The sequence below is a fragment of the Carassius carassius genome, chromosome 40, assembly GCF_963082965.1.
Source record: "Carassius carassius chromosome 40, fCarCar2.1, whole genome shotgun sequence".
Classification (NCBI taxonomy): domain Eukaryota; kingdom Metazoa; phylum Chordata; class Actinopteri; order Cypriniformes; family Cyprinidae; genus Carassius; species Carassius carassius.
In genome coordinates, this window is record NC_081794.1 from 8,096,851 (window position 1) to 8,241,029 (window position 144,179).

Consider the following 144,179-nt stretch of genomic DNA (forward strand, 5'->3'; position numbering starts at 1 on the left):
CACGTCAGAGTTACCCTGGGACGGCGGTAATAAAATCTAGTGCGATATGGGACCAGGGTCTCGAAGGCACTGGCAGCGGTTGAGGTAACCCATCAGGGGGTCGATTGGAAGTCTTACCAGTGGCACAAACAGAGCAAGCCAAAACAAAACTGTGAACGTTGCTAGCCATAAGTGGCCACCAGAATCGTTGCTTGACCAAAAACTTAGTATGGTTAACTCCTGGATGACAAGCCACATTTGAACAATGCCCTCACTGAATAACGTTGGACCGTAATCCCTCCGGCACAAATAACCGATTCGACGGGGGCCCGGGCGGAGGTGTTACCCCTTCTAATGCCATCTTGTTCTTCGATTCAACTTCCCATGTGAATGTGGAGACCACTAATGTCTCGGGAAAAATACACTCGGGAGTAGACAGGCATTCGGAAAGGTCAAAAATACGTGAAAACCAGGTTTGATGTTTTTGGAACGCGGGCGGTACGAGAGTGTGAAATCAAAACGACCAAAAACCAAGCCTGCCTGGAGTTCAACCTTTTGGCAGTTCTAATGTATTCTAGATTCTTATGGTCAGTCCATACTATAAAAGGAACCCCCGAGCCTTTCCTCCAGTGGCGCCATTCCTCCAATGCCATCTTGACTGCCAACAACTCTCGGTTACCAATATCATAATTACGTTCGGCAGGGGATAACCAGTGGGATAAAAACGTGCATGGGTGCATCTTGTCGTCTGTGGTAGAACGTTGGGATAGCACTGCACCTACCCCCACCTCCGACGCGTAGACCTCCACCACAGACTGACGTGATGGATCAGGGGTAATTAAGATGGGGGCTGAAACAAAGCAACCCTTCAGTTTGGTAAACACAGCCTCAGCTGTGTCTGACCACCTGAATGTGGTTCTGGGGGAGGTCAGAGGTGTGGCTAGTTGGCTGAAGTTGCGAATAAAACGCCGGTAGAAGTTGGTGAACCCCAGAAACCTCTGTAGGGCCTTACAGGAATCTGGACTTGGCCAGTCTACCACAGCCTTAACCTTCTCAGGATCTGTACGCATTCCCTCAGTCGACACAATGTACCCCAGAAAAGGAACATGGACATTTCTCCTCCTTGACAAAAAGCCCATTCTCTAGCAACCTCTGAAGCACTCGTTGGATGTGCTGCACGTGTTCCTGGAGAGAAGAGGAAAAAATTAATATGTCATTCAGGTTGACATATATGAATTGATCGGCCATGTCTTGCAGCACGTCGTTGACGAATGCCTGGAAGACCACTGGGAAGTTGGACAAACCGAAGGCCATGAGCAAGTATTCAAAGTGCACACTGGGGGGGTTAAAAGCAGTCTTCCATTCATCCCCCTACCTAATACGGACCAAATGATAAGCATTACGTAAGTCCAATTTCGTGAATTTCAATGCTCCCTGCAACCTCTTGAAGGCTGAAGACATCAACGGCAAAGGATAAGTATTCTTTACCGTGATGCTGTTCAGTCCCCGGTAATCGATACAAGGTTGCAGAGACCCGTCCTCCTTCCCCACAAAAAAGAACCTCGCCCCCGCTGGAGAAGAGGAAGGGCCAAAGAACCCCAAAGCTAGAGAATCCGAAATATATTTCTCCATAGCTTCCCTTTCCGGAACAGTAAGTGAATATAATTTGCCTTTAGGTTGAGACTTACCTGACAGTAAATCTATGGCACAGTCACAGGGACGATGTGGAGGAAGAGAAGCAGCACGAGACTTACTGAACACTTCCTTCAGGTCGAGGTACTCCGCAGGCACGTAAGACAAATCCACTGCTTCCTGCTGAAACACGGACAGACAGACACAAGACAAGACTCATGACACTTATTGCTCCAGGACAAGACAGATTGCAGTTGCCAGTCCATTTTAGGGTTGTGACGGATGAGCCAGGGGTGTCCAAGGATTATGGGTGTAAGGGAGGAGTCCAGTATATAAAAGGAGATGATTCCAGAGTGGTTGCCTGACATGATGAGGTTAATGTCTCCAGTGCTGAATGAAATGACAGGAAGTCTTTGGCCATTGAGAGCATGAACAGTGATCCTGTGAGAGAACGGTTTAAGGGGAATCTAAAGCTTGTGTGCAAGTGCATGGTCCATGAAATTACCCCCTCAGCCCCGGAGTCCAGAAGTGCTTGACAGTCGTGGGTGTGTGCTCAGTCTTATCGGGAGGAGCATAGATGATGATGAGGTCTTCTCGGTGGAGATCCCACCCAATAGTAGTCTCAAAAGTACTGGTTAGGGTCCGTCGCTCTACTTGGGACAGTTGTGCATCAACTCTTAGGGCCAACTCAATAAGTCCATTGAAAGAATTCGGAAGATCCAGGGCATAGATCTCTCTCTGGATGCGGTCAGCCAACCCATGCAGGAACATGTCCCACTGCGCCTCCTCGTTCCATTTACACTCCGCCGCTAAGGTTCGGAACTCGATCGAGAAATCCGAAATGGATCTCTCTTCTTGTCCCAGGTCTGCAAGCATTCTGGCCTCTCCCTCCCCACGACTGCCCGATCAAACACTTGTTTCATCTCAGCGGCGAGCGTCTGGATCGAGGCGCATCATGGGTTTTGGTTCTCCCACACCGCCGTCCACCATAATGCTGCTATCCCAGTCAGCAACAACAATATGAATGCGACTTTGGCTCGTTCATTCTTGAATGTCCTGGGTTGAAGAGAAAAGTGCATCGAGCATCGTGTTAGAAAAGCTCAGCAGTAATTCGGCTCACCAGAGTATGGTTCAGGAGCAGGAAGGCATGGTTCCGGCTGGAAGGGGCTCTCTGGTGGTGTGGAGGGAACGGACGGTGTGGGCGTTGCAGTGGGAACTCGCAGAAGTTATAGTTGCTGGGTGAGCTTGGACACCTGCGCCCCCAATGCCTATACAGTGCAAACTCTGTCGTAAAGTTTCCTTTACTGAGAATCCATCTGTCGAACGCTGGCGCTGAGGAATTCCTCCAGCAATGAAGAGCGGTTACTCGCTGCTTCCATGTGGTGGTCAGATCGTTCTGTTAGGGATGAAAGACAGGAAGCAAAATGCAAGTAACTTATTTATTAGGAGAACAATGAGAAAGGCTTCAGTAGACGGTGGGTGGTGCATGGTCCTCGATGGCAGCACAGGACGGTGAGGTGGTGAGTTGAGTTCGTTGGTGAAGAGTGATGAAAGATCGAAGCGATGATGAATAATCCACAACATAAAACCGGAACAGAGTACCGAGACAAAAGGCAGAGCAGGAAGGACCAGACATGAATCACGGCGGACTTCTAACAACGATCTGACAAACAAGAGATGAAAGTCAGGGCATTAAATAGGCAGATAGAATTGTGTGCAGTAAACGCCCACAAGAAGCAATCAACTTGACGTAACATGAAACGAGCAGGAAACAATGCATTCATGAACCGTGACAGTTAGTGCATCTAACTGGTGCACTTTTACAAAAAAAATTAAAAATTCTGAACACTGAAGAAAGTAAAATGGTTAGGGTTTCACATTATTATTTTTCATCGCTGCAGCATTCTAGTAATTGAGATACAAAAAAAAAACAAGCAACCAAAAACATTATTGGACAGATTTTTGACCTTGTAACTTCAATTTTGTTTGCAATTTTTTGGAAAATTACATAGAATCCAATCAACATTTTGAAAATAAATAAATAGTTTAACTAGTTTTTTTAAGCAGTTTGTAAATCTAATGTGATTCAAATTGAAACCACGTGGAAGTTAAGGATACTCCTATAGCGACAAGCTGTTGTACATCAAATAATCTATTTAATATTTAAATGGCTTTGTTGTTCTGTTGTCACTTTTATTGTATAGAAAAGAGAAGTGTGAACATTCTGCTAAATGTATCATCCTGTGTTCCATGGAAAATTTAAGTAATACAAATGAGCAAATAATCAGATTTAATTTATGTCTGAGCTATTTCTTTAAACAATAAAAAATCTGACACATACTGTATATGAAAAATGAATTCAACTGGACTGAATAAAATTGCATTTATGATAGATTTGAGGAGTAATACTGGCCTAGTAGATTATGCAGCCTGAGAATTGCAGTTGCTTTGCAGCCTGCAGACAATCTTTCCGCTTAGTAACCATCCTCTCGAAAAGGTCACTCATGAATGACCCTCACAATATGAGACGTTATTGTGTCAGTCCACACCTGTGACCAACATCTTGTGTGTGAGAGAGCACAGGAACATATTTCTCCAAGACAGGCAGTGGCATTAATTCATTTCATCTCTGCCCGTGTATCTTCCCTGCTTATGCCAATTATGCAGACATAGCATCCTCATGCACAATCTCTCCCTGCATTGCCGTTTCTGTCTCCTTCATTGATGTTGTTTCTCCTGCCTGGATGATTGACAGTACTCTCAGCAGTCTAGACTGAATTTATTGCGATGGTCAAAGAAGAAATCAGCTTTGCTCAAAGAGTAGTGTCCTCTTTGTTAGTGTCTTCGTTGCAGCATGCTGGCCCACTGGGGGACAAAATCTCAAACATCTCTGAAAGTATATATTTTTTGAATGTAGCACAAAGCAGTTCCTAGTGCTGAAGCACTGACATTTTTATGTAATCCAGATAGGATTAGGATATATGATCTGACTGGCCATAATTACTCACAGAGCGCTGATTCGGAGGCAAACATCCCTGGCAGCTGAATTCATGAGCATAACAGATATAGGCAGCCCAGAGCATCTAACGGTCGTGTGAAGTGTGTGAAAAGAAAATAAAAAATAGCTTAGAAGACATTGGTGAATTTGCACATGTGGATCAGGCCTGGAAAGTTAGCAGATGATATGATGGAAATTAATTGCAGGATGACTTAATATGATGATTAGTTCTACAACTAAAACAGAGAAGGGAGTGAAAGTAAAAGTCAGATGATATAAGATTATTTGCAAACACCATTTAATCTCATTGCATTTCTAACATGCACACTTCAGCAAAATTGAACAACTATGACTTTGCATAGTAAGTCATACTTTTTTTCAGAGAAACAATAAATTATGTGCACAATACTATAGATGTTGTCTTGCTTTGTTGTAACACTTCTTAATGTGGCAAATTTTTATTTTTTAATGAGTGTGGGAGTTGACAGTTAACCCCATTTTGACATATATACAGTAAATGACATAGCCAACTGTTCAACAAATCTCAGGGTGGGCTCCAAGGAAATACATGTTACTGAAAAAAAAGTTATTTGTATATTATAATGTAAATATAACAGTTTTTGTAATAATTATTTATTGATTGCATGCATGCTTTGTAGCAAATTACCCTCAATGCAGTTAATTTCTTGCATATATCTAACTCCAAAGAGTTCTTGTCTTGTAAACATGGCTCACTCTCAGTCAATATCACATTTTATGACACTTTTGTTGTTATAAACTAAACGTACAGTATGTACTATGTAGTATTCATTTCTTTTGCATGACCCTAAACCTGAGTTTTAAATATTACATCAAACGAAAAACAGTTTGAGCATGAGATGGTGCTACAGTATTCAAAAGAAAAAAAATCTTCCTAAAAAAATGTTTCAACTTGTGAATTGTCAGTACTTATTTCATTTAAAAATGTTTCAAAGTTTCCAAAAACACAAGAATTACATCAGATAATAGCACTAAATACCAAGTAAAGTAGATGTCCTCAAGCAAACTGTACATTTCAAACAAACAACAAACACATCATGTTTCATAATTTACTGCTCTTAAAAGCGTATAAAGTAATATAAAGCGAATTGCGTTATAAATGGCTGAGGACAATGTTACTGTCAATGTATGGCCGCATGTTTGGCCATCACACATTGTATTTATTGGAATATATATTTAATAAATATATAAGCAAGACATGTTACTTATTTGAACATATTACTTCAATATAAATAAAATAATGATTAACATTATTAATTACTTAATAATACTTAATTTATTGGTTGCCCTCAACAATGTTTATTTCTACCTCTTGCATATTTCCATAAAACTCCAAAACATCTTTCTCTGTCTATTAAGACAAAAGATAAACATAATTTAATCAGAATGAAGTCTTACATTAAAAGACACTTTTGTGTAACACACTAAATCTACAGTATATGTAATATATTGACTGTGTTATTATAAGTCACATATATGGACAACTTCTGGGCTGACATCATAAATCTAAAAACACAACCAGAAATGCACTGCAAATACTTGAAACACAAACACCAAAATGCACTGCACATAGCACAGACCACAATGGGGGACCCCAACAATGCTTACAAAAATGAACCATGGTTTTATAGTAAAAGTTTAGTCACCACGCATTGATTACCATTTGTATAATTACAGTTGTAAAATACCTTCGTAAACTATGGTTAATTTACTATGCAGAAACCATTTTTTATATTTATTTTTTATAAAATAACAATAAAAGCACTGCACATAGCACAGACCACAATGGGGGACCCCAACAATGCTTACAAAAATAAACCATGGTTTTATTATAGTAAAAGTTTAGTCACCATATATTGATTGCCATTTGTATTACCACAGTTATACAAATACCATTGCAAACTATGGTTAATGTGGTTAATTTACTATGCAGTAACCATTTTTTTATTTGTATTTATTTTTATAAAATAACAAATATAATACATAGGCTAAAACAATGTGAAATGAGTTTATGTGGTTTAAGATTAAAAATACATTATTTTCCACATACTTTACATTATTGTTTCTTCTCTATGCCCCACCTTCTGAAACGCTTCGTTTTTTACAAAGCTCATCTGACTGAAAAGTGAGGTGTGCTCTGATTGGCCAGCTTTCCATTCCATTCCTGCCCTCAATGATTCAGGTGAGTGACGGAAATGTTACGCCCCTCATCATACTGTGATAAAGTGTGACCCGGCACAAAAACATAAAAACCCATTAGGCAAGGCAAGGGAAGGCAAGTTTATTTATATAGCAAATTTCGTACACAATGATAATTCAAAGTGCTTAACATAAAATAAAGTAAAATAATCATGAAGAAAAATAATAACAAAAATAAAAACAAGCAATATTTAAACTTTGGAAATGATTTAAAAATGGAATTATTTAAAAAGAATTTAAAACAGTTAAAAAATAGAAAATGATTTTACATAAAATACAGTGAATACGTAAAATACAGTGCAATCGGTTCGGACATTGCACAGCGCTCATTCAATAAATGCACAGCTAAACAGATGAGTTTTGAGTCTAGATTTAAATGTGACTAATGTCACATTTAGATAAACAAAGAATTTGTTGCATTCAGTGGGGAAATAAATACTGATTATATTGACTTACACTGTCTTATTATGTGTTGCGTATCGGGCTGCGTAAACATAATACCATGTCTGCATTTGTGATCTGCTCAAAACTTGCGTTTGAATCCTCAGTGGCAAATCCTTTACATATGTAAACATACATAATGTGAGTCAGAAGCACCAGACTGTCCTTGCAAATATAGAACTGCCTCACTTTATAGAAACAGACACCGATTTCACGAGTTCACCTTGCAGATAGTAAAGTGAAAAGAATAGCATGTGTATTTGGTGTGCTTCCCAGGGAAAGGCCTCAGAGCTCAACATCGGCCCGAACGCTGAGTGACCCCCCCCCCCCCCCCGGAATGGGTTGACTGTGATTAGTAGGGGTGGTGGAGGGATGCTGAAAGACTAAAGAGAATGAACGTAAGGCTGCTATGATTATTTATAGTGGTGGTTGGAAAGATGATGTGATTACTGATGGTGAATGCAGATAACATTGATTATCTGCGTGTGGTTCTTTCTCGAGGTGGTTGGATGGACGGTGTGGTTATTGATAGTGAATTGGCTGTGTTGATTATCTGCGCATGCTCCTCCTGAAATATGGTAATAAAACATAACATTGTAGGCTACTCTCACAGGAAACAGTGCTCATCCTCCGTAAAATGTGTAACACATATATTTGGGTTGAACTGCAGATACTGCCGCATTGTTTCCCTCCATCCTCCCCACCACCACCAGATAATTATGTTCTTTGAAATTAGTTTTGTAAATAAATACTCTTGAGTTTTATCTCATCTCCTGAGTCTTTCTGGTAGAAATTATTTATGCACCAAGAGCTTGTAACATTCCAAAGAAAAAGGAAAACTTGAAATCGCATCATATGACCCCTTTAAACATTTCTGATGTGGTCAAAGTGTATTTGTGTGTTTGTATTTGTTTCTGGTTTGGTTGTGATGTGAGAATTTGCAGCACATGTGCTGTCAAACAGATGCTGATGTTTTCTTAATTTGCAGGTGTTTTTTTCCATTTGCAATGTGTTGAGCTCTCTCTGCCACTGTAGAATTGACTCTTGTGAGTGAAAGAAACAGCAGCTAACAATTCTACCTGATGACATCTCTGCCTCAGAGGAAGAGAGCAGGTTTGAGAAACAAGAAGAAACAGCTAAAAATACTAAGGAGACCTGCAACCATTCCTGCCCTCAAATATGCCACAGCCTTCACATGTCCAACATGCAATAATATTTTTAGATCAAGGACTGGGCTCTACAGCCATTAGAGAACATACCATTGATGAGGAGGGATGCCTTCATCAAATACAATAAACTACAAGTAGTAATCTAGCATCCCATTATGATCATTACCTTACCCTGTCTGATTTCTTACCACATACAAACTTACTCCAAACCAACAGAACTTGACATTGTGAGATTATGTTAGATTCACTCCACCTCTCAAATCAACTAATTTTCACAGGTACAGCACGTGAATGTATCAGATTCCAGTCTGCATAACAAACACTTTGCCTGCAGTAAATCGTACCAATCATCTGATTAATTTAGTTTTCAGTATTTTCAGTAGGGTTTAAGCACAGAAAAGTGAGTATTTGTAAGGATTTTTCATGCAGCACAAATGTATGAGTTTAGTCTGGTTGATTGACATGGGAGAAGCAACAAGAATACAAAAATTGGAGAGAAACATTCAAGACTTTACAAGTGTTCACAAGTATCAGATTACTTTCAAGGATTCAACATTTCAAAGAGCTAATTTGATAGAAATATCAAAAATAGACTTGCAGTGTGCTGTGTGAAATGGAGACTGTAGAACACCCAGCCACCCAATGTGATATGTCCCAAGTGATGTATGAGAGAAAACTGGAAGAAAAAAACAAGAGCTTACAACTCAAAAACACAGCCGCCCCGGGTAGTCACTAGAGAAAGTCATGAACTTGTATATGTGACCCTGGACCACAAAACCAGTCATAAGGGTTTGTTAGGATAGGACAATATTTGGCTGAGATATAACTATATGAAAATCTGGAAAATGAAGGTGCAAAAATTCATAAGATAAATCTGTATCTAAAAATAAGTCTTTAAAGTTGTCCAAATTAAGTTTTTAGCAATGCATATTACTAGTCAAAAATTCAGTTGACATATTTACGGTATTAAATTTACAGAACATCTTCATGGAACATGATTGTTTCTTAAAGGTGTCATGATGCGATTTAAGTTTTTCCTTACAAACTCTTGGTGCATAAATAAGATCTGTAAAGTTGCAGAGACTAAAATCGCAAATCCAAAGAGATATTCTTTATAAAAACGAAGAGTCAACCACACCCCCTAAAACGACTCATTCTAACATGCCCCCACATCTCTACATCACTATGTGGGAAGATTTGCATAACACCACCCAAATGTTCACACAAAAAAAGAATGTGTAACTTTTATTCTCACTGTTGCCGCCGGCCAATGTTGTGGAGACACTCTGTTTGGTTGTGAAAGCGAAACCACTTAGTTTGGCCTTCCAAAAGAGAACACAACTAGAAATCATTGGTTCAGTAGTAATTACATTACTGTTCCGGAACAGTTCAACCCATATATTCAGATTCATATTCAGATGCAGCGCATTTTAAGTACATTTTCATATGTAAAGGATTTGCCACTGATGATTCAAATGCGAGCTTTGAGCAGTGTAGTGTAAAGCATTTTGTTTGTAATTTCTCAATCACAAATGTATACATAGTTTTATGTTTACGCAGAGCGATATGCAAAGGCGATATATAAAGACAATAAAAGTCATTATAATTAGTAATTATGTCCCCACTGGATGCAACAAATGCCTCTTTTGTAATGGGTTTTATTGGTTTTGTCTCATCACGCTGGGATACACAGCATCACAGTATGGTAAGTTGCATAACATTTCCCTCACATGCATGTGGGATTTGGCCAATCACAATGCACTGGATACCTGGCCAATCAGCTAACACCTCCTTTTCAGCCCAAGGCGGGGTATAGAGGAGAAACAATAATGCAGACAAAGTGATTAGATGTAATATTCCTCAGATGAACTGTTAATTCAAGAGGTTTGTGTACAAAAACAAGTCGAGAAAAACTTTAAGTGGAGTAAAACTAAAGAAAAATGACTATATTGATAATTACACCAAATCAAAGCTTTCTTTTGGGTTTCTCAGTGTTGTTTGGTTCTCTTTCCTGATGGTCAATTCGATATCATGTCAATGAACAACGAACTAGGATTCTTGCCAGAGAGACCAATCTATTTTGAGTGTAACTAAATGAGCCAATGCACACTGGCATGCAGTAATTGCATCTGACTGCCATGCTCAGATGCAGACTTGCCATCAGGAGAACCAGGAGAGTTCCAGGTGGCCTGGCAGCTGATTTTTATTATGGCCCTGTTTTTATTAAAATTATTATTAATATTATTATTGTTATTATATAATTGCCTGACGAATGTACTAAAGTGATTATTTCCGAATTCACCATTGAAAAAAACAAAATTCTATTACATCATGAATTGGTTAGTCATAACTGACAATGCTAAGTTTCGGCTTGCATGACCACACCTCTGCTAAATGGTTTTTCACAAGTTCACCCTTACATATAATCTGACTGAGCAAATAGTAAGCATATTTTGGCATGCTGTCCTTGGGGAGGGCTCCGAGCCCAGAAAATAGCCTGAACCCAGAGAACTCCCCCTATCTCTAGTATGGGATGAGAATAAATTAAGAGCAAGGAGTTGGGGTGGAGGAGGGATGCCGGAAAACTGTTGTAGAATAGAGGTAAATAGGCTGTGTGTATACATGCATGTATTGTTCTAGCTAGGATGATTAGCTAAACAGGTTACACCTGTGCTGAATTAAAAAGTGACGTGACATTCAGCCAAGTTTTGTGACACTTACTCAGAAATCGTGCGCTGCATTTAACCCATCCAAAGTGTACACACAGCAGTGAACACACACAAACCGTGAACACACACCTGGAGCAGTGGGCAGCCATTTATGCTGCGGCGCCCAGGGAGCAGTTGGGGGTTCAGTGCCTTGCTCAAGGGCACCTTAGTCGTGGTATTGCCGGCCACAGATTCGAACCCACAACCCTAGGGTTAGGAACCACTAACACTCTCTAACCACTAGGCCACAACTTTAGCTGATTATCTGATCATGCTCCTCCAAAACTTTGTTAATTAAACATCACTTCACAAGTTCACCCTTACATATAATCTGAAAAAGCAAATAGTAAGCATATTTTGGCATGCTGTCCTGGGGGAGGGATCCAAGCCCGGAATATAGCCAGAACCCAGAGAACTCCCCAAGAGAAGCTTATAAACATGGGACAGCAGCCAGAGAGTGAAATTCGTTGGTTGCTCCTCAAAATGTGTGCTATGAAAAATATTGGTTAGAATTTGTAACGAAAAAGGGGACAAGGCAACCAGGAGAACCCGTGCAGCACTGGACAAGAGCTGTGGCTCGCAGCGTTGGACTGGCGAGCCCTACATGCCGCAAAAAGAGCACAAGTACAAGCATCAGATGAGGGACTCTTGTTGCATCTGAAGGGAGAGTCCCCCTTTGCGGCTGAATATGAGGCGTGGTTTGATGCCCCGGAGGGAGTGCTCTCACTGTGATCGAAGCGGGCCTGCGGCTCTACTGCACCAGAAGGGAGTGCCCTGTCCACCACCGGGTACGCAGCATAACTCAATGACAGTCAGAGGACTCACACTGCAACCGAAGGGGTCCGTGGTCCTGCTGGACAAGAAGGGAGAGCCCCGTCCAATGCTGAATAAGCAGTGAGATTTGAAACCATGATTGGAGGGGTTTTATTGCAAATAAAAGAGCAGTGAGTTATTGTAATGGAAAAGTCCAATTACCTTAGTAAAGAAGGTGATTTAAAATCGATGTTATTTTATTTTTAACTGATCATGGATACATGGGCTTTCTTTATGTGGAGATAAATATATCTAACGTAGTTTTTAAAAGTATCTTATAACCATTGACTGATGCCTTGTATCCGATTCTGTGAAAGGCCTTTTTGAGCTGCTGTTGTTGCTGCCCCGATGCAAAATGCTTGGCTGGAAAAATTTTCTGCAGGTAAGTCTGATTGAGCGATGATCAATTTTAAATAAGGTGTTTGAACACAGTTGTGTGGCCACAGTGTGTGAAAATGACCAGCCTATAAAAATCCACCCACTTGTTTCAGAATCCCAATCATTCATAAACAGTCTCTCCACACTAGCAATTCCAAGTTTCTCAACACTATGACATCATAGTCTGCAAAAATCCAATCCATTTGTGATTAGGCTTGGGTATCGAGTATTGATTGAAACCGGGACTAGCTTTGCGATTTTCCCGAAATCGTTCAAAAGGTTAAATTTCTTAAATTTCCGGCAGACTGGAAGAAGAAACTGCTGAACACCAATGAAGAAGTGTCCACTGGAAGTGTTGGCATAACCGCGCGAGTCGAAAATGGATAGCGTGCGTCGGTGGTCCAAATTGTTGCTTCACTTTTCTAAACTAGGGATGGGTGATATATCGCACGCGCATTTTGTCAGTAAAGCTGGTTCCCTGATTAGCGGTAAATCGCCATCACCTGCTTTCAAATGGAGTGCCATTTAATAGACAGAGCCGTAGATCACTGACAAGCTATGCAATATCATCTTCATTATCGCAGATGAATTGCCTTCGATAATGAACGTGATATTGCGTAGCTTGTCAGGGAACCGGCTTTACTGAAGAAATGTGCATGACAATCGCATGCAATGTATCGCCCATCCCTATTCTTTTTTTTACCTTCCTGTTGAACGTCACTTCCTGTTTGTTGTTGGCGGCTGTACTGCGTTTGAGCTCCGTCACTATATTCTTTTCATTGACTATTTCTAACTTAAAAATCAATTTTATACATCATCGTTTCCGTTTATATAACGTGTGAATATATCCTCTATTGTATTCTACAACAAAAACAATCAGAGCACCTCGCTATTACTAATTTTATTTTGATCTCCCGGGTCCGCTATTAGCTTTTAGCCAGTTAGCATCAGCAAGCGTGGTTGCTGCTAACTGCGCTTACATTGCTAATACTCTATTCACACACATTACCACTGCTGTACTCACTGTTACTTGCTTTAATGGCGGATGAATGTCTCCACTCTGTGCAGCTCGAGCTCGAGGCCGTGGGGAAGCAGATTCGCGACCTGGAGGAAAGGCAGGCCCAGCTGAGAGAGCGGAGAGCCGCGCTGGAATCATCCCGGGCTGACGCTCACAAGTCCGGGGTAAGTATACAGCATGTTGCTAACAGTCCCACCAGGTCTACTCCGTGTGTTTCTCTGCACAGGCCCGGTGCACCCAGGACGCGATCTTCCCAGATGTCCTTCACTGCGACGCCGGGACACCACGGACCCTGGGTGCATCCACAGCGGAGGACGCAAGCCGGGTCCCTGGCGACGACTTCTCCCCCTCCTGCCTTCGACATCTCCATCCGGAACCGCTTCGCTCCCCTCCGCGAGACAGGACGCAACGCTGTGATCATCGGAGACTCCATCGTCCGACACGTAAGTGCTACGTTAGCCGAATGTAAAGTGCACACTCATTGTTTGCCTGGTGCTCATGTTCTCGATGTTTCTGCGCAGATACCGGCGATCCTGAAGGCCGAGGAGAGCCCCAGAGCAGTCGTGCTTCACGCCGGGGTTAACGACACCACGCTGCGGCAGACGGAGACGCTGAAGAGGGACTTCAGGAGCCTGATCGAGACGGTTCGCAGCACGACGCCCGCGGCGACGATCGTCATGTCAGGACCACTGCCCACGTATCGACGAGGACACGAAAGGTTCAGTAGACTTTTTGCTTTAAATGAATGGTTGTTGTCATGGTGTAAAGAACAGAAACTGCTATTTGTTAATAACTGGAATCTTTTCTGGGAGCGTCCTAGGCTGTTTCGCGCTGATGGATTACACCCCAGCAGAGTCGGAGCGGAGCTGCTCTCTGACAACATCTCCAGGACACTTCGCTCCATGTGACTAGTAAGACAATTCTCAAATAACTATTATGATGACTTTTGTTCCACCCGCTTAAATGATAAAAGTACTTGCGCTGTAAAAACTATTAAGATTGTGTCTGTTCCCCGAATAGTGAGGTCAAAATATAATGTAGGATCTGGAAAAAATCTTATCGTAATTAAACCAGAAAAATGTAAAGTAAATGAACAAAAACAATTTTTAAAGTTTGGGCTCATAAATATTAGATCACTCACACCCAAAGCAGTTATTGTAAATGAAATGATCACAGATAATAGTTTTGATGTACTCTGCTTGACTGAAACCTGGCTAAAACCAAATGATTATTTTGTTCTAAATGAGTCTACTCCACCAAACTACTGTTATAAGCATGAGCCCCGTCAGACTGGTCGTGGCGGAGGTGTTGCAACAATATATAGTGATATTCTCAATGTTACCCAGAAAACAGGATACAGGTTTATCTCTTTTGAAATACTTCTGCTAAATGTTACACTGTCAGACATGCAAAAGAAATCTAATGTATCTCTTGCTCTGGCTACTATGTATAGACCACCAGGGCCGTATACAGAATTCCTAAAAGAATTTGCAGATTTCCTCTCAGACCTTCTAGTTACAGTTGATGAGGCGCTAATCATGGGAGATTTTAATATTCACGTTGATAATGCAAATGATACATTAGGACTTGCGTTTACTGACCTAATAAACTCCTTTGGTGTCAAGCAAAATGTCACCGGGCCCACTCATCGTTTTAATCATACACTAGATTTAATTATATCGCATGGATTCGATCTTACTGCTATAGATATTGTACCCCAAAGTGATGATATTACAGACCATTTTCTTGTATCGTGCATGCTGCGTATAACTGATATTAACTATATGTCTCAGCGATACCGTCTGGGCAGAACTATTGTTCCAGCCACCAAAGAAAGATTCGCAAATAACCTGCCTGATCTATCTCAACTGCTATTTGTACCCATAAATACACATGAATTAGACGAAATTACTGACAACATGGGCACTATTTTCTCTAATACATTAGAAGCTGTTGCCCCCATCAAATTGAAAAAGGTTAGAGAAAAACATACCGTGCCATGGTATAACAGTAATACTCACTCTCTCAAGAAAGTAACTCGTAGTCTTGAACACAAATGGAGAAAAACTAACTTGGAAGTTTTTAGAATTGCATGGAAAAACAGGATGTCCAGCTATAGACAGGCTCTAAAAACTGCTAGGGCAGAGCATATCGACAAACTCATAGAAAATAACCAAAACAATCCAATGTTTTTATTTAGCACAGTGGCTAAGTTAACAAATTACCAGACGCCACCTGATTCAAATATTCCACCAACGTTAAATAGTAATGACTTTATGAATTTCTTCACTGATAAAATAGATAACATACAATAGCGAATGTAGATTATACAGCGTCTAACACTTCAGTTTCATCCATCGCACCCAAAGATAAACTGCAGTGCTTTACAACTATAGGACAGGAAGAGCTAAATAAACTTATCACTGTATCTAAACCAACAACATGTTTATTAGATCCTGTACCCACTAAATTACTAAAAGAGCTGTTACCTGTAGCCGAAGAACCGCTTCTCAATATCATTAACTCGTCGTTATCTTTAGGTCACGTCCCAAAACCATTCAAGCTGGCGGTTATCAAGCCTCTTATTAAGAAACCAAAACTAGATCCTAGTGTACTGGCAAATTATAGGCCTATTTCAAATCTTCCATTTATGTCTAAAATTTTAGAAAAAGTTGTGTCTGCTCAATTGAGCACCTTCCTGCATAAAAATGATCTGTATGAAGAATTTCAGTCGGGTTTTAGGCCCCACCATAGCACAGAAACTGCACTTGTTAAAATTACAAATGACCTGCTCCTTGCGTCAGATCAAGGTTGCATCTCATTTCTAGTCTTACTTGATCTTAGTGCTGCGTTCGACACCATAGATCATGACATACTCATAGATCAATTACAAAACTATACAGGTATTCAAGGGCAGGCTCTAAGATGGTTTAGATCCTATCTGTCCGATCGCTACCATTTTGTTTACTTAAATGGGGTGTCATCTCATTTATCATCAGTAAAATATGGAGTGCCACAAGGATCCGTCCTAGGTCCCCTTCTATTTTCAATATACATGTTGCCCCTTGGTAATATTATTAGAAAATACGGAATTAGCTTCCACTGTTATGCTGATGATACTCAGCTATATATCTCAACGAGACCAGATGAAACTTCCCAATTATCTAAGCTAACAGAGTGTGTTAAAAATGTAAAAGATCTGGGTGTTATATTAGACAGCAATTTGTCTTTTGAAAATCATATTTCCAATGTTACAAAAACTGCATTCTTCCATCTTAGAAACATTGCCAAGCTACGAAACATGTTATCTGTTTCTGATGCAGAAAAGCTAGTTCATGCATTCATGACCTCTAGACTGGACTATTGTAATGCACTTCTAGGTGGTTGTCCTGCATCTTCAATAAACAAGCTACAGGTAGTCCAAAATGCAGCAGCTAGAGTCCTTACGAGGTCAAGAAAATATGATCATATTACCCCAATTTTACAGTCTCTGCACTGGCTACCTATTAAGTTCCGAATCAGTTACAAATTATCATTACTTACCTATAAGGCCCTAAATGGTCTAGCTCCTGCGTACCTAACTAGCCTTCTACCACGTTACAACCCATCACGCACCCTAAGGTCACAAAACGCTGGACTTTTGGTAGTTCCTAGGATAGCAAAGTCCACTAAAGGAGGTAGAGCTTTCTCACATTTGGCTCCCAAACTCTGGAATAGCCTTCCTGATAATGTTCGGGGTTCAGACACACTCTCTCTGTTTAAATCTAGATTAAAAACACATCTCTTTCGCCAAGCATATGAAAAATGTATCTTTTAAATTGTGAGTGTAGTTGCATCTGATCAAATGTGCATTTTTATTCTTTAGCTTGTGTTAAACTAATTTTACTTTGTTGGAACATCAGCTATGCTAATGATGTCTCTATTTTGTTTCTATGTTTTGCCACAGGATTTACATCCCGTGGTAACTAGGATTTACACAAGCTCCAGTCTGGATCCAGAACACCTGAGAAGAGATGATGCTGACCCTCAGAGGACCCCAGATGATCCTAACCTTGAATCAACAACAGAACTAAATAATTATTGCTACATGTGTGACTGCATCATATGATAACTATTAATTAATAATATTGATAGTTCATCGTCTAGCTGACTACGTCTTGTATTATTATTATTATTATTTTTTCTTTTTTCTAAAATCCTGTCAAACGTGCACAAACTACTAGCTACTACTAAATATTGTAGAAACATAATTTTCTGTAAAGTTGCTTTGTAACGATTTGTATTGTAAAAAGCACTATACAAATAAACTTGAATTGAATTGAATTGAATATTCTAAACAGAACGAAATATCGTCAAAATGCAACATTTGCGGCAAGATTGGTTCATGCATAGGAGGTTGCAGGTCGTACATGATAAAGCACCTCCGAGCTCATGGAGTAGAAATAAATGTGTGCCCCCGTCTTTGACGCACTGGCCGACCGTCCTCTGTTGCCTCTTCCTCTGGCTCCAACCCCCAGCCTGGCACCGCAGTGACTGCACTGCAGTGCGAATCCGATAAGTAAAACAATACATATACAATAATTAATATGTCTTGTGCCAACATTGAGGCAGCTTACAAATGAGCCCACGTATTTTTAGAACTTTTTTTCTGATTTATACTGTACCTGCTGCTAATCTGGACTGGGTTTTACAAGTTGTTTCTTATTGTTTATTTGCTATTCTGCTCCAGGTTAGCCCATCAGTGGGAGCACGGTAACATGTTCAAGCACCTGCAGCATCATACACTCATGTGTAAATGTGTTTTCATGAGGTTTTCAAAAATAAAGCTCTCTTGATGAAAGTGTACCCCTGTGAAAATATATTCATAATTTATAATATTTATAATCAAGTTCATATATTTGATATTTATATTGTAGTTGAAAACAGCCTTGTGAGAAATTCAAAGTAAAGTTCATAAAAACTAAAAAGTTCATAGAATTAAAATTGATGGAGAAGGTCAGACTATTTAATTCAGAAAGACTGTTGGTTAGCTAGCTCATTTAAAATATCCTAAACTTTTTTGACCCTGCCTTTTAAAAGAATCGGAATCGAGATTCCTTAGGAACCGGAATCAAAAGCGGAATCGGAATCGTTCAACCATACCCTATTTGTGATGCTCTCTGTCCTTAGCATATACACAGCTTTGACTGAGAATCAGCGGTCCGCCATTACCATTTTTTTTTTTGCTGTAGCTGCTGGAGGTACAATGTCAGTGCCAAAGAACCGTTAAAAGTGTTGTGGGTTTGGATGCACCAACGAACATAGGAGTCTCCATAGGCCGCTGAGGACATGTTGTTTAAATGTAATTTTCAAAGGAAATGCCCCCCCCCCCACCCCCAAAAAAGTCCTATATGTTTGTGCTAACATTTTACACCAGACTGCCTCACAAACGGGGGTCAGTTCAGTGCTGGAGTTGTGCAAAGATTGCTTCTGAAAGAGGGATCGAAACCAATGCTTCGTGCACAAACATCCAGACTACAGACAAAGTAAGCATCACGCCTCATATTTTGTTTTCTAAAAGAGCTTTCTTGGCTCTGTGTAATGCTAATGTTGCTAAAGCTTCCATTGTCTCTGCCTGTTTTCACTAATACTGCCTTCTCGTGAATCATCATAAATAGGGACGTGTTAATTAAAAATTGTATTTGGAAGCAATGTGAGGTCAGTAACACGGGCACGACCTGTTAAACCATAAGACCAGAATGCCCACGAGCATATCTGGGGGAGGGGAAGCCATAGAGTAGATTGAAAATTTTACACCACTTAAGTAACCTTTAACGTGTACGATCACAACGATTAGAATATTTAAATCCGTTTTTGTGCTTTGGCTGGCACAGAGCCAGATCAGATCATGCTTCAGATTGTGTGTTCCTCCCTGCCCGCGCTACATTATGAGCGGGGATACACACCATCTGTGCGTGGTCTTCTTGGGAGTGAAGCATGCTCTCCAGGGAGCCGACTGTCTGCATTGTGAAAGTATGCCAATGCAGACGCTTCACTCCCGGAAGGCTCTCTTTGAGGAGGGAGTCTTCTCTAGCATTCCCCATGGGTCTGGCCCTGCTTCTGCTGAGAGAGACTGATTCCCTTAGTAGATTATTTAACTTCGTGAAAACTATCCTTGATATCATTCAAGGATAGTTTTCTTAATGAAAACATTCCTGGATATCTCAGTATGGGAGGAGACGTCCTGTTGAAATAGGGGCCGAGACGTGGGGAATGGATGCTTCACCTCGAGGTGGTGAAGCAGATATGGAGAGTTTTTACCCAGGCTCAGGTAGACTTCTTTGTGACTCAGGAGACATCACAATGTCCCCTCTGGTTCTCTCTAGTTCATCCAGATCCACTGGGACTGGACGCTATGGTTCAGACTTGACATCAGTGTGACGTTTACCTCACACTGAGATCCAATCACATTGTGGAATGAAAATAAATTGTATGTGTAGAAATGGGTTCCACCATTGGGAGATGATTTTTTTTAAATGTTACAGAGAAATATCCAGAATCTATCTGTCTTTGAGATTTGATGGGAGGTAGCAGAGAGAGGAGAGATGAGAGATCAACGTCCGCACCTGCATGAATCTGAGACTTTATGGTATACAGAAGCTGGTTCTAGAGCAACAGCATTCAGTGGGGTAGCCAGAGAGGCTGCTGTGAATAAAGTTTACTGAGGTTTAGATTGGATAGAAGGGTTAGAAGGAAGATAAAGAGGGGCTGTAACCGTTTACGGAAGCAGCTTCAGGCACAATTTAGCCCCTGGTGCTTGGGGAAGCCTGTAGGAAGAGGTAGAAGGAAATGAGAGAGGAGGCCAGTAAACTTGCATTGCTGGCTGATGATGCCCTACTCGTACATCTGCAGCGGGGGCTGCTGGCCATTGAAAGAGAAAAGGAATAGCGGAAGGGAAATGTAAGGTGGCTTAGCTTGAGCGGCTATTGGAGGCAGCCTCATGCTAGCGTTTGTAGCCAGAGGTAGAAGGAGTGGTAAGGATAGGAGGTTGGAAAGCTACGCCAGTGGGCGATGCTGCTTGCAGTACAGTAGTTGAAGGCACCACAGTGATTGATTGAGAAGAGGAGGGATGCAGTGCAACTGAGTCTGGGGCATGGCCCAGGCTTGCTGATGTCTAGCTGCTTCTTGACACTCGAGGGGAGCAGGAACTTGATCTGAAAGATGATGTCAGAGAGACATAACTTTTAGTCTTGCAGGCTTTAGTTACCTATTTGGAGGTTGCTGAATTAGTATATTCCGGAGAGATGTAAAGATCATAAAGTTGAGCTTTGCAAATTTTTTGAGAAAACTTAACTTCAGAGTCTTACAGTGCTTGTCTCAATCCTGGGATGGTCCATTTTTCAATGGGAAGGATGGATGGTGAAGGTGAGGCATATGAAAATGTTGGAGATTGTGATGATGGTCTTGATGGTGGAAGTGAAAGGAGACTTTGTGGCTTAGGTGTGTGAGAAGCGGGCTTTGTGGGCCTTCGCCAGTGCGCCAAGGCCTGGGGCTCAGTGGTGGAACAAGGCCGAGGAGGAAGCGCCTAAGAGCCAGCAGAAGGATGTGCCTTTGAGCCGGTGACTTCAGCAGAAGGTGACTTAAAGCTGGTTACTTGAGAAGAAGGTGCCTTTGAGCTTGTTGTCAGATGGGAAGAGCTTAAGTTCAGAAATTTTTTGGCAGTCGAATGAAACTGGATGCCTGAAAACTGCCATATAATAGAAGTAAGTAGGCTGTGTGTATATATACATATTGTGCTAGTTAGAATGATTAGCTAAAAGGGTTACTCCTGTGTCAGGTTGGCTGATTATCTGATCGTGCTCCTCTCGAACCTTGTTAATAAAACATCATCAGTCAGAGTAACCAATGCAAGAGATTTGAGAATGGGGTGGATGGAAACGCAGGTGGAGCAGACAAGCAAAACTGTTTAGTGGTCTGTTCTTCGTACATCGCTTATTACATCCGAAATGAAATGTCACATCCAAGATGCTTATCAGGACCTGGCTAATTCGGTTCTTCGAACGCTCATGTTGTTGATGATTAGTATGGTTGGATTGAGTTATCTGAGATAATTGTGCATTCATGGGTTGGTTCAAAAGGGGTTATGTATCGATATTTGAAATCACGATCAGCAATGCAGCGATTGGCTTGCATCAAAACAGCAACTTAATGACATCATATAATTAAAAAAGACACCGGACAAAAAACCTAACAAGTTTCTGGACTTTTATAAGGAACAGCCAAACGAACAAAACAACATAAATGTTATAATAGATAAATGAAATGTGCACTACTTTTATTTTACTAAATTTAGATTCACGATTTCTAATACAGGCGTTACATTTTTTTATTTCAAAGTAGTAATTAGCAATTACTAGCAAAAAAAAAATTCTGCTGCACTTAAGGTTCCTAAGAGAGCCTTGGTGAGAGAGGTAAAGAAGAACCCAGAGATCACTGTGGATGAGCTCCAGAGATGCAGTCGGGAGGTGGGAGAAAGTTGTAGAAAGTCAACCATCACTGCAGCCCTCCACCAGTCAGGCCTTTATGACAGAGTGGCCTGACAGAAGCCTCTCTTCAGTGCAAGACACATGAAAGCCCCCATGGAGTTTGCTAAAAAAACACCTGAAGGATTCTCTGGTCTGATGAGAAGATTTCTAGTAGTAGATTTCTAATTCTAAGCGGTATGTGTGGAGAAAACCAGGCACTGCTCATCACCTGTCCAATACAGTCCCAACAGTGAAGCATGGTGACAAAAAAAAATAAAACAAATTGAAAATAAATAAATAATTAAAAAATGTATTTTTTCATCTTGCAGTTCATTCATATCAGTTTATATCTAAATATTATGCTCACAGATCATTATTAACATTCTGTATATAATTCAATTTTATTTTCTCTCCCCTTTTTTATTATTTTTATTTTTAGCTCAAAAGACGTAACGGAAGCAGTCAGCCCAGTGGTGTTTCTGGAGAGGTATTCCTTCAGAAATGGAGAAGGCAGAAAGCTGCGGAGGCAGACATTTGCAGCAGTAAGTCTGTGATAGTTTGTCCCTTTTATCAAACATTCCTGCTGTTATAATTTGTACAGCATTTGTTGTTTCTTAAACTGTTGCACTGTCCAAATACCCACACTTGCCATCTTTGCACTTGACCACTTGAGTGAGCATGATGACCATAAGTGTGTGTCGAACTTTTCATGACCTGATGACTGTGTTTCCCAATCCTGATCCTGGAGAACCCCAGCACTGCACGGTTTTGGTGTCTCTCTTATCTGACAAACACACTTTTGAGGCCTTGGGGTCTTTACTGATGAGCTGATGAGTTGAATCAGGTGTGTTTGTACAGGGAGACATCTCAAATGTGCAGTGTTGGGGTTCTCCAGGACCAGGATTGGGAGCCACTGCCTTATGGGACACACTTATGTGTTTACAGAGATTTTTAATATCTAATTATCAATATTTCACATACTGTACATTGGACAGCTTTCCGTGACCTCTTGTGAGATCTCGGCAAAAAGTCTGACGATTTATACCAAAACATGATGCATGATGCGATACACTAAGCATTGTATAGTGCTCCGGAGCATTATTGGAGAGGTTTAGTTTGTGTTAAGGCCACTGTGCTTTGGCATTATTAAGACCAGGGACAGTCTTGTGCACAAACTGTCACATACACACACTCTCAAGTGGCCAAGACTGCAAGTGTGGGTATCTGGACAGGGTCAAAGTCTTAAAAATGAACCCTAAACACAGTCGGACATCACAGTCTTAATAATCCAGTTTAACACTTGTATGATATTGTCTCATCTGACACTATCAAAATAATTCATATGACTATAGCTTGCTATTAATTACTTGCTTCTAATAATGGATGCATTTAACATTTAATTATACAGCATCTTTACAGAGGCTGCTTTTATGGTCTAAACTAAACCCAGTGTAATGTATAAGTTGAATCTAATGTAATAATTCCTTCCTTTCTGTTTTACAGGATTGTTTGCAGATAACACTGTAGTTTTCGTATTGATAAAGCATGGTTTTCTCTTTTTCAAGGTTCATACAGTAAATTTTTTAGACTTTAATTAAGAGTTTTAGTAAAGGAGATATTCATACACAGCAATTCCCTAGTTCCAGTCATGAAGTGAATTCATGATGTTATTGTCAAAGGTAGCAGGTGTTTGTTTTCCTGAACACTTTCTCTGTCTTCCATTGTTCGGACAGTCAGTGTTTATTTGATGCTGTGCTGATAGAGTTTTATAGATGATATTACACACTTGACATGCATGTCTACATGGTGTTATTTTGTGAGTTTGAAACATTTACATTGTGTTGTATAACATTTTGGTCAATTTAATTTTTAAGAAAATTTATCTTTTTCCAGTGTTCTCTGAAAGACATACTGTATTTACTGTTTTGTTTTTTAATACAAGCATTTTCATTTTCATACTGAAAATAGTTAAGGTTTACAACATAACTGCCTTTTTATTCTTTATGGTGGCAAAAACGAGCTTGGTGACAGAGTAATTTGGGTATGTCTTTAAATGAGTTTGACATATCAATAAATAATGTAAGATCCTTACAAAACTATGCATGTTCATTATGCTTTATGTATTTATTTGTTCATTCATTCATTCATTTATAATTTCTGTTTTTATTCCTAGAGTTCAAATGGTAGAGAATGGTAAATCACAGAAACACAAATGTGAACAATTGTAACTTTAAAACACAATGTAATACACAATGTAAATTTTTTTATTTTACACAAAGCACATCATTTGATTAGTAAATATATTTGTCTTTGATCAAAAAAAAAAAATCTTAAAAATGTGTCTTATATTTAATGAGAGGAATCTATCTGTTGGATACAACTGCGACTGCTGGGGATGTGCACATTAATATTGCCCAATTTTTGTCAAGCTGAACAACGGAGGAAGGTGTAGACGTTAATAAAACAGAATCTAATAAGTAGCAAATTTAATCTATTGTTAACCGAATCTATCCCTTCAGCCGAAAAAACGAAAGACATCTGTCGTAAATTGATAAGGAAGTGTGACGCCGCTGCTCAGCTTTGATGTCATTGGCTTTGAATTTTCAGGACAGTCTGTAGTTGGACTATCTTTTAACCCATATTAAACAGCGCATCATGTTAAAAAGTATGTTTTGCTGCTATCATCACATTAGTAATATATTACGTCAACAATGAAGTGTTGCTATCTTGAGAAAAATTACATCTTCAGAGAGATCCTATCCCTAACCCTAAGCATAACTTCAATGAACTACAAAAAACAGCCCCTAGTTTTGCCTTTCCATAGATAGAACGACGGAGGCTTGTGGGTAATGTAGTTTAAAACTTTTTATTAACGAAAAGAAATAAATTATTTATTTTAAGGAAAACTGGATATCTAAATATGTTCATTGTGCAAACCTCTATGATATATTTGAGAGGCAGGGTGAAATGTGGTATTTTACAGTGAGCAATATTTAAAATGCCTTTATGCCAGCTTTCCATTTATTTCTGAAAACTGAGTTCAAGCAAGGATTATAAGCAATAATCCTGCCCATTTTCTCCTTGATATGTTAATTGGACTCTGATTTACAGCCATTTGAAATGTACAGCTTTGTGCTATTCCGGGGGGGGGGGGGTGCTACTGGGCCCCTGGGGGTAGAAGGGCAGTAAAACCTATGTATTCTCCTCATCATGGACAACAGACTGAGCTGAGTCACATTTATATCTGACAGTTTTCACAGTCCTCTGTTTTCTATTCTTACATCATTGCTATTATACCTTTTGACAGGACATTGTGAGGCCATCTGATGAAACATGGAAAAATTTGAAAGAAATTATTTAATAATGAAAATAATAGATTATTTCTTTGATTTTTGAAGTAAATGGCAATAAATATAATGGATGAACCTGCAACAATTAGCAAAAATCAGTGTAAAAATGTCCTCCTCACCCCTGTATCTTGCTCCTCACGTGCTTGTCATCAGTAACGTGCATGCTCTTGGTTTGAATACAGTACAAGATCCACGTTGATCATTCCTGCTACATTCTCAGTTATCCATCAAGTGTTTGTAACAATAAAGCCCACGGCACCATCTTGTAATGCAAAATAATTAATCTCGTAACTCCCTTTATTTCACAAAAAATTTGCATATTTGTTACTAAAATATAAAAAATAACTTTCTGGTGTACTGATGTCCCAGATGTTATTAATCCGATCAAAAATGTGTATGTCTTAAGTAAAAAATAATCCCAATAATTAATATGTAGTTTTTCCAAGTCTAAAATAAACACATATAAGCCTACCTAGTAAAATGATGTGTTTACCAAGAATCTTCAAAACACAATATTCACCATTTTCATTTTATTGAAGCATAGACTATAAAGTTGATAAAGTAGCATCAAGACAAATGAGATTCAAGGAAAATAATTATCATCAAAATACATTAACCTCATATATTAATCAGTTCACACAGATGAGTGATGAAATGTCCTTAAAAGTCACAGACCTATCCAGTCAGCTGTGATTCAGATCATGCGATACATATAAGACATGTGATACTGTTCCAGAAAATAATGATTCCTTATCATCACATCTAAACTGGTTTCATCTCCCCATCATGATCTTCTTCTCTCATGTCTGGAAACAGTTTGTGGTTGATATCCAGCACTGATGTGGTGTAGCTTGTTCTCAGCCAGAGGATCTCTCGGTCCTAACATCCCAGACCTGGTCAAAGTGAAACCAACAATCCAGATGAAGTTGTTTAATGGACAGAGAGCTCAGCTTATGTTCTGTGTGATTTTAGCAGGGTGAGCAACTATGACCCTTGTAGTATTGTACACTTACCATTCTTCAAGCTGCTTTAAGACCTTTAGAGAAGCTTTTTCTTTGAAGACAATTTACCACATCCTCTTCTTTCACTTCTATCAAGAGCATCACTTGGTTTAAAACCCCTCATTTGGCTGATGAGATCATCTGTACAAATTAAAATACTGCAATAAAAATTTCATTCTGCAAGAATTAAGAAAAAGTTACAGAGGCAAAGGACTTGCTCATGAGACTGACTTAGCATGTCTAGTTCTCAGAGACTGGAGTTTTTGCCTCTAAAATTCATCTATTGTTGCAGTAAATGTGTCTTTCTTCCTCTAGAATCTTTCTCCAAAGTTCCTGACTTCTCTCACAAATGTGTTTTTGTCTGTACAGTGTAAGTTCTTGCTTCTAACCAATCAACTATAAATCCACAATTTATAACATAACATTAACAAAACAATGAAATAATGTCAATTGGTGTTTATATCAACTAAACCAATTTCATGACACTTGTCTGCTTTTAAACAGGTGGTGTGTTTTTAAAAACATAAGATTAAAAATGTCCAGTCACAATTTGCTAACATGCTGTAATTTTATAATTATAAAAAAAAAAAAAATCAAGGCTGACATGACCAGTCCCGTGAGAGATCATCATAAAGTGCTGTAACACATAACACAGCATTGCTTTAACACACACATACCAGAGGACTTGTGTTTGTTTGAGCACAAGATGGCCGTCTTCATTCCTCATCCTGAACAAATCATTTCCTTGGTCTTCCTTCTCTTCTGTGAAACAAGATAATCTCTACTTACTCTGTGTGCAATTAATATTGCTCATTAAACATTTAATTAAGTTAATTTCAAATAAGATTCAGATCAGAGCATTTGATGAGTAAATGTTGATTCAAAAAAACTCTAAACAAATGTACATGGGAAGAGCTGATCATGGCAAGATTCACTGAGACTCAGTAATAGCTCTTTTAGTTTTTAGGAAGGTTTGTGAGGGTTGGCTCTTAAAAGAGCTGTTGAGCTCGATATTGTAGACCTGAAAAAGAAGAACAGCATTATCTGCAAACAATCCTGTAAGACAGAAAGGAAAGAAATATTATTAATTACGTGCAACTTGTACATTACACTGGGTTTTGTTTAGACCATAAAAGCAGCCTCTGTAAAGATGCTGTATAATTTAATTTAATAAATGCCTCCATTATTAAAAGCAAGTAATTAATAGCAAGCTATAGTCATATGAATTCTTTTGATAGTGTCAGATGAGACAATATCATACAAGTGTTAAACTGGATTATTAAGACTGTGATGTGCGACTGTGTTTAGGGTTCATTTTTAAGACTTTGACCATGTCCAGATACCCACACTTGCAGTCTTGGCCACTTGAGAGTGTGTGTATGTGACAGTGTGTGCACAAGATTGTCCGAGGTCTTAATAATGCCAAAGCACAGCGTCCTTAACACACACTAAACCTCTCCAATACTGCTCCAGAGCACTATACAATGCTTAGTGTATCCCATCATGCATCATGTTTTGGAATAAATCGTCAGACTTTTTGCCGAGATCTCACAAGAGATCACGGGAAGCTGTCCAATCTACAGTATGTGAAATATTGATAATTAGATATTAAAAATCTCTGTAAACACATAAGTGTGTCCCATAAGGCAGTGGCTCCCAATCCTGGTCCTGGAGAACCCCAACACTGCACATTTGAGATGTCTCCCTGTTCAAACACACCTGATTCAACTCATCAGCTCATCAGTGAAGACTCCAAGGCCTCAAAAGTGTGTTTGTCAGATAAGAGAGACACCAAAACCGTGCAGTGCTGGGGTTCTCCAGGATCAGGATTGGGAAACACAGTCATCAGGTCATGAAAAGTTCGACACACACTTATGGTCATCATGCTCCCTCAAGTGGTCAAGTGCAAAGATGGCAAGTGTGGGTATTTGGACAGTGCAACAGTTTAAGAAACAACAAATGCTGTACAAATGATAACAGTAGGAATGTTTGATAAAAGGGACAAACTATCACAGACTTACTGCTGCAAATGTCTGCCTCCGCAGCTTTCTGCCTTCTCCATTTCTGAAGGAATACCTCTCCAGAAACACCACTGGACTGATTGCTTCCTTTACGTCTTTTCAGCTAAAAATAAAAATAAAAATAATAAAAAAGGGGAGAGAAAATAAAATTGAATTATATACAGAATGTTAATAATGATCTGTGAGCATAATATTTAGATATAAACTGATATGAATGAACTGCAAGATTATTATTTTTTTTTTATTATTTATTTATTTTTAATTTGTTTTATTTTTTGGGGATTTACATTAAAAGGTATTAAAAGCATGGTGCAGAACATATGATTACTGTTATATCTGTCATATAAAAGCACATAAAAACACTAACATTACAGTGATACAAACATAGCTGGTTTGGTGATTATTGTATTGTTGTATTGATTATTAATATACCATAGTAAAACTACAGTTACTAATGTCCCGTTTACTGTGTTTTAACTTCACATTTCATTTATTACAATTGTAAGTATCGTGATTAACATGATTTTACTACAAATACAACTTACATCGTTGAACCTGAAATTAATATAAAACGGATGAAGGCACGTCTATGGCACGTGTCTATGGCACGTGTCTATGGCACGTCACGTGACAGATAGTTTAATCACACTAATTAGCAGCTGTGTTCATTTATTTAAACACAATGAAACTCAAAGACAGCCGCGGATGACCGATATAATACAGCGATTAAACATATGGCGCTAATCTGATTAATAAAGAAGACAGAATACATTTTATAAAAGGCATTAAAAGAGCGTATATACGACTACTCACCCAAACTGTGGAACTGATAGCAAGTATCGCGATGTGTGCTGAATGAGACTTCTTGAACGTGATTTCATAGCGATAAACATCTCATGTCCTCGCGTCAATTCTGATGCCAAAAGTTTCCCACTGAAAGCAATGAAGGTCGTGCCGAGAGGCACATTTGGCGTCATAAAAGTGACGCTAGGGGCGCTTGACCATGCTTCGGTTTTTGACACCTTTGGAGTGAGAATGGGTTGTAACAAAGAGTGAAATATATATATATATATAACATGTAACATATAACATATATATATATATAACATGGATAAGGTTGCTGCTTCAGTATTTGTAGATATTTTTTTCCACATGTTTCTATGGTATACTGAAAAACAGTTATAAGCATATACGTTTAAATAAGGCTTTCATTGGCACTATGATCCTCACAGTGTGAGTAATACGTGAGCTCATTGTGAACTCACACGATTATCATACCACGATTCTCACAGTGTGAGTAATCCCTGAGCTTATTCTGAGTTCAAAGGATCCTCTGTCAGGGTTCTGTCACTTCAGTCTAGTGTTATTCATGGTTTTGTGATGGAGCCATGAAACTCTCCTCATGTCATTGTTTTCATGTGAGCGTGTGACTTCGAGACTGCTCAAGCCATGTGCTCTTGTCTGCGTGTCCTGTTTCTTGTTGGAGCGTGGTGTTCGGATCCCGGCACTCATGTTTTGCTGAGTTTCGGTTTCGTGTCGGGGACCGGACACTCGCGCTCCATGTTCTGTTTTATTGTGGTATCGTGCGGCCTCAAAGTGTTGTCTTGTATTGTTGCACACAGTTCGAGTTATCGGCTGTGTGCTTTCTTGTTCTATTTTGTCTTGTGCTGTTGCACGCAGCTTAGTTTTTACTGGCTGCGTGCTGTCTTGTGTGAACATTTATGAGCTTGCTCATTTGCTGCGTGTTTGTGTCTATTCAAGCACATGGCTTGCGATTGGTTTGCTGGCCATGTGCTTGTGTTTTTGTTTTGTGTGAGCACATGGCTTTTGTCTTAGTTCCTATGTGCCATGTGCTCTCGTCAATTGTCTTGACCCCACCCATCTTGTTGTCACAGTGTCTGGGTTGTGTCCCTGGGTTTCCACTAGATGTCCTCCTTTCCCACGGTGTCTGTCACCTTATTAACTGTCTGTTCCCTTATTTGGTCACCTTCTTCCTTGTTTGAGTTAATTGATTATTCCCCACCTGTCTCCAGTTCCCTCATTCACCTTCTGTGTATTTATACCCGGTCTGTCTGTGTATGTGTCACGGAGTCCTTGTTTAATGTTTGAAACTCATGTCCGTCAGCTCTTGTCCTTGCCTTGTGTTCGTGTCTTGTTTATGTTTGGATTTGGATATTCTGGTTTTGACCCTGCCTGGACTGTTTAACCCTTTTGGATTACCCTTTAATAAATGACTTACCTGCGATTGGTTCCCTCTCCTGTGTTTTCTGTAACACCGTTCGTGACAGAAGGACTCCGTCACACAGGGAACCAGCGGTATGTCGTTTTTCCGTTTCCCAGCCAAGATGGCGGAGTGGCGAACCAAGTACCTTCGGTTGATCGCCCTCCGCCAAGAGGGCTATGAAGTGGGGGCCCTGGCTCAGGTGTTCTGGTCCCTTACCGAGGGCATGGGCTACAACGATGCGGCCCTCAAGGACTATTTTAATGGCAGGCTGGATGATCCAGTGTCTCAGGAGGAGATGGCGCAGTTAGAGACACTGGAATTCTGGGAATTTGTGCGCTACCTGCAGCATCGGCTTCGGTGGGATGCCCCAGCCGCTTCTGTCTCTTCCGGCGGGGTGGTCGTCAGCCCAGCACCACTGCCCAGAATGGCTACCAGCCAAGCGCCACAGCACAAGATGGCCGCTAACCCAGCGCCAATGCCCAAATTGGCCACCGTTCCAGCGCCACAGCCCAAGATGGCCGCCAGCCCAGCGCCAATGCCCAAATTTGCCACTGGTTCAGCTCCACAACCCAAGATGGCCGTCAGCCTAGCGCCACAGCACCAGATGGCCGTCAGTCCAGCGCCACAGCATAAGATCGCCGTCAGTCCAGCGCCACTGCACAAGATGGCCGCTAACCCAGCGCCAATGCCCAAATTGGCCACCGGTCCAGCGCCACAGTACAAGATGGCCGCCAGTCCAGCACCACAGTACAAGATGGCCGCCTGTCCAGAGTCATGGCCCAAGATGGCTGCTTGCCCAGCACCGCTGCACAGGATGAGAGTCTCAGCTGACCCTCCGGAGTCGATTCAGGTGCCAGCTGACCCTCCGGAGTCGATTCAGGTGCCTGTGAACTCTCCAGAGTCGAGTCAGGTGCCAGTGAACTCTCCAGAGTCGAGTCAGGTGCCAGTGAACTCTCCAGAGTCGAGTCAGGTGCCAGTGAACTCTCCAGGGTCGAGTCAGGTGCCAGTGAACTCTCCAGAGTTGAGTCAAATGCCAGTGAACTCTCCAGAGTCAGGGCTAGTCACCGCTGATCCTCCAGAGTCAGGGCTAGTCACCGCTGATCCTCCAGAGTCAGGGCTAGTCACCGCTGACCTTTCAGAGTTCAGTCAAGTCACCGGTGATCTTCAAGGACTGAGTCAAGTCACCGGTGATCTTCAAGGACTGAGTCAAGTCACCGGTGATCTTCAAGGACTGAGTCAAGTCACCGGTGATCTTCAAGGACTGAGTCAAGTCACCGGTGATCTTCAAGGACTGAGTCAAGTCACCGGTGATCTTCAAGGACTGAGTGAAGTCACCGGTGATCTTCAAGAACAAAGGCAAGTCACCATTGATCTTCATGAGCAGTGTCAGGCCAGCACCAATCTTCTGGAGTCCAGTAAGGACACCAGGGAATTACCAGAGTTTCGTCGTCCCGTTGGTCCAGCCGCACGGAGGTCTGCTCCGCCTTGGGGGGCTCTGGTCCTGACCACATGGCTGTGGTGCTCTTCTGCTCCGCCCTGGGGGGCTTCCGTCCTGACCACACGGTTGTGGTGGTCTTCTGCTCCGCCCTGGGGGGCTTCCGCCTTGACCACACGGTTGTGGTGGTCTTCTGCTCCGCCCTGGGGGGCTTCCGTCCTGACCACACGGTTGTGGTGGTCTTCTGCTTCGCCCTGGGGGGCTTCCGCCCTGACCACACGGTTGTGGTGGTCCTCTGCTCCGCCCTGGGGGACTCCAGTCACCACCACACGGACGTGGTGGTCTTCTGCCCCGCCCTGGAGGGGCTTCATGTTGTTTTTTGTTTTTGTGTTCACTCCTGTCCCTGTTCCTCTCTGTCAGTCTGGCCCTCCGTCCCTCCCCCTGAACCTCCTCCTGTCCTCCTCCCTCCTGGTCTCCCTGTTTGGTGTTCACACTTCTGGTGTCTGTTCCCCATGTTTTTCTTTTCTGGCCCTCTGTCCCTCCCCCTGAACCTCCACCTGTCCGCCTCCCTCCTGGTCTCTGTTTTGTGTCTGTCGTGGAGCGTCTGGGAGCCGCTCCGTAGAGGGGGGGTACTGTCACAGTGTCTGGGTTGTGTCCCTGGGTTTCCACTAGATGTCCTCCTTTCCCACGGTGTCTGTCACCTTATTAACTGTCTGTTCCCTTATTTGGTCACCTTCCTCCTTGTTTGAGTTAATTGATTATTCCCCGCCTGTCTCCAGTTCCCTCATTCACCTTCTGTGTATTTATACCCGGTCTGTCTGTGTATGTGTCACGGAGTCCTTGTTTAATGTTTGAAACTCATGTCCGTTAGCTCTTGTCCTTGCCTTATGTTCGTGTCTTGTTTATGTTTGGATTTGGATATTGTGGTTTTGACCATGCCTGGACTGTTTACCCCTTTTGGATTACCCTTTAATAAATGACTTACCTGCGATTGGTTCCCTCTCCTGTGTTTTCTGTAACACCGTTCGTGACACTTGTTACCTGATTATTGATGTAATTTTCCCCACATGTGTTCCCTCGTTACCCTCCTCATTAGCTCCCTATTTATTGTCCTTGTGTTTGCAGTCTGGTTGTTAGTTCGTCGTCGAATATTTGTCTTTGCTTATCGTGCCTTGCCTTGCCTGTCAAGTTTTGTCTGTTTTCCCCTATGGGGTAGTTTTTGTTTGTTTATTTTATTATTACTACTATTAAAGAGCCCTTCTCTCTGCACCATTGAGTCCTCGCCTTATCCCTCTACCCAAACCCTGACATCCTCATACTGCGATCCTCACAGTGTAAGTAATATGTGAGCTCATTGCGAACTCAAACGATCCTCATACTGAATTACTCGCAGTGTGAATAATATGTGAGCTCATTATGAATTAAATTTTGAGCATGTTGTAAGAAGGCAGTTCACTGGGAATAATATAATCTTGGATAAGATTCCTAAAAATTTCGCACCTACAACATGCATACATTGATGCAGAGACTTGTATGTTCTACATGTCTAGAGTATATAGAGACATCAACTCCTTATTATTCCTTTTTTAATTTCTTTACATAAATTATTTAGCAATTTTTTGTGTGTGTGTGTGTTTGTCTTTATTATGATAGGATAGTTTAGATCTGACAAGAATCTGACAAGAATGACAAGTGGAAAGAGAGAGGGGTGGGATCGTGAAAGGTCCTTGAGCCAGGATTTTAACTCAGTGTTGGTGCGCTGCCCATGCGGTTATCAGTGATGACAAGAATTTAAAGGTTTTAATAACATAGTATTTATCAATGGATCAACGAATGGGTCAGCAAACTTCAGCTGTGTGTCTTGCGTCATCAGCCCGAAACTAAAACTCGATTCAGTTCGGTTACTTTCTGTGAATAAACAGGCTTAAACAACAATTCGTTGAGGGATCAAACATCAAAAGGATTATTGAGCACAGAGCATAGGGAATAGACCAGAATTCTTATAAACTTTTTAAGAATTACCGGGTTTTTTATAGGATATGATGAGTAAAAGGAATAGTGAGGAAGCTTAAAGTATTATTATCATTATTATAAAGCACGGCAGTGAGTTGTATGTGCGGGTATGTGTGTGTCAGGATTTAGTCTGTAAACCTATTTTCTGATCCATAGTCCGAAACAGAAGGTGGCAGTAAAGCACCAATTCACTGGATGCCAACAAATCGAAGTTAAGAACTGAAAAGGAGTCACCAAAACAACACCAGAAGAAGAATGTATCTGTTAAATTGTAGTGTTTGTCAAATACCAACACCAAACTGAAAATTAATCAAAATAAACAAGGTAACCAAATTGTAGAAATACTTTGAAGGAAATAAAAGATGAATTCTACATGTTTGTGATATTACTAACCAATATTAGAGAACTTTTAGATCACAGTTAACAAAATGAGTTTAACACAATGATACACATCGTAAGATCATAGTATGGGCACTCAGTGAGTGCGCAGTGACTGGAAAATGCATGGATCATCACTGAATTCCTCATGGATCGTTGGAAGAAGTCGCTCTTGCAGGACATTTTGATATCATTTCATGGCAGTGTTTTTGGGCAGAATTATGAAGACGCCCACTCCCTTGGTTGAAAAGCAACCACACAAATTGGATGGTCTCACGATGATTCACTGCTGGTATGTCAAAAGACTCATGGTAGTGCTCTCATTTCTTCTCCAAACAATCGATTTTCCAGATGTACCAAACCGTTGAAAGGGAGCTTCATCAGAGAAAATAACTTTTGCACCAGTCTTCTGCTGTCCAATCCTTGTACTTTGTACAACGTCATACCACAAATGGATAAACACAGCCCAGGATGCATACCAAATTGTGTGTGGCTCAAAGATCCCCATGCGGGAACAGCTCGGAAAGACGGCTTTCAAGTCTGCAGCAGTCAACACGCTTCCCAACAACCCAGAAACCCTCCTTAAACACTAACGCACCTTATAGCGCAACTGGATCTAATTAGGTGATTACCATGCAGTAAGTAATCAAGTTGTTACCAACATTAACTAGGCAGCTATGCCTGCTACAATCCACCCCCCGAACTGGATCGCCGTCCCGGTGATCACATGACAACTCAGATCCATGGCCTGAAGACTGCCTTGACCGCATTAACTGCCCCACTTGGTCCAACCGCTGGCCTAGGGAGGCGATTCACGTTAGAATGCTGGCCCGCCGTAACTCAACTCGTCTTTCTAACCGTAAGTCGACTAGTCCAGGCCTTAACTCTCTCTCAACACACACAGGGGTTTCTGCTTGCACCACACCTGTCCTCAGAGGTGGAACAATGTTTCCCAAGTGGTCCTGGGAACAACCTTGACCCATAAGCTCGGGGCTCCCAACACCTACTCTAACAACCCTCACCAGATCAACATCTTCCTCCTCCAGATGAAGGGAACTTTCCTCCAGAGAAGGGGGATTCTCCTCTGGAGCTGATCTGTGCTCACATTCATCCAGGACCTCTAACCCCAATCGACCCTTAATCAAAGAACGATGTTCCGTTCTTACTTGGGTCAAGTCATCAGCCGGATCAATAACATACACTACACATGCAGTGAGGACATAATTACTGATTATTTTGAGTTAAGCGTTGTGTATCGCGCTGAGTAAACATAAAATGATGTCTGCATTTGTGATCGGGGAAACAACAAAAACAAGCTCCACTCTACACTGCTAAAAAATCACCTTTGAATCATCAGTGCCAAATTATTTAAATACAAAACATGTACTTACAGGCTGTTAGTCAGAAGAGCCAGACTCTGCTTGCAAAGTCGGAACTGCCCAACTTAATAGAAACAGCCTTTGTGTCACAGATGCATTGTAGGCAACTGGTTCATTATATACTCCTTGTCCTCCATAAAATCTTAATATTAGGGTTGAAATGAAAGCTTTAGCCTAAGTTCTGCCAGGAAGACTCAATTACTTTGTCACTAATTACCTTCATCATTATCCAATGACGTCTTAATACTCCGGTATAAAAGATTGTACTTACACATGTTTGAGTTCGCAGATGCCGACGCGACAACTATTGCTCGCGTTACTGCTAATCACCATGTCCAACGAAACTCCAATCGTCTGCGACTACTCAGTCTCTGATGACGAGTTTGTCCCGCCCTCTCCTCTTCCAACTCTGCGTAGCACACGCCTCCAATGCCGTGACTCGCCCTGGGCTACGTGGTCTACGGAGGACGTGTTCAGTACTCTGGAATCAGCTGGCATTCCCGTCAGACATGGTCTGTCCAGAGAGGATCTTCTTCTTCTCGCCCAAAATACCCTGGGTAATCCACCTGAGTCCGTCTCTAATCTCGCTACTCCTTCAGCACCCAGGCATTCAAAACAAGCCGGCAGAAAGAGAACAGCGAAATCATCGTCACCACATCTAGCCAAAAGAACCACGCTGCATGCTCGGGCACCCGTTCATCCGGACATCACCGAACCTGACGGAGTTAACACTCAACTCCTCCAAGCGGTTCAAAGCCTCTCCCAAACCGGAAGTCTGGAATCAAGGATGCAAAATTCGAACAGTCAGCTGCTAGTTCCAATGGCCTGGATCCGGCTGTCACCTTCGCCGTAACTTCTCAAATCCGTCCTCCTGCCAGCGTATCAAGCGACCCCTCGAGCGTCGCTTCTACTTCAGCCCCGCCAACTTCTCACCAACCGGCTCAGACTCCATTCCAAGATGTCCCCGCTCCAACTGAAACCCCATTATTTAACCTTTCCACAGCAACCCCTGGCCAGCTATTCGGTAGGCGTTTCGTTTCTCCAGCCGCTGCCGCTGTGGCAGTCTTGCTTAAAACTTCCGATCCAAGGTTACAACGGAATCTTACATTCGCAGAGTTTGTCATCGCTTTCAGTGTTTTCAGAGACATTCTGTGCCAGGCTTTCCCAGATCGAAGGGAAGAATTGGATTTATATTTAGCTATGATGGCAGACTTTAATCAACGTTACGGGGGCACATTATTCTACAAATATCATAAATCATTCTCCGCTAAATCCGCTTCATTCATTTCACTGTTTAACACCAGACTATACTGGTCCGTGACGGACACCGAACTGCTTGTTCGCCATTTCGGCGGTGCCAAAACGCTGGCTTGTAATATCTGTAGCGCTCACGGACACTCTGCGCCTTTCTGCCCCAAAGCTTTTGCCAGCCAAGAGCAGCACGCTGTCCAAGGTGCTGATAACGTAAGGCTTCCACATAACAGCAAGAATCGCTATAACACAGAACACAAAGGCGCTCTTATTTGCAATAACTTCAATGAATCTGTCTGTTCCTTTTCTCAATGTAAATATGAACACATTTGCAGTTTCTGCAAGGATCCACACCCGAAATCAGTCTGTCCACGCCGATACAAACCTCCAATCCGAGGAAAAGCCCCATTTCGCAGAAAATTCTGAAAAGCCACCCTTCTACTCCCATTAACGTTTCCATTCTTTCTAACTACCTCTCTTCTCATCCCGATCCGACTTTTGTCGATTATCTAATCACCGGTCTGTCTCAAGGGTTTCGGGTGGGCATCCTTTCCAATCTCACCACCTTTTTTTATAGCTAAAAATCTGCAATCAGCTATTACTGAACCAGATGTGGTTTCTAATCTGTTAGAGAAAGAGGTAAATAAAGGTTATGTCATTGGTCCTTTTGATTCCCCTCCTTTTTCGCCTTTTCGCATCAATTCCATCGGCATCGCAACACGGAAATACTCCGGTAAAAAACGTCTTATTTTGGACATGTCTTCCCCTCATTCCGCTTACACAGCGAGCGTGAACGAATGCATACCTTTAGAACCGTTTTCTTTACATTAAGCCTCGGTCGACAATGCCATTCATTTAATCAAGGTAGCCGGTCAAGGTGCTTGGTTAGCTAAAGCTGATATAACAGATGCTTTCAAGACTATGCCAATCCATCCCTCTGACTGGCCACTTTTTGGTGTTAAATGGAATTCTAAATTCTATTTTGCAGTTAGGCTTACATTTGGGTGTAGAAGTAGCCCTAACATTTTTAATAGCCTCTCTGAAGCGATGTGCTGGATTTTGCTGAACGTCTGCAAGCTCCCTTTCGTTTTACATTTGCTTGACGATTTTCTGTTAATCGATTATCCGTCTTCTCAATCCGCAGTTTTGGACATTCTAAAAAATATTTTGAGCGACGTCGGTATCCCCCTTTCCGCTGAGAAAACTTGGGGCCCCCTACTTCATTAGAATTTCTGGGGATTACACTAGATTCAGTGCTAAAGCAAGCTTCTCTCCCCCCCGAAAAACTCGCAAGAATCAGGTTTTTTTTTTGGAATCTTTCCCCTACCTACATTTCATATCAAAGCGCGATTTGCTTTCGCTACTCGGACACCTAAATTTCGCTATGAGAATCACTCCTCAAGGCAGGGCTTTCATTTCACGGTTGTTAACTCTGGCACATTCCGTGGAAAATCTAAGCGATCAGATCCAACTAGACGAAGGCTGTTTATCTGACATTAAATTCTGGAAAAGACTGCTTAACGAGTGGGACGGTATTTCTTTTTTCTACAACGACGATTTCAAATCATCGCTCCAACGCTGCCCCTTCAATCGGTTTCGGGGAGTTCTTCCAAGGGCAATGGTTTGCTGAAAAATGGCCCAACGACTTTCCCAAAACCGCTTCCAACTCCGTTTCATCCGCGCTTTATGAGATATACCCTATAGCTGTCGCCAGTGTCATCCGGGGCCCTGAATGGTCATGTAAACGTATCTTGATGCTCTGCGATAACGAAGCCACAGTCGCCATCATTAATAAAGGGAGATCTGCTTGCCTTATGATTATGCCTTTTCTGAGGCGGTTAATTTGGCAATCAGTCGTTTTCAATTTTATTATCAAAGCTGAACACATACCCGGTCACTTCAATGTTATTGCTGATGCGCTCTCTCGATTTCGACTTCAGACTTTCAGACAGCTGTGCCCCTCAGCCAACCCGGATCCTTTAATCTGCCCTCCGTTAGCAGACATAATACTGAACTAAACGACCTGCTTACGTCAGCTAGAAATTACATTTCTAAACGCGTCGCTCCCTCTACACTCAAAGCCTACACGTCTGCATGGTCCGCTTTTCTAATGTTTTGTTTTTCCTTTCAAATTTCCGTTTTTCCTATTCAAATTTCGACCATTTGCTCCTTTCTCGTCTCTAATTTTAAAATCTGCAAACTCAAAATTTCTTCTATTCGCAGACTCCTTGCCGGCATCCAATTCTACGCTAAATTTTATAATCCTAATTTTCAAAGCCTTTTTTATGATTATTCCGTTCGATTACTACTCAAGGGGTTAGCTAAATCTTCCATCAAAATTATAGATAAACGTCTGCCTATTACCCTGCCTATATTGCAAAAATTAATTACTTCCGTCTGCTATGGCCATCTCTCTATGAACCTCAATATTCTTCTCGAAGCAGTATTCTTATCTGCTTTCTACGGGTTTATGCGTCCAGGGGAATTCACTTCAGAAACTAATCAATTTGATCCTGCTCGTGGCATTTCCTTTTCAGATCTACGATTCGGACCTAAATTCTTCACACTCTTCCTCAAGCACTCAAAAAAACCGATGTGCAAGGTTCTGGTGTTACCTTAACAATTTCAAAAATCAATAATAATTTCTGTCCCTTCTCTGCCATGGTGAAATTTCTTAAATTCCGACCTAGAACTTCTAAAAACGCACCACTCTTTATTTTACCTAACGGAGCACCCCTTTCCGAGGCCTGTTTTAGAACTCATTTAACCACTGTTCTCAAAAGCTGCAGTCTATCCCCCTCTCTCTATACTGGCCATTCATTCAGAATTGGGGCAGCTACTTCAGCAGCTGAACGAGGAATCTCTACATCAGCTATTAAGATCATGGGCTTATGGTCTTCCTCAGCATTTGAATCATACATCAGACCCGATTCAAAAACCATTCTCGAAGCTCAGCAAGCTCTCCAGTAACAAATCAGGTAAATTCATGCAATTACTGGTGGTGGTGTTACTATATCTGTATGGTCTATCAAGGCTGTATATGTCTGGCCTATTGTGGCTATTTCTGTACGGTGTTTCGAGGCCTGTCCGTGTCTGCCTATCGTGGCTGTCTGCGTCTGGCCTATTGTGGCTATTTCTGTAGGGTCTATCATGGCCTGTCGCGGCATGCCTATCGTGGCTGTCTGCGTCTGGCGTATCGTGGCTATTTCTGTACGGTCTATCAAGGCCTGTCTGCGTCTGGCCTATTGTGGCTATTTCTGTACGGTCCATCGAGGCCTGTCTGTGGCTGTCTGCGTCTGGCCTATCGTGGCTATTTCTGTACGGTCTATTGAGGCCTGTCTGTGTCTGCCTATCGTGGCTGTCTGCGTCTGGCCTATTGTGGCTATTTATGTAGGGTCTATCATGGCCTGTCTGTGTCTGCCTATCGTGGCTGTCTGCGTCTGGCCTATCGTGGCTATTTCTGTCGGTCTATAGAGGCCTGTCTGTGTTGGCCTATCGTGGCTATTTCTGTACGGTCTATCGAGGCCTGTCTGTGTCTGCCTATTGTGGCTTGTCTGTGTCTGGCCTATCGCGGCTATTTCTGTATGATCTATCAAGGCCTATATATATGTCTGAAATTATATATAAAAAAAAAAAAAAATAAACATAGGCATATGAGGTTTAATCTAACGTCATCATACTGATCATGCTAACTCTCTCTTCATATCTTCCAGGAACCTTAGGATTCACAACTGGTGGGTATACTTTCATCTACTCATTTTGGGGGGAAGGCTGGCCCCATCTGGCGGTTTCATAATCCACCTAATTTTGGGGGTCGGCTGCGCCCCTGCCATCGTCTTCAGGCAGGAAATGCAGATCTGCTACCCTTGGATTACGAACCATGGACGGGGCCTTCCGCCAAAGAAACTTATAATTATGCTTGCTGAGTTGTCAATAAATGTATGCTTCATACATAATTTTATCTCCCGAGTCTTTCTGGTAGAAATGAAAGCTTTAGCCTAAGTTCTGCCAGGAAGACTCAATTACTTCGTCACTAATTACCTTCATCATTATCCAATCACGTCTTAATACTTCGGTTTAAAAGATTGTACTTACACATGTTTGAGTTTGCAGATGCCGACGCGACAACAACCTCCACCCTCCCCACCACCACCAGGATGGTCCTGTCCTTACCTTACAGGGGGTCAGCTGCGCCCCTGCCTTCGTCTTCAGGCAGGAAATGCAGATCTGCTACCCTTGGATTACGAACCATGGACGGGGCCTTCCACCAAAGAAACTTATAATTATGCTTGCTGAGTTGTCAATAAATGTATGCTTCATACATCATTTTATCTCCCGAGTCTTTCTGGTAGAACTGTTCTATTAGTTGTTGTAAATTCAACTTAACTAATGATTTCTAGTTGTGTCTTCTTTTGGAAGGCCAAAAGAAAACGACTCCACAACATGGCGACAGCAATAGCAAGAATAAAAGTTATGCCTTCTTTCTTTGTGTGAAAATTTGGTCAGTGTTATGCAAATGTTCCCACATTTTGACGTAGACGTGGGGGCATGTTAGAGACGTTTTAGGAGGGCATGATTGACTCTTAACTTTTATAAAAAACATCTTTTTGGATTTGAGACTTTAGTCTTTGCAATTTTACAAATCTTCTTTATGCACCAAGGGCTTGTGATACTCCAAAGAGAAAGGAAAAATTTAAATTGCATCATATCACCCCTTTAAACTGCAAATTAGTCTTTCAGAGATCAAATTTTATATTTGGACCTGAAATATTTACAGAGGTCTGGACTAGCTGGCTATGAGCATGGGTGGGTTAGCCTAATCTCTCTAAGGACCCGGAAATGATGGCTATACTTGCCCGGGCTATTAAGAGGGTCAAGCTAGAATGGCAAACTTCACTGTGTCCTGAGCCCTCTAGGCTGGATGCAACTGACCTCATGCTTCGGGTGACGAAGGTAACTGTGCGTTCACTGTGTCATGTGATGTCCATACTTGTGGTCCAGGAAAGCCATATTCGGTTTTTGTGTTCACCTCATTCAACCATTCTTTTTATTTAGAAAAACACTTTACAACTGCACCTGCAATGTGTTGTACAACCAACATACAGCTACATACAATACATAAAACACACACAATCCAAATAAAAACACAGATACTATCCCAACTCCTTGAAAGCTAATGACAATAAATAATTTTTAACCCAAGCTTTGAAAATATTTGTGGATCTAATCTCTCTAATCTCAAATGGTAGGCTATTCCTAAGCCTTGGACCTGCAACAGCAAAGGCCTGATCCCCTTTCTGCTTTAACTGAGTTTGTGGGACAGTAAGAAACAACTTATTTGTTGATCTAAAAGACCTAGATGACTGTCGGAAAGTAATCAGCTCAGACATATAAGCAGGAGCCTCAGTGAAAGCTGTCTCCCCATGTCTTTGTAAAAGTCATTGAGGCAGCCCTCTCCCCTGTGCAGAGGATCTCTTTTCTTGGGATAGAGTTCATTCAAATGCAGGACAGTGGTCTTTGCTCTTGTGTGTCTTGCTTTGTGTACATGAGTGTGTCGGCAGGGATTGGCTGTTCATCAAGGAATTTGATTGGTGGATCCAGAAGCGGATGACTTTAAAAGGACAGCACTACCAAAATATGGCAAGCTCGCCATTTATTTTGATCTAATTTTGCAATGTGTTTTCATTTAGGGAGTTAGGGAAGTTCACTTGTATTTTTTTCTTTATAATTATGTCATTTATATATTTAATTTTATTAGTTTGTTGTTTGTTATTTTGGCTTTGGGCCTCTCGAAAGATAATACTCCTTATACTTCACTCTTCTTTAATAAATTGTTTAAAGTTATATGTTGTCTTTGGTGATCTGTTGGCTGTGGCCGCAATCCCAGTAACATCACTAATTAGTGTCTCACACTATTAAAATGGGGTGTAACATGGGGCATATGCTTTTGTGTTGAGTCCGTATCCTCTTCTCTTCTCACCTCAAACCCTGGGTGCCAAAAAAGCTATTTCCCTGTTGGGCAAACCCTGTTGAATTCCTTCATTCACTGTATTCTTGAAACATGAGGTAGGCTGGGTGCCCATATGTAGTGAACTTGAGGGGATCCCATATATGTATTCTTCCACGGTATAGTCCGTTCTGCCATTTCTGCAAAGGTTTAGCCGCCCTAACTGGATCTGAGCCACCCCAGAGACTCTCATACACAGTAAGGCTCTATAGGGGTTAGTCCTTATGTGTAAATTTCACTTAGAACTTCCCTGTGGAGGATGTGGCTTTAAACAGCATTCATTTTCAAGTTGAAAGGGCACACTTTCTCAGTGTTATCCAAGTCTTAGGCCGGTGACACACACATGGGGATTGTTAGAAGGCCATGATGGTCAGAGGCCAATGGGCGAATTTAGCCAGGATGACGAGGTCACACCTCTACTCTTTTCAAAAGACATCCTGGGATTTTTTATGACCACAGAGAGTCAGGACCTCGATTTAACGTCTCATCCGAAGGACGGTGCTTGTTGACAGTATAGTGTCCCCATCACTACTCTGGGGTGCTAGGACCCACACAGATTACAGGGTGAGCACCCCCTGCTGGCCTCACTAGCACCTCTTCCAGCAGCAACCTAGTTTTCTCAAGAGGTCTCCCATCCAGACCAAGAGTGCATCTGCACTGTGCGATTTAGACCATGCGCTTAGGTCATTAAAATACGGCCCTAAAGCTCTGAAGAAAATAAACCGGTGCTGTCTTTTTAATTAGTTATGCAGTATATTTTGTTGAGATTAAATATTTTATTATTCTTTTAAAATTGTATCTATTTAATAATAAATTAAATTTAGAATTGGGTTTTCCATTAATTCTAATATGAACTAAATTAAGTTTATATATTTGCCTTCATATATATATATATATATATATATATATATATATATATATTTGTTTTTTTTTTTTTTTTTTTTTTGTAATAATTGGCCAGTAACTCTACTACTACTAATTTAATAATTTTAAACATTTTTCAACTACTTTTGTTGTTATTCAAAATTCCAAAATTTAATCTATGCATATAATTCACTGGAGTATCCAACTGAAATGAACACTAGTGGAGACAATTAAAGACTTGTTTTGGTTGCAAATCTAGATTTGGAAGGTGAATACCAATAACCTCATTTTGGCAGTTGTCTCACATAACCAGCTCCATATGTATGACTTTTCTAATGTAGTAAACTTACCCACTAGCTCACCCAGTACAGCACTGCAACATTGATGCAAATCTCTTGGGAGTCCTGTGAAACATAAGACATTACACTCGATAAAACAACACAAAGACTCATAAAAGTAAGCCAAGATGTCATGAAAAATGTGTTCTCATGTTTGCTTTTATTAACCCTATAGGTTAAGTTTAGGGTAGAGTGTAGTGTAGGTAGTACAATATTTTCAATCACATTAGGACATTAACCTTTTAGTGCCACTCGCTGGACTTTTCATTTCTGAACTTCTGCCCCATTCACATTCATCTCATGGGAAAACTGAATGCACTTTTAGTTCCACTCACTGGACATTTATTTTTGAAAAGTTTCACAAAATGTGCAATAAGCTACACAATATCATTTTGCAGACATGCAAAAAGGGCAGTTTTTATCCAATGATCTAGGCCATTTTGAAAATGAATTGTCTTAGCTAAAGACAGCACTGGAATTGAAGACATGCTCAGAGAGGTTTTTATTTTACGTAAGTACTGTACACAGATCAAATAAAAGTCACAAAACAGTGTGGTTTGCTGGCCTTGTTTTGCTAGAGGTGTGAGGTCAGGCTGTCTTTGTCCTGTCTTTGTGTTGGCTGGGCTATGTTGCACCCTCCCTGGACATCAAGGAATATGTTTGTATGCATAGTGGAGACCAGTCCCACATAAGAAAGGCATGCTGCTGCATTTATGGCACAATTCGCTTCAGATACACCTTGTGGCATGCTGACAGCAGTACTCTGTGGCCATGAGACAGTTGCAGACTAGTTTTGGTTGCAAATCTTGATTTGTATGGTGATAGAAGGGCTGAGGCAAAAATGATGCAACAGGAGCCATATCTTCTTTCAACTGGCATTTGAGTAATTGATGCATGACATTTCCATGTTTTTTGTTTTATTCAATATTTTAGATGAACATTTAGACAAATTTAGAAAGTGTTTACTCACACACACACACACACACACACACACACACACACACACACACACACACACACACACACACACACACACACACACACACACACACACACACACACACACTATGTATGTATGAAGAGTTCAGATGCAAAAGCCTCTTCTCTAAGTGCCTTTTGAAGTTTTCTTCTAGGTTCCATTCATTGCCGTTAAAGTGAAATAACTGAAGATAAGTATAGGAGCCTGAGAAAAATGCTAATTGTAGAAAATTTCAGATGGCACTTAGATGTTTTTGCAACTGATCTCTTCATATATATATATATATATATATATATAGAGAGAGAGAGAGAGAGAGAGAGAGAGAGAGAGAGAGAGAGAGCATTTTTTTAGGTTGCTTTCTGTGTATCCATGCACATATGGCCAAAAAAACTTTTTTTTTTTAATGTTTCATGTAAAAAAAAAAAAAAAAAAAAAAACATGAAATTTTTTGTCCTGGCTCCAAATGTATGTCAGCTTAATAAATCAGCCGGATTTATCCATTTAGAATACTTCAGGGCTGTTTTCACAATTCATTCTGGGTTTGATTGCTTGGTCCAAAAGTTCAATTCCAACAGCTTCCTTTTGCCCTGACAAGTTTATTTTTATATTGTACTTTTGAGCCTGAATCATGGTTTGTTTGTGTCATCAAAATTAATACCTTGGTGAGCCTTTATTTACCACTGCTATGTAACAATCGACTGTGTTATTAAATTATTTGTCCCTTTAGATTTACCACATATTTACATCCACAGACTATTGCACTTGAGTCTGTTGTGGATGCATTGCTAGTGATGTAAAGAATGTGAATGGCTCTACAAAAAACATTTACTTGGGTCAGCATCAAATGCTCTAGTGTACAAAGCACCCCAAGTCTCTAAGGCCCTGTACCAAATTAGTCCTTTGCCCTTCTGGTCTATATCTAAGTCTACACCTAGGTGATGTAATACCATATAAACTATTGTGTAGGAGTCTGGGTTTGGGTCAGTCTAACCCCAAACCCTAACCTAAAGGCTGATTTATACTTTTGCGTCGGACCTACGCCGTAGCCTTGACACTGTAGGCTATGCCTCAGTTTTTATTAATCCTTCTGTGTCGTTGTCTACGTCAAAGTGCAGTACACATGCAAACTGCTAGTCTGCAATGTCCACGGACATGTTGCTGGTGTGACCTGTAGTACCAAGACAAAAGCAGAAGAAGAAGCGGCTCATCAGAGAAGCATTATAGCCATGATGGCAGCAGATAAATATAAAATCATTAAATCATTATTACAAAAAGGAGACAAGAGAAGATGGCATTCTTTCAGTCTCCACAAGGACTTGTACCACGGCAGATCCACATTGTTGAAGGTGTACTACAGCGTACTACACAGTCTACGGCGTAGCTACAGCATAGGTTTGATGCAGAAGTATAAATTGGGCTTAACCCTACTACATACTACATACATCAAAATAATTCAATTCAAGTTTATTTGTTTAGCGCTTTTTATGATACAAATAGTTGCAAAGCAACTTTACAAAAATTAAGTAGCTTAGTAGTAGTTATTTCTACATATGGCAGAAATGTATGGAAACATCAAAGATGTAATCCAATATAATATTAACAGCAATTATTATATGATGCAATCAGACTTATAGCAAATTTGGTAGTTCTGTATGCTGTTTCAGGGTTGGCATCATCTGAGGTCCTCTGAGGGGCTGACATCATCTCTTCTCAGGTGGATCCAGACTGAAGCTTGTGTAAATCCTAGTTACCATGGGATGTCAACCCTAGGTACTACCAAAAGAGTTTTGCGACCTTAGGGAGTGTGATGGATTGTAGTGTGGTAGAAGACTAGTTAGTTACACAGGAGCTAAACCATTAAGGGCCTTGTAGGTAAGTAATAATATTTTGTAACTTATATGCAACTTAACAGGTAGCCAGAATAGAGACTTAAATTGGGGTTTTAGGAACCAGTTGTTAAATTTGGGTAATATAATCATATTTTCTTCACCTGGTAAGGACTCTAGACACTGAATTTGACTACCTGTAGCTTGTTTATTGAAGATGCAGCACAATACCCCAGCAATGCATTACAATAGTCCAGTCTAGAGGTCATGAATGCATGAACTAGCTTTTCTGCATCAGAAACAGGTAACAAGTTTCGTAGCTTGGCAGTGTTTCTGCGATGGAAGAATGCTGTTTTTGTTACAAGGGAAATGTGATTTTCAAAAGACAAGTTGCTGTCTAATATAACACCCAGATTTTTGACTGTAGAGGAAGTAACAGTACATCCGTCTAGTTGCAAATTGTAATCCAAGAGATTCTGTGTACTGTTTTTTGTCCAATAAGTAATATCTCTGTCTTAGCCTAATTTAATAGGAGACAAATAAATAAATAAATAAAATAAAATGTTATATTCTGCCTGAAATAAATTTCTGTTATAATCCCAGATATAGCACGGCATGCCCATTTTAGGTATTTAGACATTGCTTATGCTTACTGCAAACATTACAGGTGTATGCAGAAACTATATGTTTCTGAAGACTAATACAATCTGAATAAGGCTTATGGCTTGACAACAAGACCTGCAAAACAATGAAAAAAAAAGACATGTCTGGCAGAAATGTATTGAACTCCAAAATAACACTTATTACTGGAGCTTGCTATTTAAGTAAACAGAACTGCTTCTTTCAAACCACAGAATTGATCTGGAAAAAAAAGGGGATATTTGTGATTTTTATTATTTTTTTGACTCTCAACAGCATTTGATTTTGGATAACTATTTAGGTTTAAAGGAACATACAGAGAAACATATACTACTTGAAAACGTACACAGAACAGTATTTTAAGACTAGATACACTAGTTTGGTAACAGTATTACTTTTATTTGTATTCATGTAAAGGGCCAAGCCCAGAACTGACACCAGTTCACTTTTTGCTTGCGTATGGAGAGAAAAAGAGTGACAAAGAGAGACAGTGTTTCCCAATGATATTAAGTATTTTAATTTGGTGGGGGCAACTCAGAAGGACACTGCATTAAATTGTATTCATAGCTATCTTTAGAGTTTTACAAAATGTAGGTATACAGGTATGTATGATTTTTGAGCCTATGTTGGAAACATCCCCACCATAACTGGAATATACAAACACAGACAATCTGAATGATGCAAACAGTGAAAATCCCAATGCAGTTCTGTGTATGAAAAAAATATAAACACTCTCGGAGCACTGATCAGCTGATCGGATTTGATGACTATAAATGTTGTCTACTGTTTCATAATTGAAAGAATTTCTTAATTTTATGAAACATTACTGGTCTTTGAAAGAAGTTTATTAATTTGATTTTACAAACTAGTCAATAAATATGCCACATGATTTATAATTACACACACATGGCTTCAAATCTAACACTTCAGTTCATGTTCACTTCATGTTTTGACTCTCAAGGTCTTTGGTGCATCTTTATTTTATCAAGAAAATTACGTTTAATTACTAAACTGAAAAAAAAAAAAACGTCTGACTAGCTGAGAGCTGAGAGTTAACTTCACTCTTTAACAACAGAGATCACAACAAATGAATCACCACTTGCATTATATATTCCGCATGTATGATTTAATATCTTCAGCAGATGCAGTTGCAGGCTGAATGGACTGTCCAAATAAAGCTAATAGAATATCTGCCAGTCATATCTAATTCATCTCTGGTCTGAAACATAGAGCAAAAATAGATCCCTTCAAAGCCTTCGTGTCTGGCCACCTTGTGAATACATAAAACGAAAAAAAAAAAAATCAATCACATTATTTATTAATATATTCATTTCACCCTTTCAAAGTGCCAGGCTCATATAAAGGCACACTTGCACCGTTTCTAATCTGGCATCAGAGTAATGTTTAAATCTTTATTTACTTATTTATTTTAGACTCTTCAAAGGATTGAAGCTTTATATAACCATGCAATCACTTTTTATTAATACTTTTCACGTCTGTAGGAGTGGAAAAAGAATCCAGAAGCTATTCTCTCTTAAGACCACAGACATTGAGTGTGTTTGAGGGGGTCTTGAGCCTTGGGTAGTGCAGTTTCTTATGACACAATGCATTATTGAGTGCAACGCCTGTTTCCCAAGGGTTGTACTGGGACAACATGCATAGCCCATAAAAACTGTGTGACTTTGTATGTTGTTTTCCCAACCTAGCTGAAAGTCTTTGCATATGTAAACTCACTGTCCAAATGTTTGGCTCAGAGGTGCATGGTAGTCAATTCAAATCACATTCTAAAATTCACAAAAGTACAGTTTGGCTTTGAGGCAGGATAAACAAACGCTGAGGTAAATACAGCTTTCTTTCTCATCGTACATGTTTGCTTTATCAATACTTCCATGCAGCGTAAAATTGAAGTCTCATATATATGTATAGCATCTTCTTATTCTTAGAAGCTTGAGATATAGAAAACCAATCACACTCTACAATCCTCACAAAAACACAAACGTAAACAAACCAAAGAAGACATACAAGACAGACTCAGTCTTAAATTATGAGGCGTTACAACCCTGCAGGCAACTGATCCACTGCAGTTTGTGAAAAACACAAGGCTTATTCAGATGCGGCAGTCAGCCATTTTAGGTCTTAATCTGATCGTGGCTGTTCTGCATCAAGTCACATCAAGTGCTTGGCTATTGATCCGTTCATACAAACCGACAGCGCTTATAACTCATAATTGCCTAGCTGCTCTAAAATGGGGTTTTAATCACACATTCCACAGCTTGTGTCTGTTTACAGCTCAAACAAGAGTAATTACTGGCAGTTTGTGCGCCCTTTAAACCACACACACACACACACACACACACACACACACACACACACACACACACACACACACACACACATACACACAGCAGATTTTTGACAGCTGTAGAATACATATCAGATACTGTGATACAAAATGCTAAATAGTTTTAATTCATATTCATAAAATATGCATCAGACTGTCAGTCTTAATATCAGGCCATTCAAATCACAAACACACGTGATATTAACTAGATATATTATGAGGTGCACATTATGGGTCCATTATGAATCATGGGTTCGATAGCTAGAGAATGAACTAAATGCACAAATGTAAATGACTGTCAGATGTATTTAACAAATCAACCTTTAGCAAACAATAAATAGAGGCTTTCCATCATGTCATACTCCACCATTATAGGAGTATGACAAATGTAAATATAATTCTATTCAGTTCTAATTTCTGTGTTATGCAGTACACAGCCTGGTCATCGTGAATATTCACTATTTACAGAAGATTTGGATACAAGTAGGCTTTTTTTTTTTACTCTGATTGTTGTACACATCCATATATTCAGAATGGATGGGACATCTTCCAAATGTCCTGAAAGCCAAATCTCATTTTCATTTGGCAGAAAAAGGAGAGAGTGCACTGAACTGTACACACTTTACCTTATTTATTGTGGTTATTCAATTAAAATATTGCTTTAAAAACCTGGAATGCTTTAAAGGCACACTGGAAAAATGTTACTCTGCCTACATTCTTTCAAAACACTTCCTTACAATTCACTGCAATGGACAGTAGTGGCAGTAAAACACCAACAAGTTTATTACCTTTTCACACAAAGTATGAGAAAATAGTACAGGGGAGAAAATCAATTAATAAATACTTATTTTCACGTGGTTCTTTGCACAGTACTATGTTATGTCCTCAGAACATTATCATAGCAATCATATACATTTTGATTTTAAACTTGCTCAGTAGCTCACCTAGTACAATGATATGATAAAAGAGCTTACAAATTGCTAAAATGGCATGATTGCTTCAATAGATGCATATTTATTTATTTTTTCAACAAGTTGTTTGTTTTAAAGTACAAATTGTTTTTGTGTGAATGCATGTTGAAACCCATGGGGGTAATACAAGTCACTACTACTGCTAGATACGTTCTATCTTTTAACACTTTCAGTTAGGTTTAGAATTTCTTGTTTTCGTACAATATTTTCAAATTTTATAGAGCAATCACCTTTTAGTGTCTTTAAGTGGATGTTTAATGTTCAACTGTTTCGGAAACTTTGCTGCCATACCGTGGGTGCCGCAGGCGCCCGGCAACTGTGCTATTGCTGCAACTACACAAACTAACTGGGGACTATGGAATGATATTCCGGACATTATTCAAAAGGAATTGCAAATTGTATTTGCAATTGCGTTTTCAATTTGTGGACGCATAAAATGTGACTTAATCCAAACACAAATGCAAATCGCGCATTACCGTTTGCATTTTCGTTTTAAGCGAAAGCACAGTGTCTGCCAAATTTAAAATGGAAATGCAAAGTCCGTTCGCAATTGTGTTTCCCATATCTTACGAGCTATGAGCCTGTCATAGTTAAATAGCAATATTAATTACCACATTTGCCTTTTCACTCTCTCTGCACTGCGCATTTAAACTGCCAAAACTCAAATGGAATTGCGATAATAATAAGAGAATAAATCTTTAATTAGCTTACTGGGGCATAAGGTTTTTGTTGTGGCTGCTGTTTGTAAGTTTCATTCACTAGCCAATAGGACTTTGAAGGCCGTGCCTTTCTCTGCAGGAAAATTAATATAAATACATTTAGTATTTCTCACATCAAGCTTCTTTTATTGATGTGTGCACTGGGCTTTCTTTTTTTCTCTTTTGTCCATGGTCAAGAATGTCCGATGAATACTGAGCATAAACTGCTTGCTCTTAAAAAAAGGATATAACCTGCAATAAAATAATCAGAAGCAGCAAGCCTCAGAAAACAACAGGATATGAACCCATCTGCATCATTCATTTCCTTTGAGAAAAGAGGTGTCCTTTATAATCAGCTTTAACATGTTTTCGGTAATCGGATCATGATCAGGGATGAGTTCCGTCTACATCCAAAGGTCTAAACCATTTTTGTTGTCTTCTTACAATGCTTAGTAAAATGTGCACAACAAATAATTATTATCCATTATTTTGGCATGCGGTTGCGGATTTTGACAAAGACATTAGACGTTATGATCTGGTCACCCGATTTTTTTAAAAGAGATTCAATAAATTATTCCACTGGACTACATATTGAATCTGTCATATCTCTCCTCAGATTCTCCCTCACATTTCTCATCCCAATTAGCATCCTTTGTTCATGGGAATGCTTCTGAAGTTGGGAAACAATAAAGCATTAGCTTATTTTTAGCTGTCAAACTGACAGAAAGCGTTTAGAATTATCTATGAATATTGTTAAACTACTTTAAATGATGGGAAATGTCAGTTTTCTTCCACTGGTGTATTCTCTGTTTCCATTTTTGCAGGTATGTGGATTTGGATCTTAATCTGATGACACTGGAGGATGCATTGGAATGTGAAGTGTACAGTATACGAAATCCATCTAAAAAATATCCAGATACCATCCGGATAGAAAACGCATAATATACCAGGAATAAAGAGGGGCTATCACATTCACTCTCTTATTGTGTTTGCTGTTGCCTTGATGTGAAAGGAAGGTAAATCCTTGTTGTCTTCCTGTGTAAATTGTAGGGTAAAGAGAAAAGGCCAGATCAGTGCAGGATGCGTGTAGTGTGATAGATTTACATACAACAGATTCAGAACAGCAGACTGCAAGACCATTACTGCATATAGATTACATCTAATCAACCCCAAATGACACAGCCGCCACCATAGAGACTGAAAATTACCATTGCACTCAGAAAAGAGAGGACTGGATTACTGAATCTAAGGCCTGGTGAAATACAACAGCACGTTACTATGTATGAGGACCAAGTCAATACCAGCGGCTGGTGTATAACTCAAAATGTCACATGCACCGATGAGCAAACAAAAAGTAATTTCATTTTTAAAAAACAGTCTAAAGTATAAAAAGTTTGCAACTATCTTTTTTGCATGCTTAAACTGAAACTGTTGTCATGACAAAAGCTTTTTTAAATTAGGTTTATTTTTTTATTAATTACAAGGTACTGCTTAATCAATTATTATGTTTCGTAGCATAATAGTCACCTTAGAATCTTAAAAAAACGATAATAATTACCCTAAAAAAAGGAATACAGTCCACACTTTACAGCAGTGATCCTCAAACCTGGCTCGCAAGATCTAGTTTCCTGCAGAGTTTAGCTCCAACCCTAATCAAACAAACCTACCTGTGATTTTCTAAGGATCCTGAAGACACTGATTAGCAAATTCAGGTGTGTTTGACTAGGGTTAGAGCTAAACTCTGCAGTAAATGTTACAGTGTCTGGGTTGTGTCCCTGGGTTTCCACTAGATGTCCCCCTTTCTCACGGTGTCTGTCACCTTATCACTTCCTGTTCCCTTATTTGGTCACCTTCCTCCTTGTTAGTAATTGATTGTTCCTCACCTGTCTCCTGTTCCCTCATTATCCTTCTGTGTATTTATACCCGGTCTGTCTGAGTCTGTGTTACGGAGTCCTTGTTTAATGTCCTATAGTTATTCATGTCCGTCGCTTCTTGCCTTGCTTTGCCTTGTCTTCGTGTCTTGTTTATGTTCGATATTCTGGTTTTGACCCTGCCTGGACTGTTTACCCCTTTGGTTTACCCTTTAATAAATGACTTACCTGCAATTGGTTCTATCTCCGTGCCTCATTGGATCCCTGCCGTGACAGAAGGACTCCGTCACACTAGGAACCAGCGGTATGTCATTTTTCCGTTCCCCAGCCAAGATGGCGGAGCGGCGAACCAAGTACCTTCGGTTGATCGCCCTCCGCCAAGAGGGCAATGAAGTGGGTGCCCTGGCTCAGGTGTTCTGGTCCCTGGCCGAGGGCATGGGCTACAACGATGCGGCCCTCAAGGACTATTTCAATGGCGGGCTGGATGATCCAGTGTCTCATGAGGAGATGGCGCAGTTAGAGACACTGGAATTCTGGGAATTCGTGCGCTACCTGCAGCATCGGCTTCGGTGGGATGCCCCAGCCACTTCGGTCTCTTCCGGCGGGGTGGTCGTCAGCCCAGCACCACTGCCCAGGATGGCAACCAGCCAAGCGCCACAACCCAAGATGGCCAACAGTCCAGCACCACTGCCCAGGATGGCTAACAGCCAAGCGCCACAGCACAAGATGGCCGCTAACCCAGCGCCAATGCCCAAATTGGCCACTTTTCCAGCGCCACAGCCCAAGATGGCCGCCAGCCCAGCGCCAATGCCCAAATTGGCCACCGGTTCAGCGCCACAGCCCAAATTGGCCACCGGTCCAGCACCACAACACAAGGTGGCCGCTAACCCAGCGCCAATGCCCAAATTGGCCACCGTTCCAGCACCACAGCCCAAGATGGCCGCCAGCCCAGCGCCAATGCCCAAATTGGCCACCGGTTCAGCTCCACAACCCAAGATGGCCGTCAGCCTAGCGCCACAGCACCAGATGGCCGTCAGCCTAGCGCCACAGCACAAGATGGCCGTCAGCCAAGCGCCACAGCACAAGATGGCCGCTAACCCAGCGCCAATGCCCAGATTGGCCACCGGTCCAGCGCCACAGTACAGGATGGCCGCCAGCCCAGCGCCAATGCCCAAATTGGCCACCGGTTCAGCGCCACAGTACAAGATGGCCGCCAGCCCAGCACCACAGTACAAGAGGGCCGCCTGTCCAGAGTCATGGCCCAAGATGGCTGCTTGCCCAGCGCCGTTGCACAGGATGAGAGTCTCAGTTTACCCTCCGGAGTCTAGTCAGGTTCCAGTTGACCCTCCGGAGTCGAGTCAGGTGCCAATTGACCCTCCGGAATCGAGTCCGGTGCCAGTGAACTCTCCAGAGTCGAGTCAGGTGCCAGTGAACTCTCCAGAGTCGAGTCAGGTGCCAGTGAACTCTCCAGAGTCGAGTCAGGTGCCAGTGAACTCTCCAGAGTCAGGGCTAGTCACCGCTGATCCTCCAGAGTCAGGGCTAGTCACCGCTGATCCTCCAGAGTCAGGGCTAGTCACCGCTGATCCTCCAGAGTCGGGGCTAGTCACCGCTGATCCTCCAGAGTCGGGGCTAGTCACCGCTGATCCTCCAGAGTCGGGGCTAGTCACCGCTGATCCTCCAGAGTCGGGGCTAGTCACCGCTGATCCTCCAGAGTCGGGGCTAGTCACCGCTGATCCTCCAGAGTCGGGGCTAGTCACCGCTGATCCTCCAGAGTCGGGGCTAGTCACCGCTGATCCTCCAGAGTCGGGGCTAGTCACCGCTGATCCTCCAGAGTCGGGGCTGGTCACCGCTGATCCTCCAGAGTCGGGGCTGGTCACCGCTGATCCTCCAGAGTCGGGGCTGGTCACCGCTGATCCTCCAGAGTCGGGGCTGGTCACCGCTGATCCTCCAGAGTCGGGGCTGGTCACCGCTGATCCTCCAGAGTCGGGGCTGGTCACCGCTGATCCTCCAGAGTCGGGGCTGGTCACCGCTGATCCTCCAGAGTCGGGGCTGGTCACCGCTGATCCTCCAGAGTCGGGGCTGGTCACCGCGGATCCTCCAGAGACTAGGCTGGTCACCGTTGACATTTCAGAGTCAAGTCAAGTCACCGGTGATCTTCAAGGACTGAGTCAAGTCACCGGTGGTCTTCAAGGACTGAGTCAAGTCACCGGTGGTCTTCAAGGACTGAGTCAAGTCACCGGTGGTCTTCAAGGACTGAGTCAAGTCACCTCTGATCTTCATGAACAAAGGCAAGTCACCATTGATCTTCATGAGCAAATGCAAGTCACCAATGATCTTCATGAGCAGTGTCAGGCCAGCACCAATCTTCTGGAGTCCAGTAAGGACACCAGGGGATTACCAGAGTTTTGTTGTCCCATTGATCCAGCCGCACGGAGGTCTGCTCCGCCTTGGGGGGCTCTGGTCCTGACCACATGGCTGTGGTGGTCTTCTGCTCCGCCCTGGGGGCCTTCCGCCCTGACCACATGGTTGTGGGGGTCTTCCGCTCCGCCCTGGAGGACTCTGGCTTCGTCCACAAGGACGTGGTGGTCTTCTGCTCCACCCTGGGGGGCTTCCGTCCTGACCACACGGTTGAGGTGGTCTTCTGCTCCGCCCTGGGAGGCTTCCGCCCTGACCACACGGTTGTGGTGGTCCTCTGCTCCGCCCTGGGGGACTCCAGTCTCCACCACATGGACGGTGTGGTCTTCTGCCCCGCCCTGGAGGGGCTTCATGTTGTTTTTTGTTTTTGTGTTCACTCCTGTCCCTGTTCCTCTCTGTGAGCCTGGCCCTCCGTCCCTCCCCCTGAACCTCCTCCGGTCCTCCTCCCTCCTGGTCTCTCTGTTTTGTGTCTACACTTCTGGTATCTGTTCCCCATGATTTTTTTTTTTCTGGCCCTCCGTCCCTCCCCCTGAGCCTCCACCTGTCCGCCTCCCTCCTGGTCTCTGTTTTGTGTCTGTCGTGGAGCGTCTGGGAGCCGCTCCGTAGAGGGGGGGTACTGTCACAGTGTCTGGGTTGTGTCCCTGGGTTTCCACTAGATGTCCCCCTTTCTCACGGTGTCTGTCACCTTATCACTTCCTGTTCCCTTATTTGGTCACCTTCCTCCTTGTTAGTAATTGATTGTTCCCCACCTGTCTCCTGTTCCCTCATTATCCTTCTGTGTATTTATACCCGGTCTGTCTGAGTCTGTGTTACGGAGTCCTTGTTTAATGTCCTATAGTTATTCATGTCCGTCGCTTCTTGCCTTGCTTTGCCTTGTCTTCGTGTCTTGTTTATGTTCGATATTCTGGTTTTGACCCTGCCTGGACTGTTTACCCCTTTGGTTTACCCTTTAATAAATGACTTACCTGCAATTGGTTCTATCTCCGTGCCTCATTGGATCCCTGCCGTGACAGTAAAGTAGATCTTGTGAGCAAGATTTGAGGATGACTGATGGTTACATTCTACATCACCCTAAAAGGAAAGATCTGTCATTATTTTAATTATTTAAGTTGGAGGTCTCTTCATTTAATTTAATTTTCAACAAAAGAAGATGGTAATGATAACAGCGGATCGTAGTCATTGACTTTCATAGTATGGGGGAAAAATACCATGGAAATCAATGAATACCATCTACCATCAACTGTTTGTTTACCAACATTCTTTGAAATATTTACTTGTGTTCAGACTTGTATAAGTTTCTTTATTCTGTTGACATGGATGTCAATGGCTGCCATCAACTGTTGGGTTACCAATCATTTTTATCAAGTTGTGACATTAGCAGCATTTAGTAAACATGAACCAAAAAAAAAAAAAAAAGAACTATAGAAAGTTATACATTATTAAAATCAAACGGTTTGTATTATTAATAATGGACCAAAGCTAACATTATAGTCATATTTGCATTAACTTAAATGAACAAAGATTAATAAATGCCATAACAAATGTATCATTCATAGTTTATGCCTTGATTAACATTAAGTAAAGAGATGAGATTATAGTAAAGTGTTACACAAATGGTTCACCTGAAAATTGAAATTTTTCAAAAAATGTACCAGGACTTTCATTTTAGGGGGGCTCAGCCCCCAATAAGGGTATGATTAAAAAATATTATTAGGTTAGGGTTGTATACTACTAATCTTACTGCAATCCACTATTCCATTGTATTCCCTGTATTTCATATATGTGAGTAGGAGTACTCACTGAGCCATATACAACACTGTAAAATAATTTGAAACATTTAGATGTGACCAATCACTAGAAAATTTTGAGTTGGAAATGCTGATTTTTTTTTTAATCAACAATACGGTTGGTTATACATCAAGTCACCCCCTGAAAATGTATTTCATTTCAAATCATTTAACTAACCAGCTAATATTCATTGAGAATATAGACAAAAAAAAATCTATTAATGTAATTGTCTATTGGTAATATGTTTAATCTGTTCTATATTTATTTCTATTTATTAAAAATAACAACATAAATTATTAATTGGCCACTTCTATAAATCAATTACATAAAAAAAACTGAATATTGGTCCAGTAACATTATGTAAACTGCAATTACAAGAACTGCACGATGCAGATGTCATATCATAGCAACACACACACACACACACACACACACACCAGAGCCGGACAGTAATGGAGTACATTTACTTGAGTACGGTACTTAAGCACAATTTTGAGGGATCTGTACTTTACTCGAGTATCATTTTTGGGTAGTACTCATGACTTTACTCAAGTACATTTGAGAGGCAAATATTGTACTCTTTATTCTGCTACATTTAATTTCAAGAATACAGTTAATTCTTCGGCCCCGTCCACACGGAGACGGAGCTTACCCCAATCCAATCTTTTTTTCCTCGTCTCAAGAAATATCCGCATCCACACGAAACCACAAAACGATTTAGTATACATGCCAGACCAGCATGTGGCGCTGTAATTCTGCCACAGAGATACACTAAAAATGGAGAAGACATGGACTATGCTCAAAAACCTTGTGCGTGGTACACAAACAAACCTGGAACAATACATTTATTAATCTGTGTTAATGTTAGTTAATAAAAAGAAAATTGTTCAGTGTTTGTTCATGTTTTTGTTGCTGTTAAGTGACCCAGCGGTGTCTGACTAGGGTGAGACCACTGATCTATAGTATAGAACTGGATTGCTCATGACGTCATTAAAGTGAAGCCACCACGCCGCCATATTGTTAATCACCTAGTGTGTGTAAATGTTCCATTGAATTAATAGGAAGTTGTATGATTTTAATGAGAAAACATCACCTAACAAGTCAGCATTTATAAATATGAAGTATCTCTGTACATTATTACAGTGCAAACACCCTAGGCATGTAAACGGTTATTTCCCCTACTTATTCAAAAGCTACGTTCATTACAGTAGTGAGCATCATGAACATGATAAACATCAGACGGACACGACCTCAACACATAACGACAAAGTGTTTGTTCTGAAATCTGAATTTATTCAGAGAAATAACTGACTATATACAGTACGGACTTAAAGACATAAAGATTTATTTCCCAGATATTAAGTTAAGCTTTTCATTTTATTATACAGCAGTATTAACAACATAATTGTATTATTCATTGTAATATATTAAAATCCATTTCTGATACTAATACGTTCATGTTTAATAAATCCTGAATAATTATGTTCATAAAGAAATAAGGTATATTTTGTGTTGGATCATTACCTGTCTCATCAGTGCGTAGCAGACACACCCACCTAAACGATTTAAATATATTGCTTATCATGCCCCAAAAGACCATAAACACTGCAGATAACATCTGAAGTAAACATTAATTTATTACACATAACATAAAAACGAGTCCCGTTTGACTGATTTGCTTCAAATCGAGTTATTTTAGGACAGCAGTTTGAATGTAACTTAATGGTGCTCTCTGCTGGTAGGGATTAGTAAAATGGCAGATTGAACACTTCAGGTGGCTTCACTGCCTGTTGGCAGTTTAGAACGCGATGAGCGATCCAGTCATATATATATAGATCAGTGGGCGAGACGTGGGCTGATCAAATTTATCCACTCTGGGACCCGGTTTAAAAAAATATCAGTTTCATTCTTCCCAAACGCCGGATCCGTCTGGACAAAACGCATATCCAGTAAAAAATTTGTGCGTATTAACAGAAACGCGTCTCCGTGTGGACAGAAAAAAAGGAAAAAAGAAAAATCTCGGAAACCCTCAATTTGTTGTTTCCCTCTCAAACGTGATTGGATTGTGCAGGCGCCACTGATTGGGACAGCCTATCAGCAATCACCTTCAGCTATCCGCCAAAGACTTTATGACATTTGATTGAATTGAAGTACAGTTAACACACACACACACACAAGGCCGGACTTACCATTGGGCTTGACTGGGCTCAAGCCCATGGGCCCCGCCCAATAGGGGGCCCCGCCCGTTTACGTTAGATTTTTTCAATAATATGTCAGTCATTTAATTTTTCATTTTAAAGTTTGTTGATTGGTCTAGCATTGTTACCTGGTCCTGCCCTGCAATGAAAAATGTAATTTAATTAGCTAAATTAAATGTCAGTCATCTTGATGAGCAGGGGAGCCCATCAATGAATCATCATCTCTTCAGTCAGAAACAGCGACCGAACAATGTCCAACTACAGATTCTTTATCCACTGATCCTGCTCGCTGGGGTAAAATTGATGAAAGCGTGCGTGCTTATTGGGCGCGAAAAGGTCCGGAGTCCGTTCAAAATAAGGATGCTAATGTCAAGGCTTCTGAACGCCACTACAAACATCAGAAGAGACTGTTTTCTAAAACTCATTTCAAACGCAAGCATTTGAATGGTGAGTACTTGCCCAGAGAATGGTTGCTCTACTCATCATCCACCGGTTGTGTGTTTTGTTTTGCTTGCCGTCTTTTTGGCGAGGGTGACGGTCAATCCCTTTTTGAGTCTGGCTATAATGACTGGAAACATGCTACCAGACGCATTGCCGAGCACGAAAATAGTGACAGTCATAGAAAGGCTATGTTTAATTACATCAACAGAGCAGCAGCTGATGGACTTATAGATTCTCAACTTAAAAAGCAGTTCGAGTCGCAATGCAATTATTGGAGTGAAGTTTTGCAAAGAGTGGTTTGGCTTTCCGAGGCTCCAGTGAAATATTTGGTCGAGCTGACAATGGGAATTATATGGGAATCCTGGAACTGATCAGTGAATTCGACCCATTCTTGAAATCACACATACAGATAACGTTATATGGCAATGCCGGGGTAGGAACCCCCTCATATCTCTCATCAAAAACGTGATGAATTTATAGAGCTAATGAGCAATAGAGTGCTTTCTGAAATCATTGCTGACGTGAAAGTGACAGTACTTTTCCATTTGCATTGATTAAACTCCCGACATGACGCACATTGATCAGCTTACATTTATTATAAGGTAGGCAATGTTTCACCCGAGGGCCTCGTAGAAGAGCGATTCTTAAAATTTCTCCCTATATCTAGCCACACAGGGAAGGCACTCTGTGATGCAGTGCTCACAGTTTACATGAGATGGACATAGATATTAGTAACTGCCATGGACAGTGCTATGATAATGCCGCAAACAGGGCAGGAGTGTACAACGGGCTGCAAGCTCACATCAAAGACATTAATCCACTAGTAGAGTGGGTGCCGTGCGCCGCACACACGCTTAATCTGGCTGGAGTTAATAGCGTAAACTGCTGCACAGAGACCGCCGATTTTTTAACTTCATTCAGACTTTGTTCAACTTCTGCTTGAAATCCACAGCTAGATGGAAGGTGGTAACTGCAGGTTTGCAGCCTAATTGAAACCACCGCATTGAGACACTAAAATCTCTCTCTGACACCAGGTGGGCTGCGCATGCACAGGCCACCAAGGCACTGTGCAGAAATTATGCCAATATTCAAGAGTCACTGATGAACATTGCAGAAGACAGCAAACAGAACCCGACAACACAAAATGATGCTTGGTCACTGCATAAAAAAGGAACAGGCGTGAGACTGCTTTTCTTTGCACTATGTGGAATTATGTTCTCCAACACTTTCATGGGACAAGTGTTGAACTTCAAGCTGTAGATCTGGACCTGTGCAATGCTGTTGATTTGGTGAGGTCACTGCGGGAATATATTGTTGGTTTGAAAGATGAATTTGATTTGTTTGAAGACCAAGCAAAAGCGATGTCTCCCACCGTTTCAGAAACATACAAACAAGACACACAAAGACAAAGAAAACGCAAGACTCATGTGGGTGAGTCTGCAACACCTGAGGTTCACTTATCAGGAAGAGAATGGTTCTCATCTGGTGTGTTTCTAGTTGGGATGGATAGGCTGCTGGCTGAACTTGATCGCCATTTTCAGTCCTATAATGACCTCAACAGCACTTTTGGTTTCTTGAACAACATATCTACCCTCTCTGCAGAACATCTTCATAAAAAAGCAGCAGATCTACAGAAGAGATACCACACTGACCTGGAAAATGAATTTTGCGAAGAAATCATCCAGTTCAAAGAATTCATCTGCCATGATGAGCCATCATCTGCTAGGGAACTTCTTTTGGGCATTAAGAAAACTACAGACCATCTTCCCAAACGTGGATGTTGCGCTCAGACTTTACCTGACATTACCAGTCACAAATGCAAGTGGGGAGCACAGTTTCTCCAAACTGAAACCAGTAAAAAAAATAGACTAAGATCCACAATTGTCCAGCGGAAATTAAATCATCTCACTCTGATGTCAATTGAGAGTGACCTTCTACGTAAGGTGGATTTTACTGATTTGATCAAAGACTTTGCTGCAAAGAAATCCAGAAGATGCCACTTCTAAATGAGATGACATACATGAAGTCATAACCTGATTACCTTTTTCTCTCTTTCTCTACCTTGCCTGTTGTTGTTTTATATGATCAGCCTCTGGATTCTGTTGTTGATGTCTTGCTTTCTTAAGATATGATAGTGTACTATTTTTATTTTATTTTATTGACTGTACATTTCTAATTTGTGTGCATAGTTTAGATTTTTCACTACAACACACACACAATTTATCTTGCACTTTGTTCAATGAGTTATTTTGCTATATTCTTGCAATTGAAGGCACTTCCTATTAGGGCTGTCAAAATTGCTCAAAATTGACGTTCGAAAATTCCCTCTAAAAAATACACGAATACTCGAACTATTCGAACATCTGGTGGCGCATGTTGTCAATGACGCGCATTGCGTCAATAACAGGCAAAAATAATACAAAGAGACATAACTTCTTTTATAGATAGTCTATTTAAGTTTAAACATATATGACAACGTATTACCTACACAAAACAAGGAAATCAACTAATGGCCAAGACTGCAGACCTCACGCTCTCTCACCCTCACGTTCTCTGCGCATAACAGTTTAAATGAACAAACTAGGGATGTGCACGGATAGTCGAACATTCGAATATTCGTTCTGCTCTAATTATTCGATAAATAAAAATGATATTCGAATTTCGCAAAAAAAAAAAAAAAGTTCACAATAAAACCTAATTTGGTCACTTTCTGTGATTCTCCACGGCATATTTGAAGGTGTATGCAAGCAAAAAATAATTAATGAATGATTAAGGGGCCAGGCGTGGAAAAGGCTATGAGCGCCGCTTTCTCCTTCTTTCCAAAGCGCTCGGGCAAAAGCGCTCCTGAGGCGACGCGTTCTCTCCATGAAGACGCGGAAATTTCAGCAAAGGATAAATGGATTTGCAGCACAAAAAAAAAATCGCTTTCAGTAGCTCTGCTACTAAATTTATTTTAAAATGGCAATCCATATACAGCTATGATCAGCTGTTCCTTCATCTTGACTGAGCTTTCAACATTGTTACAGGAAAGGATGAAGCTGAATGTTTAGTTCTTGTCACATGACCCGCAGTGCGCTTGCGGCATTCTGAAAGTTGAGATGTTTTTAACTCGATGCTGTGCGGACGCGCCTGGAAAAAACGGGACCGCATCGCACCGCGTGCGCATCGCGACCGCGTCGCTTCCATTATGAGCGTGCATACCTTGCGCCTACATTGGAAATAACGAACTTAAGCATGCAAAAGACGCGATATGTGAACGCCGCCTAAAAGAACCGCGGTCTTCTACAGTACTTCACATATGCCGTGGAGAATCACAGAAAGTGATCCAAGAACATTGTTGCAGCATCTCTCAAGCAACGAATAAACACCGCTAACTTGGAGAATGCAGTGAAAACTCCTCTTCTCGCGTCTGCCCTAGACCCTCGGCACAAACATCTCAGGTTTCTCGATGAAAACATGAGAGAAGTAAGAAAAAAAGCTTTTTTGAACATTATCAGAACATTTTCATTGATGCGAGTGGTGCGGATGCAGTCGCCACGATGAAGAAGATGCAATGCCCACTCGTCGGAAAAGGCTGAGCCAGTTCTCCAGCGATGATTACAGAGAGTCCAGCCGAGACGAGTGGGAACAGTTCTTGCTGGAGCCACGTATTCCACCAGATGAGGATCCCATTCAGTGGTGAAACGAAAACACGAAGCGCTTCACAAAACGTATTCGCTTAGCACACCGTTATTTGTGAGTCCCGTCAACCTCTGTGCTGTCAGAGCGTGTTTTCTCCGCAGCCGGCCTTATTGTTAACAGACTTAAGGAGCCGACTTTCCCCCAATCATGTTTACATGCCCGTATTTCTTAACAAGAACATTTGAAACAATAGAAAAAAAGAAAAAAAGATTTGCTGACAGTTTAAAAGTTAAGTGTAAGCTACATTCGGTACAATAGCCTAATTGCTGCAGGCTGCTTTACGGTTATTCTTTGTTCACTTTTTTTTTTTTTTTTTGCTTTTAATCTGTACTTTTGTTTGTTTGCACGCATTATTAAAGGTTTTCAGCTACAAAACACGATGTGTAATGTTCAAGCTTATTGTAAGCTTGTTCAAAATGACAAAAACAAATGTTGCTGAAAAATAACATCTGACTCATTAAACTTAATTTAAATAAACGAATATTCGAATATTTGTTTTTTGTCAGCTCAAATATTCGAATGTGATATTTGTGGAAAACGCCCATCCCTAGAACAAACACATTTTTGTGCAAGCAATTTAAGGTCGCGACTGTTGTCCCAAATATAGCAGGCTTAATTCAGTGATTGAAACAAATATTATTAATATTAATTGAAGTTTTACAGCATATAGAACTGACATTGAATGCTCAGAGCGAGCTGTGCTGTGGTAAACATGGAACTTTTCCTTGATATGAAACGATAAATAATCAAACCTCGGATGCATTGCTTGACAGAACTCCCCGAAGCGTGCCCCATCCGCGATACTGATCGGTCTCATGTCCTTAAAAATGAACTAAATAATTTTATCCGTTATGGCCTCTTATCATGTTGCAGACAAAGTGCTTGCGGCGGGCGATGCAAAGTATCGTTAAGTGTCAAGACGTGACTGTTTAGCTGGAGTTCCACACATTATGCCATGCTCATTTGGGTGCACATTTTTGAGATGTGACCTCATGTTGCTAGTTGTCGAATGGTATGCTAACTGTATATTAAATAGCTTGCATACAACAATCTCGCGAGTCAACAATTTTACCTCACTTTCTCTGCTGCGGTCGAGTTGGGCTCTGCACTTGCTGGCATTTTCCATGAAGACGTGTTAACTTTCAGCAGTGATGCTGTGCCAGACAGTGCGACTCCTGTGAGGCTGTGACCTGTCCCTGAACCCTCAGGCGCTAGCGCGACCACTCGCAAAGCAGACAACCACGCCTCTACTACCGCGGGCCTTTTTTTCCACATTTTTTTTTTTAAATTCGAATATTAAATTTCACCTTCGAAATTCGTTTTTTTTTTTTAACTATTCGAATACATATTCGAATTTAGAATATTCGTTGACAGCCCTACTTCCTATATTATAATTGCTATCTTATATTAGCCTACCACTAAATTTGAACAAAGTTAGGCATGTTCTATGAAGTTCTATTTATGTATTTTTACTAGAGTACTAAATTACATCTAATGATCTTTAAAATGCCATGGTAATGAGAAAATGCTTATTTAATTTTGTTATTTATTATTCTCTAAGATTGTAATTTATGTGATGTAGTAGACATACTGTAGGTCAAAGTCAGCCTAACACTGCCTATATGTATACTGGAGATGTATATAATCTATACAATATGTCAGCACTTACCAAGAACAGTTTTTTTTTAAAGATTTATACACTCATAGATTTAGCTATTTATATGTAATACAAATGATTTGTTATGATTGCAACCTTACAAGGTATTTGTTTGTTTTGTTTGTTTAAAACTCTAGCAGAGGTTTATCAGAGCGTTGCCATTGTGCTATTGCCTTGTGGGCAAGTGAGAAATCTTAAAGCAACATGGTAAAACTATTTTACTTTCAATTCCTTTTACATTCTCCAAGGTATTAACATTTTTCATAACTCCATGTAGGACGTTTCTGTACATAAATGTAAGCACTGTGGCAGTAGTAATGCAATATTTAGAAAATGTACTCTTGTACTCTTGATACTCAAGTACTTTTAAAAACAAGTACTTCAGTACTTTTACTTAAGTAGACATCTGACTGTAGTAATTTTACTTTTACTTGAGTAAAATTTAGCAAGGGGTATCTGTACTTTTACTCAAGTAATTAAACTGTGTACTCTGTCCGCCTCTGGCACACACACACACACATACACACACACACACACACACACCTTGTACTCTCTGATGTTCGCTCTGCTCGGCACCCCTGCGGATTGAAAAACGCGCTGAATCCATGCAGACTCAGATCAGGGGTGGAGCCGAAACTTTACGCAGTTTGCCACATTTCAAATGAGTTTTTAAAGGGAACTGAAGCAATCACAAATTAATTAATCAAATAATTTTTGGGGGGGGGCTAGTCTGAAGCCCCCCTAAAAAGGGCCTAGTGACGCCCCTGGTACTTACCCTCAGGCCTTCCAGGATGTAGTTTCTTGATCTAAATAGATCTGGAGAAACTTAGCATTGCATTAGCATTGCATCTGAGGGAAGCATTATTATAGATTATAGCCCCGTATTTTGTTCAGTAACAAAGATTTAAAGTTAAATTCCTTAATGGTGGGTTTGTTTCTTAGAGCACACAGCATTTCACTTCACATGACATTGACTTGACTCTTGATTGATTACATGTGGATTATAGAGACGCTTTTTGACAGCCGCTTGAACTCTCATTCTGACGGCACCCATTCACTGCAGAGGATCCACTGATGAGCAAGACGCATTGCTAAATTTACCCAAATTTGTTCAAATGAAGAAACAAACTCATCTACATTTTAGAGGTTGAGTAAAAACTCAGCAAATTTTCAATTTGGGGTGAACAAGGCCTATTCCTTTAAAAACCTTTTAATTGTGTAATTTGATCCAGACATTTCTTTATGGTTTTTCACCATTATAGTTCAGCAGTCATTAATAACTGTTAAATAAAATGTGAGCAAGTCTTTGTGAAAGCTTGATAAAAACTGTACGATTGCATTATTATGCAAATCTCATCATCTTATGCAAACCCCTTCAATTCAAGATGTTAAGCACTGAAGCTTATTAAATATTTAAGTATGCAAATGAAGATTTTTTTCTCTGCTATTAGAAGAGCAACAAAGTATAGCATTGCTGCCGATTTTCCCTATGGTTTATGCCATTACATCAGCTACAGATTATGTTGAACTTAGTCACAAAAAAGGCTGACGTGAAAAGCGGTTAAGCTATGACAGCTATAATGCACAACAGTTGGTCTTCTAACTGATGAGATTTAATTAAATTGACACATAACCTCTAGCTAATGTCAGTCACAGCAATCCAATCAATGACACATTAGCTGCATCAGAGCTCGGCATGTACATTGCTCAACCTGTGCTAATAGGTTATTTTCTTAGAGAGCTGATTAGCACATGCAATTTTTGCACAATGTTGCATCTTATAAAGACATTAATTGAGGGACAATGACCATGCATAATGTATTTCTGACAATCTCTCTACAAGCTAGATTCAAATTCTGCCAACTCCAATAGCTCACGGATGAAGGTTTTATTGCTGTTAGCAGAGATATGAGCATTGCTTATTAAGTTTCCATTGAGTGATGCACTAATAATGTCCAGCTGCATGTGGAATATCAAACTATAGAATAATTTCAGTGACGGTGACACAAAACACAGAGATTTCATAGCCGAGGTGCACAGTGTGTAGTGCTTCTTTAAAATTATTATTATTTATAGAGGTTATGTTATATGATATCATGAGATTGGTGGATATTGAAAACAGTTATAAGTTATAATAATAATAATAATAATAATGTAATAATAATTCTGTCATCATTTACTCACTAAACAGTTGACGGTAGATATAGTATTATTATTACTTTTTAAATTATTATTATTTATTTGTTTTCATTTTCCAGTTTGATTACAAAGTGCTCAAAAGAAGAAAGAAACTCATACAGGTTTTCAAGAATTTGAGGGTAAGCAGAATTTAAATAATAATAATAATAATAATATATTATAATATCTCCAATATAATAATAATATATTTTTGGGGGTTACTCTTTAATAAACCATTTTTAATAATGGGATGATGTGCACTGTTCCACAGCATATCAAGTTAATGTCACAAAGTATGATTTGAGATCACAGAAAATAAAGAAGAGATTGTACTAAATATTGATGTCAGTTCAAATATCATGGGAAAGTTAGTTGGGTATCTGTGAGACCACAGGGGAAAGAGAAAGTATATTCTTTCTTCAAAGCAAAACAGAGATAAAACACAACAACATTACCAAAAATATTGACACGCATTGAATTATGATATGGTATATACAACATATTATATTTTATTCATGCTTTGGTGTAACTCACAATTACTGTACACTCTCTACGCTTTCTACTTTTGCCCATGCTCACCTCAGCTAAGCATAACTTTTTAACACCACTTATTGGGCAGTACGCACGCACACACACACACACACACACACACACACACACACACACACACACACACACACACACACACACACACACACACACACACACACACACACACACACACACACACCAGCCTTAATGGCTCAGTTACACTCTAAAAAATGATGGGTTGTTTCAACCCAACTTTGGGTCAAATATGGACTTTTTAAATATATAATCTGATCAATGTCTTGAGGTGTGGTAACCATAGTATAAGCAGAATAATTGACGACGGGCCTTTGAATTATTAGAAAAACAATCCACACCTGATGTGTGCATTATTTTTCTAATAATTCAACGGCCCGTCGTCAATTATTCCTTACATAAGATTCAGGGATTCTAGAGAAATCTCAGTCTCTGCTGGCCAAGGCAGGAAACCTCAGATTAATGTGCATGACCTATTGAGCCCTCAGAAGGCATTGCATAAGAAACCGTCATGCTGTGGTGTCAGATATAGCCACGTGGGCTCACAAGTACTTTGGAAAACTGCTGTCATTTAACAGTCCTCCGCAGAATCAACAAACGCAACTTGAATATTTGTTACTCTAGGATAAAGATATACATTAATTCTGTGCAGTGATGTTGCCGGGTTCTCTGGGCAGGAGTTCATCTCAGATAGTCAAGAAAGACAGTGGATATGTGTGCTGTGGTCAGATGAGTCCATGTTTCAGCTCATTCTTCAGAATAATGGACATCAAATTCTCATCCCCAAAGACCAAAGGGAGCATCCAGACTTTCACCTGGGACAGATGCAGAAGCAAACGTCTGTCATGGTATGGGGTGCAGCAGTGTAAATGAAATGAAGATTTGTCTCCTGTTGAAAATGTATGATCAGCCATGAAAAGGAGAATCAGTTAATGACAATCACAGACTGCTGAGCATCTAAAATCTGGTATTAAGGGAGATTTGCTTGCAAAACTTTAACAATTATATCCTCAATTCCAAAACAATTAAACATTGTAATTAAAAGGACAGTTGATGTGACAAAGTGTTAAGCATGCTTCTGTAAAATCTTTTTTTTTTTCTTTTTTTGGAGTGTGTTGCAGGCATTAAAATCAACGTTTGTTTACATTTACAAAAGAAAAATAAGTTGGCCAGTGAAAACATTTTTCTGACTAATTTAGTCTATTAGATAAATGTTAGAGAGAATTAAAAAATAATATATCATTGATATTTATGATATTTCAGAAAACAGCCATTTTTCCTGAAATTGGGTTTGTATTATTGATATTCAAAAATCCAGGCCAAATGTCAAGGGAATTTCAGAGTACCCAATCTAGTATGTTGTTTTTCAGATTTGGCTTACCTGAAATTAATTTAAAAGCAACCAAGCCCATATATGTGGGAGATTATATAAGGTAAAACAAAACAGCAAATAAACTCTCAGGTACAATCTTTTTGTAATGGGTTTGCTGATGTACTAATGGACTAAGCTGAGTGGCATCAAGATTTCCACAGGAATCTCGACATGCTTATTCTCTTTTTTCATGTCTCCTCTCATCTCTACAGGGTGCATGGAAAATCTCAAGTCACCACGGTAACAAGAGTGCCCGTGCTCTCACTTCAAACTGACAGCGTTGTGTCCATAAACATATCCTTTGAGGAGATGTCAGAGGCCAGTCTCCTGGGGTTCTTCAAATCAAAATTTCATAATATATAGACAAGGGTAAAATTGATTTACATCCACATCAAAAAGCCATCCAAATACTGATTAAAACCCATTAGGCAGTTACTTATCATTTTGTTTTCTTAAAGGGTTATTTTACCCCAAAATAAAAAATACTCTTGTGGACATGTGTTGAAGAATAACATGGAAGGGAATAAACTGTTAAATAAAATCAATCTTTCTTTATTTATTTATTTTTGCTCACAAAAAGTATTCTCATAGCTTCAGAAATTCATGTTGACCCTGGTACTGCTGTCACATGGACTATTTTAATGTGCAACCCATTCTCACTCCAAAGGCGTCAAAAACCGAAGCATGGTCAAGCGCCCCTAGCGTCACTTTTATGACGCCAAATGTGCCTCTCCGCGTCGCAGTTTCGACGCACTACTACGTCCTTCATTGCTTTCAGTAGGGAAACTTTTGAGATGTTTAACGCTATGAAATCACGTTCAAGAGTCTCATTCAGCACACATCGCGATGCTTGCTGTCAGTTCCACAGTTTGGGTGAGTAGTCGTAAATAGGGTGACCACCCGTCCCGCGTAGCGCGTGCGCGCACAGCGTTTGAAGCCCAATTCATGCATCCCGCAAATTGAGACTGTGTCACGCAAAATCAATGCTTGCTCAAAAAAAGTTGATGGCTCTATATCCTCGAGCCACAGGCAGCCAAACGAACATTACTTGACAGTTCAGCACGCTACTGCGAGAGCGGGAGCGAACGAGTTTGAATGAGAGATGAAGTTTACATCTTTATTATTTCTGTTTTAACGTTTTTCCTACATTATTTATATTAAAATATGTTATGTAGGCAATAACTCAGTTTACTATTTGACTAATTTAGTGAGGTGGCATCGTTGTTAACTTACAAAAATGGTAATTTGGTGGATAATTGACATTTTTCCGTTAATAACAGGTAGTGTAGGCTATTCCGATGTAAAATTAACAGTCGCCTGTGGACGCTCAACAACCATCTTATCTGAGCTCAAAACGCTGCTTGAGCAAGTGTCAAGATACTAAAAGTAATAAATACATAATTATGAACGTTTATGTGTGTTTATTTTTGTTCTCAGTACGTTATTTTAATAGCAATTATATTGTAAAAGCATTACAATATAATTATAAAAGCATTACAATATATATATATTCATGCCTTCCTGAATAGTGAACTCAACTGCCATACACTATATAGGGATTAGTGAATGAGTGAATTCCCTTCCCTTGAGTTGTGATGTCAGACTTTTTTTTTTTTTTACTTTTCCTGTGGTGTTGAGCAACTACAATTCATTTTAATCCTATAATTTTATATTATAATTTATTTAAAGTGAATAAATTGTAATGAAAAATTAATAAAATAGCTAAAGTAAATCGTAAGTGGAAGTGCATCTGTCAATTCTGTCATGAGCATACATCAGCAATTACACATGTTTAGGGGAATAGGGCATTATTAATATACCAATGTAAGGTGGTATGTGCTAGAAATGGGTAAACCACTATCAGTGTCTGCCCATGGGGTGTCCCACATTGTCCCTCAGAAACGTACCCCTTGTCCCCCCTTGGGCTTATTAGCAGGTGGTCACCCTAGTCGTAAATACACTCTTTTAATGCCTTTTATAAAATTTATTCTGTCTTCTTTATTAATCAGATTAGCGCCATATGTTTAATCGATGTATTATATCGGTCATCCGCGGCTGTCTTTGAGTTTCATTGCGTTTAAATAAATGAACACAGCTGCTAATTGGTGTGATTAAACTCTATTGGTCACGTGATGTGCCATAGACCTTCGATCCGTTTTATATTAATTTCAGGTTCAATGATGTAAGTTGTTTTTGTAGTAAAATCACGACACTTGTAATAGACACTAGTAATAAATGAAATTTGAAGTTAAAACACAGTAAACTGGACATTTACCATGTTTTATTACCACAGTAACTGTAGTTTTACTATGGTATATTAATAATCAATACAACAATACAATAATCACCAAACCAGCTATGTTTGTATCACTGTAATGTTAGTGTTTTTATGTGCTTTTATATGACAGATCACAGTAATCATATACGGTACCATGCTTTTAATACCTTTTAATGTAAATCCAAAAAAATAAAACAAATTAAAAATAAACAAATAATAAAAAAATGTATTTTTCCATTCATTCATATCAGTTTATATCTAAATATTTTGCTCACAGATCATTATTAACATTCTGTATATAATTAAATTGTATTTTCTCTCCCCTTTTTTATTCTTTTTATTTTTAGCTGAAAAGACATAAAGGCAGTCAGCCCAGTGGTGTTTCTGGAGAGGTATTCCTTCAGAAATGGAGAAGACAGAAAGCTGCGGAGGCAGACATTTACAGCAGTAAGTCTGTGATAGTTTGTCCCTTTTATCAAACATTCCTGCTGTTATCATTTGTACAGCATTTGTTGTTTCTTAAACTGTTGCACTGTCCAAATACCCACACTTGCCATCTTTTGCACTTGACCACTTGGTTACTTATTTGAAGTCTTTCCTGTATTTGGCCTAGTGTTCGAGTGAGCATGATGACCATAAGTGTGTGTCGAACTTTTCATGACCTGATGACTGTGTTTCCCAATCCTGGTCCTGGAGAACCCCAACACTGCACGGATTTGGTGTCTCTCTTATCTGACAAACACACTTTTGAGGCCTTGGAGTCTTCACTGATGAGGTGATGAGTTGAATCAGGTGTGTTTGATCAGGGAGACATCTCAAATGTGCAGTGTTGGGGTTCTCCAGGACCAGGATTGGGAGCCACTGCCTTATGGGACACACTTATATGTTTACAGAGATTTTTAATATCTAATTATCAATATTTCACATGCTGTACATTGGACAGCTTTCTGTGACCTCTTGTGAGATCTCGGCAAAAAGTCTGACGATTTATTCCAAAACATGATGCATGATGGGATACACTAAGCGTTGTATAGTGCTCCGGAGCAGTATTGGAGAGGTTAAGTGTGTGTTAAGGATGCTGTGCTTTGGCATTATTAAGACTGGGAACAGTCTCGTTCACACGCTGTCACGTACACACACTCTCAAGTGGCCAAGACTGCAAGTGTGGGTATCTGGACACAGTCAAAGTCTTAAAAATGAACCCTAAACACAGTTGCACATCACAGTCTTAATTCAGTTTAACACTTGTATGATATTGTACAAGCCCCAGGACTGTCTCATCTGACACTATCAAAATAATTCATATGACTATAGCTTGCTATTAATTACTTGCTTTCAATAATGGATGCATTTAACATTTAATTACACAGCATCTTTACAGAGGCTGCTTTTATGGTCTAAACAAAACCCAGTGTAATGTATAAGTTGAATGTAATTTAATAATATTTCCTTCCTTTCTGTCTTACAGGATTGTTTGCAGATAACACTGTAGTTCTCCATCATGCACAAGGACTCACCTCGTTAAATCTTTATCTCCTACACACACAGAAATGGTCCCTGGATCAGTGATTAGACTTTTCAGTGGTTTGATTTTTGCAGAATATGTAACTTTGTTTTAATTATAAGCTCATAATGAATACATTACAGAACCAGTGATGAAAACAATAGTTAAAAATAGTATTTTTTGTATTGATAAAGCATTGTGTTCTCTTTTTCAAGCTTCATAAAGTAAACTTTACTTGGTGTCTTCCTAATGCTTTTATCATAAAAAAAGCATCAGTTCTCATGAGGAGTTTTAGTAAAGGACATATTCATACACAGTCATCCCCTGAATTCATGATATTATTGTCAAAGGTAGCAGGTGTTTGTTTTCCTGAACACTTTCTCTGTCTTTCATTGTTCGGACAATCAGTGTTTATTTGATGCTGTGCTGATAGAGTTTTATAGATGATATTGCACACTTGACATGCATGTCTTCATGGTGTTATTTTGTGAGTTTGAAACATTTACATTGTGTTGTATAACATTTTGGTCAATTAAATATTTTAGAAAATTGATCTTCCAGTGTTCTCTGAAAGACATACTGTATTTACTGTTTTGTTTTTTAATAAAAACATTTTCATTTGCATACTGAAAATAGTTAACGTTTACAACATAACTGCCTTTTTATTCTTTATGGTGGCAAAAACGAGCTTGGTGACAGAGGATGCAGTGTAGTAATTTGGGCACGCTGTCTTTAAATGAGTTTGACATATCAATAAATAATGGAACTTCCTTACAAAAATATTCATGTTCATTTTGCTTTATGTATTTATTCGTTCATTCATTCATTCATTTCTTTCTGTTTTTATTCCTAGAGTTCAAATGGTAGCGAATGGTAAATCACAGAAACACAAATGTGAACAATGTTAACTTTAAAACACAATGTAATATACAATGTAAATTTTAGAAGCACATCATTTGATTAGTAAATATATTTGTCTTTGATCAAAAATAAAACAGAATCTAATAAGTAACAAATTTAATCTATTGTTAACCGAATCTATCCCTTCAGCCGAAAAACTAAAGACATCTGTCATAAATGGATAAGGAAGTGTGACGCCGCTGAGCAACTTTGATGTCATTGGCTGTCAATTTTCAGGACAGTCCGTGGTTGGACTATCTTTTAACCCATATTAAACAGCGCATCATGTTAAAAAGTATGTTTTGCTGCTATCATCACATTAGTAATATATTAAGTCAACAATGAAGTGTTGCTATCTTGAGAAAAATTACATCTTTAGGGAGATCATAACCCTAAGCATAACTTCAATGAACTACAAAAAACAGCCCCTAGTTTTGCCTTTCCATAGATAGAACGACGGAGGCTTGTGGGTAATGTAGTTTAAAACTTTTTATTAACGAAACAAAATAAATTATTTATTTTAAGGAAAACTGGATATCTAAATATGTTCATTGTGCAAACCTCTATGATATATTTGAGAGGCAGGCTGAAATGTGGTATTTTACAGTGAGCAATATTTAAAATGCCTTTATGTCAGCTTTCCATTTATTTCTTAAATATCAGCTCAACATTATTTTATCAGCATAGCATAAGTAATAATCCTGCCTATTTTCTCTTTGATATGTTAATTGGACTCTGATTTACAGCCATTTGAAATGTACATTTTTGGGCTCTTCCGGGGGGTGCTACTGGGCCCCTGGGGGTAGAAGGGCAGTAAAACCTACATATATGTATTCTCCTCATCATGGACAACAAACTGAGCTGAGTCACATTTATATCTGACAGTTTTCACAGTCCACCTTTTTTTATTTTTACATCATGGCTATTATACCTTTTGACAGGACATTGTGAGGCCATCTGATGAAACGTGGAAAAATTAGAAAGAAATTATTTAATAATGAAAATAATAGATTATTTCCTTGATTTTTGAAGTAAATTGCAATAAATATAATGGATGAACCTGCAACAACTTGCCGTTATCTATTCCCCATGGTAAAGCATTTATCAAGGACAATTTACTGTATACACATTGTGATACTTCACTATTACACAAGGACAAATTCATGCAGTGCTAAGAATACTATATATATATATATATATATATATATATATATATATATATATAAGCTAATTAGCAAAAATCTGTGTAAAAATGTCCTCCTCACCCCCGTATCTGGCTCCTCATGTGCTGGACACCAGTAATGTGGATGCTCTTGGTTTAAATGCAGTTCAAGATCCACATTGACCATTCCTGCTACATTCTCAGTTATCCCTCAAATGTTTGTAACAATAAAGCCCATGGCACCATCTTGTAATGCAAAATAATTAATCTCGTAACTCCCTTTATTTCACAAAAAATTGGCATATTTGTTACTAAAATATAAAAAATAACTTTCTGGTGTAATGATGTCCCAGATGTTATTAATCCGATCAAAAATGTTTATGTCTTAAGTAAAAAATAATCCCAATAATTAATATGTAGTTTTGCCAAGTCTAAAATAAACACATATGAGCCTACCTAGTAAAATTATGTATTTACCATAAAAGCAGCCTCTGTAAAGATGCTGTATAATTAAATGTTAAATGCATCCATTATTAAAAGCAAGTAATTAATAGCAAGCTATAGTCATATGAATTATTTTGATAGTGTCAGATGAGACAGTCCTGGGGCTTGTACAATATCATACAAGTGTTAAACTGAATTAAGACTGTGATGTGCGACTGTGTTTAGGGTTCATTTTTAAGACTTTGACTCTGTCCAGATACCCACACTTGCAGTCTTGGCCACTTGAGAGTGTGTGTACGTGACAGCGTGTGAACGAGACTGTTCCCAGTCTTAATAATGCCAAAGCACAGCGTCCTTAACACACACTTAAACTCTCCAATACTGCTCCAGAGCACTATACAACGCTTATTGTATCCCATCATGCATCATGTTTTGCTATAAATCGTCAGACTTTTTGCCGAGATCTCACAAGAGGTCACAGAAAGCTGTCCAATGTACAGTATGTGAAAATTGATAATTTGGCAGGATTGGCAGTGGCTCCCAATCCTGGTCCTGGAGAACCCCAACACTGCACATTTGAGATGTCTCCCTGATCAAACACACCTGATTCAACTCATCACCTCATCAGTGAAGACTCCAAGACCTCACAAGTGTGTTTGTCAGATAAGAGAGACACCAAAAGTGTTGGGTTGGGGTTCTCCAGGACCAGGATTGGGAAACACAGTCATCAGGTCATGAAAAGTTCGACACACACTTATGGTCATTATGCTCACTCGAACACTAGGCCAAATACAGGAAAGACGTCAAATAAGTAATCAAGTGGTCAAGTGCAAAGATGGCAAGTGTGGGTATTTGGACAGTGCAACAGTTTAAGAAACAACAAATGCTGTACAAATGATAACAGCAGGAATGTTTGATAAAAGGGACAAACTATCACACTGTCTGCCTTTGCAGCTTTCAGTTTTCTCCATTTCTGAAGGAATACCTCTCCAGAAACACCACTGGGCTGACTGCCTTTATGTCTTTTCAGCTAAAAATTAAAATACAACTAATAAAAAAGTTGAGAGAAAATAAAATCGAATTATATACAGAATGTTAATAATGATCTGTGAGCAAAATATTTAGATATAAACTAATATGAACAAACTGCAAGATGGAAAAATAAATTTTTTATTATTTATTTATTTTTAATTTGTTTTATTTTTTTGGATTTACATTAAAAGGTATTAAAAGCATGGTACAGAACATATGATTACTGTGATATATGTCATATAAAAGCACATAAAAACACATTACAGTGATACAAACATAGCTGGTTTGGTGATTATTGTATTGTTGTATTGATTATTAATATACCATAGTAAAACTACAGTTACTGTGGTAAAAACATGGTAAATGTCCCGTTTGCTGTGTTTTAACTTCAAATTTCATTTATTACTATTGTAAGTGTCGTAATTACCATTATTTTACTACAAATACAACTTACATCATTGAACCTGAAATTAATATAATAAGGATCGAAGGTCTATGGCACGTCACGTGACCGATAGAGTTTAATCACACTAATTAGCAGCTGTGTTCATTTGTTTAAACGCAATGAAACTCAAAGACAGCCGCGGATGACCGATATAATACAGCGATTAAACATATGACGCTAATCTGATTAATAAAGAAGACAGAATAATTTTTATAAAAGGCATTAAAAGAGTGTTTTTACGATTACTCACCCAACCTTTGCCACTTGTAAAATGATGGCAAGTATCGCGATGTGTGCTGAATGAGACTTCTTGAACGTGATTTCATAGCGATAAACATCTCATGTCCTCACATCGAAATTCTGACGCCAAAAGTTTCCCACTGAAAGCAATGAAGGTGGTAGTGCGTCGAAACTGCCACGCAGAGAGGCACATTTGGCGTCATAAAAGTGACGCTAGGGGCGCTTGACCATGCTTCGGTTTTTGACGCCTTTGGAGTGAGAATGGGTTGTTTAATGATGTCTTTACTGCCTTTCTAGGCCTTGAACGTGGTAGTTGCGTTGCTGTCAATGCTGGGTCAGAAAGCTCTTGGATTTCACTAAAAAAAATCTTCATTTAAGTTCTGAAGATGCATGAAGGTCTTACGGGTTTGGAATGACATGAGGATGAGTAATTAATGACAAAATGTATTTTTTGTGTGTGAACTAACCCTTTAAGTGGTCTTTTAAGTACAGTTGTTTTGTAAATATACTTTTAAGTGTGTTTTGGGACTCGGTCCGATGCTGTGGTCAAAAGCATTTATCAAAAATCACTTAGTGCACCTTTAAAATGCATCTGTTGCTTATCAGTGTATTTTATTTGTTTGCTCTGTTATGTATTGTTTAATGCATAGTTTTATTTATACATATATACCTCATTAGTGTCTGCTTTTATGGGCTGCTTTACTAAGCTGTTTACATCTTGGTTGTTATTGCAACCAGAGGCTGTGCAATGTTGTGCAAACTCATTGATTTTAACTGTGAGTGACACCACATTGACTGTTCCAAGATGGAAAACATGATGTTGTGTCTACGGCAGTTGAATGTGGAATCTATGTATACATATCTATGGTATAAGGCCTTTGGCAGTATTATGCTGTGTTGGTTGAAGCTGAAACACAGTGTCATTGTGTGACTGTGAGAATAAGCATCAAACCACTGAGAATTCATCAATATTGCACCCTGACACAAATGGCAAACTTGCACACATGTATATTTAGATGTAGGTTTAAACGTGGAAAAATAAACCTTGCTCTGTGTGTTGTTAGACTGGGGATGTTTGTTTTTATTATTTGCTTTGCCAAAGGCTGTGTTTCAGCTCTGGTTTAGCTGTCTGTCACTGTAGGCTTTACTTACATTTGCTTTAATGTCATCCCTCTTGTCTCGACTTCTCTTAAGCTTTGATTTGTTTCTCTTTTTGAACCCTGCTCTTCACCTTGTCAGTCTTTCATTCTAGCCTTCTCTGACTGTGTAGATGCAACCAAGCTATTCAATAGTATATAGTAGAAGCAGCCTTTTTCATGTACTGTACATGTGTGCTATAAAAATATGATTCAGCCTGCAAAATGCCATATATAACTCTTGGCCTTTTACATTTACATTTAGTCATTTAGCAGATTTGAATACCTAAAGCAAATGTGATGTAAAGGGCTGATTATACTTAAAATATACAGAGAAAAGTATTTATTTCTCAAAGATTGCCCTTTCAAAGCTTAGGAGATAAGAGACCGTTATGTTCAACCTATAGTAGTGTCAGGGACCAAACAGTCCGGCAATGAGGAAAACAGAAGTTTCTTTGGAAAATGGGTTATTTTATTACACCCCAAAAAAACTACTGAACAATAGAACCCAAAAAATTAACAACTAGGCCTTTAAAAGAGGTCAACAAAATATAACTATACTCAAAACGGCATACAACAAAACAGGATATAAACTTAACAACCTGACCTAACAGAATGAGACACCAGGGAACATATGGCTTGGCCAAACCAATTTACACAAAAAGGGGAAAACGAAAAATGGGAGACAAATACAAACAATCACAAAGCCAACAAACTAAACCCAAAACCCCCCTCCAACATGGCAGCACATGGTATGGCTTAATTGGCAGGTCACAGGATATCACAGTCCTCCACCCTTGGCCACACCTTTCTTCCCCCCCAGGACAGAGCTCTCTCCAACATGGTAACAAAGAAACAATGATTAATAAACAGAAAATATTTATATAGCCCTACAATGTGGAAATGTGTGTACTCCATTTAAACAGTGTATGGCTAAAGCAAATCATATTATATTATAACTGAAATAAACTATATTATCAATGTTTCTAAATCATGAATTGTTTGGGGTGTGGCTATTGCAAAAAATTACTTAACCTGTGTACCTAAAACATAACCTGTGTGCTGGTATTACCATTGCTGGCTATTACCCTTCCTTGCCAATTGGTCATCCTGTGTGGCTTGGGCCACCACACACCCCCCCTCTTCAGGACTCTCGCTGGTACTGCGAGAGAGGTAGTCTGCGGTAACGTTTACTTTGCCAGGGATGTGCTGGATGATGAAGCGGAAAGGCTGTAATGCCAGATACCAGCGAGTAATCCGGCCATTAGTATCCTTCATTCGCTTCATCCACTGAAGAGCTTTGTGATCTGTCTCAAGAGTAAATTCTCTACCCAGGAGGTAATAACGAAGGGAGTCGAGAGCCCACTTTATAGCCAGTGCCTCCTTTTCCACCGTTGAATACCTCACCTCTCTGGGGAACATTTTCCGGCTAATGTAAGCAACTGGATGGCGGTCCTCTGGTGGCCCCTGGAGAAGCACTGCTCCTAGACCTCTATCGGAAGCATCTGTTTGCAGAATGAAATCGTCATTGAAGTTTGGACTATACAGAACTGGTTCCTTACTTAGTGATTGCTGGATGTCGTGGAAAGCTGCCACTGCCTCCTCTGTCCACTGGATCTGGTTGGGACACCGAGATCCTGTCATGTCTGTGAGGAGAGCTGCTCTGTTGGAGAACTGTGGGATGAAGCGGTAATAAAAGCCTGCCATACCCAAGAAAGACCGTAGTTGCTTCCTTGTCTGTGGCAACGGAGATGACTCTATGGCCTGAATCTTGTTGACCTGTGGCGGTATCACCCCATTTCCAATGATGTGACCAAGGTACTCGGTCTCTGCAGCAGCGAAGACACACTTTGATGCATTTATGGTCAGCCCGGTAGAATGGAGACGATCCAAGACAGCATGCAGATGTTCCAAGTGTACTTCCCAGATGGTACTGTAAATGACAATGTCATCCAGATATGCAGCTGCAAAATCAGTAAAACCACCCAGTACCTGGTCCATAAGCCTCTGGAAGGTGGCTGGAGCCCCATGTAAACCAAATGGCATGACTGTAAACTGAAAGAGACCCCATGGAGTCCTGAAGGCTGTCAACTCCCTTGACCGCTCAGTGAGTGGAACCCGCCAGTAACCCTTACACAGATCTTTTGTGGTCAAGTACTTTGCCTTCCCCAATCGTTCCAACAGTTCATCAATTCTTGGTGTGGGATATGAATCAAACTGAGAAATGGAATTCAGGTACCGTCGATGCAGAACCTTATGCTTCAGTCCTTCTTTGGCACCAGGACCACTGGGTTACACCACTCACTTCTGGAAGGCTCAATGATCCCCAGGGACAGCATCAGGTCTGTCTCCTTCTTCAGTGAGGTCAGTAGCCGTTCCGGGATCCTGTAACTAAGCCTCCTCACTGACGACCCCTCCTTAACAACAATGTCATGTTCAACCATATCGGTCCTCCCAGGATTCTCCTGGAATACCTCATAACCAGAGAGTTCTCTCACCTGAAGCTGCTTTTCCTCAGAGAGATGGTTGAGGTTGTGGCCCCCTAGAACCCCAGCTGAAGGCAAGTACTGTTCATCCACTTCCTCTTCCTCTCTCACACCTCTGATAAGCATCACCTCTTTTTGTTCAGGTCGCTGCACCCACTCCTTCAGGAGATTTATATGAAGTGTCCTGCTCGACCGAGGCCGCCCAGGGGTTGCTACCTAATATGTGGTAGGCCCAAGTTTCTTTAGAACCGTGAACGGCCCCTGCCACTTTGCCAGAAGCTTGTTGTCGTCACTGGGGAGGAGCACCAGCACCTTCTGTCCTGGGTTGAAAGATCTCTGCCGGGCTGACCGGTCATACCAGGACTTCTGATGTTGCTGGGCCTCCTCCATATGTGATTGGGCGAGCTCACTCATCCTTTCCAGCTGCTCTCTCATCTGTACAACATGGGATATTATATTAATAGATTCCCCTTTCCCTTTGCCTCCTTCCCAAATCTCTCTTAGCAGGGAGAGAGGACCCCGTACTTCATGCCCGTACAAAAGTTCAAAGGGAGAAAAACCAGTGGAGGCTTGGGGTTCTTCCCTGTAGGCAAAGAGGAGATAAGGCAGCCACTGATCCCAATCTGTACCACTGTCGTTGACGAATTTCCTGATCATCTGCTTCAGGGTCTGATTAAAGCGCTCTGTCAGTCTATCTGTTTGGGGGTGATGCGGCGTAGTTCTCAGGCTCCTTATACCGAGTAACTGGTACACCTGTTTTAGTAGTGTAGACATAAAATTAGTTCCTTGATCAGTTAGTATTTCAGAAGGGAAACCCACTCTGGAAAAGAACTGCACCAAATAGAAAGCCACTGATTTTGCTTTTATAGACTTTAGTGGAAAGACTTCAGGGTATTTTGTAGCATAGTCTGTTATAACCAGCATGTACCGGTTCCCTGATTTACTCCTCTCCACAGGACCCACAATATCCATTCCCAGGCGCTCAAATGGGGTGCCAATGATGGGTAAGGGTCGGAGGGGAGCCTTGGAGGGAGTTATAGCCGATATAATTTGGCACTGAGGGCAGCTTCTACAAAATTCAGCCACCTCTCTGCTTAAGCCAGGCCAGTGAAAATGGCGTTTGATGCGTGCTGCAGTTTTGTGCTTACCCAGGTAGCCAGCCCACGGAATAGAATGCCCCATGGTGAGTATGGCATGTCTAGTTGCTTGAGGAGCCACTAACTGCAACACTGACCCCTGTTGACGGTAGAGCATGCCACCTTTCAGAATATACTCATCTCTGTTGGAGTCTTGCCCAGCTCCTGGGTCCCTCCCCTCTGCTTTCTGAAAAAGAGACACTAAAGATGGATCAGCTTTCTGCATTTCAATTAGGTTCTCTGGCATTTGAAATCCTAAGGATAACTCTGGTTCAGAAGTGATGGTTTTACCACTGTATTTTGGAACTTCTCCTGCCGTCTCTGTCTGCGAGTTTTCTGAGACTTCCCGGGTGCTGTCTCCAACTCCTCATTATAGAAAGGCAGGGTACATAGAGTCTCAGAGTAGTCATTGGATTTCGTCGCCTGTGCTCTAGTAACAACTGCATTGCATTTTCTACGGTCTGACTGCATCAAATCAAACAGCACTGGAAAGTCTCTCTCCAGCACAGCAGGAAAAGGTAAGCTATCAACAACCCCAATATTCAACAGGTATGTCTGCCCATCTACTTTAATATACATGTCAGCTGTCGAATAGCTCTTTTAATCCCCATGTACACAACAGATAGGTATGGTGTCTTTCGTGCTAATTATGTTGGGAGGTACAAACTTCCTATGCACCAGAGTCTGATCACTTCCGGAATCAAGCAGAGCCTTGAGCATTATTCCATTAACTTCAGTATTTTTCAGTTTAATAGACTGGACCTTCTTGAGATCAGGCTCCTCCTGAATTCGCGGTACAAAGCACATCTGAGTCACGTTAACTGAGTTTTTAGGGCACGTAGGTTTTGTATGGCCTTCTACTCCACAAAGATAACAGATTGGCTTTCTCCCTAAGGATTTTACTGGTCTGTTAGCTGGCTGGCTTTCCCTCATTGGAAACTTACCCACCCCAGTGCCTGGGTGGTATGTTGGTTTGCGATAGTCCTTTGCATTTCTCCATGAGTTGTAACTCCATGGTTGACCCTTCTCTCGGGCAGCCACAAAAACCTCAGCCAGTCTAGCAGCCTCCATGGCCGAATCCGGGTCGTGCTCTCTGATCCCAGACCTGCAGCTCAGGAGACAACATTCCCAGATACTGTTCCAGTATTATCACTTCACCAATTTGCTGGGTGGTTTTACCTTTAGGCTGGACCCACTTTCCATAAAGCTCCTTTAGCCTTGCATACAGCTCCTTGGGGCTCTCATCAGGATCCACCTCTAGGGAACGGAATCTCTGCCTGTAGGTCTCAGGGTTAATGTCATATTTAGCTTGAATGGCTGATTTTACCTGATCATAGTCAAGGGAGTCATCAAAGTCCATATGCACATATGCCCCTCTAGCTTTACCCGCTAGTAATGGAATTAACTGAAAAATCAGATCAGCTTTATGCCACCTGCATGCTACAACAATGCGTTCAAATGTCATGAGGAAATGTTCAATATCATCATCCTCAGTTAATTTGTCCAACCTGGGCTTATGTTGCGAGAAATACTGACCTCCAGAGGCCTCCCGAGCTGGATCTGGCAGAGGGTGCACAGTGGATGATTGAACCTCCCTATCCGGGGGATCGGAGTCCTCTGAAAGAGGATTTGGTGCCACAGATGTTCGGGCCTGAACTTCTAACTGCAAAAGCTGAAACTGGTGTTGAAGAGCTTTAAAACGTTGTTCTTGTCTTGCAGCTACCTCATTCTGCTTTGCCTCTCGAACATCCTTCTGCCCCATATGTGCCTGAAAAATGGCCATCAAGTCAGACAGAGTTGGCTCCTTGCCCTCTGTATCCTCAACCCCTCCTAAGGCTCCACCTTCTTCCTCTTCACTGGCTTGTTTCTCCTGGGCCATAGTAGAAGGACCACATCTTTTCCCACCTTTTCCCTTTATCATCTTTCTTCAATATTAAGAAAAAAAAAAAAATCCTCAACTGGATGATCCCACCGCTGCCACCAATTGTCAGGGACCAAACAGTCCGGCAATGAGGAAAACAGAAGTTTCTTTGGAAAATGGGTTATTTTATTACACCCCAAAAAAACTACTGAACAATAGAAACCAAATTAACAACTAGGCCTTTAAAAGAGGTCAACAAAATATAACTATACTCAAAACGGCATACAACAAAACAGGATATAAACTTAACAACCTGACCTAACAGAATGAGACACCAGGGAACATATATAGTGGCTTGGCCAAACCAATTTACACAAAAAGGGGAAAACGAAAATTGGGAGACAAATACAAACAATCACAAAGCCAACAAACTAAACCCAAAACCCCCCTCCAACATGGCAGCACATGGTATGGCTAAATTGGCAGGTCACAGGATATCACAGTCCTCCACCCTTGGCCACACCTTCCCCCCCCCCCCCCCCCCCAGGACAGAGCTCTCTCCAACATGATAACAAAGAAACAATGATTAATAAACAGAAAATATTTACATAGCCCTACCATGTGGAAATGTGTGTACTCCATTTAAACAGTGTATGGCTAAAGCAAATAATTTTATATTATAACTGAAATAAACTATATTATCAATGTTTCTAAATCATGAATTGTTTGGGGTGTGGCTATTGCAAAAAATTACTTAACCTGTGTACCTAAAACATAACCTGTGTGCTGGTATTACCATTGCTGGCTATTACCCTTCCTTGCCAATTGGTCATCCTGTGTGGCTTGGGCCACCACAAGTAGACTTATTGATTCTACCTACAAAATATGTACACTGTTTATAGAAATTTTCATCTAAAATTAACAACATTGGGACCAATCACTTTTATTCCTTTCCACACAAATTATGGTTATGGGGGTAGATTAATGATTAATAAATAATCTTTTGTGTGGTTCTTTGTACGATAGGAGTTTTACCATAGTGCACGATTAGTAAAATAATAAATTTTGACATTTACATTATGTAAAGAGCTCAATAAATAGGCTATGGCTTTTTTGACATAGTAAACTTGCTTGGTAGCTCACCTTGCAATTACTCACCTTAACATGCGATCTTAATGAGCTCAAAGACTTGTAGAAGCATTTGACATTGTTGCTTCAGAAAATGCCTTTTTTTTAATTCATGTTTGCTTTTGATAAAACTGCTGGTTAGGTTTAGGGTTTAGTGTAGGTGGTACAGTACATTATTTTCAAAGACGACATTAACTTTTTAGCGTCACTTACATAATATTTCATTTCATAAAAGTAATAATACATTCGACAACCAGCGCAATAATGCTTATCCAGATTCACCTTTATCTGTTTTGGATAAAACTGAACATGCTTTTAGCGTCACTCACTTATTTTTAGCGACACACACTTGATGTTTCACTTTGAGACTGTTGCGAAACTAGCAAGAAGCAATATCAATATTATTTTGCAGAAATGTTGTTAGCACAGGCACATTTTTTGTTGGTTATGTTGCATTTAAAGTGATAGTTTGGCCCAAATATATATAGTATAGGCCTATATTCTAAAGTACTAACTGTTTCTATTTGAAAATATTTGATGACATATAATAAGTGTACAGTAGCTATGTGTGCTAAAATCTTCTCATTGCCTCTATATCTTGGCAGGGGCGGTTCTAGACAACTTTTGCTTTTAGGGGGCACAATTTTAAAAATCATCTTAACTTACTTTAAGTATTATTCATTTAGTCATTTTTCACCATCATGTATTACTGCAATCTCTAGAACTAATCTATAACAATTTCAGCTAAAATTAATGTTTCATCGTGTTTCATTTATTTGACAAATTATTTTGTATTGTAGTATCAGGTAGTGTGTGGGCGTGTGTGTGTGTGTGTGTGGGGGGGGGGGGTTATCTCATGCTTGTCATGTGACACAAAGCAGTCACAATACCAATGTAAAACTGATATAGGCTTATGTCCCTACTGAAACAAACAAACAATTAAAATATCACTGAAAATGTTAATGGCTTCCACAACAAATAACATAACAAATATTACAAACCATTAACTTTAACCATTACAACCTTAATAATAATAATAATAATAATAATAATAATAATAATAATAATAATGGTTTTTTGTAACGTGTTTTGGGACATATTCTGACAGGATTTATTGGTTTTAACAAGCCACCAACAGAAGGCAACCAATTACCAGTAAAGACCAACAATTACAGTTTCCAGTAAAACCAGTACAGGTTCAATTATAACCAGTAAAATCATTACATATTTTGTAATGGTGTCCATTTTTATTTTTTTTTCCAGCAGAGGTTTTAGTATTATTATTATTATTATTATTTTATTCTAAATATTCCCCAAAAAATCATGAAATATCTCCATTCTCAAATATGTGTAAGTAAATGCATTTTTATATGCACCTTTATAGATTATGTAAATTGATCTATAAAGGGCGATGGTCAAAGTAGCCTAATAGTGTAATCTATTAACTTTGCATAAAAATCAGTCTTTTTACTTAAGTACCAGACATGGGTGTCATAAAATATTTTTTTATATGACTGACTTTTTATTTAATGTGAATTTAATAAAAACATTGTAAGTTAATAATTAGCCTATAAGACTTTCATTGTACAAAAAGAGAGCAAAGAACGTTTACATTATCAAAGAACATTTTCACTTCAGTCCAGCGAGTTCAAGCACTCTCAAAAAGTCCCATAATAATCTCTAAAGCTGTTTACACTGTGAAATGAATATCTTACTTAACATTAGTACATCTTCACTTTGTTGTTTCTGATGAGCTAGAGAATTTGTTAGCCCGTGCACGCGGTGACAAAACAGTGTGTTTCAGTGATGACTCATCTGAAGGTGTCTGATTGATCCCTGTATTCATAAGCTCAACAGAATCGTAAAACACTGCGTGTATATATATATATATATATATATATATATATATATATATATATATAGTTTACAGGACAAACTGTGCATTTCACAAGAAATTGTTTAGTGTAACATGATTCCACCCCCCACCCAGAATGATTTCCCTATGTCTTGGCAAATCTTAATATATATGACAATATTCATCTAAAAGACACCAGTTATGAAAGTCTAGAGATACACGTGAGATTATGGGAATCCTTTTCTCAGAAGAAACATATAAGAAGAAGATGTCTCCATGTACTGTGACATTCAAAATATATTAAAAACATCTCATTTCTAATATTTCTCTTGTGTATCGGCACATCTCTTTCTCTGTAATGTGAATACAGACTCATACTGTATGTCCTTGACATTTGATCTGAATCTCTAAACACAAATTCACTTGTCCTCACTCCACTTGTTTCCTCTCCATTTTGGTTGTGTGTGTGTGTGTGTGTGTGTGTGCAAAGACTGTAGAATACCCAAGACGTGTCACTCGTACAGTTTTGAATGTGGAAAAATGCGACACTTAATGTGGCCGCTCAATCGCAGGAAGTCTCGCCTTCTGAGCAAAATTGGTAAAGTAAGCACGTCACTGCAGCTGCTGTTAGAAGTCCTGGTTGCTATAGGAACAGTCAATGTTCTCTGAGACGTGTGGTTAGGACTGTGCATGCACACTGGCTGATCCAGCCTGAAAAATATGCTTTTTGGTAATGCTATTTGAGCAATAGTAACAACATTTATGACACAGTTGTTGTCAGATTTCTTTGGTGTTTTCAAAAATGAAATTTAATTCTAAACTTAGTGAACAATTTTGGAGAATTTGATGTTTCCCCATTCAAAGAGATAGGAGATTTACTTGCATGCCCGAGAGGCATTTTAAAGATGGCCGCAGAGTGACATGACTTAAGTGTCACGAGGTGACAAAATTCCAACTGTCAAGGCGAAACTAATGTTCACCGCGATTGCCTCCTGCCGGACCAATAACAACGGAACACCGGGCTAGTTCCGGGTTAGCGAAAAATCCCGGCGAATGGGGTGATCAGCCGAAATCGCCAGCAGCTGTGCACGTTGGGACACGTTGCTATTAGGGTAGGATAAAAGGAGAGAGTACGCACCAAAGAGGGGGCAGTTTTTGGGGACTGTGTATCTCGGAGGAAGCGTGAGCGGTAGAGAAGAGGAAGTGGGGCTGGCAAACGGGCACGGCATTGTGAGTTTGGGAGAAAGAGCACGCCGACTCAACCAGAAGGAGGAAATCGCTGGACAGTAAGATCGTTTGTGAGAGACTGTGAGTAGTCCAATCGATCTCCATCTTCTCTCTCTTGTCTATGGGACTCCCTGATGTGAATGCCAGGTCAGAAAATGGGCGACGGCCATCTATATATGTATTTCCCACTGAGTGTTGAATTGCAGTGATGAAGTGATTTGATGCACTGTTTTGATGTGTGAAGTGTGAACTAAAACCCGCCGGATGTCCATTACTTACCTGAGTTTTCTATCATGTTCTAAGACATAAGAAGAGGCTAACACTGTTGTACTCCACAGATATTTGAGTGTACTACCTGACAGCCCATTGTGAAGAGGGACACGTAGGTGAATGCTTAACCGACTGCTTTGCAGTAAATTCCTCCAGCCGTAAGTTCTCTGTCTGTCATTGCTGAAGAAGAGGATTACGTACCTGTGTATTCACCTGTCTGCTTTGCAGCGAACTTCTGCCACCATAAGCTCTGTGTCTGCCAGTCCGTCAAGAGGATTTCATACCTGAAGACTCACCGACTGCTTTGCAGTCAATTCCTCCAGCCGTAAGTTCTCTGTCTGTCACCTGTAGAAGAAGAGGATTACGTGCCTGTATATTCACCTGTCTGCTTTGCAGCGAACTTCTCCCTTCGTAAGCTCTGTGTCTGCCAGCCTTTCAAGAGGATTTCATACCTGAATACTCACTTGACTGCTTTGCAGTGAAGCCCTCCAGCCGTAAGTTCTCTGTCTGTCATTTCTGAAGAAGAGGATTACGTACCTGTGTATTCACCTGTCTGCTTTGCAGCGAAGTTCTCCCGTCGTAAGCTCTGTGTCTGCCAGCCCTTCAAGAGGATTTCGAACCTGAATACTCACCTGACTGCTTTGCAGTGAAGCCCTCCAGCCATAAGTTCTCTGTCTGTCATCTGTAGAAGAAGAGGATTACGTGCCTGTATACTCACCTGGCCGCTCTACAGTGAAGCACTCCAGCCGTAGGTTCTCTGTCTGTTACTGGTAGAAGAAGAGGATTACGTGTCTGTATACTCACCTGACTGCTTGCAGTGGGGCTCCTCAGCCGTCAGTTATCTGCCTGTCACCTGTAGAAGAGGAGGATTACGTACCTGTACACTCACCTGGCCGCTCTACAGTGAAGCCCTCCAGCCGTAAGTTCTCTGCCTGTCATCTGCAGAAGAAGAGGAGTACGTACCCGAAACACGCACCTTAACTGTTCCACCACAGTCCCTCCGGTCTTAAGTCCCGACCCTTCCTCCCTCTGGGAAGAAGAAGGGAGTACGTCACCTGAAAAGCGCACCTGAACGGTCCTATAGCAGCCTCCTCCCAGTCGTGAGCCCCGACTTGTCCCTTCCATTGGAAGACAGCGAAGCCACTCACCAGAGCACTCCCCTACATTGCACTCTGTGGGACTCTCGCCGGGTCCGCCGGACGGAATGACCCTGCCCAGAAGACTCACCATTTTAGATCCCCTTATCCATTTTTATACTCAATAAAATACTGTGTTACTTGAAGCCTTGTTGTCTGTCATCCTTGCCTGGCCTCTGTCCGACTCCCCAAGGGTGGTACGGGTCTTAGGGGTGGGTGCAGCCTGATTGGCCTGCCCCGACCTGTGACATAGTTTTGCGTAGTCGGCAGGGTTCCACCTTGGGTTGAGTAGACAGAGGCGGAGCAATGGCAGACGAAGATGCACCGGTGGGTCACCCACATGTTATGCCCATCTTTATGGGAGCCCCATGGGCCCAAAAGTATGGAGGACCAGGTTCAGAACTCAGCTTGTCGGAATAGAAAACTCAAGTGGAGTACTTGGTGGGCCTCCAAGGGTTAAACGCTACACAGAAAACCCAGTTCATCTTAAATATACTAGAAGGCGATGCCAGGAGAGAAGTACAAGCGGCGCCGGAAGCAACCCGAGCAACAGCCAATGCTATCCTTGACTTTCTAACGGGGCAGTACAGTGATGCAACTTCTGCAGCTGTCCTCCGGACGCAATTCTTTAATTGCAAGCAGGGACCTCGGCAGACCATACGTGCCTTTGCTTTGCAACTGCGAGAACAATTGTTTCGGCTGAAGAAGAGGCAGGACCATGGGCTTGGAGAAGGAGAGGCCCTCCTAAAGGACCAGTTTCTTTTGGGGTTGCGAGATGGCCCAATATGTCAGAGCCTCCGAATACAACTTCACCGCAATCCTACTCTGACGTTTGACGAGCTATGCCAGGAAGCTCTGGCCTTCGAACAGGATCATGCGGATACCTCAGATCCTTCCCACTGTATGGTCACCAATGCTGCCAGTAGTCCCCTGCCTCCTGCTGGAAACAGGCCTTACGAGAAGAGTTGAGAAGAGATGTCCGTGATCAGATGACAGAACTGTCTAAAACTTTCCTATAAGAATTACGCCGAGAACATTACCGGCCATTGCCACCGGCACGAGAGCGAGCATACTCCGAAGGTAGTCGAGTCCCAGAGCGACATCCACCCCGGTCATTCGGGCTTCGTTTCCAATGGGAGGAACAAGGACGTTCGTTGCCCCGGCCGCAGATGCCCCTTGGTTAACCCTGCATGGGGCAAACGGTTTGGACATTCCGTATGTGGGCTATCTGGTCACAGACCTGGAGGTTCATGGGACCCTTGTGCCTCAAAAGGGAGTTGTGATCGTACGGGATGCATGTCTGGGAGCTCACCGTGCCCTACTGGGGATGAACGTCATCACGGACTGCTGGGAGGAGTTGTTTAAAGCGAGACCCACACCTTCGGCTCCGAGGGAGGAAAAATGGGAATGGGATCGGATCGTGGCCGATTGTCGCCGGGTCCGCATGGCTGATGCCCAACGGAATCGAGAGAGTGTGGGGAGAGTGATGTGTCGTTACGCACTGTCAGTCCCTGCCCAGAGCGAGGCCATTATCTGGGCCCGCCTTCCTGCCCAGCTTCAAGAGTCCCAGAAATGGATCCTGGTGGAGCATCACTCAGACTGTCAGGCTGTGGAAGTGGCCCGGGGACTGGCTTCTGTCCGCCGGGGTCGGGTTGCCGTAAGACTGAGAAACACGAATCCCTATGCAGTGGATCTGCATCGACATCAATGTCTGGCTCGGGTCACTATAGTAAGCCCCCAACAAGTTCACGAGGAAGGAGAGTTTCGGTTCTGCCAGGTGGGTCCAACGGTAGTGGAGGTGGCCTTGGCACAGACCGAATCCCCTGCAAGCAGAAAGGAGGAAGCGCTGCCGGCTCACCTTGCGGGAGAGTCCTTATGAGGTGACGGGTTGGAAGAAGGGCAGGCAAAGCAACTCCGGGACCTCCTGGTGAGATGGAAGCATCTATCCTCCGCACATGATGAGGATTATGGGCGGACAGACATCGTAAAGCACCAGATCCCTACTGGGGATGCTCCTCCGAGCCGGGAACGCTACCGTCCCGTACCCCCGACTCTGTATGCTGAGGTTCGTGCCCTCCTACGAGGGATGCTGGAGAAGGGTGTTATCCGAGAGAGCAGCAGCCCATGGGCAGCACCGATCGTCCTCGTTCGGAAGAAGACCGGAGCATGGCGATTCTGCGTTGATTATCGGAAGCTGAACCATGTTACCAAACGATACGCTTTCCCCCTGCCGCGGGTCGAGGACTCCCTGACCAGCCTCACTCGGGCCGCCTAGTATTCTACCTTAGACTTGGCTAGTGGTTACTGGCAAGTTCAAGTGGAGGATGGAGACCGGGAAAAGACTGCCTTCACCACCCCCTTTGGCCTCTTTGAGTGGGAGCGCATGCCGTTTGGTTTGTGTAACGCTCCCGCTACCTTCCAACGGCTCATGCAGCGCTGCTTGGGGGGCCAGCTTATGGACACCACGCTCGTCTACTTAGACGATGTCATTGTGTACTCTCCTGACTTTGAGTCTCACCTCCGACACCTGGAGCAAGTATTCCAGTATTTCAAGGAGTTCCCTTGAGTTGGGGTTGGGACCCCCAACGGTGGAATGTCCCACAGGCAGAGGACCCGGTTTTGGCCCAGATAAGAGACTGGCTGCAGCGAGGGACTTGGCCAGAAGGGGGAGCATGACACGGGCAACCCCGAGGGGAGAAGCAGCTCCTGGGACAACGGGAGAGGCTCTTCCTCAAGAAGGGAGTCGTCTGTCGAATGTTACAGGACCCAGCACTGGGGGAGGAGGTATGTCAAATAGTGGTGCCTGAAGATCAATCCCAAGCTCTGCTCCAAGTTTACCACAACCACCTGGGACATCAAGGGCAGGAGAGGACGACCTCATTGGTGCGGAGACACTTTTACTGGCCAGGAATGGAGAAGGCAGTAAGGATGTTCATTTCACAGTGCCCACGCTGCATTCTCTTCAAGACCCGGAGAGAGGTACGAGCCCCACTGGCCCCCATTCAAGCTAAAGCCCCACTACATATGGTGGCGATGGACTACCTGACGTTAGGTCGGCCCACTGACCTTATCCAAAACATTCTCATAGATCACTTTACGAAGTACGCACGGGCCATTCCAACTAGAGACCAGACCGCAACCACCACTGCCAGTGCCCTTTGGAAGAATGTGTTCCAGCCCTTTGGATGTCCAGAAGTTCTTCACTCGGATCAGGGTCCAAACTTTGAGTCCCGGGTCATCAGAGAGCTGTGTCAGCTATACGGGTGCAAGAAGACCCACACCACGCCGTACCACCCCCAAGGGAACGGAGGGTGTGAACAATTCAATCAGACCCTGTTGGGTCTGTTAGGGACGCTGGAGGTGGAACAACAGAGTAATTGGATGGCAAGTCTCCCGGCCATAGTCCAGGCCTATAATAACAGCGTGCATAGCATATGCTCCGACGTACCTGATGTTCGGATGGCACGTACGGTTACCCACGGACTTACTGTTGGGATCCAGCCCCGCAGAGGAGGGGACCAGCCTAACGGAATGGGTGAGCAACCACCACCAGCGCCTCCACCTTGCTTATGAGCAGGTTTCCTCCCGAATCGAACGAGCTGCGCGGAAGAACAAAAGATTATACGATCGGACAGCTCGTGAGGCTCCCCTGCTGCCGGGAGAAAGGGTCCTGGTCAAAGACAATCGGCGCCAGGGAAAGGGGAAGTTAAGTGACCGTCGGGAGCCCCGACCTTACGTGGTCCAACGACAACCCCGACCTGACCAGCCCGTGTACGTCCTTCGCCCTGAAGGGGGAACCGGCCCAGAACGGGTATTGCATAGGAAACTGATCCGCCCTTGCCCCAACTACCCAAGGCCTGTAGACACCATCATCCCCACCGAAGAAAGAGCCCACCGAACCCCGATGATAGGTTGGGCAGTGGTCCCAAGGGGACCGGCCATTGAACCTGAGCAAGCAAATTTCCCCTCGCCCCCAAGACGATCCCAGCGGGATAACCGAGGCCAGCCTCCGGGCATGGTACGGAGACTGGGTAGAGTCACCACGTTCTAGGGACTAGAACGGTTTGGTGGGGGGGGTATGTCACGAGGTGACAAAATTCCAACTGTCAAGGCGAAACTAATGTTCGCCGCGATTGCCTCCCGCCGGACCAATAACAACGGAAAACCGGGCTAGTTCCGGGTTAGCAAAAAATCCCCGCGAATGGGGTGATCAGCCGAAATCACCAGCAGCTGTGCACGTTGGGACACGTTGCTATTAGGGTAGGATAAAAGGAGAGAGTACGCACCGAAAAGGGGGGGCAGTTTTTGGGGACTGTGTATCTCGGAGGAAGCGTGAGCGGTAGAGAAGAGGAAGTGGGGCTGGCAAACGGGCACGACATTGTGAGTTTGGGAGAAAGAGCACGCCGACTCAACCAGAAGGAGGAAATCGCTGGACAGTAAGATTGTTTGTGAGAGACTGTGAGTAGCCCAATCGATCTCCATCTTCTCTCTCTTGTCTATGGGACTCCCTGATGTGAATGCCAGGACAGAAAATGGGCGACGGCCATCTATATATGTATTTCCCACTGAATTGAATTGCAGTGATGAAGTGATGTGATGCACTGTTTTGATGTGTGAAGTGTGAACTTAAACCCGCCGGATGTCCATTACTTACCTGAGTTTTCCATCACGTTCTAAGACATACGAAGAGGCTAACACTGTTGTACTCCACAGATATTTGAGTGTACTACCTGACAGCCCATTGTGAAGAGGGACACGTAGGTGAATGCTTAACTGACTGCTTTGCAGTAAATTCCTCCAGCCGTAAGTTCTCTGTCTGTCACCTGTAGAAGAAGAGGATTACGTGCCTGTATATTCACCTGTCTGCTTTGCAGCGAACTTCTCCCTTCGTAAGCTCTGTGTCTGCCAGCCTTTCAAGAGGATTTCATACCTGAATACTCACCTGACCGACTCGTCCCTTCCATTGGAAGACAGCGAAGCAACTCACCAGAGCACCCCCCTACATTGCACTCTGTGGGCCTCTCGCCTGGTCCGCCGGACGGAACGACCCTGCCCAGAAGACTCACCATTTTAGATCCCCTTATCCATTTTTATACTCAATAAAAAACTGTGTTACTTGAAGCCTTGTTGTCTGTCAAAGTCACCTTTATTTATATAGCGCTTTAAACAAAAAACATTGCGTCAAAGCAACTGAACAACATTCATTAGGAAAACAGTGTCAATAATGCAAAAATGATAGTTAAAGGCAGTTCATCATTGGATTCAGTTATGTCATCTCTGTTCAGTTAAATAGTGTCTGTGCATTTATTTGCAATCAAGTCAACGATATCGCTGTAGATGAAGTGTCCCCAACTAAGCAAGCCAGAGGCGACATCGGCAAGGAACCGAAACTCCATCGGTGACAGAATGGAGAAAAAAACCTTGGGAGAAACCAGGCTCAGTTGGGGGGCCAGTTCTCCTCTGACCAGACGAAACCAGTAGTTCAATTCCAAGCTGCAGCAAAGTCAGATTGTGCAGAAGAATCATCTGTTTCCTGTGGTCTTGTCCTGGTGCTCCTCTGAGGCAAGGTCTTTACAGGGGATCTGTATCTGGGGCTCTAGTTGTTCTGGTCTCCACTGTCTTTCAGGGATGTAGAGGTCCTTTCTAGGTGCTGATCCAGCATCTGGTCTGGATACGTACTGGATCCGGGTGACTGCAGTGACCCTCTGATCTGGACACAGACTGGATCTGGTGGCCACGGTGACCTCGGAACAAGACAGAAACAGACAAATATTAGCGTAGATGCCATTCTTCTAATGATGTAGCAAGTACATAGGGTGTTATGGGAAGTGTTTCCGGTTCCGGTTTACCTAATTAATGCAGCCTAAAAATCCTTTAACGGATTTGGATAATAAAAGCATATTAGTATGTTATGTGTATGCCAGGTTAAAGAGATGGGTCTTTAATCTAGATTTAAACTGCAAGAGTGTGTCTGCCTCCCGAACAATGTTAGGTAGGTTATTCCAGAGTTTGGGCGCCAAATAGGAAAAGGATCTGCCGCCTGCAGTTGATTTTAATATTCTAGGTATTATCAAATTGCCTGAGTTTTGAGAACGTAGCGGACGTAGAGGATTATAATGTAAAAGGAGCTCATTCAAATACTGAGGTGCTAAACCATTCAGGGCTTTATAAGTAATAAGCAATATTTTAAAATCTATGCGATGCTTGATAGGGAGCCAGTGCAGTGTTGACAGGACCGGGCTAATATGGTCATACTTCCTGGTTCTAGTAAGAACTCTTGCTGCTGCATTTTGGACCAGCTGTAGTTTGTTTACTAAGCGTGCAGAACAACCACCCATTAAAGCATTACAATAATCTAACCTTGAGGTCATAAATGCATGGATTAACATTTCTGCATTTGACATTGAGAGCCGTAATTTAGATATATTTTTGAGATGGAAAAATGCAGTTTTACAACTCACTTTCTAAGGAAAGATTGCGATCAAATAGCACACCTAGGTTCCTAACTGATGACGAAGAATTGACAGAGCAACCATCAAGTCTTAGACAGTGTTCTAGGTTATTACAAGCGGAGTTTTTAGGTCCTATAATTAACACCTCTGTTTTTTCAGAATTTAGCAGTAAGAAATTACTCGTCATCCAGTTTTTTATATCGACTATGCAATCCATTAGTTTTTCAAATTGGTGTGTTTCACCGGGCTGCGAAGAAATATAGAGCTGAGTATCATCAGCATAACAGTGAAAGCTAACACCATGTTTCCTGATGATATCTCCCAAGGGTAACATATAAAGCATGAAGAGTAGCGGCCCTAGTACTGAGCCTTGAGGTACCCCATACTGCACTTGTGATCGATAGGATACATCTCCATTCACTGCTACAAATTGATGGCGGTCATATAAGTACAATTTAAACCATGCTAATGCACTTCCACTGATGCCAACAAAGTGTTCAAGTCTGTGCAAAAGAATGTTGTGGTCAATTGTGTCAAACGCAGCACTAAGATCCAATAAAACTAATAGAGAGATACACCCACGATCAGATGATAAGAGCAGATCATTTGTAACTCTAAGGAGAGCAGTCTCAGTACTATGATACGGTCTAAATCCTGACTGGAAATCCTCACATATACCATTTTTCTCTAAGAAGGAATATAATTGTGTGGATACCACCTTTTCGAGTATCTTGGACAGAAAAGGGAGATTCGAGATTGGTCTATAATTAACTAGTTCTTTGGGGGTCAAGTTGTGGTTTTTTGATGAGAGGCTTAATAACAGCCAGTTTGAAGGTTTTGGGGACATATCCTAATGACAATGAGGAATTAATAATAGTCAGAAGAGGATCTATGACTTCTGGAAGCACCTCTTTTAGGAGCTTAGATGGTATAGGGTCTAACATACATGTTGTTGGTTTAGATGATTTAACAAGTTTATACAATTCTTCCTCTCCTATGGTAGAGAATGAGTGGAACTGTTCCTCAGGGGGTCTATAGTACACTGTCTGATGTGATACTGTAGCTGACGGCTGAATGGTTGCAATTTTATCTCTAATAGTATCGATTTTAGAAGTAAAGTAGTTCATAAAGTCATTACTGCTGTGGTGTTGGGAAATGTCAACACTTGTTGAGGCTTTATTTTTCGTTAATTTAGCCACTGTATTGAATAAATACCTGGGGTTATGTTTGTTTTCTTCTAAAAGAGAAGAAAAGTAATCGGATCTAGCAGTTTTTAATGCTTTTCTGTAGGATATGTTACTTTCCCGCCAAGCAATACGAAATACCTCTAGTTTTGTTTTCCTCCAGCTGCGCTCCATTTTTCGGGCTGCTCTCTTTAGGGTGCGAGTATGCTCATTATACCATGGTGTCAAACTGTTTTCCTTAACCTTCCTTAAGCGTAAAGGAGCAACTTTATTTAAAGTGCTAGAAAAGAGAGAGTCCATAGTTTCTGTTACATCATCAAGTTGTTCTGAGGTTTTGGATATGCTAAGGAATTTGGATACATCAGGAAGATAACTTAAAAAGCAGTCTTTTGTGTTAGAAGTGATGGTTCTTCCATACTTGTAACAAGAAGTAGAATTTACAATTTTGGCTATATGAATTTTGCAAAGAACTAAATAATGATCTGAGATATCATCACTTGGCTGAATAATTTCAACACCATCAACATCAATTCCATGTGACAGTATTAAATCTAGAGTATGATTTCGACAATGAGTAGGTCCTGAAACGTGTTGTCTAACACCAATAGAGTTCAGAATGTCTATAAATGCTGATCCCAATGCATCGTTTTCATTATCAACATGGATATTAAAATCACCAACTATTAAAACTTTATCTGCAGCCAGAACTAACTCGGATGTAAAATCACCAAACTCTTTAATAAAGTCTGTATGGTGCCCTGGTGGCCTGTATACAGAAGCCAGTACAAACATAACAGGGGATTTATCATTAACATTTGTTTCTCTGGATAATGTTATATGAAGCACCATTACTTCAAACGAGTTATACTTGTAGCCTGCCCTCTGAGAAATCCTGAAAACGTTGTTATAAATTGAAGCAACACCTCCACCTTTGTCTTTTAGACTTGGCTCATGTTTATAACAGTAATCTTGGGGGGTGGACTCATGTAAAATAATGTAATCATCAGGTTTTAGCCAGGTTTCTGTCAAACAGAGTACATCTATATTATGATCAGTGATCATATTATTTACAAAAAGTGTTTTCGTAGAAAGGGATCTGATATTCAATAAGCCAAGCTTTATCATTTGTTTATCCATATTGCTTCTGTTTTTTATTTGTTGAACCTCAACTAAATTGTTAATCTTAACTTGGTTTGGACGTTTTTTGTTTTTTCTAGTTCGGGGAACAGACACAGTCTCTATAATGTGATATCTAGGTGAAAAAGTCTCTATGTGCTGAGAATTAACTGACCTCTGTGACGGGAGGCAGCTAGCAGACAGTCGGTTTAGTCAGTCTGTCTGCTTCCTGACCTGGGCCCCAGTTAGTCAAGTATAAACACTAAGACTATTTGCCATATTTCTAGAGAGAAGAGTGGCGCCACCCCAGGAGGGATGAAGACCATCTCTTTTAAACAGGTCAGGTCTGCCCCAAAAGCTTGTCCAATTGTCTATGAAACCTATGTTATTCTGTGGGCACCACTTAGACATCCAGCCATCGAGTGATGACAATCTGCTGTGCATCTCATCACCACGGTAAGCAGGGAGGGGACCAGAGCATATTACAGTGTCTGACATCGTGCTTGCAAGTTCACACACCTCTTTAATGTTATTTTTAGTGATCTCCGACTGGCGAAGTCGAACATCATTAGCGCCGGCATGAATAACAATCTTACTGTATTTACGTTTAGCATTAGCCAGCACTTTTAAATTTGCCAAGATGTCAGGCGCTCTGGCTTCCGGTAAACATTTGACTATGGTGGCTAGTGTCTCTATATTCACGTTCCGTACAATAGAATCACCAATAACTAGAGCACTTTCATCAGGTTTCTCAGTGGGTGCATCACTGAGTGGGGAGAACCTGTTTAATGTTTTGATCGGAACAGAAGAGCGGTGTTTTGACCCACGACTACGCTGCCTCACCGTCACCCAGTTGCCCTGCTGCAGGGGCTCTGTTTCCGGAACCGAACAATGTACAGGAATCCCTGAGCTAGACGCATCCAAAGCCGTATCTAGAGCCCTAACATTCTTACTGTCCTCAATTAAAGTTTGGATGCGTGTCTCTAATTCTGAAATCTTCTCTGTCAGCCTAACTATTTCCCTGCATTTATCACATGTGAATCCCTCATCAGTGACAGAAATAGATAAACTGTACATATGGCAAGAGGTGCAAGTAACAATGACGGGAGAAGCCATTACTCACCGTGCTTGATGAAATATTCTTACTGCGGTTGTTTGATGAACTTGTGAAAAACTGGAGCGAGGGAGAGGAGAAAAAAAACAGCGATAGGTTCGAATGAAAACGCTAATGACAAGCTAACGAGTGCTAACGCTTTGCCGGTGTACTGCACTCACGGATATAAAATAAAAGTGAACGATCAAAGTTAATCTGATAAGATTGATCGATAATATCAGAAATATGGTGTGAAATATGGTCTGTCATCCTTGCCTGGCCTCTGTCTGACTCCCCAAGGGTGGTACGGGTCTTAGGGGTGGGTGCAGCCTGATTGGCCCGCCCCGACCTGTGACATAAGTGTCACATGACATGAGTGTCATTAATTAATTGTGTGTGTGCTGGTGGACTTATTCATTATGTGTGTGTGTGTGTTGGGGCAAGTGGGACATGTAAGTACAGAGTGTAAGAAAACGGCAACAAACAAGTAGACAATCAGCATTTATTTATTTAGATATGAAGAGATGCCATTATGAAGACTTTCAGAACATTGTCTGCTAAAAACATAAATATTGTGTACTCCCACAGAGTGTAAAATATAGTTAAAATATAGTTAAAAATGTATTCAAAAGCACCATTATAGTATCATTAACAGTAGTCTATCGAATTTGTGTGATATATTTCAGGTCATTCAGTTTTTTAACTGTGTATAAAAAAATTAAAAAAATAAAGTAGAAAACGATTCTGAATCATCAGACTGATCTACTGTAGTCTCAGTGGTCCAGTTTCAGGGGTTAAACGAATATGTATAACAATAGTGAATAAAAAAATATTATAATTATAAATATAGGTGAAAAACTAAAATTTTTTATTTTTTTGTTTACATACATTTGTTATTCTCCTATACCTATAGTAATTTCAGAAGGCTTGGAATGTAATATGAAATTCATATGGACCATTTATTGATTCTTTTATTGTACTTTTGTGTCTTTTTTTTTAAGGTAATTCAGCTAACGACAGTAAACGATGAAAGATTGATTGATTGAACTGGTTAAATTAATGTATTAAATAGATACAGTCAAACCAAAATTTATTCAGACACCTTCAACATTTCACATTATCACAGCTTATTCTTTATAGTTTAGAAGATGGTAATACAATATTACAAGAACTCAGAGTTAAACTGTGTCAGAACAAATTAATCTATTGTTAGATAACTTTGATAGAAAGGTATGTAATGGATTACAATCACACAAAAATTATTCAGGCAACTGTTAGTATGACAGTATTTACACAACTATCAATACTTAGTCGGGCAACCCTTAGCCTTAATGACTGCCTGTAGTCTCCTGGGCATGCTGTCATCCAGCTTCATGCAAACCTGAACTTCAGTTTTTTTTCCCCCAGACTTGGTCTGAATAATTTTTTTCACAAATGTTTATCAGTTTTTCTGGTAGTCCACTGTATGAAGAATTTTTGTGTATAATTTGTTACAGTTTAATTTGCTTTCCTCACTTAAATAAATGATCTTGTGACGCCCAGTGGCCGTTTTCTGCTTTGTGTGTGTTTGTGTTTTGATTGCTTGCAGGTGGAAGTTGATTGTGGTGTAATTGGAGGCACCGGTTTCTGGGTGTTCGCTCCCTATAAAGACTGTTTCCTGTTGGTGGCAGAGGGAACTGGATTTGGTGGCAGACTGGCAGTTCTAGCACTTTGTCTCAATGTTGCTTAATGACATGATTGTAAAATAAATTGAGAGGTTTTGGCAATAAATGTATTTCGTCCTCTCCTTATTTGTTGTGATCCTTTGTGTTGGCAACAAATGGGGGCTCGTCCGTAAATGTTTAGTTTTGATTTGGAATTTTTTTTTTTTTTTAATTTTATTTTTGAATTTGGTAAAATCTGAAATTGTAAATGTTTTTTTTTTGTTATTGGCCTGGCAGCAGGATTGGTAAGTTTGTTTTGGATTGTTTAAATTTGTAGGAGAGATGAGTACATTTATTAGGCTTATTTGTTAGGTTTTTTTCAACTGCTCACAGCTGTAGCTTATTTAGTGGGAACCCTTGAGTTTTGGCTTCACTGTTACGATTTAGCGGCATGTCCTTTTCGGGCATGTTGAATTTTTTTGTTTTAGTTTATTATTTTTGAGCAGATTGGTGGTTAGAGCTAAGTCTCAGGAGCACGCCGAGGTTTGAGGGAATCGCCAACTTAATTGGTGGTTCTTTTCGACATGCGGTATCGGGTGCATAAAAACCCGCCACTGTATGCTTGAAGATTAGGGTCTACTTAGTTTACTTTTTAGGAAGGGTGTGAAGTTGAATCTCTAGGGTCTCCTTTAGTGATGACTTTGCAGTTAGTGAGTATGTAGTAGATTTTAAGTGTATGTTTTTATGGAATTGTGAAGGGATTTTTTTTTTTTTTTTAAGTATGACCGATTGAAGTTAGTGAATTTTTTGCAAATCCATCTGAGCAGGTTCTTAATTTATTAACGAAAGATCAATTGATTGAAGTCGCAGCACATTATGATGTTAACCTTTCTACGAATGATAAAAAGTTAAAAGAATATTCGGACCGTTGTAAAAATTGCTCTGATAAATCAACATATGTCGTCTGTAGCAGAGTCAGATTTAGAGATACTTGTGTCCCCTTCGGTAACACTGTCATTTGAACAACAAAAAGAATTAGTTCTTCTTCAAATGGAGCAGCGTAAAATGGAGTTTAAAATGGAGATAGAGAAATGAAAATTAGAGCAGGAGACCGTATTTGCGCAGCAGGATTTGGAAAAAAGGAAATTAGATTTGGAACAACAGCGGCTTAACCTCATGAAAGAAGGATAGAATGGAAATGTTTGGTGACAGTGTTCTGGGAGAAAGTGACCTGTTTTCTGCTAAGTTTAATGTAGCAGCAAATTTGCGATTGATGCCTTCATTTAATGAGGAAGATGTGGATACGTTTTTCGTGTTATTTGAACGGGTTGCTGATAAACAAAAATGGCCTGAAACTGAGGGCACCTTAATGTTGCAATGTGTTTTGACAGGTAAGGCGTAAAGTTTATTCTCCGTTGAGCGGGGCTGAGAGTCAGAATTATGAGAAGGTTAAAGATGCTGTTCTTAAGGCATATGAAATGATTCCAGAGGCATATCGCCAGAAGTTTCGTGGGCTTAAAAAACGTTTTACTCAATCACACGTAGAATTCGTGCGTGAATTAGAGTTGTTTTGCACGTTGGTGTACTGCTTCGGCTGTTGAATCATTCGAGAATTTGATCAATTTATTAGTTTTAGAACTGTTTAAGAATATGCTTCCTAGTCAAACGGCTATGTATATTGCAGAGCGTAAGGTGTTTATCGCAGCTGAGGCAGCAGTTTTGGCTGACGAATATGAGTTAATTTATAAATCCTGTTTTGATGCTGGCCGGTTGGAAAATGAACACGCAGGCAAAAATGACGTAACGTCGATTCAATCTCCAAATATGTCAGTTATTCCACGTTATGTAAATACAAAATTTGCTGCTAAACCTGAATTGTCGCTAATTTGTAATTATTGCCTTGGTCATGGTCACTGGAAAAAAGATTGCCCGATACTTAAGGCAAAAGATCGCAATCGTTATAGCTTGTCCAATCCGACGGCATTGTTGGCCGCTGTTTCCATGAAAGGTGGTTTAGAGCTCGCAGGTGTGCATGATGTTGAAGAAAAACCATCAGTGCAAATTCCGGTTTTTCACCTTTTGTTTCTGAGGGCTACGTATCACTTCCGCAGGGGGAGAAAGTTCCGGTGAAATTTTTGCGAGATACTGGTGCCTCTGCTTTGTTTATTTTGGAATCGGTATTGCCTTTTTCAAATGAAACCTTTACAGGTGGTTCATTGTTGATTTGTGGAATAGGTCTGACTAAAATGTCTGTACCTTTACACAAGGTTTGTCTGTATTCTCATTTAATTCAAGGTGAAGTCGAATTGGGTGTGAGACCAGCTCTTCCAGTGGAAGGAATATCTGTCATTCTGGGGAATAATCTGGCAGGAGAGTGGGTTTGGAGTGACGTGCCATCACCTTTGATTGTTACATCTAAACCTGTTTCTACTGGGGATATAGATGAGAGTATGCAGAGTTTATCTGATTTTTTTTTCAGCATGTGTGGTTACGCGTGCCGCTAGTCGAACAGCTGCAACCGGAAAGAGCGCAGAACCGTCTGTGGTGGATGGAGGCATCATGTGGCCACAGACTCTTCTTTCTGTTTCTCCGGGTGAGTTGATTAAGGAGCAAAAGGCGGATTCTACCTTAAGTGCGTTATTTTCACAAGTAATGTCTGATGAACATGCTGCACAGGGTTATTTTGTTCGTGATGGGATTCTGATAAGGAAATGGACACCTCAAGCTAAAGCTTTCCTGAAGGAGTCAATTGTACAAGTAGTGGTTCCAACGCAATTTCGTTTAATGGTGTTAAAACTTGCTCGTGATGACTTTTCGGGACATCTTGGAGTGAAAAAGACTTGATCGTGTTATGCGAAATGTTTTTTGGCCTCGCTTAAAACGTGATGTATCTAAATGTATTCGAACATGTCATACTTGTCAGGTAAGCCTAACCAGAATCCAAGGCCGGCTCCTTTGCGATCGATTCCTGCAGTGTCCGAACCATCTAATTGTAGACTGTGTTGGACCATTGCCTCGTTCTAAATCTGGCAGTGAATATTTACTGACCATTATGTGTTACTCGGTATCCTGCTGCATTACGATCAATCACGACAAAGTCTGTGATAAAAGCATTGACCCAATTCATGTCGGTTTTTGGGATACCTAAAATTATACAGTCAGATCAGGGCACTAATTTTACATCTGACACGTTTGAGGAGGTGTTGCGTCAACTAAAGATGAAGCATAATATATCCTCTGCATATCATCCTCAAAGTCAGGGTGCCTTAGAACGCTTTCATCAGTCTTTGAAGTCCTTGTTACATACTTATTGTACGGAATTTGATCGAGACTGGGAGGAGGGCTTACCGTGGCTTATGTTAGTGGCGAGGGAAGTAACTCACGAGAGTACTGGTTTTAGCCCAAATGAACTTGTTTTTGGGCATACCGTTCGTGGGCCACTGACTGTTGTGCGAGAGGGCTGAGTACCTACTGAACCACCAAAAAAGTTAACGGAATACGTAGATTATTTTAAAAGACGACTTTTTGAGGCTGTTAAATTGGCGAAGGTAAATCTGGAATGGGCACAATTAAAAATGAAACGACTGTATTATCGCAGAACGGAATACATTTTTTTTTTTTTTTTTTTTTTTTTTTTTTTTTTTTTTTGTCGGCGATCAGGTGCTGGCCTTGATTGGTGTAATTGGAGGCACCGGTTTCTGGGTGTTCGCTCCCTATAAAGACTGTTTCCTGTTGGTGGCAGAGGGAACTGGACTTGGTGGCAGACTGGCAGTTCTAGCACTTTGTCTTAATGTTGGTTAATGGCATGATTGTAAAATAAATTGAGCGGTTTTGGCAATGAATGTATTTCGTCCTCTCCTTATTTGTTGTAATCCTTTGTGTTCGCAACAATCTGGTGTCTGTATAATTTTTGGTTTGTCTGTAAATCCTTTTGGTTATTTTAACACTTAATTATGCCCATTAAATGTAATGACACACTTTGCTGTAATAAAGCAGGGAACCATTTTAAATCTGTGATATTTTCACAAATAGAAGTCAGGTTTTTTTTTTTTTTAATCTGAAACCGTGCAATGCAGAAACACTCAAGAAATAAAAACACGTGCAACACGTGCACGTATTTGTACTGGTGCAGAACAAGAGTGAAAGTAGTGACATAACTGCCTAGCGCATTACAAACAGGCTGCTAGATTCACTTTCGCCAGAAAGTCATGTACGACTAAGATTGAAAATAAATGATGTTTATAGTGAATGCCCCTATAAATGGTCTTTTTTTTATGATTTAGTTTTAATCCAAATGCGTGTGCTAAGTGAGTGAACATCAAAGATCACAATCTCTAATAACTTAATTCTTTGTCTGAATATGGCACTTATCACATGCTGTGTGGTATCAGCGGTTGGTATCGGGTTATTTTAACGAGTACGAGTACAGGAGCTCCGTATCGGACCGATACCAGTTTTGGTATTGGTGCATCCCTAATGTTAACCCAGTGTTGGTTGTACAGTGAACAGTGTGAAATGTCAGTCTTTTTTTGTTTTCTTCACTTAAAAACAGTATTCTCACTTCATAACATTATGGTTGAACTAATGATGGCAGATGGACTATTCTGATGATGTTTTTCTTAATTTTCTGGACTTTGACGGTGTTATTTACTTGGCAGTCTATGGGACAGCCTCAAGCCTCCTGGTTTTCATCCAAAATATCTTAATTGTGTTCCGAAGACAAACAAAGCTTTTACGGGTTTGGAATGGCATGGGGTTAAGTGATTAATGACAAAATTTTCATCTTGGGCTGGAGTATCCCTTCAATAAAGCTCTAGAGGCTGTTTATCTAGGATTAGCTCTTCCTTAAATGTATAGTGTATTCATGAAGACATGAACGCTTGAAAACATGATCGTAGTGTAACGGATATGCAGTTCATCGATTCATGGGCTGAGAGAACAGCCGTTCTCATGGCTCCTTCGGGAGCTTTCATCTCTGTTGTTTTCATTTCTTTTACTTACTAAGTTCCTCTCTACACGAGGAAGACGAATCAATACGTTTGTTGGACCTTTCAAATATTGCGCGATTCCGCAGCAGCCCCGGAAGACACGAAAGATCACGCCTAGCTACAAAGGACCACGCTCGCACGCTGGTCTGGCGAGTCACAAAGTGACCACATGCAAGTATCATTCTCTATGGATATTTAAATGCTGCTTAAAGTTTGTCTATTACCTTTTCAAGGTGATTTGATTCCTTGTTGTCTTTCAAGGGTTACTGTCTGTGAGTTTGCATAACTGAGCGCGTGATTCTGTGATCACGCCTTATTCTCTCACCTCTCTCTCTCTCTCTCTCTCTCTCTCTCTCCCTCCCTCATTTGGATTCCGTTATGTCTTGTACAAAGTTTACTGTCTGTATTGCCGTACGCGTATTTACTCTGTGTGATTTGTAGTTTGATGTATTATTAGTTCAATTATTAAAAAACAATATATATTCATGATTGCCTCTAAGCGCTCACATCACGAGTCAATGAAACGTCTGATCTTTAGCTACAAGCTCTTTACTTTTTTTAGTAACCTTAATTTCATAATGATAGGATAATGTTTTCATGGCCAGAAAATATTTTTCCTTGAATTATAAGAAGTGATAACTTTATTGAAAGTTGATAAGTTAATCTTACGGCCGTTTGCTGGACAAACCACTGTTTGATTTGCAGTAATTTACAGTAAGAGATATCACTATAATTTATATGATGAATGGAATATTGACATATTAATGAGTAAATTACAGTGCCTTGTAATGAGTTATTGATGTATACAATTTACCTATTTTAATCTTCAATAATTTTAATGTAACTGTCATATGATATATATATATATATATATATATATATATATATATATATATATATATATATATATATATATATATTAATCCTATTCCTGATTAATTATTAAAATTCCCTATATATCATTTGAGTTAATTATAATGTGCGGCTACATATTATTTGGTGGAGGAACGCGCACATTTCAAACTTCGTTTTGTGAGCAATCCAGTTCAATCTGTGTATATATGGTTAATAATTTCTGCACGCGCGCTATGAAATTATGTACTTGTGAGATAAGTCGCAAGACGCGAACTCACTCCTAACTGACTGAGGCAAAAAGCTGATAAGTCAGCACGTTAGGTATTTATAGAAACGTAACAGTATAGTCACTGTTATTTTAATGAAAGTAAACTGCAGTATAAGGTTAAAAAGTCTCCTGTTAAAAAAGACCAAGATCTCTCTGCAGTGAGAACATTTTAATATTAATAAACTGCCAATTTAAAAGATGAAGAAATCTCTTTTTTTCCCTAGTGGCGAAGATGTAAATCTGAACATGAGCGATGTTCCTCTGATTCCGTTAAAAAGGCCTTGCTTATTAAATATCGTTATTGAATTCGTGGTGAACCACAGTGATATTCAAAAATAAACGATAAAAACTCCTGGTCTAAAATTGGCTTAGCTACCAGCAACATCGACCCTTGAACAGCAAGCAGCAACGCTTAAGCTTCAAACGGAGGAGGCCTGGACGGACCAGGCCCGAACCCAGAGTCGCCTTGATCAGCTCCTCCTCGAGACCCAAATGCCCTGCAAGATCTTCGCCTCGACACAGATAAAAGAGAACAACTGGAGAGAAAAGCCCTAAAAGAACTCAACAAAAAACTCCAGCAAGGTGACGCTCTCCTAAAAAGAGCAGAGACTGAACTGAAAGAAAGAGACCATAAAACCTGGGCCTGCAAAACACACTTGCAAGTGGCCCGAGCTAAAATCAAAGAGCTTACTCTGCAGAGAGACGAGCTCCAAGATGAACTTGACACTGTTCACACAGAACTGAAACATTCTGACAGATTACAGCGTGGCTGGATCGGAGAAACGCACACCACAGAGTTTCTCCTGGCCCGCCACTCCAACCCTTTCAGCCAAGAACCCAGAGCTGAAAAAGGGGGTGTAAGCCCACGGCTCAAGAAATCACCAGCCAGCTTACAAGAACACCTGTCAACAACGGAGGGGGGAGAGCCCTTCCAGAGAACGCATGCCACTAAACCCTGCACTGCTCACCGAGAACTTGACAAGATAGCCAGAAACATCCCTACATGCAATCCAGATCATGCAGGAGGACATGACGTTCACACTTATTTACTAGACATTGACTTTCACTTGCCTGTTAAAAATCACGTCCATCCGTGATGTGCATATTTTTCTGGATCATCAACCAGAGACTGTCAAAGCGCACTACCAGCAACTGCTAAAAACTTTGATTCTTGAATTCTCTGATCCAGACTCAGACCATGGGCTCCTTAACACTATGGACCTCAAACAGGGCCGACTTGAAAACCCACAGACTTTCTATAGTCAGCTACGAAAAGCCTACTTCGGAGCATGCAACGAACCAGGTATGGAACAGGATGTTGACTTAAAAACTCTGTTCCTCCGAAACCTACATGCCAGTTGGAGTTTTCATCTCAGAGTCCCAGCGTGTCCGCATAACATGACTACACATGAGTTATGGAACTTAGCCCACAAAGCTTGCACCAAGCAAAAGACTATTTCTGAAAAGACTGTGAAAAACCCCACAATCTCTGTCTCTGAGCACTGCTTGGAGTTAACCCTAGAGGGCGCCCCACAACACCACAGTCACAGACATTTTTACAGAGAGTCAATACCGTTCCAAGCCAGCAGAGAGCAACACAATCGTGGTGGTGCTCGTCCAAAGCACCAGAGCGAGCGCTCTGAAAGATTCTGGGACCGGCGACCCAAAAAGAGCCGATCTCCACCGTCCAGGACACAAAGCACAGATCTAACTGTCACATCACAAGGTGACAGCATCATTCTAGCTCCACAGCTGACAGCTGCACACCCTGAACGAGACAGCACAGGTCCTCACACCAGGTACAACAAACACAAGGTTCCAGAAAATGCTGTTTTGACTACCTGCCTTCGCAGCGAGCTTCACACTAGACCGGTCCTAACCACCCATCGATCGTCACACCTGCCCTGATGCCAACATTCCTGGGCAGCCTTGTCGAAAAGGGGGTGGGCCGAAAAGGAGTGAGCATGGAAGACCTGATCGACACAGGATCAAACCTTATGGTGATCTCATCTCACCTTTTCAAAAGACTCCAATTTGAAGCTAAGAGACAAGATCGAACTCTTACACCTCAAACTTGTGAACTGAATGTACAGTCGTACAGCCAGAATGACATCCAGTTTGAACAGGTTGCTTCCATTCACCTGACAATCGGTCCGATGAGTCTAGTAAATCCTATTTATGTCTCAGCAATGAACACTCATGCATTTCTCATTGGCAACAACCTGCTAGACCACTTTGACCCTTTACTGAACTTCAAACAGCTAAAAGACTTTGCTCAAGTGCGAGAACCTCTTTCCCTCCAGCCACACAGGTTGCCAGAGCCAGACTGTCAGGTCACAGAGGCCACGGGAACTCCAACAGAGCCAGACTGCCAGGTAACAGAGGTCACGGGAACCCCAGCAGCCAGCCATGGGTACACAGCCCCAACGACAGACAAAAGCTCAAGTTCAAGCCTCTGCACCTTAGTCAACGAACAGGGTACGGTGGTACCAGCTTACACCAAAGGGGTCGCTGTTCGGCTCAACCTGCAATGTGGTCAAACCTTAAACCACACGCTGGGTTTCTTCCAATCCTCACCTAAATGTGTGGAACTCGGACTCACACTTGAAGCCACACCCCTCACTGAAGTGTCATCTTGTATAGTCTACATCCTGTGCAACAAGTGCACGGCAACTGACATCAACATTCCCAAGGCCTACCGGCTGGGATGGCTAGTGAGCCATGACGTTAATGACTTTGAACTTGTACTACCTGTCATTGAGCCCATTCCACCTGCACTGATACCCGAAGGGAGTACAAACAACACATTGTTCACTGCACCCTTCAAATTCGTCGCCATCACATCTGTCATGTCGGTGAGCAAAGACCCACCAGAACGTCAGTGAGACTGATGAAGCTGCTACACCTCTCAAAACCAAACTGACTGATGACACACCGAAGGAGGATCCTTACACAGGTTATCAATCTCAAGTGCAGCTAATTCTACAAGACGCTCAAGCACTTCAGACCGATACAGCTCGCCAAAGACTCAGAGAACTTCTTTATAAGCTCAAAGAATCCTGTGCTAAAGACTCTTTAGACTGTGGTCTTACCAACCTACACACGGTGCGCATACCTACGCACCCTGATGCTCCTCCCACTTCTGTCAAACAGTACAAGATTCCCATCCCCTCACATGAAACAGTGCAGGAGATCATTGAATCTATGCTTGAGAAAGGTGTCATCCGTCCACGCAATAGCACCTACTCAGCCCCCATCTGGCCCACCCTCAAAACTAACTGCGAGGGGCGACCCACCATTGACCACAGGAAACTGAATCAACAGGTGCCGCTGTCAGGATGGCACAAGACCCAGCTGGAACAAGAAATGCCCCGAACCAGAGGAGCCACAATCTTCCCTACACTTGATGTGGCCTGTGGATTCTGGACCATTCCGGTGCACCCGGAAAACCAACACAAACTGGCATTCACACTTGGCAACCGTCAGTTCACCTTCAACAGGTATCTGTTCGACTATGCTGACTCACCAGCTGAATTCAACATCTGTTTGAACAAAGCTTGTGCAGACTCTAACTATGCTAGACTCAGTTTCGTGTGCCATCTTCCGTGCTGTAAACAGAATGGTTTCAAAACTGCAAACAACAAGCCAGTCAAACACCAACACCTGTTCCAGCAATGTGATAACATCACAAAAACACACAATGTGACTGTGTACTGGAAGAAGGTAAAAGGACACTCGAAGCTACCAGGTCTAGACAAGGACTTAAAAGATCAAACTGACACCTTTGCCAAAACTGGCGCACTAAACAACAGGCTGTGGTCACTCCCAACCCACCCACCCACATTCAAGGTTGAAGTGATTACATACAGCATAAGAACTTTACTAGCTAAACTGCCTACCTCAGAAACGCTTACTCTGGCTCCGTTGTCTACAAAGACCAACATAGCGGACATGCAGGCTTCTGAAACCTCCATAAGGACTCTGCTTAACCACCTCTCAGACCCCTCCATCCACCCTGGCAACCAGTCTACAGTCACTGACAACCAACGCCCCAGACCACTGCATGATACAAAGGGCATGCTGCGTGCACAGAAAAACATTGTGGGTTGTGCACCGTCTGACATCACAATGCCAGGGCTTGTAATGCCATGGAGCAAAAGGGGGAAAATGCCAATATATTTCCATGACTCATCATGTGCTGCACCATGCAGCACCAGAGCCACTGACAAGACACTGAAGCAAGCGTCATGCCAGCAGCAAGATGTGGCAAAACATGGGCCAGGGCGAGCTAAACCCAGTCGCCGCCCACGAAGCAAAGAGACTGCACTGTCCAACCAAAGACAGCCCTCGCTTGTTTCTTCCTCCCCTTTCTCTCTCTCTCTCTCTCTCTCCCTGTTATCTGTACCAGGATGCTGCTGTGGTTTGCGGTGCTGTGCTGTCAGCCAAAGAGAGGACAGCTGCCACCGAGAGAACCACTGAGACTCCTGATCACCGATGACAGAGCATACTACCCCAGCACCGTAACCCAATACAGCTGGACAGGTGTCCGATGGAGAGAGGACTCCCTCACTCACACTGAGGCTGATGTCAAACACATGTTCAGCCAACATGAGAAAGTGACTATTACACAAATGGAGTTAGGTGGACACCACCACCGCTCCAAACAGTTCCCGGGAGCTTTGCCTTAGAGCCGCTGCTGCCGCCAGAACGTTTAACATTGGTATGTCCAGTGTCAATGCAACGAACCAGACCGTAAACTCCACGAAACCGCTGTTTACTGCCTTCCAGAATGACTTTGCCCAGACTCAGCTGGTTACAGCGTTAATGACAGACATGCTGTGGGAGGTTAGCTCCTCCAATGACAGCCTAAACACGGGTAAAACTCCACCATACATGATACCCTTAAGTCTTGTGCTAACTGTCCTGGCTTACGCCATCACCACGCCAGCTGACCTGCTACAAATACACCTGGCCAACTCTCTGGATAACGCCATCCTACTGCACGTCAATTCCAAACAGAGAGAAGTGAATGTGCTCCTGAACCAACCCATCAGCGAGTCAAGCCAAGTCTACAGACTTAAAGACATTGTCAGTGTCAGGTTGTGGGAAAGCAACACCCACACCAAGACACACATTCCAGATGTGGTGGCCTACCACGACAGCGACACACAGCTGTACCTGGCCCCAAACCTGCACATGTGTACTTTGACCAAAGACAGTCATTATCTCTGCCTTAGCAAACCCTTCCTCAGACACAACGCTGAAGGAACCTGCACGTTGCAACCCCTGGTTAGCGACACACGCTGCCCTGCCGAAGCAAAGCCTCGTATACAAGTCACAGAAACGCAAGCAGAGATTGTACGTGACAGATGGCTCGTCAACACTCCTGTGCGTACAGCTACACTGACCTACGACCAACATGACACCGCCACCCGTGTTAACCTGCTTGACCAGAGCATGTGGATTCAAGTACCGAAAGGTGCCACCCAACACATTGACATTACTCCCGTCGACACAGCCCTCCAAGCACTGTCTCGACAGCCCATTCTGAACCTGTCATCTGCGGTCCGAGCCTGGACTGCTGCCGACACTGCACAGTGCATCTCCTCTGTCATTGGTCACAGCCTGACCCTTGGCGTGACCTTCATCCTATACAGGAGACTCAACGAGATGCAAACCTCTACAGCCAAACTCACGACAACCGTGGCTGGAGGTCTCCGATGGAATCCCCGGAAAGGGGTGCCAAGTCAAAGACACCACCGAACTCATCAAGCTGAATCCTCAGCTCCAGGAACCACCTGCCATCATGAACCACCTGCCATCATGATCCACCTGCTACACGACCATCATGATTCACCTGTCATCTGCCCATCCTGATGATTGCCGTCCGATGATGTCCACACAGGGACTTCATCCGACGGAAAGGGGGGATGTAACGGATATGCAGTTCATCGATTCATGGGTTCTGAACTAATGAATCATGGTTCGTTGAATCTAAAACAATGCAAACCCAAAGCTTGTAGATTTTGAATTCAGGCATATAAACCCAACTCTCTCTAAACTAAATGCCTGGCCTGGTGCCAGCCTGGCTGGATTTAAATTATTTACAACACTCTGGACTGAAATTCCAGAGTCACGTGAGCAGCCTCAAAGGAGAAACGAAACACATTCCACAACACACACACACACACACACACACATAAGCACACACACACAATTTACGCTCTTTATGTAAGTCCTTAATAATATGTATTTTGAATAAATATTGTGTGTTGCATAAAGTGGTTAATCCTGTTATGCGAGGATTACAAATTGCTTGTAAATTGGAAATGCTTCTCCTAATTTGATGTTCTCAAATAAGAGTCATGATTCTGTAACCCTACTCCTGACCAGCTCATAAAACTTTATGATCCCACTGGGAAAACAGGACAGTTAAGCTAACTCTTAGAAAAGAGAATAGTACCCTTTTATTTTCTCAATGTATTCTAAATGTATTGAGTATTGCCTTTTTGTGCATTAGATGTTTTCCCCATATAAATTGGAGTATCTGCAGTTTTATCATGTGTTAATCAAACTTTAAATGTGTGTAATTCTGCATATGAATGTAATGTCGTGTTTCTATCAGTTACATATGTAATTTTTGATATCTGTTTAATCGTCATGCTTTGACGGACTCACTTATATAAAGGAAATTAATGAAAAATGTATTAATCTGGAATTACGAACTTGCTAGAATATCACTGCTGAAATCTGATAAGCCATAACTTATTAGACTGGGTGGTTCCCCAGAGACAAAGGAACGTTTTTCCCGCTTCAGATCGCGGACGTTCATTGGTTGTTCACGCAAAAAGAGGCGTGAATCAGGCAAGCCATAAGAACTGACCCAGGAAGTTCCTCCCACTCTTCTGTTTTGTTTTTTCTTGCTCTTCTTTGCGCTCTTGGTCCGCTCTTCTATCGCCGTTGATCTCAGCACGGCGGCTGAGAGAACAGCCGTTCTCATGGCTCCTTCGGGAGCTTTCACCTCCGTAGCTTTCATCTCTGTTGTTTTCATTACTTTTACTTACTAAGTTCCTCTCTACACGAGGAAGACGAATCATTACGTTTGTTAGACCTTTCAAATATTGCGCGATTCCGCAGCAGCCCCGGAAGACACGAAAGAACACGCCTAGCTACAAAGGACCACGCTCACACGCACGCTGGTCTGGCGAGTCACAAAGTGACCACATGCAAGTATCATTCTCTATGGAGATTTAAATGCGAGATATCACTATAATTGATATGAATAATGGAATATTGGCATATTAATGAGTAAATTACAGTGCCTTGTAATGAGTTATTGATATATACAATTGACCTATTTTCATCTTCAATCATTTTAATGTAACTGTCATATGAGATATATATATATATATATATATATATATATATATATATATATATATATATATATATATATATATATATATATATATATATATTAATCATATTCCTGATTAATTATTAAAATTCCCTATATATAATTTGAGTTAATTATAATGTACAACCCAGTGCGGCTACACTAGATTAGTGTACTTTAATCTTATAAATTGATATTGATAAGTCGTGGCCTAATGGTTAGAGAGTCGGACTCCCAATCGAAAGGTTGTGAGTTCGAGTCCCGGGCCGGCAGGAATTGTGGGTGGGGGGAGTGCATGTACAGTTCTCTCTCCACCTTCAATACCATGACTTAGGTGCCCTTGAGCAAGGTATCGAACCCCCAACTGCTCCCCGGGCGCTGCAGCATAAATGGCTGCCCACTGCTCCGGGTGTGTGCTCACAGTGTGTGTGTGTGTGTGTTCACTGCTCTGTGTGTGTGCATTTCGGATGGGTTAAATGCAGAGCACAAATTCTGAGTATGGGTCACCATACTTGGCTGAATGTCATGTCACACTTTGATACATAAGAGACTTAGCACTACTGCACAAATCTTATATTGCTCAAATCCCTTTGAGCAGGATATAATTTGTAGCACATTCAAGCCATGTGAAATTGCTTGGAGTTTTTGACAAGCAGAAACAATACAGTTTGCTAATTTTTATGTATTTTTTTTATCTATTTATTTATTTCTCACAATGGTCTTGCATTTGTTATGTTTCTGTACAGTCTGTGAATCTTTGACTCACTCATCAAACCAGATCTATGGTAAACATAGTGGCATGCTTTAGAGAAGTCTCTCAGGATATATGGAGAATGTTTGGCACAGGAGCTTAATGATGTGTTGCTCTTTGCTTATCTTATCTTACCGACCTCCAGTTGCTTGTTTTATGTAGAACAATAATTTGTGATGAAAGAAATCTGACCACCTTTTCTCCCATTTGCCTTTTTTGTCAGTCACAACATCAAATTCACTGCAACCTTTTGAAAACATTGTCCAGACTTGCTTGCAAAAGTCTTAAAAAATCATTGGAACACAAACAAACACTGATACACATGGATGTGTGTGTAGGTGTGTGTTCAATAAGGTACTCAAGGTGTGCTGGATTCTGAAGGTGTTTCAGGCACAGCGTGACTGTATTTACAATACAGCACACCTTGAATACCTTCTTTCTTTTACAACATACAATATAAATATTAAAGCCAATAATATGTACTGATGCATTCCTTTTTATTTATTTATTTTTAAGTAAAATCATGAATTGCCATCTGCTCAAAAATAGTGGCTGACAATGACAGTGAACTTAGTTTTAGTTACTAAGTAATTACTGAATGAGCATTGAGCATCACATGCTGGCATGATGATCAGTGTTGGGGGTAATGCATTACAAGTAACGCGAGTTACGTACTCAGATTAATTTTTTCAAGTAACTAGTAAAGTAACGCATTACTTTTTAATTTACAAGAAAATATCTGAGTTACTTTTTCAAAAAAGTAACGCCAGTTACTTTGTATTCCCATTTTTTGACTGACAAGCCTCCTGTTCCCATATTGGGAGAAATCGGAAGTATGGAGGTGTTGTGTGCGCTGTGTGAACATGTTACTGTAGTTCTAGACTAAATGTGAATGTGCATTAATTCATCCCACTCACAAAAAAAAACAAAAAACAAAACAGATTTAGTATTCATCAAAATTAATCAAAACAGTGAAATGCAAACTCAGAATATGATGCAAACCTGCAATAACTAAATATATTAAATAACACAAATGTATCTATTCCCATTTTATGAACAGTGTCTTTGCTGCTGACCTTTAATGATCCAGTACTAATAATTAAAAAAATGACTTTAGATAAACTAACAATTGTGCTTCATTGTTTTTTTTTTTTTTGCTGAAGAGTGTTGCACCTTCTTCTCCTGTGTTCTACTGTACAGACGTGAATTTACTTTTCCTTCAGCCTGAGGTTTATTCATTACACTTTTTGGTGTGAAAGGGCTTTTACATTTGCTATAAATAGAACTTCTTATATTAAAAACAATCAAGCCCTGCTCATATTTAAAAAGTAACGTGAAAGTAACGCAAAAGTAATGTAACACATTACTTTCCATAAAAAGTAACTAAGTAACGTATTTAGTTACTTTTTTAGGGAGTAACGCAACATTGTAAGGCATTACTTTTAAAAGTAACTTTCCCCAACACTGATGATGATCCTGAACCAAGATAAATAGATAGATAGATTGATTGATAGATCAATAAGTAATAAGATAAATTCAATAAAATTGAATGTGCACAAGCAAGGATGAGATCAAATTTTCATCAAATAATAATGTTCAAATAATCTCTGCAGAAATCTATAGCATGATAATGGTTTGCATTTCAGCTCTGTTTGAACCAGGTACAAATAGATACAAATCAGAACTGAGCAGATGTGTGTCAGACTCTGTTCAGTATGTTTTCCTCCCCTCCATGCTCCAGTTTGATCATGCCCTTATTTGCTTTTTCCTGTTCCTGTCTTTATTTAGTTTATTCGATTCCAGTTGTTTTTAATTAGTTACTGTGTATTTAAAGTGTGTTCTGTCCCTTGTTTCCCGTCCACTGTTAATTGTCATTTTGTTTTCTGTGTTTCCAGTTTTCCTGTGTTCCCAGCTTTGTCTTATCATTTAAGTGTTTTGAATTTGCTTTACTCTTCATCTCCTCGCTCATTCGTTCCCGTGTGTGAATCATGACAATGTGAGCACTTTGGAAGTCTTTCATCTCTTTACATTTACAGAATTTTGAGCACATTGATATTTGTCTTTATGGAAGTAAAAAACAGAAAACAAAAAACAAAACAGCTTGAATAGTATAGAATCTGTAACACCTATTTTGATTTTTTAGATGCAGTGTGTAGCTTCTTCTTTGTTGAAATGAACTAATGTACTATTCTGTTGCATGACTTACTGCTGGAATCTGTGTTGCTCTTGGAAGTTTCTGCTTGTTCAGTCTGAGGTCCAAAGCAATTCAGGTGGCTGTTGCTAATGATTGACTCTTTCTGTTTGGGATTGTGCACAAATATGATTTTATACAGTATGCTGTATTTGTAATAGAGTGGGATTTAAGCACTTAATGGCTCTCGGCTCTTTGTGCATCTGCCTCTCTGAGCATGTAGATCAAAACTTACTCAAGCAACCAGCCTCAATCCATGGGACTTCCTCTGGCTTTAAGAGAGAAATCTCATCCCCTGCTGGGCTGACTGTAAATATGATCTAACAGTAAGCCTGACCTGTTGACCAATTCAAGAGGATGGAAATATTTGAGGACATATTTTCTTTCTGAAATGTTGGAGTCACTTTATAATTCTCTTTTAGTCTGTATTTGCCATAAATTGATGGATAAATCTCTCCCTTTCTCTTTGTAGTAGTAGCTTGCTAAGATAAATAATTTCTCATACTTAACATCAGGGATTTTAACAGACCTTATAAAAGGGATAATTCACCCAAAATGAACATGCATCATATCATCATGTACTCACACAAATGTTGTTCAAAACCTGTACTGTTACAGTAGTAACCATAATTAATTTTGTTGTGAACAATGGGCTTTTTCTAACTAATTAAAACATTATGTAGTATATATATATATATATTTTCATCTGTTTTAATATTGTGGGTTAATTTGCTGGTCTCTACATTATAGCTCTGTTCTATCCTTGTATCCAAATAGCATTTAACACTTTGGTAACACTTTATAATAACTCTCATTAATAAATAATTAGCAAACTTTATATAAAGCTTAACAGATCATTAGTTATTTTCAAAAAGCGTGAAACATCACAATGTGCTTATTTGTGTTTATTAATAAAAGTTTTTGAATTTTACCTATTTGATTAATAGATTCAATTCATACGGTCAATGGTGTACAGGGATCAATTTATTTACTACTATGGAAACATGGTTCAGTATATTTATCACATTGTTTTGATAAATGAACATGCATTTTCTTAAAAAAATAAATATTTTTTTTCTCCTGTTTATGTATGATTCATGTAATATTCTGTTTTATAAAATGCAGGTGTATACTAATTTAAGTGTTGAGGCAATAAAACATGTTTTTCACCCACATTTTAATGTATGTTATAGCTTTATAGCATGCATTTAGCTAAACTTAACGAACCACCCTTTACAGAAATGTTTTTACAATAGCTAAAAATCTAATGTCCATAAAGACACCTATTTATTAGTAAATGTTTGTAAACATTTACAAATGTTGAATTGTCTTTTTAAATTGGGTACTGCAAAAACATGAACAAATGAATAATAAATTATTTGTGAAGATGTGTAAATAGCAGAAGTCTAAAGAACAAATATGTGACCTAAACTAAACAATATGTGCATTATGTAATATTTGAAATGAAGTGTAATGGTGTTTGATAACATTCAAAACTACAGTACATTAACAAATACGCTTATAATCATTGTATAATTTTTAATATCATTTGTAGATTTTGAAAAAGAGCATGATCATATGAACTGAAGGATTGCAGACATTTGTAAGCATTTTAATTTACATGAAATAATGATCTGTTAATCATAACTAATGTTTATTAGGTCCAATAGTAAATATTAACAATCTCATTATCTCATATTTCTAGTGATGTAAATATATATTAATGATCCATTAAGCATTATATAATTTTTGTTAATGATTTATTAATTAAATTTATTACAAGTAGCAGCCACCAAAAGACCATAACAATCACCTACTGATATCCTAGCAACCACCAAAAACAGCATAGCAACAGCATAGTAACACTTTGCAAACCCTAGCATTTATTTATTTATGTGGTAGACCAGCTGAAAATGTAAATGTAAATTATTGCAGCTCAGATAACTCAAATCACAGAATGTAAAATCATATTATGAAGCTCTTTAAATTTTTAGATATAGCAAGAAACGAGGATCTGTATTTTTTAAAACTCTAAACATACTTTTGACAATCAGCCAGTATCACTATTCAGTTCCTTGTGGGAAATGATGCATAATTGGATAATTATGCAGTATGCCAATGGATCATCCTTTATGGACATATGAAATTAGTGTAAAAAGCATCTGTGTGGATTTAACAGCCAGATAACTTCATAAACACATCAAATGCTATTTAATATGATATGAAGAATGGTCTTTCCAGCTCATGAAGGTTGGTAACTATGATGTTGTTTGCAGAGCTGATGACTTGAAAAAGTGGCTCCTTGTGACAGGTTTAGCCTCAAACCAATTTCAGCCTGTTCTTTTTTTTGAAAGTGTTATATGACAAGGTCATAATCGTGGATGTTCTTCTTCTTCTTTTTTTTTTAAACTGTAATTCTTTGTGGTATTTGCAAAGGAAAGCATCTGATTCAAATTATTCAAAGGGTTAAATGGTTAGTTCACCCGAAAATGAAAGTTCTTTCATCAATTACTCACCCTCATGTAGATAAGTGGCTAACAATATCCTGAAGTTGAAGCAAATGGAAAATCCAGATAACAGCAATAGCCCAGGCAGGGACAAACAGAGTCCAAAACAGCAAGACAAAAGGGTAAAACAAATCAAACCAAACATCACAGGCAAGAATCTAAAAACAAGAAAACAGTCAAGGCGAGAATAAACAAGAACTGGCTCTGTAGAGTAGCTAGCGCTGAATGAGGGATGAGCGCTAAACAATACTCAGCAACTTGAGCAGGATCTGATTGTGTATTATATAGTGGGTGTAATCGCTTTAAGGTGAGCAGGAGATTGGTGACCGCTGTGACAGCTGTGGGAAATGTAGTCCAGGGTATAGTGTAACAGTTACTGTGGTGCAAGAATCCATATGGCGGATGAATGACCTCTGGTGGTGATCAGACTAAAGTCCATGGACAGGATTCATAACATAGCCCTCCCCTAAGGAGCGGCTTCCAGATGCTCCTAAAACAGTAAACTCCATGAGGGTGGTGGAGTGGAAGTGGAGCAGGGGGAGGGATGGAGGGCCAGGTCCACATGGAAGTGGAGAGATGGAGGACTGAGGTAGAGTTGCCAGAGCAGAGCACTAAATCATAACCAGCAAAGCAGGAAGCCAGGGCGGAGCAGCGAACCAGGGTGGAGCCAGCAGAGCAGGTGGAGCTGAGGACCACCACAGCCGAGCAGATGGGTCAAAAGGTCCCCACGGCAGTGCAGAAGACCACCAGAGCAGGACAGAAGACCACCAGGCTGGAGCAGACAGAGTAGAAGACCACCAAAGAGGAGCAGAAGACCACCACAGAGGAGCAGAATACCACAAGGTAGGAGCAGACATAGCAGAAGACCACCACGGAGGAGCAGAAGGGACAGACACCCACCACGGCGGAGCAGACGGGACAGAAGCCCTCCACAGCAGAGCAAACGGAGCAGACAGAGCTGAAACACAGAACACAGACAGATACTCTGCAGCCCCAAGGGTTGGAACAGGAGATATAGTGGGCTTATTAACAGTCTCTTTGGAACTGATAGTGGTGAAAGTTCAGTGTTGGTCTTCTTGAGAGTGGCAGGACAGACGGACAGTTCAATAACAGACACATTACTTGAAACTGGATGGGCAGGTAGTTCAAAATCAAAAGCATTGATTGAAATGACATTAACAGACATTTCAGTGACTGAAACTAGACTGGCAGACAATTCACACTCAGACCCATTGATAGAAACTGGACATATAGATGGTTTAAAATCAGAAACATTTGGGAGAAATAGATGGACAGTTCAGTTCATAATTAGACTCAAAACAGAATTTAAATGAACAGACATATCACACACAGCCTCCATGGCTAGTTCAAAACAGAGTTCATAGATGGCCTTCTTGGCCAGAACGGAACAGGCAGAGAGTTCATAGTCTGCCTCCTTGGCTGGAACGGAACAGACAGAGAGTTCATAGATGGCCTCCTTGGCCAGCACGGAACAGGCAGAGAGTTCATATTCTGCCGCCTTGGCTGGAATGGAACAGGCAGAGAGTTCATAGATGGCCTCCTTGGCCGGAAAAGAACAGTCAGAGAGTTCATACGGGGATCTACAGTGGATGTCGCCACCTCCGGAGGTTCTACAGGCGTACCATCAGAAAACAGAGAAAATTCATTAACCTTGTACTTTAGACAGGCAAAGAGTTCAGCAACGGTCCCTTCGACCATGACATGACAGGCTGAAGATGCATTGCTGTGCGCCACACCACGCGAGGAGCTGAAACAAGCACCGCCACTTCAGGAGGTTCTGCAGCATGGGCCCCCACCTCTGGAGAAGCTGCAGCGTGCGCCATCGCCTCGAAAGTATCTGCAGCATCAGCTGATACCTCGGGGGAAATCACAGTGGCCACCACAATTTCTAAAGTTTCAGTGGTGGTGTATGCAGCCCAAATACACCATAAAGTGATCCCCATAGCGGGAAGTGATACAGACATAGGAATTAGTTCAGGAACTGGAGGGCTTGAGAGCGCTGGCTTAGGGGATTCCAGCTGCACGTGCTGACACCAGCAGTGGGTCCTCCATGCTGAATGCCAGTCTGGGATACTGAAGAACAGTCCTGAGTGCAACAGACAGAAAGTGACAGGACTCTGGATGATCAGCTGTGATGTGACGTGACTCTGGACTAACAGCTGAGACGTGACAAGACTTTGGAAGTTCAGCTGAGATGTGACAAGACTCAGGAAGATCGACTGTGACTTGGCTGGACTCAGAAAGATCAGCTGTGACCTGGCTGGACTCGTGAAGATCAGCAGTGACTTGAATTGACTCAGGAAGATCAGCGGTGACTTGACTCAACTCAGGATTGGCAGCTGTGACATAACGGGACTCTGGAAAGTCAGCTGAGAAGTGACGAGACTCTGGAATGTCAGCTGATAAGTGAAAATTCTCTGGAATGTCAGCTGAAAAGTGACGAGTCTCTGAAAGGTCAGCGAAGATGATACTTGACTCAGGAAGACCAAAAGTGACTTGACATGCCTCATTACGATCAACAGTGACTTGACTTGCTTCAGGATGATCAACGGTGACTTGACTGGACTTATGAAGATAAACTGTGATTTGACTTGCCCCATGGCAATCAACTGTGACTTGACATTCCTCATGATGATCAACTGTGAATTGACTTGCCTCATGATGATCAACTGTGACTTGACTTGCATCATGACGATCAACTGTGACTTGATTTTCTTCATGATTATCAACTGTGATTTGACTTGATTTATGACAGTCAACTGTGATCTGACTTTCCTCATGACGATCAACTGTGATTTGACTTGATTCATGACGATCAACCTCTGATTTGACTTGATTCATGACGATAAACTTTGACTTGACTTGACTTTGGAAGATCAACAGTGGCTGCCATTTTGCAATCAGACTCCGCTATTGCCACCATTTTGTGCTTGTGTGCTAATGCGGCTGCCATTTCATGAGTGAGCGTGGTGTCGCTTTCTTCTTCCATGACACCCACAGTGAATGAAGGGCCAACACGCAAAAAAAACATAGTCCAAAAACTGACAGAGTGATAAACGCGGACCCTTGCGTTTAACCTCATATTGTAGAGGTTGATTATGGCCATCACAAAAAAACTATCAAAAGACAGTTCGGTAGGTCTGAATAGTGTGCTATGGCAAAAAATTTGCGAACATAGTTATCCAGCGATCACAGGCCTTGTCGAAGGGCTAACAAAATTACTGCTGTGTCCATACCTGGCCAATGTTCCTCAGAAAATCCGCTGGATCCTTGTGTGGCAGAGTATTCTGTAATGGGGCTGATGAGATGTGAGGCATGTGGATCCATGTGCAAAGCTTTTCTCTTAAACATGGTCAAAACAGGCAAGGGTCAAACAATGTAAAACAGGTACATTGAGAGCAAGTCAGAAGAGTAATCCAAAATGGGTGTGGTCGATTGGTGGCTAACAATATCCTGAGGGTGAAGCAAATGGGGAAATCCAGATAACAACAATAGTCCAGACAGGGGCAAACAGAGTCCGAAACAATACTCAGCAACTTGTGCAGGATCTGAGTGTGCATTATATAGTGGGTGCAATCACTTTAAGGTGATCAGGAGATTGGTGACATCTGTGTGCAATCAGTGTACTGGTTGATGGGAAATGTAGTCCAGGGTATAGTGTAGCAGTTAGTGTGTTGCTAGAATCCATATGTTACGTCTAGTGACAGAAAAAAAAGGCAGAGATTCCAATAGCGAGTAAATAACAGAGGTTTATTATACTCAAGTACTCAACAATGGTAAAAGACAGTTTGGCTGGACAGAGCACAGACGAGTGAAGCAGGGTTTTTTTAATCAGGCAGGCCGGCTGAAGAGACCACTGCTCAGGAGCGACGCAGAGATGCTACGGGCGAACCAAACTGGCGGGATCCAGGAATCCGGAACGAAAAGACAAGACCAGGACACACATGAAACAGCTGGAACTACCAGACACACTGAAACAATCTGACAACACGGCTGGGTGAGACACAGGTTTAAATAGCCCCGGTGATGAGTGCAGCAGGTGGCAGTGATCAGAGTGATAGGTAATCAGTAACCGCGCCTCCAACACAACGTGCACACACAGAGAAGGTGAGACAGTGAATTCATGAACCGTGACACCATATGGCAGATGAGTGACACCTCTGGTGGTGATCAGACTGTCCATGGACAGGACTCATAACTGGTTCATATTTGGAACACAAATTAAGATATTTTTGTTGAAATCTGAGAGCTCTTTGACCATCAATAGACAGCAAGTATATTACCATGATCAATGCACAGAAATGTAGCAACGACATCAGTAAAACAGTCCATGTGACATCAGTGGCTTTGCGAAGCTTCAAGAATATTTTTTTGTGCACAAAGAAAACACAAATATTACTTTATTCAACATTTCTTTTCTTTGAGTTACCGTCTTCTTTCCCCAGAACGTAATCAATGTAATCTGCGTTGTTTACGTTTAGCATGCTCACATTTATTACTGAATGTAAACAAAGTGGATTAGGTCGACAACTGAGTACCAATACAAATTGAGAAATAAAACAGCAAAAATAAAATTATTTCTTAGGGATCATATGAAACTGAAGATTAGAGTAATGGAACGTATAGCTGCACAACAACAAACAATATATAACAAAAATCTAACTGACTGTCTGATGGACTGATAATTATGACTTTCTCCTCTAAAGAACTAGAGAAGGGTGAGTTTCCCATTTCTTCTTATTGATTTCAAATAAATAATTGAATTGCATCAGCCGAGCATTGCCATAGCATCACAATACTGTTTTGTTGCCTTTCATCTTCTGATATTGTGTGTGTACTAAATTTTGTTCACTACATAAGTTACGCATTAATTATAAGGTCTAAAACAGCATTCTGAATCTGTCCTGAAATTCACTGGTACCCATAAATGGGCTCTTTGAATTTGTGCTGAAAGATATTAGAGGGGACCTGTAGCTTTTGTTATGTGCTAATGAATGTACTCTACAGAGAAAGACACTGCAGTAACGTCTGCCAAGAAACATGGAGATCGGATGAGAGAGGGAGACAGAGAGCAAAAGAGAGAAAGATATTAATTCAGCCATCACTCTTTCTTCCTAGGTCTCATCAATTAGCAGCACTCTGAAGCTTGGCAGAGTGAACAGAGCTGCTCTCTGCCTCATGCCTTTAATCAGAACCAAGATATACAGCTCACCCTAGCAACACATCGTACAAACACACACACACGCACACACACACACACACACACACAAATGAAATGATTAATGCACACGCGCACATGCACTTACCCATATAATAATATGCACATACACATAAGGAAATAACGTTAACCTTGACCTGCAAGGCAAAGTGTTTCGGTAATGTATCAAATTAAATTGTTCAAACGAACAGTCTGTCATCATTTACTCAGCCTCATTGTGTCGTTCCAAAGTGGTATGATATATTCCAAATCATCTGAAGCCATACAGTAGCTTCATATAAAGAACTGGAAGAAATTTACATCTTTCAATGAAAACCTTTGAAATCCCTGATGAAATTTAATTGCACATCCTACTATTCATACTCAAAAGCACCACACAACAGGTAGGAGGCACTTGAAAACCAAAGATATGACATGTTGAAAGTTTTTGTGTGATTGAGAATCCAAAATGTGCAATTTCTATGATGTTACAAAACATAATTCCATATTCCACAGTCATCTGTACAACATGGCTGTAAGGGTGTCAAAACCAACTTCACAATAATTTGAATCTATTTTACATTTCGGCAAATTGTTGGTTAAGTTGTATAAACTATGACGATCTCATTTATATGAATTTGTATGAATTTCTTTCTTAATTTTTTTGTATGATCTGCCTGATCTGAGTATGTTTAGTGGTGGGGTTATGGACCTTCATGCTTACTTTTATTTCTAAAATTTTTACGTTTTTGTTCAATTCACATCATATAAATTCAAATGAAATTGCTACTTTGTGAAATAGTTATGTTTTCCTGTAAGACGGAGTAGTCAAAACTCACTGTGTCTCCCAAAGCCCCAAATAAGCACAACCAATAGTCGGCATTGGTGGAACTTTTATTTTATTTTATAAACCTGTCTATGAATGGTTAAGATGGTTAAGATGGCGCCTGTGCGAGTGGCATGCCGTCTATCATTCCCTACTTTGTTTTATCTTTGGCTGTTTTTATGTGCTCTTATACCCTTATATCATACGGAGCCTATTATTTATGATCGTCAGAAACTCCTGGACATTCACAGTTATTGCATGGATGGTTTTAATGCGGAATTGGGGAATTTCGCAGATAATACCTACAGGAGCACTCTCGAGGGCATTCCTGAGTTTCTTCGTCGTTGGCCATTGGATGTTATTCCCCGAGGAAACGTCGGAGAAGACGTGGGAAACGCAGCGGAACACTGGTCAGTCTAAAGATCTATCTGCGAGGTGGTCTCCGTAAGATCTCCATGTCTCGGCCATGGACCGAGGATCTGATCAGCTTCCCGGTTCAATATACGCCGGTCCCGACATCTCGCTGGCTCACATATATTCAGTCTAACTCCCTTGCTTCTCCCAACTTCCCGGTTCGACTACAACAGGATTCTGACACTCGGATTATTGCTCGACTTCGTCCGATGGGAGTAAATTCTTCGAATCTTCGCCCTCTGAGGAAAGCTTCATCTCCGGACAGCATCTTGCTTTCTCCTAAAATGGCACTGATCAATGCTCACTCCGTGGTCAATAAGACATTTATTTTACATGATTTTATAACATCTAACAACCTTGATTTAATGTTTATCACCAAAACCTGGATGAAGGTAGGAGATTTGAGCCCTTACTCTGAACTTGTTCCAAATGACTATTGCTTTTATAACTCTCCCCGTCCGGCTGGTAGGGGTGGAGGGCTAGCAGTTATCGCTAAAGAAAGTTTTGGAGCATGTTGCCAAATGCTACCCTCCATTAACCCTACAAGCTTTGAAGTTAAACTATTAATACTTAACTGGACTCAACCTATTGTTTTAGCCTTAATATATCGGCCTCCGCATTTGACGAAGGACTTTATGGAAGAATTCACTGAGCTTGTTGGGGATTTAATTATTACTTATGATCGGATTTTATTGTTAGGTGATTTTAATGTACATCTATGCTGTGCTTCGGATCACTTAGCATCGGAGTTTTTGAATATCATTGATTCTTTTAATCTGATGCAGTGGGTTAAAGAACCCACACACAAACGTGGTCATATGTTGGACTTAATATTGTCTTTTGGACTCTCAATAACTGATACGGAAGTGATTGAACTACCCATCTCTGATTATTTTCCTATCATATTTAAACTGGCTCTTCCAGCTATGCCTTACATGACTGTCTCTGACTTAAAACAGGTTAGAGTGTATTCACCGTGATTTTGCGAGGCTTTCACTGAACGTTATAATGAAATCACTTCCTCAGTGTCCTATGAATCCTTATTATTAGATCTAGTTGTTGAGCAACATCTTGAATCCCTAAACACTGTATGGTTGGAGATTTTAAATGCTGTTGCACCCTATAGGTTGCTAAAGGCGCAACATAAAGCTGAGCCTTGGTTAGATCAAGATATCCACTCCCTGAGACAATTATGTAGGAAAGCAGAAAGAAAATGGAAGAAAGACAAACTTCAAATATCCTTTACCATACTTAAAGAATGTTTATGGACATATCAGAGTGCATTTAAGAAGGCCAAGTCTCTTTATTTTTCTAATCTGATCGAGGAGCATCATCAAAGTCCTAGAGTTCTTTTTTCGATTATCAATTCAGTATTACATCCCCCTGTACAGACGTTCCGTAATCCTACTAAAGCATTATGTGAAAATTTTCTAAATTACTTCGAGACAAAAATTATAAATCTAAGAGTTCAAATACAAGACACCAGTGACGATAAATTGACTTCAATGACTCCATTGGCTTCTTGGACTACTTTTAATTCTATTTCCTTAGACTCATTAAAAGAAATAGTTTTAAAACTAAAAACCTCTTCTAGTCCCCTTGACACTATGCACCCCCGCTATCTGAAGTTATTAATTGATATTGTAGGACCTGGCCTTGTAACTTTACTTAATAAATGCTTGGAGTCAGGGATTATCCCTGATAGTTTAAAAAGGGCCACTGTGACTCCAGTGCTAAAGAAACCCACACTTGATACATCTATCTTAGCAAATTTTCGCCCTTTGTCTGTCCTTCCGTTTATTTCTAAGGTGTTGGAAAAAATTGTCTCTCTGCAACTTCAGTCTTTCCTATCCACAAATCATATATATGAGATCTTTCAATCAGACTTCAAATCATTACATAGTACTGAAACGGCCCTTATTAGAGTCTTAAATGACATCTTAATGATTACTGATTCGGGAGCTTCTGTCATTTTAATTATGCTGGACTTGTCTTCAGCTTTTGATACTGTTGATCACGGAATTCTCATCTCCCGACTGGAGTCCTATGTGGGTTTAGGCGGGGTAGTGTTAAACTGGTTTAAATCTTTCCTAACAAACATAACTTTTTCTGTTAAAATTGGAAATTTTACTTCATCATTACGCAAGCTATCCTGTGGCGTACCACAAGGATCTGTTCTTGCACCCACTCTGTTTTCTTTATATTTACTTCCCTTGGGATCCATTTTCAGGAAACATAATGTAGCCTTCCATTGTTACGCTGATGACATGCAAATTTATCTTCCTTTGACAAGCGGTAATGAGAATGCTGTTAGTAACTTATCAGCGTGTTTGAATGATGTAAAGGCATGGCTCTCAAAAAAAATTCTTTTTTTGAACTCAGATAAATCGGAAGCTATTGTGTTCTGCCCTACCGAGCAAAGAAGGAAATATTTACCTAACCTTGATCTTTTAAATTTCACTATCTCAGCAAAGGTTAGGAATTTAGGTGTGGTAATAGACAACAATTACAATTTGATAGGCAAATTGCCTCGGTAGTGGGCTCTAGTTTCTTTCATCTACGCTCTTTTTCCAAAATTAAATCTTTCCTATCCAATGATTCTCTTGAAGTTGCTATTCATGCCTTTATAACATCCAGGCTAGATTATTGCAACTCTCTTTATTATGGGATTTCCAAGAATCAAATCTCAAGATTACAAGTTGTTCAGAATGCAGCAGCACGCTTTTTGAAAGGTGGCAAAAATTTTTATCATGTGACACCTCTTTTGAGATCCCTTCACTGGTTACCTGTCCAATATAGAATCGACTATAAAATTTTATTATTAGTCTATAAATCCTTAAATAATCTTGCACCATCGTATTTATCGGATTTACTCCACCCATATACTTCAAAGCGAGAACTGAGATCAGGAAACAAATCCCTCCTTCATATTCCTAGAACCCGCTTGAAAAAGAGGGGAAATAGAGCTTTTGAAGTGGTGGGCCCCACTTTATGGAATAATCTTCCTATTCATCTTAAAATGGCTTCCACTTTATCAGAGTTTTAAACAGCTCTAAAAACATATTTGTTTGGAGTGGCTTTCAATGTGTAATTTACTTTAATTGATTGTTGATAGTGACGTTGTTGGTACATTACATATTTTATCGTGATTACTTTTAATGTGTATTTACTTGAACTAACTTTTAATGCACTATATTTGATTGCTGATAGTGACGTAGCTGGTTAGTATGTATTTTGTCGTGATTACTGTACAGCACTTTGGTCGGCTAAAAACCGGAAGTAAATGTGCTCTAGAAATAAACAAACTTGAACTTGAACTTGAAACCTGTTTGTAAATAGTCATTATTTTTGCAGTTCCATTTGGTACATCTAGCAGTACAGAAATTACCTGTTACCTTTAAATTGAGGTCTGTTCATCCCACAAAACTTTTTTGGTCCTTTGGAGCATTTTATAATTTTATATATTATTTGCTTTATATATATATATATATATATATATATATTGGAAATGTGCAGTGTGAATGTTCTGATAAATGTCTTGTTTTTCATAAAACAAAACAAAGACAATGATTACAAAAATATTAATTTTAATTTTGGGGTAAACTATCCTGTTAACAACATAGGTTTGTGTTTTTACATCAGTCATCTTTTAAAATAAGCTTTATTAATTCATTATGTTAAAAGTTTATGACTGAGTAAATTTTTTTTATGCGTAAATGAATATTGAATGTAAAAATCACAGAGTTGGCTAATGCAGGCATACTCATTATTTGCCCAGAGGGTAGTGTAGTGTGTAGTGAATCTAAAGTCTTTTGTTTTGTTATTCTCTTTTTTGCTTCACTAACAGGATCTCTTATAACCCTGAACATGTAATGAGTAATAGACCCATCCACTCCCACTCTTCTTCAAAGCACCAAACAAATTTGCAAGTTCTCACTTGCAGTTAAAACACACTGATAAGCCACAGCTATTTCAGTCATTTTGGAGCTCATTTAATATTCTTCCTTGCGTTCCTACTCAGAGAAACTTGGCAGGAAAGTCTCTGAATGATCGAACAACCACATTGCATGAAGCTTAATTAAATTAAGGAGTTGAAGAGATGAGAAAGAGATTGTGTTTATGTGCATGTGTGAGGGTGTGTGTGTATGTCAAGGTCAAAAAAGCTGAAGAAAATAGACTGTACTACACTAAAACTATGTTGTATTGTGTTGCATCATTTATAAAGGTCTGACAAGCTGTGTGATTGGCAAAGCAGCCTGAAACAGAAGAAACTGTTAAGAAGCTTTTAGTTAGCTAGAGCGTAAAAATCCACAGATTACAGACAGTGTCTACTATAAATGTATTAAAATGTTAATGCAAATTTTTAAAGTTATTAATCATGTCACATCAACGATTGTCAGATGTGTTTTGCAGGGCAACATCTAGAAATGTTTTTGTATTTAAGGCTCATAACTTTCCCCTAGGGTCTTTTTTCTACCACTGTCATTGTATTTATAGTAAGTTTGAATGCAGTGGCATTGGTGAATCACACAAAAGAACATTAAAAAAAAAAGTAATACCCATTCAGCTACGCTGCCGAAAGGAACAGAGATGAGAATAATCGAAAGAATCTTAATTAATCCAACATGGAGAACAGGAAGAGACAAATGCATAACTTGTAGTCCTGACAAAACTGAACTGAAAGGACTAGGGTTTTAAAGGCAGGATAATGGGGGAAAACACAGGCATAAGGAATGACTAAATTAACAGGGACATGGAACACATGGGGAAGAAACTAGACACACCTCACGGAAGGTGCGTCCTCACACCGTAGGCAACAACAGGATGCATAGGTAGGAGCTTGGGAGGAGAATCCAGTGGAGGACAGACCCCTGGGAGGGGGCCGGCAGACAGAGACCATGGAGGGAGGATCCAGTAGAAGCTTGGAGCAGGAGGAGTCCAGCTGGACCCACGCCACAGCCTTAATGACAGCCCAAGGTGGAGCCGACAGTGGGAGGAGCCATGGAGGAGGAATGGCCACTGACTTCAGGGGCCCAACCAACTGCAGCGGCGCAGGTGGAGGAGCCTGAGGCAGAAAGCCAATGAGCCGGGGGATGCCGAGGATACGGGGGCCAGGGTGGAGCCGAGGGCTCTGGCTACCGAGGCAGAGATCCAGAGATCTGCGGCAGAGCCAGAGTGACTGAGGACCAAGGTGGAGCTGGCAGGAGGAAGGAGCCCAATGGAGCTGGTGGGACAGAGCGACTAGGCCAGTGGTCGACACCCAACCAAGGCCAGTGGAGCTGATGGATCGATGGTTGGCAGAGGAGTGGATTAGGTGAGATCCTTCATGGGGCATATGGTAAGAGGGGACCCATTTCTCGCTAGAGTCCACTCCACAAAAGCGGCAAATTCCTCCAGAGGACCATCTTCTGATGACGCCGCAAAGCGCATCGTCTGAGTAGCTGGTGATGTGAGCTAATAAAAGGAACTGTCTGGTATGGTCCTCGAGAGATCATCCTTCCTTTTCCAGCAGGCGGAGGAGGAATTTGGGGCGAAGGAGGGGACCCATGAAACACAATGAAAAAAAAAAAACTGAGGAAAAACGTGGAAACAAAATGGAGGAGAGACATGCAATTTACTGTTTTTCAGTCAGGTCTTGTCACGCTACGCTGCTGGAAGGAACACAGAGTCGAGAATAATCGAAAGAGTCTTTATTAATCCAACACAGGGGTAAATCCAACATGGAGAACAGGAGGAAGACACACGTATACCTCACCATTTAAATAATAAAATACATTTAATTTTCAAATAACAGTGAATCGTATGCCATTAAGAAAATGCCACAAAATAATTTACTAGATTAGATAGATATTAACTGATGGATATTTTGTAGAGCATCCTTAATAGCAGCATCTTCTCACCTCCCCTCTTAAATGTTTGGTGTTACAGTGACAGATTGTGATCCTACTGCTATTGTGGCCATCATAATAGTTAATTCATTAAATAAGAGTGAATTTACTGTATTACCATAATATAAAATGTGCTTTTAAAAAGTAAAATTGATTGCCTTTTATAGAAGAGCACACTCTAAAAAAAGATAGTTCTACTTAGAACCATATGGTCTTTTATTATGAAATGGTTTGTTTTACTTAGCAACTTTGCAAATTAGCAAGTAAGCAATATTGAATTTACAATCCATATTATTAGTTCTGATTTATCTGTTAATACTTGGGTTTATGCATAAATATAAACAAGCATAAATATGATCCCATGATGAGTAATCTTTAATTATGTGAACATTGTAAAGGACTCATATATTGTCCATTTACAATAGATACCTGTGGACTTAAAAAATTGGAAGACACACACTATGACTCTTTACTTATTTGCATATTTCTACCCAGACAGATGCTGTCACATCCTCATAAACTGCCAAAACACACACATAATAATAGATATAAAGACATAAATTTTGTGTTTCTATTTGTTTAATGTAATTATTAATTTCATCAAAGTGTCAAATGTTATCAATAATTAATGTATACAGCTAAAAACTGACAGAACAAAACTGACTTTCATTTTTTTTGCTACAATTTCAGTGTGTGTGAGAGTGGGCATGTTTTTGTGACATATCAGGACACATCTTTGTATAATGACATGGGTATGACACAGGTATTACAATGAGAGGGTGACTTATGAGGACATAACCCATGTCCCCATGTTTTCAAAACGCTTATAAACCATTCAGAATGAGTTTCTTCTTCTTTTTTTTTTTAAGAAAGTAAAAATGCACAAAGTGTCCTGTGAGGGTTAGGGTTAGGTGTATGGTTGGTGTAAGGCCATAGAATATACAGTTTGTACAGTATAAAAAACCATTATGCCTATGGGATGTCCCCACTTTTCACAAAAACAAACTGTGTGTGTGTGTGTGTGTGTGTGTGTGTGTTTTGTCAATTCTATTCCACCGCACAGTCCAAGCTTTGATAACTAACGTTTTCCCCAGAGCAGGTATTTTAACAATACCCACTACAACATGTATGGTCATTGAAGCATGCCAAATATTCATTGTTGATTGGCAGACATTCAGATAATCTTTTAAACCGTACAGAAACATTCACAGGAGCTCCACATGCCATGCAATGCTGTCTCCATCAGTTTGGTTCAAATAACAATGCGATTGTGCATTCATCACTCACCAGTGCCAGAAACTGTCACCCAGCATCTCAGAAAGAGTTGTGGGCTTTGTGGCTCGTGTGCTGATATTTTATGACAATGTGTGAGCAACTTGTAATTTGTTTGGTCCAGATATGAAGCCACTACACCCTTGGCGCCTGTTTAATTTAACACTTTGTGGCGTTCACAGTTGGAACAGTATCTCGGTTCAATTTAAAAATGCATAGACAAGAAGGAACAAGCATCAAATATATATATATATATATTTTATAAGACAAAATATGAATAACTTTTTTGTAAGGAAAGCCCGGTGGGAAAATTTTTTAAAGACCTCGACCAATCAAAAGCAAATGATGCTTCAATAGTACTGCAAAGAGGTCATATGCACATTAATTTATATAATTCATCCTTGGACTTGCATATGTATTTGCTTTTTTTCACTGCTATTAGTTGCACTCATGTAGGTAGTTAATTCAGCTGGAACACTATTACAGGCCTTCTTACACCATATACTCAAACATTAATCACAGTACTGCCACAGGTTGCATTCGTTTCCACAACAGCAGCGTTTACACACAAACACATGCTGATAGATAGATAGATAGATAGATAGATAGATAGATAGATAGATAGATAGATAGATAGATAGATAGATAGATAGATAGATAGATAGATAGATAGATAGATAGATAGATCACTCCTAACATTATACCTCAGTGAACATTTCACCACGTTCTGAAATGTCCATCAACAATTGGTCCTAAAATAAATAAATAAATCGGTTTAGGCTGGTTGGCTAGTCTTCTAGTCTGCTCAAAGCACGTTAAAAATGCTGGTTTCGATGTTGGCAGCAGACCAGCTGAAATAGTTTGTCTAAGTCCCCTTGGAAAGTTTGTAAATTCTAATTGGGAAGTTTTAATTACGATGTTAGGTGCGTTTAAATCAGTCGGAGCAAGATTGCATACAATGTCTATACTATTGTTATTATTTTGTACACTGAATTGTTATATCATATGGCTATTCTACTTTAATTTCAACAAATTTGGTTATGCATAATGACTGATTTATTAAATGAAATAACGTTTTCTGATGTGGTAGCCTTAGTGTTATACAGTATTCCGCACTGATCGTCTAAACATAATTTTTTTATCGTTTGGTTCTACTGAATCTATTCACACAGAAGGACAGTTCCGTGCTACCAATATACCTGCAAAAAAAATAAAAATAAATAAATAAATAAATAAAACAAAATAAAAAATTCCAAACCAAGAAAGAAACACAGTACGACAAACCGGAGGTCGTGTTTGGAAGTTTTATTTTGTTGTTGTTTTTTTACAACAAGCGTAAAAGTGGCATCACATTGCTACAATATGGTTCCTTTGAATGATTCCAGACAATTTGCAATATTATTTAGATTCGAAAAACTGGTTGACGTTAAACTGAAGCACTGTGCTCGACGCAGATATGAACATGAAAAGGAGAGAGCTCAGTGCTTGGAGCCTGTTGATTGATCCATTGTAATTATTTTCGTGACCGACAGAGCACAGGAGCTGTCCGCCGGTGTGTGGTGCTGAAAGACATTACATATACTTAACCAAACAATTAAGGGACATTTCTGTTTTTATATTTAACCGCAAGAAATATCCTTTAATTGTAAGAATAAGAATAAAATGTTTCGTCTCTGCTTATGAAGTCTTCAGTCATACCGATGAGTCAATCCAGCGCTGCTCTTCATTTCTCTCTCTGAAGGTTCACTTTCGGCTCTCCATAAATCCGTTCTCATTCTACTGCCATTTGATATCAACATGTTAAAAGTTAAGAGGATACATGACATAATGAAACCTCAAATTAATGGTTAAAATCAAATAAAACTTGGATCATACAAAAACATATGTGAGACCAACATAAGTGCATTTAGTTAAAATGCCGCACGTCTTACATTATAAAAAGTAAAGCTGTACAGTTATTATCTTAAGGAGCTGAATTATGTTTGGACATAAATGAAAATGGGTCATTTGTTTTACAACCTAAAAAAAAATCCCTTAACTGTGTTACATTTATAAAACCCTTATATCCACTGCAAGAGAACCTTGAACGATATACAAAGAACACGCTATCATGAAAACGGCATGTTTCACACAGCCCATAGTTCCAGTCTTCACCGGCACGATCATCTCTGCAACACGTCCTTACAATATCTGAACACCGAATCTAAATGAAACCTTGTTCACGGGGAGAAATGAGCCTTATGTGGAGGATTTCCACGGACTTCTAAACAGCGGTGCTCCGTCTCGCGCCGCGGGAAGGTCGATTTCTCTTTGTGACATTGCACAGCGATTATACTGTATGTGTTAAAATATCCGGTAAAACAAGCAAAAAATTATCTAAAGCACACTTTAACACTCGAAAGAAAGTTATCGTTTCCTTTTGCGCGCAACGAAACATTGAAGTACCATTTTTCCCATGTGGAAATCTCTACGAATATACCATCAATAGCGTCCTGATTGACAGCAAAATGTATGTTTACGAACTTCAATTCAATGTGCAGTAAAATCAACGAAAATAAAAAATGAACCAACAGCACACTTGAACACTCAAAAGAAAGTTACCGCTTCCTTCAATGACTCGGTGAACCGCCGGTTTTTCTTCTTCCACATTTCTTTCCCCACGTTTGCTTTCCCCATGCTTTCACGGGTGGAAATCGATGTAAACATGCCGCGTATAAAAAGACCATGCGCATGAATGGAGCAGAACGAAGGGGTCTCGTTCTTAAAAGTTGAAATGTTCTTGAAAATGCTACGCATATGGCAAAATATTGCGTAAAAATGGCGAGACGCGATTTTTAACAGTCATGGTGCATGTTTACAGAGACCAAAGAATTTGCTCAGACGCAACGCAAAAGCAGAAATGTCTTCTTGAGGCAGCTGCATGTATGTTTAGCGCTGTCCTCTCCTCCTGCTTGGCGCCGAATTCCATCTCTCCGCGTGCGCGCTCGCGCTCGCCCTCTGGAACGAGCGAACAAGCCAGCGAGGGCGCGCGCGCGCGAGGGGTGTCCATCCTCCGCAGTTTGGAGTTTGTGATGTGTCTCAGACTCCGTGAGCGCCGCGCGAGAGCGAGACCTGCGGAGCGAACGCGCCGGATCCTGAAGTGACCGTTACCCTCTAACAGACGACCTGCCTTTCTCCTTCCTGATTTCCACCGTATTTCTTCACAGTGTTCCTCGCACTAGCGCTTTCTTTTAGCGCCAGCTCACTTTTTGTTTTATCACAGGTGCATTTGCGATCCTTTGACGTACTTTTCTCACTCACTGGGAATTTCCGGACATTTGAGGATCGTGTGGATGCGCGGCTTTGGAGAGAAGCGGAGATGGAATTGTTGATAATATACCTTTCTTTTGGGATATTGCAATGCAGTTCGGTGGGAGCCGACTCCATCATTCACATCGGTAAGGAGTGAGCTGTTCAAAGCCTTTATTTGTTGCAAATTATAATATATGTGCCATCCAAAATGAGGACTCTAAGGGAAGTGTGTTGCAGGGGTTGGCGTGAAATATCCATTGTAAATAAGCATCGAAAATGTGCCCTGCTCATCGGGCTGAATATCAATTGGCGCCGACCACTTGTGATGATAACGTCTCTCTTGTTCAGATTGCCGATAGATCCATTGCACTGACAGAGGCATGGACAAGACTAATCTAATTCCAGTCTTAGCAGGTTGTTCACGAGGAACGCTTAATTGTGTAAATCGCATATTTCAGGTAAGTTGGAAAAACAGGAGGCGTCTGTCATAAGAAAGGAGTAAGCCAATGTGTGTGGGTTGCTCTCCCCCTCCCATCTATAAGATTGAACTTTGTATGGAACGTGAGGGAAATCTTAATAAAGGATGCTGAAGTAAATAAATGACAAGAGGAAAAATGCTTATTCTTGGCTATCCCAGGCTGTAAATGTCATCTTAACCAATCCCCATCGCGTGCATTGGACACCCTGTGCATTCTGATCATCTCACCAAATGTGAGGAAAGAAAGATTTTGGCTCTCCAACAGCAGCAAAGAGGGGGAAGAGGGGCTGCTGGGGAAGGCGGCTGTAGGAGGGCAGTTGCATGAAGAAGTCAGATCCAAAAACTCATTTATCGTATCGAATCAGCTGTTGGCTCATTGGAAAGAAGATTTATTGGAATCTGTGAAAAAAGTCACCATATTTGTCATTGGAGATTCTGAAGTAGTTTTGTCTCTAAATTCTATTTGGCCTTCAACAAAGCTACTTGTCATTCTAAACTTTTATATAAAAAAGAAAGAAAAAAAAATCACATCGTTTCCACTGGGCCAGAATTAACCCAGTGGAGTCGGTTGTCATATTATCCTCAACTAGTTTTTAAAAATCAGATGTTGGTTTGTTTAATGAAATCTGTGTTTTAGGTAATTTGCTGCCAAGTATATTTGGCCAAGACCTTGGGAATGATTCAAGAAAGCAGTTTAAGATAGATCGGGCATTCACACATTGAAATCACATGTATTGAATGCATTTTACATGTATTGAGCTGTGGTGGATGCAATATGCAGAGTGAAATGATGCTATATCCCTATGCACACAGAAATATATCTACAGGTTGTTCTCAGATAATTCAGTTTACCTAACAGTTGCATGAGTCTCGATAAGAAAATCCACTTCCATCTCCACCTTAAAAAATCAGGTCTTACAACTTTTTCATCCAGCTCTTACCTTTAAGTGCAGACGAGGGTGTATCTGTGGCCTTGTAATAGGCAGTACTCAAAGGTGCACAGCGCAGGTGAAATAACAAATTCCAGCCTCTCCAGTGCCCAATACTTCCACTTTGTCACATCCGCTCATGTTATCACCCTGACCAAATTCAACTCCGAAGGGCAAAAGAAAAATAGGGCCATCCATTGAATGGAGAGGGGGACATGAAGTGATTTTCAGGGTGGCGTGGTGATTTACAGAGGCAATGACCATCCAAAACTGGTAATTGGAAGGCTAGTACAGGCAGTGTGGATCTGGGCTGCTCTCACTGGCAACTGGAATGAACAGATGCGACACCCCCTATTTCTGCTAAATAAGATGAACACTGCAGTGATACATCAACCAGATTCTACCTGTCTACCTGCCCATCTTATTGGGCTCCTCTACATTTTGACTAAACATAAATGAGGCTTCTCAATGTCTAAAACTGATTTCAAATATCATGCTTCAAATACATTAAGATGCCATACTATGAATTAATCTACATGCAACTTCTTGCACAACTTTATTGTAGGTTGCTTTAATTAGTACCGGCTTGGAATGTAAATGCTTATTTATAACCTCTTTATATTGGCTGTCTTTAACTACTACTGTATACAGTTAACTTTGTTTTGCCATATTTATTGTGTTCTTGTTGTATTACAGAATGTAGATTACTAGGTAATACATAATTTACAGATGTAATTATATGCACACATTTTTCATATTTAATATCACTACACCATAAAAACATGTATGTACACAATAAGTGCATTGTGTTAAATTATTAATGTAGATGTTAGTACATAGTTATATACATTTACAATAAAGTGGGGTCCAGAATGGCTAAGCGGTAAACACTTGAAAAGGACTGAAAAAAAGAAAAAAAAAACCTTTACCTGAAATTTCACAAGTCAATTTAAATATCACTTTTTTTTTTATATAACAGACAGTTATAACATTATCTGACATAATCAGCAGAATTCACCACCAATCCTTATTGTTGAGCCCTGAAATTAATCAAATGATTTCTCATTGCTTATTATTTTATTAAACAAAAGGTGATGAGTAAAAATGCAGGATTTTTAAAAATCATATTTGTTTTTATTGAAACAAACAACACACTTGTTTTAGCCCTGAGCTCTCTGTAGGATGGGTTTCCATAGCTCAACTGGTAGAGCATAGCAACAGAAATGTCAAGGTCATGTGTTCAATCTGAGAGAGCATACACACTGATACATTTTTTAAAAATAAATAAAAATAATAGTAATAATAATAAAAATAATAAGTACCTTGACTGCACTTTTAAGAGGCTTTGGATAAAAGCATCTGCCAAACGGATAGATGTTAATGTTTGTAAAATAATAGGCCTGTGAGCAAGATGAGCCAAGCAAGTCAGTTATCCTTTGTATGCAAATTAGCAATTGCTACGGTTTCTTTGTACGCTTCACTAAGACCCAGATAACTATCTACACATGCCCGCAGGTGCCATTTTTGAGGAGAACGCAGCAAGGGATGATGAGGTGTTTCAGTTGGCGATCTCTGACCTCAGCCTCAATGATGACATTTTGCAGAGCGAGAAAATCACCCACTCCATAAAATATATTGAACCCAACAACCCCTTTCAGGCAGTCCAGGAAGGTAAGTGAATCATCATGTTATGAATCTTGACTCTCGAACTGCATCATTCCCTGATGTCTGTATGTACATGCAAAAAAATGTAACAAAAAAAAAAAAAAAAAACATGCAAGTTGTTGTCTGGCAGTTTGAGTAACCCTCCAACAAGACATCACCAAGTCCAAATGACACACATCGCCAGGGTTTCTGCTTTTTGTTCAGAGCATGCTTGCGGCAAGCCAAGATGTCTTGAAAATGTATGTGTGTTTGTTTAATGCCATCATGAAAGGTGACGTTTGGTTTCAAAGACTTCCACCTGAAGCATCCCCACAGTCTAGTGTCTTCTGTGAAAGAAGAGCTAGGTGGAGGTATTGAGTCAAGCTGGACTCAATAACAATTTTCCACATAATTGCAGTTGAAGATGGGTGCTCTGAAGCCTGAGCTTTCCAAAAGATCATTTTGAAAAGCGAGGAAAAAGAGAATGTCTTCTTCTGAATGGGCTAATGGCAGTTAATGATGCTGGGATTGACAACGAAGACGATGGTGATGATGATGGCAATGATTATTTCCGTTAGAAAATATCCTCCATCACAATATTCATTGATTGTTTTTGGAAATATATCACTGGGATCAATCTAAGTGAGCTATTGACACTCGTATAGCACAATCTTTGCTAAGGTTTCATTTGTCGTTATGCTTCCTCTGCTATTACTTAGACCTTTATCAGCTAGTCCGCAATCATCAAGTACTCGCTGTTTTGTCAAGTCTACACTCTACAGTTTTTTGCTTTTAGTGTTATAGAGGTGTCTTTCAGGTTGGTTTGGTGAGCTGTTTTATTTCCCACATGTCACCATGTCAACCTGAGGAATGACACGAGCACACTTGGAGAACATCCTTATTCTGACAACATCATACGACATTGCAAATGGCACCAGGGGACTTAACTATTTTTAATATAGCTGGTGTTAATATCTAGAATGAAACTGTCTCATGGTATGTTGATTTGTTTCACAGACCAGAGATAAACTTTCATAGCATCTCACTGGTTCAGCTTTACTTATTTGGAGTTACCACTCAAATTCTCCCCAATTATTTATGTTTTTTTTTTTGCCACTGGACCTCTGGTTTATGATCATCTGGCAGTATCTGGATATGTGTGATCTTCGGCATGAATATGTTGTCATAGTAGTGTGGTTGAAATGCAGGACAGTGTGTAAGTACCTAAGCACAGTGATAATGTGCTCTCTTGACTGAATGCCCTGTTGATTTTGGCTCTGTGAATAGATTCCAGGCCATTCAAGACAGCCAATGGAGTTCTTTTTAGTCGTCACAGTTGCCATCTCAAAATGGTAACAGTAGCCCACATTGTGTGCCTGGATGTGCTTGAGGAAAGCATTGGGGCTCCTTTTATTAAGCAGAAGAGCGACATTTTCATTCTGAGGCATTAAAGGGTGACTCTTACTAAATCTGTCAAGCAAGTGTCTGGGTCACCAAACTAGCAGAAAGAAATATCACCACAATGTAAAAACTCTTAATGGTTCTATATCATACAAAATATTATTTTGTGTATATGCATTCATATGCAATACTGGAAAGAAATGAAAGCTTTCATTCATCAAGGACACTTTAAATTGTTCAAAAGTGTATTGCAAATGATTTCCAATAAATGAATAAATTCTCAAATAAATCATATTTTTAAAAATAAATACTGATGCAATGTAACTCAAAAATTTATATTTCTGATAAATTTATACTCAAAGGAGTAAAGGGATAGTTCACACAAAATGTTATTTATTTATTTATTCTGTTCCATGCACACACAGTGTATGGTGATTTCCATTGGACTCTCAAAAATTACTGTAATACAAGTTCTCATTTAAATTCTAGGCAATAAAAACACATATAAAGGCAATACAACACATATTACCATGATACCCACTGTAACACATATTAACACATAATACAATTTCTGTTGCATGTGGGATGAGATATGATTCAGACATGCTTTCCTAAAATCCACTTTACTCATTTTTAACTCGAGAAAGTAACATTATTGAATTTTCACTCCTCAAGATTTTACTTTCTGTGTGCACAATACAGAATAATGTGATGTAGTCAAAAAGCCCGCTAGAGAATCATCTGCTGGTATGACTGAGCTTCACATCAATAATACAAAAATTCTTGTGAATTGTTCATTACATTGCTGCCTTTTGCCTGATTCTATTGCCTGAAGTTGATCTTAGATTAATAACATAACCCTTTTTGAATTTGTATCACTTGCTGCATGTTTCTTTATAATTGACAAATGTGTTATACTTTCATGCTGTATCCCCAGGCTCTCATTTTATACTCAACACCAAGTGTAAAACCTACTACAGAAACAAATGGAGATGGTGTAATGAAACCTACTAGATGAACCCACAAGGTTTTTCATGGTGTCGGTATGTCAGTAAAGATTTGGAGCTTTACCTAAACTGCCTGCCCTCACAAAAGAGTGTGAAATGCCCCGAAAATCTTCAAGCTCCTTAAATGCAGCCATTTTTTTACTATTATAGCATAGCTTCTGTTTTCACAGTCTTTCTTTCTTTGTTAGTTAACTGTGTAATAGCACTCCAATTGCTTTATTATTGGAAAAAGCAATAGTGTGGAATTATCTTCTTTATGTCTTCTGATTTGTGTCACAACTGCATCTAAATATTGTGGTGGATTAAAGGAATAGTTCAGCCAAAAATGTAAATATCCTGAAAAGATTCTCATCCTAATGCCAAGATGTAGATGAGTTTGTTTCTTTCTCTGAACAAATTTGGAGAAAATTAGCATTACATCACTTGCTCACCAATGGATCTTCTGCAATGAATACTGTAGGCGCCGTCAGAATGCGAGTCCAAACAGCTGACGTCCATTAACGTCTTATAAAGAAAGAACCTGCATGTTTTCAAATCTATCATTATGATATTTTTAACTTTAGCTCCATAATATTGCTTTTTCTCCAGTGGAAGTCATCTAATTTAAATAAAAATAGAAATAGATTATTTTTCTGAAAGAAGTGTTATCATGGATTATGCAGTTGTATTTTGGCCATAAGAATGTCTTGATGGCTTTGTTTCTTACAAATTAACAGCTTTTCACTTTCACAAGACTAATTGATGAGTTAATTGATTGACTGGAGCTGTGTGGATTACTTGTGGATTATTGTGAAGTTTTTATCAGTTGTTTGGACTCTCATTCTAACGGCACCCATTCACTGCAGAGGATCCATTGGTGAGCAAGTGAGGCAGTGCTACATTTCTCCAGGTCTTTTCTGATGGAGAAACAAACTTATGTACATCTCAGATGGCTTGAGGCTGAGTACTTTTTCTGCAAATTTTCATTTAATATCACCCTTTCACACATTTTATTGCTTCCTGGAGTGATTCACAGACAAATAATCCATGTACTGTGTACATAATCATATTAACCAACTAGTACATAATTAAAAGCAGACAAGACAGCTCTTCCTCTATTCATCTGGTCTGGTGAAAGTAAGTCATATAGAAAGAGTGACGTGTCTTTAATAATTCACAAATTTTAATAGTGTCTCTCGCTACCACCATTGCTTCCACCAGCCTTAAGGTCTAAGGGAAACCCTTAACACACAAGAAAAATAAAACCAGCAAACATCAAATGGTTTAAGCTGTCGGCAACCATGTTTCTAGCTTGAAGCCATGAGTTCAGAGTTGCTATGGTTTTAAGGAAATCACTCCCACATTTAAGTGCAGCTGCCATTTACAAAAC

At 40.6% G+C, this 144,179-nt stretch overlaps 1 protein-coding gene and 2 long non-coding RNA genes across 4 annotated transcripts in view; 1 reads left to right on the forward strand and 2 right to left on the reverse strand.

The window, feature by feature from the left end:
• Positions 1 to 22,353: 22,353 nt before the first annotated feature.
• LOC132122611 (uncharacterized) lies at positions 22,354 to 73,143 on the reverse strand. The gene is made up of 3 exons (XR_009426402.1): positions 72,782 to 73,143; positions 22,544 to 22,657; positions 22,354 to 22,426 (listed from the first exon to the last, which is right to left on the reverse strand). It is a non-coding gene; the product is annotated as an uncharacterized LOC132122611 (long non-coding RNA).
• LOC132122610 (uncharacterized) lies at positions 26,909 to 28,112 on the reverse strand. The gene is made up of 3 exons (XR_009426401.1): positions 27,949 to 28,112; positions 27,135 to 27,250; positions 26,909 to 26,991 (listed from the first exon to the last, which is right to left on the reverse strand). It is a non-coding gene; the product is annotated as an uncharacterized LOC132122610 (long non-coding RNA).
• A 64,000-nt stretch (positions 73,144 to 137,143) lies between the features above and the next one.
• grid1b (glutamate receptor, ionotropic, delta 1b) overlaps positions 137,144 to 144,179 on the forward strand; it is a 483,532-nt gene continuing 476,496 nt past the window's right edge. For both annotated transcript variants that reach the window (XM_059531953.1, XM_059531954.1), the window contains exons 1-2: positions 137,144 to 137,497; positions 140,274 to 140,429. In XM_059531953.1, coding sequence (XP_059387936.1) covers positions 137,419 to 137,497; positions 140,274 to 140,429 — 235 coding nt within the window. In that variant the 5' untranslated portion in view covers positions 137,144 to 137,418. The remainder of the gene's footprint in view (positions 137,498 to 140,273; positions 140,430 to 144,179) is intronic.